This window comes from Musca domestica, unplaced genomic scaffold (assembly GCF_030504385.1).
Source record: "Musca domestica strain aabys unplaced genomic scaffold, Musca_domestica.polishedcontigs.V.1.1 37, whole genome shotgun sequence".
NCBI lineage: Eukaryota > Metazoa > Arthropoda > Insecta > Diptera > Muscidae > Musca > Musca domestica.
The window spans coordinates 8,208,169-8,319,004 of NW_026712321.1; the positions used below are offsets into that span (position 1 = coordinate 8,208,169).

The following is a 110,836-nucleotide window of genomic DNA, read 5'->3' on the forward strand; positions in this document are numbered from 1 at the left end:
TGGGCTGTATGTTATGTAGGAGTGTTGTTATCGCCAGTGTCTTTTACTTTATGGTGACCAAATTGCAATGCGTAATGACGTTGCTCTTCCATCATACCATTAAAAATATTGCGCTAAACCCCCATTACAATGTCCTCGGTGCTATTGCAGTTTATGTTGACGGTTAAAAACATATTTGGAATGGGTAGGGTAAAAATTAATATGTTAATCGTGTATTCATATTGACTCTTTGAAAAGATATATGTTGTAAAACTCCAATTTCCTCAGAGGTATTTGGTGATGTAGAGTAGTTGAAAATAACTAGTGAAAATGCTTTGCAAGAATTACTGGGTTCTATTTTAGGGATAATATACCAATACCAAGAGGACTATACATAGAATTTTTCTTGAAGATCTCAGATTTTTTCTTCAAAAACATTCACTTTATTTTTGTAGCAGTTCTTATTTTTAAGAAAACTTTGCTCTGAACATTTCACTATTGTTTCTAGAAATCGTGACTTGGTTTATTGTCTTTTTCTGATTTATATTTAAAATTAAGTTCTACGTTATATTCTAAATTATGCTCTGCTATGCTTTCATTTACAAAACCTGCAGTTTCCTTTTCATAATTGAATCCAGTGGGGCTAGAAAAAACAACTGCGACTAATTTAGAATTGACCTTACTTATAAAAGCATGATCTATATATCTTAATCCATGGTAGAAGAACATAGGTAGTCGCATCGACACAGCTGCTGGGACAGTGAACTTTTAAACCAATTTTGATCGAAAAACTATTCAAATTAGTAAAAGTTGTTGAAAAATGCTTATTCTAAAAACCTCCGATTGGTGTCGTATTAAAAAAACTCATAAAAATCTACTTATTTTTGAAAACATTTTAAAATTTTTGACATATCAATGCTTCCAAGCGTTAATGCATGTACCTGTATTCTTCTACCATGGAATAATCCATCACAAAAAGTAGTACGTACTTACTTACTTACTGATAACTTAAAGGTGGGAATACATAATACGTATTTTTACTGTCTTAAGTCATCGGCAGGATTCTTCGAAAAAGAATAAAGGACAAATATAAATTATGATAATGAGATTTTAATCATATGATTTCACGACTTTACTTTCTTAATTCTAACATGGTTTTACCCATGACACAGTAGAATAAAGTAGAGTTTGGTATCCCTATTCTGTCAAGATATACACCGTTTGTATATGTGCGTGTGTATTATTTTGAATAATAAGGAAAACTAAAAAAAAAATTCCAAATATAAAATGTGTGGGAATAAACTTTCGAGTTTTGGGACGAAACTAAAGGTAGAAGTAAATGAAGGGCTTTTTTGACTGGTATAAGTCATCGGTTGGCTTCTTTGTAAAATAACAAAGGAGTTTAGAACCAAAATCGAACTAAGTCAACCTAAACCTCTTTTGTTTCTCTACAGGTAAGCCAGCCGATGACTTAAACAAGTAAAAAGTGTTTTATGTATTCTCACCTTAAATTTGGTCAAAGTGGGCTGCTATTCTTGCTATTTGAAAATGTGAATGTAAAACTTTTTTAAAGAAAATAAATGTCAAATGAAAAATTTTATAAAGGAAATATTTTTTATTTCAGATTTTTATTGAACAGTAATCCAGCCCCTGCGCTACTTTGGATATGTTTGCCGATTGAGGCTTGCATGTGATCTACCGATTATTTTAAAGCCCAGCAATCTTTTATACAAACCCTATAAAGGTGGGAATACACATGGCACAATTACAGAAGGTATAACAAAGCTGACCTTTAAATACATTTTTTCTTTTGGTGCCCTTAGGGTGCATATTTGGCTGGCTAAAGTTATTGGCTGGCTTCTTCGTAGAGGACATGGTAGAAGAATATAGGTAGACGCATCGACGCAGCTGCTGAGACAATGAACTGTCAAACCAATTTTGGAATTGAAAATGTTAAATGAAAAATTATTAAAATTTGTAAAAATTGTCGAAAAAGGCATATTATAATAACCCCCGAATGACGTCGTATAAGAAAACATATAAAAATCTATTTTTATTTGAAAATAAATTTCAAAATTTTTGACATATCAATGCTCCTAAGCGTTGATGCATCTACCTGTATTTTTCTACCATGGTAGAGGAGCAAAGGAGTTTTAGGTTGACTTAGTTCGATTTTGGTCTCAAGCTCCTTTGTTCTTTACCGAAGAAGCCAGCCGTTGACTTAAGCCAGCCACATAAGCGCTTTTTGTATTCTCACCTTTATTTTGTCAAAACATATACACATTTTGCGTATATGTGTGTATTGTTTTCAATGAAAACTACAATAATTTGAAATTATTTAAAATTCGGTTGGAAAATAAATGCATATTTTCGACGTTAATGGACAACGCATTGTACAATTTTGGGATAAAACAATATTGTCCCTCTATCTTGAAATCAGTTTTGTGGAGAAAACCCAATATTCGATCCACGTTTTGTGAATTTTGCTCAATATAACAATTTTTAAAAAAAATGAAAAATAAACAAAACCAACTTTTGCATATTTTAAAGTTTATTTGACATTATAAGACTCCAGCACAGCGTTGAATTTTTCTAGTTTCTTTGAAGTAGGGCAGCCTTTCTTATTGAGCCATGGGAATACATAAAACGCTTTTTTGGCAGGCGTAAGTCATCGGCTGGCTTCTTCGTAGAGTAACAAGGGAGTTTTAGGTTGACTTTTGGACCTACGCTCCTTTTTGGCCCTACGCTCCTTCAGAGTCAGCATTTAAATAGCTTATAGTGCGTTTATAGCTGTCCAATTCAGTTTGTGACATTTCAATTCAAATGTTTTACCTGGATGCATTCCATTGATTTCAATGTTATTAGTAATCAAAAAATAAATGACGAATTATAATCATCTAAAAATGGTTCATTCAACTTGTTGTGTGTAAAATTCAAACCGCAATACCCATTAACCTACTGTTGACATTTAAGATTATGGGACACAAGCCTCCAAATGATAAAGTCATTATAAATTCAATAAAAAATAAAATATGAAATATCCGGAAGCAACAATGTTCAACATAACATAAATGGCATGCAAAGGTGTTAATGCTTGTTGAATATTAAAAAATGCCGCAAGCGACAGAATTAATATGCATTCAATATCATATTGGCTATGCTCATGGTGAATTAACATATCATGACGGAATTATAAATAAATTAAATGCTGTAGATGAGAACAAAAACAATATTAATAATTCAATTGTTTGTAGATAATTTCCAAGTAGCTTCAGCCCATGTACGAAAGTACTTTTAGATATGATTAAATACGAGTTATATTAGGCGCCGGCTTATTTTCTCAAAATATTAATTATTGTTAAAATACCTACAATATTCTGACAAATCAGTGTTATTGAAATATATTTTTATTGCTCTCCTCGTTTAATTTGTGATTAGGTTTTTGGAATTTCGTTGTTATTGATAGTTTATCGCCGTAATCGTGTCTGGAAAAAATTTGACACTTTGAATATATAGTTGTCCAATAAATGCCGGTAAAATTATATTTAATTGTTTCCATGCCTGCCGTGGTGGACTTCCCTAGTTAATATATGGAGGGCAATATAGATTAAACATTCCCAGAAGGCACAAATCTTTTATTGACGTAGACAGTGACAATGTAAATAAATCGATTTTAGTATTTGTTGTCGTCTAGAAACAGAAAAATAAGAAATCGATATTGATTGTAGATAACAAATATAAATATATATTTTTTGAAAATAATGTTTGAGCGAACAGTTTTTCTAAATCTTTGGCCACGAGAGCTTTTGAAAAAAAATGTAAAAATGGAAACATTTAAGGTGAGAATACATAAAACGCTTTTTTTTGGCTGGCTTAAAAGTGAGATAACATTAAACGCTAAACGGAGTCATAAGGTGACAATACATAAAACTCTCTTTTGACAGGCTTAAGTCATTGGTTGGATTCTTCGTAAAATACATGGCAGAAGATTTCAGGCAGTCGCATCGATACAACTGCTGGGACAATCACCTATCACACCAATTTTGGAATTGAAATTTTTGAATGAAAAATTATTCAAATTTGTACGAATTGTTTAAAAATACATATCATAACAATCTATGATTTGCGTCGTATAGGAAAACATATACAAATCTACTTCTTTTTGAAAAAAAAAAAACATTTAAACAATTTTGACATATCAATGTTCCCAAGCTTTGATGCATCTACCTGTATTCTTCTACCATGGTAAAATATCAAAGGAGCGTAGGATCAAAATCGAACTATGTCACCCTAAAAATCCCCTGTTCTTTGCTTTGTTCCTCGAAAAACCTAGTGAACCCTACAACTTGTAAGACGTACCGATTTTCGCTCCAATAAAAGATAAAAAATAAATTCAATCTAGTAGACTTTGTAACAATAAATTGTAGCCCAGGCATCTAAACTTGCATTTATTTGCAATGGAGGTGCCTGAAACTCTTCCAGATATGGACCTTGATGTTACAGAAATAGTTGCAACTACTTCTGATCATCCCTTACCGGCGTTAGCAACAACAAAATTGCAAACAAAACAAAATGAGCGCAAAAGACAAAGACTGGAAAGCGTTCTGTCCCCCATAAATGTAGACATTTCTGATTTAAATAACCAGTTATTGAAACATAACATGCAAGACGACAATAGATTTGGAATTCTAGGAGCCCTTGCAGACATCAACATTGAATTGCCAAATCAAAATGATACTAATCAAAAACCCCAAAATCACAGCGTTGTTGAGCCAAAGACCAAGAAAACCTGGTGTCCTCCAATTTTTGTATTTAACGTGGATATAAATGCCCTAGTGGAGACCTTACGTAAATCCGTCCCAGAATCTTCGTTTAAAATAAAAAACGTTAACAGGGCAAAAAGCAAAATCTACTTTGCAGACCCAAAAGTACATGCCTCAATGATGGCTATACTCAAGGCCAAAAACGTACACTCCTACTCATTTACACCAAAGGAGCTTAAACAAGTCCCACTAATAATAAGAGACCTGTATCCAAACACAGATCCAGGAAATATCAAAGAGGAACTCGATATACTTGTTCCAAATACAGTGGCAAACGTAACGAAATTTAAAACGCCGAGGTCAATAAAAATGAACACCGACACGGGTCTTTTCCTAGTAACATTGTTGCCAGGCAAAACTTTCGGAGAAGTCTCCCATATACGTGGTCTACAAAACCAATCCATCTCCTGGGAAAAACCCAAAAAGAAAGAAGGCGATCCACAATGTCGTAGATGTCAAGGTTACGGCCACATATCCAGGAACTGCAACACACCATATAAATGCGTAAAGTGCCGCGAGGTTCACCTCCCAGGAGAATGTCAGCGTAAGAAATCTGACACCTCAGAACCCTTTTGCGTAAATTGCAACAAATCAGGGCATCCCGCAAACTATAGAGGCTGTCCGGCATACAAACAATACATAGCTGCCAAAAAGAAAAGAACTACTAAAGATATAGAAATTAAGAACATTGCGCAAAACAACGTCAAAAAAGTCATAAATTCGTCCGATACTTACCATGGAAATTCTTTTGCAAGTCTTTTTAAACCGAACTCGGCATCTACGAACGGAAACATTCCAAAACCATCACTGATACAAGATTTTTTAAAACTTGCAAATTTATTCCTTGATCCTGAAGAACTAACATTAGAAGAAGAAATTCAATTGTTTTTAAATAACTTTAAAAACATGCCAAAAAATGAAGCCAAGAAGGAATTTTTGAGGCTTCTTACAAAAGTTAGGACTAATTATGGACCATAGGCTCATAAAATTCCTAACATTCAATGTTCGCTCACTTGTTGAAGCGAGTCGTCAAATTGAGCTGAAAAATATTCTCCACAGCGAAAAAATTGACTTTGCTCTTGTTCAAGAATGTCACCTTCGAAGGAACCGTTACGTCAAATTAGACGGATACAAATTTATTTACGACAACTCACCTATTGGAACAGCAGTAATAGTGAAAAATGACATAACTTTCACTCGAATACAAAAAAACGATATTGGCATTAATACTTCTTTCATACAAGTAGAAATTTCTTCAAACAACGGACCTAAAATGTTCTTGATTGGCACGGTATATATACCTTGCAGTTATCCTGTCAACAGTCTCGAAGCAGATCTAAATAAACTTTTGGAATTCTGTACTTCTTTTGATGGATTTATCATCGGTGGTGACCTTAACTCCAAAAATCCTGTATGGGGTGATTTAAACGAAAATTCAAATGGTAAAGTTTTGTTTTCATGGCTAAGCAACAACTCCTTAGATGTCACGCGGCTTTGTGACACCTCGCCGTCATACCCAAATGGACCGTCTTACTTGGACCATTTCTTAATCAGCCCACATCTAATAAACCATGGAATTCAAAACTACCACATATCTTCGCTTCCGACCTTTTCGGATCATTTTCCAATAAAACTTTCTTTGAAACTCGATGGTTCCAATCTAGTTCTGAAGCAACCAAAATTCTTCACATCTTACAAAAATACAAACTGGCATGATTTCCGTAGAAATTTGGAGACAATAACTCAACAAATTATGCCACCGACAAATAAAAATCTCGAAAACAATGAGATTGAAATGATCATCGAGAACTTCAACAATGAATTTAACAGCATTCACAGCTCTCATTCAGAAAAGATATTTATAAAAGACGGAAAATTCCCTCTTTCCGATAGAACTAAAAACTTTCTTAAAGTCAAACACCAATGGCAGAAAGAACTGAAAAAAATTTTCCACCGTACAGGAAACAGAATCAACCGTGAGTACATAATTCTCTCAAAACAAGTTCAATTACTTAAAAACATAATAAAGGAGCTCATAAAAATAGAATCTGCCAACATGTTTAGCAACAAGCTGGAAAAAATAAAACCCGGACCATCAGCTTTCAAAAAAATTTCCCAATTTACAAAAAAAACAAATTCATCTTTTTGTCAAAAACTTCAACACGGCGACAGTATTATTACAAACAACACTGAAATTGCAAATAAGTTTCAATTATTTTATTCATCAATTTTCATAGAGAAATTGCCTCTACATCCAGTTCACGATCTGAATTCCAGGATTTCATCGTGTATTGACGCCACAACACCTTACATTTACACTTTCAATGACGAATTCAATGTCCTGGACAATCCCGACTCCCATCATTTTACTACTCCTGAAAAAGTAAAGAGTGTTATTGCTACTACCAATTCAAAAAGATCTTGTGGATCCGATGGCATATCAAACTTTATACTTAAAAAATTTCCGGACTCAACAATAAGATTTTTCACTTGTCTGTTCAACAATTGCATCAACAATGGGTATTTTCCAATACAATGGAAACGCGCCCAAATCATTCCAATTAAAAAAAAGCCGAATGCTGTGTTTGTTGATGACTTTCGGCCAATTTCGTTGTTGTCCAACATTGGGAAAATCTTCGAGTTAATCCTGAAAGAAAAAATTTTGAATGAACTCACAATAGATCCGACCTCTGTCTACCAATTTGGATTTAAACCCGGACATTCTACCCAACATGCTCTTCTCAAGTTCCATAACGATATAACCTCTAATTTGCGGAACAAAATGTGTACCGTGGCAATATCGTTAGACATTCAAAGAGCATTTGACTCAATATGTCACGTCGGAATTATTTACAAGTTAATAGAAATTGGCATTGACCCATATTTAATAAAAATGATGAAAAGTTTCTTCACATCAAGAACGTTTTCCGTCCATATAAATGACGCATCATCACCTCCAGGAGAAGTAAATAGCGGAGTTCCACAAGGCAGTATTTTGGCACCATTTCTCTTCAATCTATTCCTTCACGACTTCCCTCACATTAGTCAAAACTCAAAAGCAATTTTATACGCCGATGATTGCCTCATTTATGCGCATCACACATCACCATCAATTGCATTAAATAACGCAAAAAATCACCTTCAGAACATCAACAGCTACTACAAAAAGTGGGGTATACAAATAAACGCCGCGAAGTCTGTTGCAATCTGCATACGTAACGCCTCCGGAAAATGTCCATGGTACGTTGTCCCAGAGAGCAAATCACTACAACTGTCCTTGGATGGCGTAAACATACCATTCAGAACCTCTTTCAAATATCTCGGCATCCAATTCAACAACTTAATGAAATTTAATTTCCATGCCCGCTCAATCATGAAAAAAGGAAAAGGTGTTTTAGCAAGATTTGCATATGTGTTAAACAATAAACACCTACCTCAAAAAACAAAACTCCTCCTCTACAAGGTAGCAATCCGTCCGATTTTGCTCTATGGATTTCCGATCTGGTTCTCTATTTCCCCAACAGTGGCCAAAGAATTAGAAGTCCTGGAAAGAAAAATTATAAGGAAATGTATCAACAAAAACTTCATCAATGAACATAAACGATACTCAAACACCCACATTTATACTGCGTCAAATGTTGTTCCTCTTTGTGAATATGCCCAACGCCAACAATTAACATTCGTCGAAAAACTTGCCACGCATGAAAACTATCTGATGAATGAAATTTATGAAATTGAAAAAGAAATTTCCTGGTCACAATCCTCCTACCTATCATCTGTAGGAATTTTGAACGAAACGCCTGAAAGCCTTCTTGACCACAACTTGCCACAATTCTACCAAAAAATCGCGTCTGGCTGTCACAGAGGATAGATAAATAAGTTTATTCTTATTTACATTGTATACTATATAGCAACTTAATATACCACATAAGGTTCCATATAATTGTTTTTACATATAAGCTCACTGAGCACTCGATTATTATTATATGATACATTTATCTGTGATAATGTTATTTTACTACACATAAAAAAAAGCTCTTTGAGCACTCGATTAACTGTGATAAACTATACATTAAGCATACAATTATATTTAAAAACTATCACTTTTATACCCTCTGTTCGACACTGTTTTAACAGACCACTTTGTTATTTAGTTTTTAGTTTGTTTTGATTCCTTATTTATTATTACTGCAGACGTCAAAGCGCTGCTCGTATCAGCGGAGGCCGGGAGCAAGCCTCATTTTCTCTTTTCACCTTGCACGAAAAATAATACATTCTCATATTACGCTAAGTAGCATATCTTTACGACTTCACTGTATAATAGAACAAGACGACTATAGTTCTAAGTTAAACATGTTAACCACTCGATTTGTACGTACATTTACCAAAGAAAAAGAAGAAGACTCTAATAAAGTTTACTTACTTTACTTACTTTACTTGCTTTGTTCCTCTACGAAGAAGCCAGCCGTTGACTTACCAGTAAAAAAGCGTTTTAAGTATTTTCACCGTTACAGGGTGAGATAAAAAACTGCAACAAAGCCAAACGCCATAATTTTTTAATTTTTTTAAATTTTATTGAATGAAAGCAAAAAATGTCGGAAAGAGCTTCAAATTTTAGAATAAGTTTAGATTTGTTGGGATTGGTGACCTTTGGCACAAATTATGGCCTTCAAACGGCTAATGAAACGTCACACGCTGACCGGATGTTGTTCTGCGGTATTTTGGCCAATTCCCGGCGAAGCTCTTGCTTGAGGTGATCGGCACGTTGGTATTTTTTAGTGCCAACCTTGCTTTCCAAAATACTCCAGACACAATAGTCCAACGGATTGGTATCCGGAGACTTTGGTGGCCATTGTGCGCTGAAAATGAAACGTGGAACCTTATTTTGTAACCATTTTTGGATGGCGCGTAACCCGTAACCACGATCATTTTCTTCGTTTACAAACTGCTGGACTACGAATGTTTTCTCATCAGAGAAAATCAAATTCGGCAGTTCACCACTTTCGGCCGAGCGCAGAAACTCCTTAGCTCTTTTGAGTCTATTGTCTTTCAGTTGCGGTGTAAGTTCTTGCACTTTTTTAGAATTTCAATGGCTTTACCCCGAGCTCATTTTTCAATATTTGTCCAATGGAATATTGCGATATGTTCAGCTCAAGAGCCATTTTTCGGCCACTGAGACACGGGTATCGATCAAGTCGCTCCTTTACTTTTCGAAACATTTCTGCTGATGTTGCTGTTTTCTTCCCGACCACTTCCTTGACGTCGGGCTACGCTACACGGTATCACGGTAACGAGTGATGGTACGAGACACAAAAGATTTATTCAAATTTAAATGCTGGAGTGCTCTAACGATAGCCACTTGTGGTTTTCCAGCCAAATATAAAGAAATCACACTATCACGCTTGAAATCCATCACGAATAACTTTTTTTTCCGGAAAATTCTCACCAAAATGCTTTTGTACCCTTGTTAACAATGTAATGAGCTGTCACTGGATTAATTTTAACAGCTATCGGACAAGTCGCTTAGAAATGACAGCAGTCTGAAGTTGGTTGCAGTTTTTTCATCTCACCCTGTAGGTTGACTTACTTCGCTTTTGGCCTTACACTACTTTGTTCTTTTCTGGTTGGCTTAAGTCATCGAATTGAACAAAGCTGCCTGGGGCCGAAATCGGACTAAGTCAACCTAAAACTCATTTGTTCCTCTATGAAGAAGTCAGCTGATGACTTATGCCTGCAAAAGAGCATTTTATGTATTTTTACCTTTATCCTTGCAGCGTCGGGGAAAAATAGTGTCTGTCATTAATTAAAAAGATATTTATTTCAAATCAATGTCCATCATTGTATTGAATACTAAATATTACAAAAGACAAACATCGACCTCGCCATTTCTCAAAACAGAACTTAAAACTTACAAATAATATTATAAAACCCGGATATTAAATTTAAACTTTTCCAAAGAAATACTTCCTTAATATTTTGTATTTTTATTAACTCAATTCCCTCCAAAAAATAAAAAACAAACAAACAATGTTCTCAACAAACTGTCAAAAAGCCAAGTGTCCAGATAATTAGTATGCCACTGCCGTTCAGAGTTTTTCGCGATAACCACAAATTGTGGTATGGAAAAGCAGGGTTGTCATCAAATTTTTTGTATTTAAATATTGAATTGAAATGAATTAATTAACTCCCCTCCAACAAATTGAGGATTACGAATAAGGGATTTGCACGTGAATTGAATTGTAGCATTTAGCCATATGGCTTGTAATAAACATTGCAATAAAAAAATTAAATAAGACAAACAGTCATTAAACTTCGAGGAGACTTAATGTTTGAAAGCGATAAATGAGTAAACAAATGGCATCTGGAATACGATTTTTTTTCACTTGTATTAAAGGTGTTGTGTCGAATAAGTATATTACTCAAAACTGGCTGTCACGTAATGTGATAAAACAAAAAAGTCGTGTTGATATTAATCTTTTTAAATTTTCATATCATCTGTTAAATCTGTTTTTTTTTGTCACCAATCAAATTTAGAATTCAGCGAAATACAGATTTGTTTTTTAAATCGCATTCAATTGAAAACAATTTAAGTAATACGAATATGAGTCATTGGCCTAGCCAAGATAATTGAGGTAATGCCGTGGTAGAAGAACACAGGTCAAAAATCTTTTTTTTTTTTAAATTTTCAACAATTTTTACAAATTTGATCAATTTTTTATTCAAAAATTTCAATTTCAAAATTGATTTGATAGTTCATTGTCCCAACAGATGTGTCGATGCGACTACCTGTATTCTTCTGCGATGGGTTATACATTATTTCTGGAAAAACTAAAAATGAAAATGTTCTTTCCACTTCTCTTCCAATAATCAGTTTTTTCTTGATTATCATCCTCCTAGAATCAAGAAGGTAAAGTCATGCAAATTTTTTTTATTTCATTTTTTGGTTTTGTGTCAATTTTTAAATAAAATAAGTAGGTTTTTATATGTTTTCTTATATTACTCGAATCGGAGGTTGTGATATGCATTTTTAAAAAATGTTTAAAAATGTCAACAATTTTTCATTCAAAATTTTCAATTCCAAAATTGGTTTGACAGTTCATTGTGGCAGCAGCTGTGTCGATGCAATTATCTGTATTCTTCTATCATGATAGAACCATTTCAAATACACAAATCAGAGATGGAAACCTAATTTTAATGCAGTGAAATTTGACAGGGTAAATTACAGAAAATACAGAGATGGGCATGCTTTTTTTAAATGACTTTAAATGAGAATAGAATCCAATCTCCCTCTTCTATTGCCAATTCCATTGTAGATCATGCTCGGAGGATCAATGTTCTTAATAATGAGAATATAATCCAATCTCCCCCTTCGATTGTCAACTCTATTCTAAATGCTGCTCGGAGGATCAATGTTTTTAATATAAGAATAAAATCCAATCTCCATCTTCAATTGTCAATTCTTTTCTGGATCCTGCTCGGAGGATCAATGTTTTTAATAATGAGATTGGATTCTACAATCTCCCTCTTCGATTTTCAATTCTATTCTAGATCATGCTCAGAGGAACAATCTTCTTAATGATGAGAATAGAATCCAACCTCGCTCTTCTGTGGTCAATTCTATTCTGGATTCAGCTCGGAGGATCAATGTTTTTAGTAATGAGAATACAATCCAATCACTCTTTTCCATTGTCAATTCAGGCTCGGAGGATCAATGTTCATAATAATGAGAATAGAAACCAATTTCCCTCTTCGATTCTCATTTTTATTTTTGATCCTGCTCGGAGTATCAATTTTTTAATAATGAGAATAGAATCCAACCTCCCTTTTCGATTGTCAATTTTATTCTGGATCCTGGTCGGAGGATCAATGTTTTTAATAATGAGAATAGAATCCAATCTCGCTCTTCGGTTGTCAAATCGGCTCGACTGGTGCAATGTTTAGTGAGAAATGAATGAATCGAAGGACCAAATGTTTAGCGAGAAGAGATACACAACCGAATGATTTGGCTTTTGAATCAATTCCTAAATCCGGCTCGAAGGACCAATGTTAATGAGAATAGCAAACCAACCGAATGGTTTGCCCGTTGATTAAATTCTAGTTTTTATTTAAAAAAATGTGTTTATTAAGTACTACTGAAACTAATCGAACTTAACCTAATCGCAACCACACAATTATTCTTATCTATTCTAATATTGAATGGAGAACATTGCAGGTCTGCTTGTCATTTCATTCAAGTGATCTTGTACATCTACTGAGCGCATCGATATCTGTCCATGTGGTGTTTTATGACGGCTTGGAAATATGTAATTTTACAATATTTGTTGTTTAGATTAGATTTTCCCAGCACCTCAACCGCACTCAAAAGTATGTACAAAGTATTTTGTAAAATAACTTTACCTTCTTTATTGTACGAAGAGCAAAAAGGGCAGTTTTATTGCAATGTTTATTGTAGACCAATTGTAGTGTGTAAACATAAGTTTGTCATGATTTATTTCATGGTAGAAGAATACTGGTAGCTGCATCAACGCTTGAAAACATTGATATGTCAAAAAAAATAATTTTTTTTTTTTTCAAAAATAAATAGATTTTTATAAGTTTTCGTATGCGACGCAAATCGGAGGTTGTTATGATATGCACTTTTTCAAGAATATGTTCAAATTTAAATAATTTTTCATTCAACATTTTCAATTACAAAACTGGTTTGACATTTCATTGTCCCAGCAGCTGTGTCGACGCGTCTACCTATATGCTCTACCATGATTTATTTCACGTACTATTTAAATTATATGAAATTTTACATCAATTAAACACTATAAGTTTAAACATGACGTAAGCATAGAAATTTGTATAAATATTTTATAACGGTGCAACTGACAACATTAGCAATGCAGGTTTAGTATTCATTTCTGACAAGACAATATAAATAATTCATAGATTAATGAAAGATTTTTGCCTGCTAATATTTGTTTGATGTTTAGATAAAACATGCATTAAATAAGTATGACTGGACACTAATGCTGTCATGAATCCCCATTGGGCTTATAAATATTTATCAAACTGTAAATGATGCACGTTTATCTTGAGGTTTGTGCATAAATGCAGTCGTTTTAATTGAAAAGTATGACATGAGTAAAAAATAATAAACTAATTGGCACTTCCACGTTTAAAATACATGTAAATCGTTTCTCTCATCATTGCAAACAAATGTGAATAAATTATGAATTGATTTTCTAAGTACGAGATAAACTATTATTTCATTTTTGATTCCTAAAAACCAGTTTCAAACGAAAATTGATTTTACTCTTGACGATATTCGTGACTCAATTCTGGCGATTTATCAAAAACGATTCAACAAATTGAAATATGGCATGCAACAACACGGGCACACTCTGTGTGAACACTCCATTAGATAACGTCATTCTTAATCATATGTTCGTACTTTCAAGAAATATTGGATTTAAAAAACAATCGCGATCTATAGTCATTTTATTTCCTGTATTGTAGGTTCTTCATGTTAGCAAATCTATCATATAATTTGCATTTTTTTTGTCGACCGACCAACCGAAAGCTGAAAAGCAAAAACTGCAATTTATAAAACGTGTATTCCAAAAATCAAATATTCTTCATGGGTCAATAAACTGCTTGAAAACAAATAAGAAATAACATTTCGTGATATAATTGTAGACATTTGAATATATTTTTACGAACAATAATTAGCATTCATTATTTTTTTTTTTGTGATCAAAAAATAATTAACGAATTCTTTCGAATTTTTTATTGCATTCATATATAGGCCAGTTATTGGAAAAAAAGGAGAATGCCGTTACAAAAAGTTGAAATGCATTTCATTAATATACATTTTTGTTACAAGTAGATTGGGTTTATCGGTGTACACCGGGATCTTAAAGGTCAGATCTGAAAGCGTGTTATCGATGAACAACAACCACAGTTGACGGTTTTATTGATATCAATGCGTTTGTTTTATCGATGTCGCGTGAGATGGAAGAACGTTTAACGCCTTAAAGGACTAAAGGCACGTTTAGACTACTAAATCCACTCGGTTTAAAATGTCAATTCCATAGCGTATACGTCATGGTAGAAGAATATATGTAGACACATTGACACAGCGGCTGGGACAATGAACTGTCAAACCAATTTCGGAATTAAAAATGTTGAATGAAAAATTATTTAAATTGGAAAATTTTTGCAAGGGATTTCATGGGAAGGTTTAGTCAAGCCTTATTATATTTTAAGGTGGGATATTTTAAGCGCTTTATGTACGCTTATTTGGGTGGATTAAGTCATCGGCTGGCTTCTTCCTAGAGTTGACTTAGTTCAATTTTTAGGTTGACTTAGGCTCCTTTGTTCATTTGCAAATAAGCCGATGGCTTAAGTCAATAAGCGCTTTATGTATTCCCACCTTTAGTTTTGAACGGCTAAGCATAAATTTCAATTCCGGCGACCAAACATCTTTTGCAAAATATTTACTTTGGAGGTGTGTTGTTTCCTCTTCTGAGAAGATAGTTAAAATTGAGTAGGAATCTACGTCAAAGTGTACGTATACGTACGTAAGCCTTTAAAGATCGTTATTGGTGGTCCCTGGAAACGCGTGCCTGTAGTGTTTCATTTTTCATATGTAGAAGTCATGGCAGAAGAATACAGGTAGATGCATCAACGCTTAGGAACATTGATATGTCAAAAATGTTCAAATGTCTTTTAAAATATAATCAGATTTTTATATGTTTTTTTGTACGACGTCATTCGGATGTTATTATAATATGTGTTTTCAACCATTTTTACAAATTTAAATAATTTTTCATTCAACATTTCCAATTCCAAAATTGGTATGACAGTTCATTGTCCCAGCAGCTGTGTCGATGCGTCTACCTATATTCTTCTACCATGGTAGAAGTTGCACAAATTGTGTGATACATGGACGACATTTCTAGAGTAAAGTATGTACTTTTTCGATCACAGTGAACCCTATTTTTATCGGAAAAATATAATTTAATCAAGAGTGTTGTTTCTTTGTTGGTGAGAACACATAAAACGCTTTTTTGACTGGCTTAAGTCATTGGTGGCCATTGTGCCCTGGAAATGAAGCGAGGAACCTCATTTTGTAACCATCCTTGGTGGGGCGTGCTTAATGCTAAGGGGCCGAGTCCTGTTGGAATGTCCAAAATGTTTGCGAACCAAGATTTTAATATACCCTCCAGAATATTTTCGCGATAACATTCGGCATTAATTCTGATGCCACGGTCGAATTATACGAGCGGAGAGCGACCATCGGCTGTTATGGTGGCCCAAAACATCACCATGACCGGCGCTTGAGTTCTGGTGGCCAAGCGAAGGTGCACATTTTCAGCTGACCTCTTTGGCAAGTAAACATGATCATTTTGTTTTTTTACAATCTGCTGGACAACGAATGTTTTCTCGTCGGTGAAAACCAAATTAGGCAGTTCACCACTTTCGGCCAAGCGAAGCAACCGTTTACCTCTTTTGAGTCTATTTTCTTTCTTTCTGCGGTGTAAGTTCTTCCACTTTTTTGAATTTCAATAGCTTTACCCCGAGCTATTTTTTTCCAAAATTTGCCGAATGGGATATTGCGGTATGTTCAGCTCACAAGCATTTTTTCGGCCACTGCGACGCGGGTTTCGATCAAGTCGCTTCTTTATTTTTCTAACCATTTCTGCTGATGTTGCTGTTTTCTTCCGTCCACTTCCTTGACGTCGGCCTACGCCACCAGTATCACGGTAACGAGCGTTGGTACGAGACACAAAAGATTTATTCACATTTAAATGCTGGAGTGCTCTAGCCACTTGTGGTTTTCCAGCCAAATATAAAGAAATCACACTATCACGCTTGAATTCTATCACGAATAACTTTTTTCTGGAAAATTCTTAGCAAAATGCTTTTTTACGCTTGTATACCATATAATGAGCTGAAGTTGGCTGCAGTTTTTTCATCTCACCCTATATACCATTCCAAAAAAATTAAAATACAATACTCGCTTGAGAAACATTGAAATGACAAATTATTTGTTTACATCTCAAAATAATCGGCATAAACATGAAACAATTATTACCTGCAAATAAAAATCTCCATTATCAAAAATCTCTATATTATCAATTCAATAGTTGAAGGTGGTATTTAAAGAAATTATATTGTATGATATTAAAAAGAAAAAAACAATAAAACAGTAAAACAAAACCGACAAAACAAACAAAAAACACCAGCCACTCCTCCGACCTTAACAATACATTGCTGCCTCGGCGGGTGATGCCAACATTTCGAAATGAAACAAAATTCCGTCAATTTAAGTGTCAATTAAAATCATTTACAGAGTGAAATTTGTAATTAAAATGCAAACGGTGTCTGGAGGTCATGTGTGCAAAAAACAATCGGAAGGTAATTTCCTATTTTTATAAAGTGAAAAAAAAAAAACGAAATATGTTAATTGGTATTTAAATTAGCAAATCATTTTGCATATATTATCTGTTCTCATATACACATACACACATGCGTATATGAACATGGTATAAGAAATTATAGGCAACGCCGTAGAAACTACGTGAATTACTATTTTGTCCTTTTGAATGTATATGTATTGCCTTTTGTTGAATAAATATGTACATTAATATACATATTTTTAAGTTTTTTTTTAGATAAAACAATATTCAAGTCATATTTAAAACTTTTGATTTTGAATTAATGCCTTGAAGTTTCATCTATTCCCGATTTAGATGTAACAACAATAACGATTCCGATAAATATTCGTTTGCTAAAATTTAATTTTATCTTTATAATTTCTCGGTATTTAAGCTTTATGCAAAAGATCGCGCAATGACTCATCATTAACAACAACAAAAATAACTTTCAATGATATTAACCAAGTAATTAGACTAGATTTTAATATTGGACGACAATTATCTGTAATTATTTTAATTGAATGTTAAACATTTAATTTTTTTTGTTATTTGCTAGAGTAATTAGAATAGTTGAATTCCATTTAGCATTCTATTAATTGTGAAGACTAATGACAGGCTGTTTGGAATGTGCGATAATGACATCAACAACAAATATTTGCATTGAAAAAGATTGAACTGTGGATTCTGGCCTGTGTATGCGTTGAAGCGCCATCAACATAAACAAATACATGTACACCGTAAAAATATTTGTTATTTGTGTCAATTCACTCGATGCAACAAATACAAGACAAAATATATTAGGTGGGTCTGGTTACCCTAAAATTTGTAACAATTGTTGCAAATTGTTACTGTTAACACAAAAGATCTGCAAAAGGAAGCGATTCACTGAGAGTTTGCAAATTTCTTTTTGCATTCACTTGCAACTCTTCTTCTTCTGGTGATGTATATTTGGGCAAGAAAATTTGTCCTCTTTTGATTTGTTGTTCTACGGGTTATCTATAATTGTCTCTGTGACTTTTGCTAAGGAGTCTAAGGGGGAGAGTACATAAAAGGCTTTTTCGACTGGCTTAAAGGTGGCTGGCTTCTTCACTTTATAATATGTCACATGGCATATTCTGTGACATATCATAAAGTGATGCCAGGGCCGCACTTTGATCCTGTCGTCGTTTCCTCTTATAATTTGACATTAATATGCGCAGCCATGATCCCAAACTGCTTATGTACCCTCACCTTAATAATTTTTCTTAGTAATTTTTTAATTAATAATATTGGCTGTCCTTGCAATATGGCAAGACGAAACAACAGAGGTAGACACTTTTGCCAAATCTGGCAACCCTTTTCTGAAGTACTCGACCTTGCCACTTTTCGTATACATATTTTCGTAACTTAAATATTTACGTGTGACGAGTGGCATATTTTACAAAAATAATAAATAATCTATTGCTTTCAACGTTCCTAGGCTCCGAAAAGCAGTTATATGTTCCATATCTTAGAAATATGAGTTTTATTTATCTTCTCTTAAGCTCAAACATATAAAAACAAACATTTTAAATCCTTCAGCCTATGGAAACATTCTCGGAGTTGATAATTCTTGTGTAGTCCTCGTATGACGTTTTATTTTAAGATTATTTTAGTCTACGAAGAAGCGATGGCTTTTATATTCTTCCTTGATATTTATACCCACCGGGACAGTTGAAATCCACTGGATTTATCAAATCTAAACCTACTTTTTAAATAGGATATTTTGCATGTCGCGATATTGAAGTGTTCGAATAGGTGAGCAAACTCAGAATAAGATCATGCTTTCATACACGAAATCAAACGCATTTCAACAGTCCATTACGTTACGTTACGTATACGTCAAGTAAAGTCTACTGGCTTCCATATTTGACACATTGAATTGTATTGACAGTTGGCATTTCTTATGTGTAAACTTTACATCAGGTAGAAGAATACAGGTAGTCGCATCAACACAGCTGCTGGGACAATGAACTGTCAAACTGATTTTGGAATTGAAAATGTTGAATGAAAAATTATTGAAATTTGTAAAAATTGTTGAAAAATGCATATTATAACAACCTCCGATCTGCTTCATATAAGGAAACATTTAAAAATCTTCTTATTTTTGAAAAAACATTTTAAAAATTTTGTCATATCAATTATCCCAAGCGCTGATGCATCTACCTATTTATATTCTTCTACCATGCTTTACATGGTAGAAGAATAAAGATAGTCGCATCAACACAACTGCTGGGACAATGAACTGTCAAACCAATTTTGGAATTGAAATTTTTGAAATAAAAAATTGTACAAAATGCATATCGTAATAACCTTCGATTAGCGTCATATAGGAAAACATACACAAATCTACTTATTTGTGAAGAAACATTTAAATTTAGTTGACATATCAATGTTCTCAAGCGTTGTCGTATCTACCTGTAATCTTCTACCACGAATCTTTATTTACATATAATTTTTGTTAATTTAATCATAATATATTTTGAAAGCGTTTTAATTATACCGATCGTAAGAGAATTTCGATAGTGATGATCAGCTGTGCAATTTAAGCTATTTTTGTTGTGTTTCAGAACCTGCAATTTTATTTTTTTTCCACTAGAAATCCGTTCAAAATGAATAGAGAGAGAACAATATGGTGTTCTCTTTTACTACTTTTTACAAAGTGAAATAAGTTGTGTTCCAGTACTTTTTTAGTAGTAAAACTAGCAGAAGAGAGAACAGTTCGAAATGTCATTCTCATTTAGGTTTGCTCAAAAAATAAGGGAACGGAAAATTAGCAGAAATGCGATAAAATGTCAAAATTCAAAATTCCTAAAGTAAACAGCCTAAATCGGACTGGTGAAAACTTACTGAAAAGAGCGCCAACATTTAAAAAATGAGTATTGAAGACGATACGTTAAAATTAATAATTTATAATAATAATTTATAATCTGATTCCTCATTCAGCCAGTCATCTTCACTGCTGGAATCATCCAAAATGAATACATCAGTTGCTCCATATTTTCTCTTTTTGTTTTTTGCACGACAAATATTAGTTTTTCCTTTAGTTTTCAAGTTGATCATTTTCTTTATTGAAATGTATCAATACATTTTTCAAACTTGTTAGCCCTGCCAATTAAATGTCAAATTTACAATATGCACATTTCTGCTCGGCCAAATTCATGTAGCTAAAACAAGCAGAAATGTGCACCACACAGCGCCATTTTTTTCTCGAGAGAACTGCAAGTTTTGCTAGTTTTTGGAGTACGGGAACGCGTTGTAGCAGAATTAGTGCTAATTAGTACTAATTTGCAGGTTCTGGAACACAACTATAGCAGGACAGTTGCCAGATTCCGATTGGCTGAAATGTTAATTTTGAAGGGTTGCCAACTATTTTGAAAATTTTCTAGTTTGCCATTACCATACATTCATTATTTTGTTTCATATATATTTTTGGTAATTCTGATAGTTAAAGCCATACAGTTAGGTCTCATTTCTCACAACTTAAGGTGGGCATACATAAAGCGCTTATTTTGCTGGCTAAAGTCATCTGCTGTCTTCTCTATTGCAAGAAAACTGTGAAAAGTAAACAGACGTATTCCTAGCAAAATCTGGTAGCAATCAGCTGGTTTGTCAAAACAAAACAATTTGTACGTCATCAATGGAAATTAATCATGCAGAAATTAAAAATGAGCGGAAAAAACAAAATAATTGCGATTTCCAAAATAAAGATGTTCCTAAATTGCTTCCAAAGAAAAATCGCCGGAAGGAAAAGAAGAGGAGTTGCAAGTGATTGCAAGGAGAAATGTGTACAGCAAGAGCTTGCAAACTCTCAGTTAATGAAATTGAGGATCTTTGTCGCTCTTTTTGAAGATCTTTTGTGTTAACAGCAACAATTTGCAACAATTGTTACAAATTTTAGTCTAACCAGACACGCCTATTGTCTGCTACGTCAAATAAATTATGAGTGCGAATGCACATTTGAACTTTGTACAAATGAAAAAATTTCCCTCCACTTGAGAATAAAAAAAAATCTTATCACCTCAGTTTTATTTTATCTATTTGCTGGATATGTCTTTTTCCCTCCCATTCAAGTAGACTATGTTTTAATTGATGGCTGTTAACCTGATTGTCGTCGTTTTCTAGCACTGAGGTAAATACACCTAGGCTGTACGATGACAGGCAAAAAAAAAAAAGAAAATCACATAAAAAAGCGTTTTCATTCAGAAAATTTTCCACTGCTTGATAGGTGTTGCCGATCGTAGCAAGCATTCCTTTCCCAATGCACACAATGGCAGCAACAACAACCCAACGACAAGGAAAAACAAACGGCCAGAGGCAAATGTAGACGGCAGGCTAGACAGAAAGGCAACCATCTAAATGTTATTATAACAACAACAACAACAGCAACAATGACAACTAGCATCAAGAGTTGTTGGATATTGTGTCTCTCTACTACCCAACCGTCTATGGTAGCTTGTCGGCAGCAGACTTAAGATTGCCTCCAAAATCATATTTTAGATGCAATTTTTTTCAATTCCACCTGAATCCGATGTGAATGATCAGCGGTGGCTAATATTGATGTTTGTTGTTTAGATTGATTAACAACGACGCATAAAATTGTTGTTGGTTTGATTGTTGCCTTGTATGTTATGGCATAGAAAGATAAGATATTGCAAAGGCATTGTTGCACGGTTTCGGAACAGAATAGCCACTAAATGTCATTTTAATCGTCGTTTAACGTCGCTCTAATAATAATGCGCGGTAAAAAAAATGTTGAAATATGATTTTAGATGAACTAGACGAAATAATGGTTTCAATAACCAGCAATGACCTTCGGAATTATATCAGATTAAGATTTGATTGGTGAATAGCTTTGATAATAGGGATTATCGAGACACTCAAAAAAGGGAATTTATGTTCTAGGAAAATTAATTGAAGCTATATATAAATATTTTTGTAGATTAAAAGAAAATTTCCGTTACAGTACGTTTACATATGAGTGTGTTATCCCAGTAGATTTATTTTAAAATAAACGCAACCTAAAGGTGGGGGTACATTAAGGGCTTTTTTTGACTGGCTTAGTTATTCCACGGTGTACATGCAGAGACGTGTGTGATACGTAAGAATTACAAAGCCGATATTTAGGGCGTCTAAAAGTTCGTTTACACTTACTAAATTACATGGTCGAAAAATACAGGTATCAACGCTTGGGAGCATTGATATGACAAAAAAAATTAAATGTTTCTTCAAAAATAAGTAGATTTGTACATGTTTTCCTATACGATGCCAATCAGAGGTTGTTGAGATATGTATCTTTTAACAATTTATACAAATATGAATAATTTTTCATTCGAAAATTTAAATTTCAAAATTATGCTTGAGAGTGTGTCGATGCGACTACCTGTATTCTTCTACCAATCCAAATTGAGGGGATATCAACTGTGTATGCCATTGGGTATGCGTCATGGTAGAAGAATATAGGTAGACGCATCGACACAGCTGCTGAGACAATGAACTGTCAAACCAATTTTGGAATTGAAAATGCTGAATGAAAAATTACTTAAATTTGTAAAAATTGTTGAAATACGCAAATTAGAATAACCTCCGAATGACGTCGTATAAGAAAACATATAAAATCTACTTATATTTAAAAAATATTTAATTTTTTTCAAATACAAGTTTTTATATGTTTTCTTAAACGACGCGGTTATTATAATTCACATTTTCAACAATTTTTACAAATTTAAATAATTTTTCATTGAACATTTTCAATTCCAAAATTGGTTTGACAGTTCATTGTTCCAGCAGCTGTGTCGACGCGTCTACCTATATTCTTCTACCATGGTATGCGTTAAATAAAATCAACTTCCAAATCCGTTGGCTTTCATTTGCAACCAACTTCAGACTGCTGTCATTTCTAAGCCACTCATCCAACAGCTGTTAAAATTATTTCAGTGAATTCTCATTATATTGTTTACAAGCGTACAAAAGCATTTTGGTAGAAATTTTGCAGAAGAAAAGTTATTCGTGATGAAATTCAAGCGTGTTTGTGTGGTTTCTTTATATTTGGCTGGAAAACCACGTAAGAGCACTCCATTTAAATGTGAATAAATCCTTTGGGTCTCGTACCATCGCTCGTTACCGTGATACTGGTAGCGTAGTTCGACGTCAAGGAAGTGGACGGAAGAAAACAGCAACAGCAGGAGAAATGGTTCGAAAAATAAGAACGAGACTTGATCGAATCCCGCGTCGCAGTGGTCGAAACGATGGCTCTTGAGCTGAACATATCACAATATTCAATTCGGCAAATATTGAAAAAATGAGCACGGGGTAAAGCCATTGAAATTCCCCGATGAGAAAACATTTGTTGTCCAGCAATTTGTAAACAAACAAAATGACAAAGAGGTCAGCTGAAAGTGTGCACCTTCGGTTGGCCACCAGAACTCAAGCGCCGGCCATTGTGATGGTGTGGGCTGCCATAAAACAGCCGATGGTCGCTCTCCGCTCATATTAATAGATCGTGGCATCAGAATAAATGCCGAATATTCTGGAGGGTGTATTAAAGCCTTGGACATGCAAACGTTTTGGCTGCAGACCTTGGACATTCCCACAGGACTCAGCACCATCGCACTCAACACGTTCCTCACTTCATTTCCAGCGCACAATGGTCACCAAAATCTCCGGATACCAATCCGTTGAACTATTGTGTACGGAGTATTTTGGAAAGCAAGTTTGGCACTAAAAAATACGAAAGTATCGATCACCTCAAGCAAGTGCTTCGCCGGGAATGGGCCAAAATACCTCAGATTCTTGTTATCCTTGTTTACCATGAAGTGTGAACTAGTCTGACAATTTCTGCCAAAATTCCCATAAATTTTTCATTGATAAAAATTATCCATTTGTCACCTAATTTATAAACCACACCAAACTCAATCGGCTGTTTAAAGCAAAATGATCACCAAAACTATCAAGGCGACACTATCCGAAATATTCATGGTATATTGACGTTTTTCTCATCCCATACAGCGACAGTATGAATGCTCGTTGTTAATTGCACGTGATCATTTGTAGTGCATGTATGAATGGTTGTTAAATGCCATTTAAACGCTATGACAGCGTACAAGAAAATATTAGCACATTCACATGCAAGCATTAGTAAAGCAATGTTTAGACATGAACATTAAATTGGGACGATTTTTGTGAACAATGGGTTTCGCACTTCATGCTACAGTAATTTTCTGTGAATTCTGTTATGGAAAACAATATGATTTACACTTTTGTGTATGCTCTCGTTTATAACATGTGCTCTTTCGCTTTTATTAACCACACAAAAACCAAAATATACAGGGTGAGATAAAAAACTGCAACAAAGTCAAACGCCACAATTTTTACATTTTTTTTAAATTTTATTGAATGAAAGCAAAAAATGTCGGAAGAAGCATCAAATTTTAGAAAAAGTTTAGATTTGTTCGAATTGGTCACCGTTGGCACGAAATATGGCCATCAAACGGCCAATGCACAATTTCAGCTGACCTCTTTGGTAATTTTTTTTACAAACTGATGGACAACGAATGTTTTCTCATCGGAGAAACCCAAATTCGGAAATTCGCCACTTTCGGCCAAGCGAAGAAACTCTTTAGCTCTTTTGAGTCTATTTTCTTTCTGTTGCGGTGTAAATTCTTGCACTTTTTGGAATTTCAATGGTTTTACCCCGAGCTCATTTTTCAATATTTGTCGAATGGAATATTGCCATATGTTCAGCTCACGAGCCATTTTTCGGTCACTACGACGCGGGTTTCGATCAAGTCGCTTCTTTACTTTTCGAAGAATTTCTGCTGATGTTGCTGTTATCTTCCGGGCCACGTTACCAGTATCACGGTAACGAGCGATGGTGCGAGACACAAAAGATTTATTCACATCGCAATGCTGGAGTGCTCTAACGATAACCAGCCAAATATAAAGAAATCACACTATCACGCTTGAATTCCATGACGAATAACTATTTTTCTGGAAAATTCTCATGCTTTTGTACTCTTGTAATATAATAATAATAATTTTAACAGCTGTCGGACGAATGGCTTAGAAATTACAGCAGTCTGAAGTTGGTTGCAGTTGTTTCATCTCACCCGGTTTTATATTTATGATTCTTTTCTGCGCACTTATTCGTTTATTCATCATGCTCTTTTGTTTTTCTTTACATATGAAATGTCGCATGACATATTTTGTGACATATCATAAAGTAATGACAGAGCCGCACTCAAATTCTGCCGTCGTTCCCCTTTATAAGTTGACATTAATATGCCTAGCCATGATGCCAAGCTGCTTATGTACGCTCACCTTTAGAATCGAATTAGACACACACACTGGTAAAATACAACTCTGATTCCAGACATTGTTGACAATTTACTACTTTTACCATTTACAAGGTAATGACTCATTTACACCGAAGATGTTTTCATAAAAATTCAATTCTTTTGATAACTCGTCCAATAATTGATGACATTTGATAAACAGCGAAATTTACCCATTGATTTAAAGGCTTAATAGAACAAATGCAATCATGGTAGAAGAATACAGGTAGTCGCATCGACACAGCTGCTGGGACAATGAACTGTCAAACCGATTTTATAATTGAAAATGTTGAATGAAAAATTATTAAAATTGGTAAAAAAAAATTGAAAAATGCATATTATAATAACCTCCGATTTGCGTCGTATAAAAAAAACATTTAAAAATCTACTTATTTTTGATAAAACATTTAAAATTTGTTGAGATATCAATGTTACCAAGCATTGACGCATCTACCTATTTTCTTCTACCATGAGATACAATACTCGACTCCATCTTATGTTTTAAACATGAAGTCCATTATTTTTGGCATGTAAACCATAAAGTCAGTAGTCAATCATTAATTGATGAAAATGGTCTTTTTTAAATTCTTGTTTTGGTTTTGTTGTTTTTTTCTCTTCTTTGTGTTTTTACAACAAACAACAAATTTAGAGAAACGTGAAACCCAATTTGGTCTGCCGCTGAGAGTCGACATAACTGAATATGGGAATAAATGAGTTTAATAGCAGAGAGAAACGTGCAACATATGCTTGCGTGTGTGTGCGTGGTACATTTTGTGTATGTAAACATTTTGTTTTTTCCTTTTCAAGAGAAAAGGGAAGAAACTGATATTCGTAACGGAAAGGTAAGTGAGTGAGAATCATAATTTCGCTGACATCTAAATTACGGGTCTTACGAAGACGCATCATTTATTTGATGTATAACTTAAGGAATTGACAATTTAAAACTATAAAGGAATAAATGGAATCATGGCATTAATGCTGCACACTGAAAGGGTTTTGAGAAGATAGGGGGATATGAAAAAACTGCAACAAAGTCAAACGCCATAATTTTTACATTTGTTTTTAAATTTTATTGAATGAAAGCAAAAACGTCGGAAATAACATCAAATTTTAGAATTAGTTTAGATTTGTTCGAAGTGGTCAACTTTGCCATGAATTATGTCCTTCAAACGGCCAATGAAACCGTCACACGATGCCCAAATGTTGCTCTGGGGTGTTTTGTTCCATTCCCGGCAAAGTGCTTGCTTGAGGTGATCGACACTTTGGTATTTTTTTTTTAGTGTCAACCTTGCTTTCCAAAATACTCCAGACACAATAGTCCAACGGATTGGTATCCGAAGATTTTGATGGCCATTGTGCGCTGGAAATGAAGCAAGGAACCTGATTTTGTAACCATTCTTGGGTGGCGCGTGCTGAGTGCGATGGTGCTGAGTACTGTTGAAATGTCCAAGGTCTGCGGCCAAAATGTTTGCGTGCGCAAGGCTTTAATACACCCTCCAGAATATTTTCGCAATAATATTCGGCATTAATTCTACGGCCACAGTCGATTAATACGAGTGGAGGGCGACCATTGACTGTTTTATAGCGGCTTACACCATTACCATGGCCGGCCCTTGAGTTCTGGTGGCCAATTGAAGCTGCACATTTTCAGCTGACCTCTTTGGCAAATAAACACGATCATTTTTTTTTTTTTGTTTACAAACTGCTGGACAACGAATGTTTTCTTATCGGAGAAAATCAAATTGTACGGTTCGTCACTTTCGGCCAAGCGAAGCAACTCTTTAGCTCTTTTGAGTCTATTTTCTTTCTGTTGCGGTGTAAGTTCTTGCACTGTTTTGGAACATCAATGGCTTTACCCCGAGCTCATTTTTCAATATTTTCCGAATGGAATATTGCGATATATTCAGCTCAGGAGCCATTTTTCTGCCACTGCCACGCGTGTTTCGATCAAGTCACTTCTTTTCTCTTCGAACCATTTCTGCTGATGTTGCTGTTTTCTTCCGTCCACTTCCTTGAGGTCGGGCTATGGTACCAGTATCACGGTAACGAGCGATGGTACGAGACACAAATGATTTATTCACATTTAAATGCTGGAGTGCTCTAACGATAGCCACCTATGGTTTTCCAATCAAATATAAAGAAATCACGCTTGAATTCCATCACGAATAACTTTTTTTTCTGGAAAATTCTCACCAAAAAGCTTTTGTACGCTTGTAAACAATATAATGAGCTGTAACTCGAATAATTTTTACAGCTATCAGACGAGTGGCTTGGAAATGATAGCAGTCTGAAGTTGGTTGCAGTTTTTTCATCACAATCTGTATGCTGTGTTTCTTAAAACATCTGAACGTCTCAATTAAGCATACCCATCTCTGTATTTTCTGCAATTTACCTTGTCAAATTTCACCATATACAATATAGGTTTCCATATTTTGACAATGAAATATTGTGAAATGAATAATTTTGAAAAAATGTTAAACATATGATTGCATGATTTTACCACCTTGATCCTACCATGAACTAATATTAATTTTCAGATTCTGGAACACACAGATATTTTATTTATGCGTCATTAGAAAACAAGGAAATAACTTGACACTTTATGTTTGAGTCATACAGCAATTCCACCGCTAAACCCCATGCATAAATACCACCTTTCTTTATTTAGCACCCACAAGGGTGTTAATTCTTCTGACGTATATCTACTATGCCTTCATTAAATATTTCCTCTATAAATTACTTAGAATAAAAATTGTTAATCGAATTAAACATTACATGCATGAATTGTTTTTGTGTACATCCAAAAGCTAAGCTCACAATACTTCCGTTTTTTGCGTCACAACACAATTTCTGGGAAACCCCTTCTCGCTACGTTTGGGAAAACAACAAACAGAAAAATGTTCTTTATAAACTAAAACATAATGAACTTAAAGCAATAATAAAAACAAACAGCGTTTCCTTACTTTTGACAGGTTGTCTATAACGATAGCTGAACGTTTCCCCAACCTGTTAAAAAAAAAGTTGATTTGTGATAGTTTTAATTTCTCTTTTAAATGCACTCTCTTTATTTATCTTTTGATTCAAACTCAAGGTGTATTTGTAAACATGTTTACATCATAACTTCATTCTTTAAGATTTTCTCAGAAATAAACTAAACACACAAATGCTTTAGTCACTCAACATTCATTCAGGCAGAAAGTTTATACATTCAATACAGTGGTTTTAGGTAAAACTTTGCGACGGAACGCAATGGCTATTTATATATATATATGGATTATATATATATATATATATGGATTTCAACTGTCAATTTCATTGCTCATACGTCAAATCTCAAATCGAGTACATTTTATTTGACGTTTTAAAGCCCGTTTAGACTAAAGCCTTGTTAAATGATTAAGGCCTTTATCTGGATATGGTAAGAGTACAAAATACTTTGTACATACTTTTGAGTGCGGTTGAGGCGCTGGGAAAAATCTAGCAATAAACAATCAATATTCAAAAATTACATATTTCCCAACCGCCATAAAATACCGCATGTGAACAATTCGGTAATCTAGTGAGCTGAAGCATACGATAATGTATCAGATAATAAAGGTTATGACCCACACGAACATATTTCGATGCGCTCAGTAGATGCACAAGACCTCTAGAATGATATGACAAGCAGCCCTGCAATGTTCTCCATTCAATATCAGAATAGATAAGACGCTAACCACAGGATGTGTGGCCACGATTAGGTTAAGTTAGATTAGTTTTTGTAGCACTTAAGAAACATATTTTTGAAATAAAATCAGAATTGAATCTACACCCATGCGAAGCGGTTGTATTCTTATCTTATCCCCGAATAGAAAATGGAGTTGACAATCGAAGAGGGAGATTGGACTCTATTCTCATTATTAAAAACATTGATCCTCCAAGCAGGATTCAGATTAGAATTGAAACTACAGCCAAACCATTCGGTTGGTTTTCTTTTCTCATTTAAACATTGATCCTTCGAACAGGATCCGAATAAAGAATAGAGTTGACAATCGAAGACGGAGAATGGACTCTATTCTACTCTACAGTAAGCGATAAGCAAAAGGTCACACCATGGTAGAAGAATATAAGTAGATGCATCAACGCTTGGGAACATTGATATGTCAAAATTTTTAGAAGTTTTTTTTTTTTTTTTTAAATGAGTAGATTTTCATAAGTTTTCTTATACGACGCTAATCAGAGGATGTTATGATATGCATTTTTTTAACAATTTTTACAAATTGAATAATTTAACATTCAAAAATTTAGATTTTAAAATAGATTTGACAGTTCATTGTCCCAACAGCTGTGTCGATGCGACCCTGTATTCTTTTACCATGGGGAAGACGGTCTGAAGCTGGGAATACATAAAGCGCTTATTTGGCTGGCTTAAGTCATCGGCTGGCTTCTTAGGAAATGAACAAAGGAGATTAGGGTCAAAATCGAACTAAGTCAACCTAAAACTCCTTTGTTCCTCTACGAAGAAGCCAGCCGATGACTTAAGCCAGTCAAATAAGCGCTTTATGTATTCCCAGCTTGACAGAGGCATCGACACAGCTGCTGAAACATTGAATAGTCAAATGAATTGTGGAATTGACATTTTGAAATGAAAAATTATTCAAATTTGTAAAAATTATTGAAAAACGCTTATTATAATAACCTCCGATTTACGTCGTATATGAAAACATATACAGGATGAGATGAAAAAATTGCAAACAACTTCAGACTCCTGTCATTATTAAGCCACTCGTCCGACAGCTATTAAAATTATTCCAGTGACAGCTCATTATATTGTTTACAAGTGTACGAAAGCATTTTGTAGAGATTTTCCAGAAAAAAAGTTATTCGTGATAGAATTCAAGCGTGATAGTGTGATTTCTTTATATACGGCTGGAAAACCACAAGTGGCTATCGTTAATCGACCGTTGTATCAGAATAAATGCCGAATATTATAGCGAAAATATTCTGGGGTGAATTGATGCCTTGGGTACTCAAACATTTTGGCCGCAGACCTTGGACATTCCATCGCACTCAGCACGCGTCACCCAAGAATGGTTACAAAATGAGGTTCAGTCGATGACTTAAGCCAGCCAAATATGCGCTTTGAGTGGAAATTCAGAAAGCGCTTATCTGGCTGGCTTTAAGCTGGGCTGGCTGGCTTCTTCGGAAATGAACAAAGGAGCCTAGGGCCAAAAAAGCCTTAGGCTGGAAATACATAAAGCGCATATTTGGCTGGCTTAAGTCATCGGCTGGCTTCTTCGTAGATGAACAAAGGAGTTTTAGGTTGACCTAGTTCGATTTTGGCCCTAGGCTCCTTTGTTCATTTCCGAAGAAGCCAGCCGATGACTTAAGCCAGCCAAATATGCGCTTTATGTATTCCCAGCTTAAGTCATCGGCTGGCTTCTTCGTAGATGAACAAAGAAGTTTTAGGTTGACTTAGCTCGATTTTGGCCCCAGGCTCCTTTGATCATTTCCGAAGAAGCCAGCCGATGACTTAAGCCAGCCAGATAAGCGCTTTATGTATTTCCATCCTTTATGTATTTCCACTCTAAAGTGTACTGAATTGATGTTGCCATATTTTTTATTGATAATATGGCAATAATAGCAAAATTTATTTAAATATACAAATGGATAACGCAAATCGTTTATTTAATGTTATATTTATTTCACGAAATTTTTTACAAAAATTGTTTTGTTTATTATTTTTCAAATAAAATGAAGATGCCATTGTGAAAAAAATGCAGTGACTACCAGTTACTTTTACAAAAGCTTGCCATATCTTTGTAAAAAAGTGCATATATTTTAAAGGAAAGCAGGGGATAATAAAACTTCTTAAAGTAGGGGATAATAAATATTTACTATAAAGAATAGATATGAGAACGGGCCAATATGTACTCAATCCTTCCAAATTTAGGGTGACTGACTTAAGTCATCGCCTGGCTTCTTCGGAAAATAGCAAAGGAGCATGAGGCCAAAATCGAACTAAGTCAACCTTAAACTCCTTTGTTCCTCTCATGGCTGCTTGGACAATGAACTGTCAAACCGATTTTGCAATTGAAAATCTTAAATGAAAAATTATTGAAATTTGAAAAAATTGTTGAAAAATACATATCTTGGCGTCGTATAAGAAAACATATAAAAATCTACTTATTTTTGACAAAACACTTTGCAAATTTTGACATATCAATGTTCCCAAGCGTTGATGCATCTACCTATATTCTTTTACCATGGTTCCTCTACAAAAAGAAGCCAGCCGATGACTTAAGCTATTCAAAAAAGCGTTTTATGTATTCTCACCTTTACCCCCAAAAAATGTTTCTCGCATCTTTCGATGTTTTACCACTGTGCATAAGGTAAACAAACAAAGACAGAAGCGCATGCGCTTTGTATTGTACTTTCTGCGTTTGTGCGTCAGACAGCAGCAATATTCCGTTGTTAATTGAACAATATGTTGTTGCTCAAATTGTTTTTGTTGCTGTTGATGCTGTTGGTGGCTACTCTCTGTCTCAGTAAACTTGGTTGGTGGTGGTAGTTAGCCGCGTTAGCTCTGGTGACTGTTTTGGATTATTATTTTTTGTTTTTATTTTATTTTCCGAGTTTGATGTTGTTGTTCGGCTCAACGACTGATGTTTTGCCATATGTTTGTCACTCACATACATATCATGCTGTTGTTTTTTTATTTAGTATATCAATAACTTTTTTGCACGATCTGTTTAAAAAAGTCAGTCACTAAATGTGCGCGCCACAGTTAACAACGTATCAAATCTAAAAACGAAGCGACGCGTCGTACTTTATTATAAATGCGCGCCAAATATTTAAATCAATGTGGAGAACAATAAATTTTAGAATTTAATAAGGCATAAAGAATAATTGTTTGTTTATAATTTCCTTGCAAAACGCGGCGGCGGCAAGTAAAATTGTCAATTAAACGCTTTTTTCCACCGGAACTAACGTAACGTGCGATTTGTAACAAAACGAATTGTGATTTAAGATTATTGCCTGTCATTTGAAATTTTTATCAAAGCCGCCAATCATCACGCCTATTTCCGAATTGTAAAGTGAAAAACGTGCATTGTATTTTCAATTAATTTGTAAAAGAAAGAAAGAACAAATTTGAGAAATATTTAGCAGATAATAAAAAACAAAAGCCAAGAAATATTTTTATTTGAAAGCATTAAGATATAAGTGTCATCATAAAAATTGGTTGGAAAAAACCTTTACGGATCTGTGTTTAGAATTTTAAGCCATCAAGTGTGTTTAAAAAGGTAATTTGTGAATCCATATCAAAAATATTTTTAAATTTGTCATGTATATGAAGTTTATTGATTTAACCAATAAATGTGGGAAATTGTGACATTACTCGCTTGATTGTTTTTTATGTCAAGGTGAGAAATTTCAAATATGAAAAAAAAAAAAAAAAATAATTAGCACACTCCTTAATTATTATCGGCAATATGCAAAAAAACAACGACTAGTTTTCAAGCGGAACCAAAATCTTGACGCTAAAACCCTGTTTACATTAAAGCCCCGTTTACATTAGATAGAACTAAAGTGTTCTACAATAATTAATTTATGAAAAATGTACGTGAAACGGATCGTGACATGTGTGGACCTTGACTTACATTTTAAAGAACAAACGTGGTTGCAAAAAAATATAACTCATGGTAGAAGAATACAGGTAGACTCATCGAAACAGCTGCTAGGACAATGAACTGTCAAACCAATTTTGGAATTGAAAATGTTGAATGAAAAATTATTTAAATTTGTGAAAATTGTTGAAAAACGCATATTATAATAACTTCCGATTAACGTCGTATATGAAAACATATAACAATTTACTTATATTTGAAAGAACATTTAAAATTTTTTGACATATCAATGTTCCCAAGCGTTGATGCATCTACCTGTTATTCTTTTACCAAGATTTTAAAGAAGAATCAATGTTGTTTACACAAGACAAATTGCAGGAAAATACAACTTCAAACTTTCTGATTAGATTAAAAGCCTTACAGATATAAAACATTCAGTGGATTTCAGCAATTATCCTAATTTAAAAAAAAAATGAGGAAAAATATCAAATAAATGGGAACAACTTGTTACAAATAAAGGTGGGAATGCATAAAACGTTTTTTGACTGGCTTAAGTCATCGACTTGCTTCTTCATAAAAGAATAGAGCAAAAATAGAACTAAGTCAACCTTAGACTCCTTTGTTCCTCTGTGAAGAAGCCAGCCGATGACTTAAGACAGTCAAGGAAGCGCTTATTCTTCACAGAGGAACAAAGGAGTCTTAGGTTGACTTAGTTCGATTTTGGCCTTATGTTTCTTATCCGAAGAAGTCAGCCGACGACTTAACCCAGTCAAAAAAACGTTTTAATGTATTTTCATTTTATTTTGATAATTTTACGAACCTGTTGTTATATTATTTACCATTAAATAGTACAAATTGTAGACATTTGTTAATAAAAAGAATATAAAATGTTAATTTAGAACTGTGGAAACCTACCATCATTAATTATTTTGCAAATATTCTTGTGTTAAGGTGGAAATACATAAAGCGCTTATTTGGCTGGCTTAAGTCATCGGCTGGCTTCTTCGTAGATGAACAAAGAAGTTTTAGGTTGACTTAGCTCGATTTTGGTCCAAGACTCCTTTATTCATTTCCGAAGAAGCCAGACGATGACTTAAGCCAGCCAGATAAGCGCTTTATGTGTTCCCACCTTTAAGTCATCGGCAGGCTTCTTTGGCAATGAACAAAGAAGCCTAGGACCAAAATCGAACTAAGTCAACCTAAAACTCCTTTGTTTATCTACGAAGAAGCCCCTTGGTGCAAAACAACGATTATTACGAAAATATTGGTAAATATATAGTACTCATTATGTATTTACATGTATTTCAACGGGCTTCTTAGTGGGGAACTAAGGCTCATTTTTTAAATAAATAATACACGATATAATATAATCAGTGTTGCCATCTCATGTTTAATTACACATATCGTATGTATTTTTTTGTTGCATGTGTAGCCCATGCATATTTAGTGGCATGTGTAATATGTTGTTTTACTATTTTAATACTTTTTTACAATCATCCCTTCCCAAATGCTTCTGCAGAAAGAATATTTAGCTGATGATTTTTGGGAAAGGCAAGAAGTGAGCATGATTCTCATTTACTGGAGAATGTTCCACACTTAAAGTGCTTGTTTTTGTACCAAAGTCGTCATATCCATAGCCTAAAAAAACCAAATGCCCACACCCTTCGCCGGGATGATTTCATGATATTGGTAGCGATCAGCAAATATTGCAAAGCTGTCAGTTTATAATAATAATTATTATAATTTTGAACAAAATTGTAAACATATGATTGCATGACTTTACCTTTTTCATTCTACCATGATTTTTGGGCTATATGGTAATATCTGTTGAAAAAGAAATTTTTATCAAAAAAAAATTGATACATGTGTCATTTTCCCCAAATATGTAATATACGGTTACCTTGGTGGCAACACTATCATAATATCAACTAGGAATTTTACAAGAACTTATAAGTTTTTTCCATGGTAGAGTTAAAAAGGTACTGTTGTTTCAAGTGCCTATCTCGGCATTTTTTTATATTTTTGTCTCCGATTTTGGCTATATACTATATATAAATTTGCATTTTGACAGTCAGCTGTTCTCAACACAAATAATTTTGAAAACATTATGAACATATGATCACGAGACTTTACCCTCTTAATTCTGCCCAATATATTTTTTTAGTTCGTTGTTAAATAGTTACAAATATTCCTTATTATTTGAAAAGATATTCTTAAATATATTTGTTAACAGAATCTCTTCTTTAAAAAAAAAAAAACAATAAACCTTTATTTCAATATGTGACAAACGCAAGAAGAAGAATGTACAAATTGTTGCCATAAATTTCCATGTGTGTACATACATATATACAAATTTATATAAAAATAAAAATGTTCAAAAAATGAATGCTAATTAATATTCATCAAGTCATTTGACCATGTCACAGTGGCTAAAATGTAGGGGATTTTTTTCTTGGCTTTTATATGATTGTCAAAGAAAAAAAGGTTTGTTGACATTATTAAGAACCATGATGTTTGGCAAAGAAATTATTTTTTGTTAGCCGACCCGGTGAGGGTGGAGAATTAAAAGCTTGTATGGAGGAAAGAGCTCTTGGGAGAACAAATGAATGATATATGCAATCATTTTGGTGAGAAATTTCCTACTTTTTTAGTTTTTACAGTGTTTACATATGTTATAAATTGAAATGTTATTTATGCAGGGGCTTTAAAACAGAGCATGGCAGAAGAATACAGGTAGATGTATCAACGCTTGGGAGCATTGATATGTCAACAAATTTAAATGTTTTTTTTTTCAAATATAAGTAGATTATTATAATTAGCGATTTTCAACAATTTTTACACATTTAAATAATTTTTCATTCAACATTTTCGATTCCAAAATCGATTTGACAGTTCATTGTCCCAGCAGCTGTGTCGACGCGTCTACCTATATTCTTCTACCATGAAACAGAGGCTGCCCAAGAGAGAAATGTCAGCATGTGTTGATAGTAAAGTTGGTTTACACATGTGTTGTCACTTTTATTATTCATATGTATTTTCGTGTGTATACCAACATTGACATTTTATATATGACTCATAATTCTTGCTATCACACACTTGCATATGCTTTTTTATTCCCTTCGGTGGTATTTTCTAAAAAATTAAAATACTTCATGGGTGACTTCTAGCCACAAATTTAATTTTATATATTTTTTTACACAACAAACAAAAAACAATTTTGAGTAAATTCTATTTTTTCGATGAAAATAGGGTCCGCTGTGATCGAAAAAGTACATATGTACTTAACACATGTATTTCAAAATGAAATGTGCACATTCTCAGCTGACCTCTTTGGCAAGTAAACACAATCATTTTGTTTGTTTACAAACTGCTGGACAACGAATGTTTCTCATCGGAGAAAAGCAAACTCGGCAGTTCACCACTTTCGGCCAAGCGAAACAAATCTTTAGCTCTTTTGAGTCTATTTTTCTTCTGTTGCGGTGTAAGTTCTTGTACTTTTTGCAACTTCAATGGCTTTACCCCGAACTCATTTTTCTATATTTGCCGAATGGAATATTGCGATATGTTCAGCTCACGAGCCAGTTTTTGGCCACCTCGACGCGGGTTTCGATCAAGTCCCTTCTTTACTTTTCGAAGAATTTATGCTGATGTTGCTGGTTTTTCCGTTCACTTCCTTGACGACGGGCTACGCTACCAGTATCACGGTAACGAGCGATGGTACGAGACACAAAAGATTAATTCACATTTAAATGTTGAAATGCTCTATCGATAGCCACTTGTGGTTTTCCAGCCAAATATAAAGAAATCACAGTATCACACGCGAATTCCATCACGAAAAACTTTTTTCCTGGAGAATTCTCAGCAAAATGCTTTTGTACGCTTGTAAACAGTATAATGGGCTGACACTGGAATAATTTTAACAGCTGTCAAGCATGTGGTTTAGAAATGACAGCAGTCTGAAGTTGATTCCAGTTTTTTCATCTCACCCATACATTTCAAAATTGAAATGTCGTCCATGTATCACACAATGTGTGCAACTTCTACATATGGCAAATTTGACACTACATATGTAAAACCCCTATCGCCTGATAGCAGTTTTAGGTTTGATGCTTTGTTTTTTTTTTTTTCTTCTAATAACTGTTCTGTGTAAACATTCTCGACTCAACAGACATAAAAATCATGGTAGAAGAACATAGGTATATGCATCAACTCTTGGAAACATTGGATATGTCAAAAATTTAAAATGTTGGATGAAAAAAAATGTATATTTTTCAATGTTTTTTATACGACACAAATCGGTGGTTGTTATAATATGAATTTTTCAAAAATTTTTACAAATTTCAATGACTGTTCATTCAACATTTCCAATTCCAAAATTGGTTTGACAGTTCATTGTCCCAGCAGCTGTGTCGATGCGACTACCTGTGTTCTTCTAACATGCATAAAAATTGTACCCCTATTTATTTACACGTTTGAGAATTAAATGAAATAATTTAATTTATTATAAGGTTAGGGTTTGCATTAAAACAATCGGTAATCAAAGTGAATAAAAATTAATACTTTTGGTGTTCCGCTTATTACTAACATTCAATTATCTGGTTAGTAATGCTATTGTTCTTATTTTCGCTTATTATTTATAAATGCATATAATAATCTATGGGAAAATGCAACGGCTGCCAGCAGATAATTTGCATATGTCACAGAACAGATTAAAATTTTAATTTCCATTTAATTTTTATGGAAATAATATTACCTTGTTAAATTTTACCAGTTGCGGTTGTTTTTTTTTTATATTATTGTCTCGACAGCGACTCGAATTTCTTTAACTTCATTGTTATTGTTTTTTAGCCACTTCAAAATGATATCATCTTATCCGAAGACGTATGTTTATTGAAATAAAAAGACATTTCATTAAATATTATATTATTTTATTACATTCTTTGTGTGTGTTGTGCACATGGCACAAAGGAAAGGGAGCATGGTTTGGGACAGGTCGAATTTGCATTGAACCAGTTATGTGCGGTTAGATTTCTGGTTTTTATCGTTTAAGGCATGGTTAACGAAAATAATTTTCTAAAATAAGTTCATAAGGTATACTTTATTAATATAGTATTTACATGTTATACATGACTTATAAAGGTGAGAATACATAAAACGCTAGACAAAATGCATTTTGAGCAAATGGTTTGTGTCTACAATACATAGACCGGGTCATGGCAGAAGAATACAGGTAGATGCATCAACGCTTAGGAGCATTGATATGTCAAAAATTTTAAATGTTTTTTTTTTTTTTTTCAAATTTAAGTAGATTTTTATATTTTTTCTTATACGACGTCATTCGGAGGTTATTATAATTCATGTTTTTCAACAATTTTTACAAATTTAAATAATTTTTCATTCAACATTTTCATTTCCAAAATTGGTTTGACAGTTCATTGTCTCAACAGCTGTGTCGATGCGTCTAGCTATATTTTTCTACCATGGGCCGGTAATACATCTTGCTGATAGATAAAAAAGTGATGTTGTCGGACACAATTCATTTTTCGTTATTACAAGTTTCATTTAAGTATGAACTGTCCGATATGCAACAAGTCAGACCAACTTCTCTTTATCTGAATTGCCATATTTTTTATTGATAATATGGCAATAACAGCAACATTTATTTAAATAAAAGATTGATAACGCAAATCGTCTATTTTACATTGAAGAACTGAAGTATAAATTTATTTCACGAACAGTGTGGCTTGTTTGTTCGGGATATCGTAGTATTTTGTTGTTGCAAAATGGTCTGGCTTTATCCCTTTATTGTTGTTTTTATAAAAACAACGTTTGTTTATAAGTGGAAATTAATTACAAATTCGCATTTTGTTTATTGTTTTTAAACTAAAATGAAGAAGCCATTGTGAAAAAAGCAGTGAATACCAGTTACTTTTACAAAAAAGGTTGCCATATCTCTGTAAAAAATGCATGAGAACCCTATAATGTGAACTTTATACTTCATTTTTCAAAGTAAGGGATAAGAAAAGTGGACTATAAAGGAAAAATATAAGAACGGGCAATATAGTAACAGCTTAGGATAAAGGCATGTTAAAATAATATAGCTTTCCAAAAATTAACATTGGAAACTGTCTTGTTATGATAACAATAGAAGAATTTTCATAGAGTTGCCATATTTTGACTGTGTCTTGTACAAAAGAAGTTTTAGGTTGACTTAGTTCGATTTTGACCCTAGACTCCTTTGTTCCTTTCCGAAGAAGCCACCCGGTCAATAAAGCTTTCTATGTATTCTCATCTTAAGAGTTTAAGGCTTATACCTTATTCAACTTAAATAATTACATTGAGGCTATTATGCGGCCAGCTCAACATTATATTCAAACTCAGAATATGAGCAGCCAACTTCAGACTGCTGTCATTTTTAAGCCACTCGTCCGACAGCTGTTAAAATTATTCCAGTGACAGCTCATTATATTGTTTACAAGCGTACAAAAGCATTTTGGTGAAAATTTTCCAGAAAAAAAGTTATTCGTGATGGAATTCAAGCGTGATAGTGTGATTTCTTTATATTTGGCTGGAAAACCACAAGTGGCTATCGTTAGAGCACTCCAGCATTTAAATGTGAATAAATCTTTTGTGCCTCGTACCCTTGCTCGTTACCGTGATACTGGTAGCGTAGCCCGACGTCAAGGAAGTGGACGGAAGGAAACAGCAACATTAACAGAAATGGTTCGAAAAGTAAAGAAGCGACTTGATCGAAACCCGTGTCGCAGTGGCCGAAAAATGGCTCGTGAGCTGAACATATTGTAATATTTCATTCGGCAAATATAGAAAAATGAGTTCGGGGTATAGCCATTGAAGTTTCAAAAAGTACAAGAACTTACACCGCAACAAAAAGAAAATAGACTCAAAAGAGCTAAAGATTTGCTTCGCTTGGCTGAAAGTGGTGAACTGCCGAATTTGGATTTCTCCGACGAGAAAACATTCGTTGTCCAGCAGTTTGTAAACCAACAAATTGATCGTGTTTATTTGCCAAAGAGGTCAGCTGAAAATGTGCACTTTCGGTTGGCCACCACAACTCAAGCGCCGGTCATGGTGATGGTTTGGGCTGTGGTCATAACAGTCGATGGTCGCTCTGCGCTCGTATTAATCGACCGCTCGTATTAATCGACCGCTCGTATTAATCGACGATCAGAATAAATGGCGAATATTATTACGAAAATATTCTGGAGGGTGTGTTAAAGCCTTGGACGGGCAAAAATTTTGGCCGCAGACCTTGGACATTCCAACACGACTCAGTACCATTGCACTCAACACGCGTCACCCAAGAATGGTAGCAAAATGAGGCTCCTCGCTTCATTTCCAGCGCACAATGCCCACCAAAATCTCCGGATACCAATCCGTTGGACTATTGTGGCTGGAGTATTTTGGAAAGCAAGGTTGGCACATAAAAATACCAAATTGTCGATCACCTCAAGCAAGTGCTTCGCTGAGAATGGGACAAAATACCATAGAGCAACATTCGGGCAGCGTGTGACGGTTTCATTGGCCGCTTGAAGGCCATAACTCGTGCCAAAGGTGACCAATTCGCAAATTTTAAACTTATTCTAAAATTGAATGCTATTTCCGACATTATTGCCTTACATTCAATAAAATTTAAAAAAAATGTAAAAATTATGACGTTTGACTTTGTTGCAGTTTTTTTATCTCACCCTGTATGGTCCAATTGGTTTCCAGATCAGTTCATCCAGGGAAATATAAACGGCAAAACTTTAATGTAAGTTAGGTTAGAGGGGCGAAGCAATTCGCCGCATGCCCTGTTGGGCATACACTTAGGCTGGAAATACATAAAGCGCATATTTGGCTGGCTTAAGTCATCGGCTGGCTTCTTCGTAAATGAACTACGGAGTTTTAGGTTGAACTAGTTCGATTTTGGCCCTAGGCTCCTTTGTTCGTTTCCGAAGAAGCCAGCCGATGACTTAAGCCAGCCAGATAAGCGCTTTATGTATTTCCAGCCTTAAGCTAGTATAGGCCTGTTTGGCGCTCTAGCCAAGGTTTTTTGCAGAAGGCGGGCAGTTTACAGTCTGTTTTATTTGAAATTCAGTTACCTTTATGAAATTTCTTTACTGTCTTATATTATTTATTATTATCTGATTAAGGTCTGGTATGGAGTCGTTCCCTAAGAATTGGAATCTGATATTTGCAAACGCTGGGCATTGGCAGAGAAAATTTTCCAATGTTTTGTCATCTTCCCCACATGCCCTGCATATGCTGTTTTCTGCACATCCTATATTGTACAGATGAGCTTGTAGGCCCAGGTGCCCCATAGGGATGCCTGTTACCTCACTGATCCCTTTTTTACCTAGTAATAAAAGGTTCTTTGTTTTTATCTCATCGGGATCGCCCCATAAGATTTTTGTGGGTTTCGATACACCCTCATAGCTTTAATGTATGACCTTCAATTATATTGCGTAGAATATATATTCATAGTTTACAATGGGTTAATCCCACGATTCATAAAATCTTGCTTTTGTTAACATGCCCTCTGCTAAACCTCCTAAAGGGTTAATATTCAACATTTTATCATATTGACATTAAAGAGAGTAGGATGCTCCCATAAACTGTAATAAACCACTCCAAACAAAACAGTAATTACAAATGATAACATTTTGGGTGCATACGTCAAAAAAAAGATAGTTAACTACGTCACTTATCTGCCATGATTGACATATTCACACGCCACACGCCACGCGCCCTATGCAAACTATTTACACAGACGAACTTTGTGTTAATAAACAAACTACGTAATTATGAAATAATTTTGTTTTTTTTTTCTACCATTGCAAATACAAAACGTGACCCATTATATATTTTTGCATATGTTTGCCTCTAGACAGTGATAAGAACAGTATTTTCTTCTTGTAAATTAAGCCCCATGTGAAACTTAAGTCTTTGGAATGTTCACGTTTTTTCGTATGGCCAACAAAAAGAAGAAAAAAACACACACAAAAACTCCTTTGTTTTATTTCTTTTATTTTGAAAATAACCATTTTTTTGCAATATTGAATTTGAAAGAAATGCAATTTAAGCGAAATTCTTTGTGAAGAGCGTCCGTGGTAAGAAGACCTGAAGTATACAATTAAATTATACGCAAAAGTTTCAAATTTACTTGTTATGAGTAAGAGATTCTTAGAGTGTAAGAGATTCTAGTAGTAATTTGATTGGAAAATTTTCCGCTGGACTTGAGGTTATTTGTTATGACAAATAATATGATTTAATGTGAATTAAGGCTGAGTTCACGTTAAGGGTGGGAATACATAAAGAGCATATTTGACTGGCTTAGGTCATCGGCTGGCTTCTTCGTAGAGGAACATAGGAGTTTTAGGTTGACATAGCTCGGAAATGGTCCTAGGCTCCTTTTTTCATTTCCGAAGAAGCCAGCCAAATATGCGCTTAAGGGATTGTTTACATGTAATAAATAAGGGGATTTCAACTGTCAATGGTGTAATCTCATGGTAGAAGAATACAGGGAACATTGATATGGCAAAGTTTTTAAAATGTTTTTTTTTTTTTTTAATAATTCGATGTTTTCTTATACGACGTCAATCGGCGTTTTTTTTTGTGATACTCATTTTTCAACAATTTTTACAAATTTAAATAATTTTTCATTCAAATTTTTCAATTTCAAAATTGGTTAGACATTTCATTGTCCCAGCAGCTGTGTCGATGTGACCACCTTTATTCTTCTACCATGCCAAATCTCTAATGCAGTGGATTTCGTTTGACATATACACAATGATGTGACAGTTAAAATCCACATGTGTCAGTAGGATGATAAAAACTCCTCTCAGTTGTTATTTTGTTATACATATACAGCCAAAAAAATCCAGAGAATAGCATTTGGAGGGAAAGAGATAATTGTCAAATTCCAGTACGATATTGTTGAACAAATTTAGACTGAACATTAAATTGAAAAGGTGGGAATACATAAAGCGCTTATTAATTAATCGGCTGGCATCTTCGTAGAGGAACAAAGGAGTTTTAGGTTGCCTTAGTTCGACATTCTTTCTACGCTCCTTCGTTGCTTTCCGAAGAAGCTGGTCGATGACTTAAGCCTGTCAATAAAGCGTTTTGTGTATTTTCACCTTTACTCTGTTGATTTTTTAACACACACATCTTTCTTCATAAATTAAAAATAAAAAAAACAATTTTTAATCATTATTCATGTAACTGTAAATTTCACCAAATTTACACAAAAATTCCTTTAACCGAGAAAGAGAGGCAGAGAGGGGGAGAGAGAACAAAAAGAATTGTTAGGTGTACCGTTACAAAACAGATTCAGACAATATAAAATACCAGCTACGATAACAAAAGGTTGCCGACAAATTTTTTGCATTGCTTTTTATCATCATCATCTTTTCAGTCATGTACATTTTTGCTCTCCATTTAATATAGGGTTTAGGAGGAATATATTAACCACACAAAACGCATGTATGACGTATTCGTTTAGTGTTGCACTGTTGATGCGGACCACTTCGGTGCAGAAATGATCATGCCGATGATAATGATTTACAATGGTACGTACATATGTATTTTTGCGTAGTTGGTGGTAACAAACAAAAAATCAGGCTACAGTTTCCCCGCGATACAAGGAAACCTGTTTGTTTTTTTTTTTTTGTAGTGTTTCTTGGTTTGCTCTGATGAATTTCTGTCTCATTTGTGTGGCATATTTTGTGGCTAGATTGGGAAATCGTTTGGAAATCCCCATTTATGAATCCTCTGTTATTCTATTTCTTTAATTCTTAGAAACACGTCAAGTACATTAATGAAATCTTAAAATAAACCGTTTTTGAAGGGATGTCCCTGGTAAGCAACTCACGTAACGTAATTCAAAGGTTTATTTCTGTTTATGACTAGTTTAGACATGTATCATGCCCTTTATAAAATTAAGGGGATATATTTCACTTTGAATTTAAAAAATAACGACGAAATATTATTCATCATGCCTAGATATATTCTATGGTACAATTACCAAGGAAATCTCATGATATCAAAGAATTACATTTATATTTTTTGTCCCTGTATTGTCAAATGTATATTTTGATTATTTATAAAATCTGCCACTCGTCATACGAAAGTATTTAAGATATGAATATAGATTTTATTTAAAAAATGACAAGGTCGAAGGGTTGCCATATTAAATTTAGGAAATGAGTTTACCTTTATTGTTTTGCCATGGAAAAGAAATATATAGAAAAAAATATTTATAAATTATACAGAGCTATAATTTATAAATATTTTTTTTTCTTTTTCAAAAATCCTTTTGAAATGGAAGGGTGTGTGCATAGCGATCACAACCGAACCAAATCAAAACACTCATTTGGGCAAAATGCATCTCTCTTTTTATTCCCAGCTACAAGATCAATAAAAACAGCACCAATTTCACTTAATGATGCCGGGAGATACATGAATGAATGTGTGTACAAACTACAAACTGGGCGAAAGGCGATCATCAAGTGGTGAGCCCATTAATGCGCATGAACACGTGTAAGGAATTTCGTGCCGCCTCATGTTAATGGCATTACATCAACATAGACCTACATATATGCCGCAAAAAAAATAGGGGGCACAACGTTTCAATGAATGCCATGATTATGTCAAACATTTACATTTCTCCTGGAGTACACTGGCCAACAAAAGTGTTTATTAAACTCAAGCCTTGTCGAATATACTCTACATTTTTATGTTGGAAAAAAGATAATAAAATGAGAACCAAAGGACAACTTCTAAGCGATGAAATTCAAAGGCTCAGAGCAACGGTTTCTTAATTTAAAAATAAAGGAACAGCTCTCTTCACGACAAAGTCCCTTAGTCTTAAATAAGAAAACGAAAGTCTTAAGGTTGGAATACATAAAGCGCTTATCTGGCTGACTTAAGTCATCGGCTGGCTTCTTCAGAAATGAACAAAGAAGCCTAGGGCCAAAATCGAACTAAGTCAACCTAAACCTCCTTTGTTCATCTACGAATAAGCCAGCCGATGACTTAATCCAGCCAAATATGCGCTTTATGTATTTCCACCCTTAAAGACAAAATGGCTTTAAAAAAAAATGGGGATCTTCAAAAATGATCATCTTGGTATTGGCATTTTGCCCTAAAACAGATGCCAGTAATTCCAACGAAGCATTTTTACGAGTTATTTGCAATTGCTCATCTCCGAAAACCGCCGAGGAAATTAAGATTTTACAACATGCAGATCTCTTTTCAAAAAGTCAATATGAATGCATGATAAATACAGGATGAGATGAAAAAACTGCTGTCATTTCTAAGCCACTCGTCTGACAGCTGTTAAAATTATTCCAGTGTCAGCTCATTATATTGTTTACAAGCGTACAAAAGCATTTTGGTGAGAATTTTCCCGAAAAAATGTTATTTGTGGTAGTGTGATTTCTTAATATTTCAGCATTTAAATGTGAATAAATCATTTGTGTCTCGTACCATCGCTCGTTACCGTAATACTGGTAGCGTAGCCCGACGTCAAGGAAGTAGACGGAAGAAAACAGCAACACCAGCAGAAACGGTTCGAAAAGTAAAGGAGCGACTTGATCGAAACCCACGTCGCAGTGGCCGGAAAATGGTTCGTCACCTGAACATATCGCAACATTCTATTTGGCAAATATTGAAAAATGAGCTCAGGTTAAAATCATTGAAATTCAAAAAAGTCCAAGAACTTACACCGCAACAGAAAGAAAATAGACTCAAAAGATCTAAAGAGTTGCTTCGCTTGGCCGAAAGTAATGAACTGCCGAATTTGGTTTTCTCCCATAAGAAAACATTCGTTGTCCAGCAGTTTGTAACAAAATGAGTGTGTTTACTTGCCAAAGAGGTCAGCTGTGCACCTACCGTTGGCCACCAGAACTCAAGCGCCGGCAATGGTGATGGTGTGGGTCACAATAACAACCGATGGTCGCTCTCCGCTCGTATTAATCGAATACCGAACCGAATACTATTGCGAAAATATTCTGGAGGGTGTATTAAAGCCTTGGGCACGCAAACATTTTGGCCGCAGTCCTTGGACATTCCAACAGGACTCAGCAACATCGCACTCAGCAAGAGCCACCCAAGAATGATTACAAAATGAGGTTCCTCGCTTCATTTCCAGCGCGCAATGGCCACCAAAATCTCGGGATACCAATCAGTTGGACTATTGTGTCTGGAGTATTTTGGAAAGCAAGGGTGGCACTAAAAAATACAAAAATCGCGATCACCTCAAGCAAGCGCTTCGCCTGGAATGGACCAAAATATCGTAGAGCAGGCAGCGTGTGACGGTTTCATTGGCCGTTTGAAGGTCATAATTCGTGCCAAAGGTGACCAATTCGAACAAATCTGAACTTATCCTAAAATTTGATACTATTTCCGACATTTTTGCTTTCATTCAATAAAACTTAAAGAGAAAATGTATAAATTATGGCGTTTGACTTTATTGCAGTTTTTTTTTATCTCACCCTGTTTTGTTCCATGGGGAAAATAAAATGCAAAGAATTTCATGATAACTAAGTGTCAAAAAAAACTTCCTAATCAATTTTCTGACTAGATTGATTGCTCAATTTTTTTTCTTTTTCAAAAATACTGGACACAATTATAGATTTCAGATAAATGTCATTAAAATTTATGTTCCTGTTTTATTAAAAGAAAAGAAAGCAAAAACTTTTAGTAAAAAATGAAAAAATTGAAACTCACTCTGAGATGACTAATTGACCAAAAAGTTTAGAATAGTCGAAAAGTGCAAACATTCAAGGAACATTTCATGGTAGAATTAAGAAGGTAAAGTCATGCAATCATATGTTTTGTTTTTTTTTTTTCAAAATTATTCATTTGACAACATCTTATTGTTAAAATGTATATTTATAATCCATACGTGTCAGAGGTATATTTTTTACATGACATAAAAAAATACAATTTCGAATAATTTAAGGCAATTTTTGAAGCCTTGATCTTAAACCCGTCATAAAACTAGACGAATTGATAGTTTGACTATTCTGAAAAAATCCAAAATATATTTTTTAAGATATTCTAAAACCTACCTTAACATAGAATCATTTCTTTGAAAGGACTCTCTTCTTAAATTTATTCCCTTGACAATTCATTTTCTATAACAATAATGTTGTTATTAAAAAATTGTAAAGTTTGTTGCTGAAATTCATGGATATATCTTATGATAAGGATACCATGGAAAATGTTTTGTTTTAATTATTGTAAAGTACCGAAAGGGGGACATAGCGTAAACTGCTATTCTATTACGTCTCATTCTATCTACCACCTACAAATATCCGATAAACATTATATTGCCTGCAATTATACAACGGAATAAACCATATTACGTTTACACCATTAGTTTGTTATCATCAAATTCTTGGAGTAGCCAGCAAAACACACACACAAACCCCAGATAAGCCTCTTGTTTCAATTACTTCAACATTATGTTGCACAATTTCAAAATCACTGAATAATGAAAACAATCAGGTGCCTTTCTATTTATCTTATCTGAAAGAAGAAGCAAAAAAAACAGAATGTTTGAAATTTAACATGAAAACATCATATAAACAGAGGTGATAAATGCCTACATATGTGGGAAATTGTTTTAGTACATCGAACTAAGCTATACAACATGATATTGGACGAAAATTATTTGATAACACTTTATCGTAAATAAACAAATTTATCCAACTTCTGTAGATCAGCGTAATAATCCCAATAAACATTTCTGTGCTTGGTTTTATAAACTTTTTTTGGTTTTGTATTAGCGAAATTAAATATAGCAAGAAAATGTCTTTAAATCTACCTCAGCTGTCAATAAACAAGAAATTTTAATAAAACTTTTCTTTGAGTGCAACACCGTGGCAACAATGTATTAGGTTATCTCAAAGATGGCCTTAACATCTAGTGTGGTACACACTAATTAACATGAATGATAACATCAGCTGATTTTAATATATATATAGTTCATAATATCAGATTATAAATTGTCAACAAATTGCCTCATAAAATCATAAAAAAAAATATTTTTGTTGTGTTTCTTTAAAAGTTTGAAAAATTGTTCCTCATAATTTATCGACCGTGGTAAAATTAAGAAGGTAAAGTCATTTCAAATAATTTGCCTAGTCAAATTTCACTGCATAACACACAGGTTACCATCTCTGATTTGTGTATGCACAGCGGATTTATAAATATATATATAGCTGTTGTCAAATAAATAATTTTGAAAAAAAATGTAAACATATGATTACATGACTTTACCTTCTTAATTCTACCATGATATCGACTTGCATAACGTAAGAAATATGGTAGAAGAATGCAGGTAGATGCATCAACGCTTGGGAACACTGACATATCAACATATTTAAAAATGTTTTTCCGAACTTAAGAAGATTTTTATATGGCATGCATTTTTCAACAATTTTTAGAAATTTTTATTTTTATTTATTTTATCTGGTACGTTATTGGTTTCTTACTTCATGTAAGTCGATATTATGGTAGAATTAAAAAGGTAAAATGAAGCAACCATATGTTTACATTTTTTCATTGAAAATCTTCAATTAAAAAGCTGGTTTGACAGTTCATTGTCCTAGCAGCTGTGTCGATGCGACTACCTTTATTCTTCTACAAATAAACATACCCATCTGTGCAATTTTTTTAATTGACCTTTATCTTTCATTGTATAGAAGACAGGTTCCCAACTTTAATTTGTGTATGTACAATGGATTTATAAATATATATTTTGACAATGAGCTGTTGTCAAATGAATAATTTTGAAAAAAAATGTAAACATATGATTCATCACTTTACCTTCTTAATTCTACCATGATATCGACTTGCATAAAATGAGGAACTAATAATGTACCAGATAAAATAGAAACAAACATGGTGTTAATGTTTATTTCTAATCTTAATTTTACAGCAATCGTTTTAGTTATAAACGATAATTTTGATATGTTAATAAAATGGCTTCTCCCAGAAAATATTAAATATTTGAGTTTTTTTAGATTGCAACTCTGTTTTTTCTCCTTTCGGTGATTTATATTTGGGCAAGCAATTTTTTTATCTTGATAAATCTGCTGATTGCTTGCAGGAACTCCGTCTGTTATATAAAATAATTTGAATATAAAATTGGGAAATGGTTTTATCTAAACAGCGTATAAGATATACAAATTAAGAATAAATTACATAAAAGTTGACCCCTGGGTTTTTACTATCAATTTCATTGCCTAAAAAGTCAAATAAAATCAGCCGAATTTCAGATTTGATGTAAACGCAATGGAAACGACATTTGAAGTCCAATTAATTTAAGGCCAAATGAACATTCAAGCCTTATGCCTGTTAATTGATCAATTACGAAAAATGATCAAAATCTTCAATGTAAACGTAGCGAAAGAGTGAGTTTTCCTGAATTTAGGAAATTATTGAAAAAAAAAAAAAAACTTGCAAAATAATAAACCACTTGTTGCATGGTTTAAAAGTTTATTTGACACATTACGTCTATACCACAGAGTTGCATCTTTTGTATTCATTTCTAAAAGCCTGTTTAAACTGTACCCTTTTACTATGATTACAATGATTTGTCATACAAAATATAATAAACTTAAAACTTGGATTTATTTTAAATTCAATGTTAAATTTAAATATTTTGGAATGCAACATAGATTTTTTCTCCTTAAAATTGAAATATTGTAGTGCCAAAATTAGCAACTGTGTTGCTACAACTGTTAAAACAGTTGTAAACAGAAACACATAAAACCATGGTAGAAGAATACAGGTAGATGCATCAACGCTTGGGAACATTGATCTGTCAACATTCTTTTAAAGTGTTTTCAAAACTAAGTAGATTTTCATAAGTTTCTATACGACACCAATCGGAGGTTTTTATGATATGTATGTTTCAACAATTATTACAAATTTGAATAATTTTTCATTTAAAATTATCAATTTCAAATTTGGTTTGACAGCTTATTGTTCCATCAGCTGTGTCGATAAAGGTGCAAGTACATAAAAAGATTGAAATCATGGCTTGGCATATGAATGTCAAGTTATAATGGAAAACGACGGCAGGATTTTAGTGCGACTCTGTAATCCCTTTATGAAATGTCACAAATTTTGCCTAGACATAACTTCAAACTTCTTATGTACTTACATCCTTATTACACCACTAATTGTACATAATATTATGTTTAAAATTATATTTTAATTTTCGTTCTTTTTTAATGCTAATCACCAGCTGGAGAAGTGATTCTTGGCCTGTGCCAGAACTGTAAGATTGTAAAACTTTTTGCTACGATAACCAATTTTCCCTTTGTGATATCGAGAAAAATCGCAAAAATAGTAGATTCCTGCAGGATCTGGAACAGAGCTTCACTTGAAAATAATAAGGGAAAAGAATATGAATAAGATTTGAGGAGCCAGAAAAATATCCCATGTAAATGCAAACATAGCTGCTGGAATGACGTCTCTGCGATATTTCCTGACAATTTTCAAAATTCTGTCAGACATTCGCAGACTCCGAGTGATCATATATTGTTTCTTTTTTATAATATAAAAAAAGAAACGGTTATGTCTACGAAAACAAAGATCAGCTGACTGACATTTTATATGATTATAAACTAGTGTAAACAGGTTAGAATTAGAGATCGGGTTGATTTAAACTGACTTGTGTAAATGCACAATAAGTTAAGCTACTTTTCTGGCGTTAAAAGTGAAAATACATAAAACGCTTTTCTGACTGGCTTAAGTCAACGGAAAATAACAAAGGAGCCTAGGGCCGAAATCGAACTAAGTCAACCTAAAACTCTGCGAACAAGGCAGCCGATGACTTAAGCCGTTTAAAAAAGCCTTTTATGTACTGTCACCTAAATTGTGATCATAAATATTTTGATATTTCTTTTACTAATATTCGTTTTTATATAAGATTTTGATTTGTTTGTTTTTTTTTTCTTTTGTTTTTTTTTTTTTTTACTTTCTGTCACTTGTTGTGATGAGATATATATCTTTGCCGCTCAGTGAGAGAGTTAAATATAATGTATATATAAATCATAGATCGCTCATAAAATGCTATATGGTAACTATGTGAACAATTCGCCCTTAGCGAGTCACAAATAAAAAGGGGAGTAAGTCCAAACGTCATATCTCCCCTAGTTACTAACCACAATGTCTTTCAATTCTCTCTATCTATACAGAGGCGACCCTCCAAAAGAGACACACTCTATCATTTAATGCCTTCTTTAGATTGTTGATCCTCCACTTCTGTAAAACCACCATTCTTACAAATTCTCTTATCACCTCCCTTATATTTTTCGAAATAGAAAGGAAATTTTAACAATTTCTTTCACTTTCATTGCTTAATATATATCACAATGAATATATACACATAAAAATGTGTCAAATTGTCGTCCAGCTACACTTGAAATTGACAGAATTTGTTGTTGACCGACTAGCTGGAAATTAACAATTTAATTAAACCCCATAATAATTGATTACAAAAAAACGGTTTTTATCATCAAATATATGGCTAATTGCACCCCCACACATACACGAATACCGCTGTTACATGTGTATGTAGGCACAAATATAAGTGCATATTTACTCATTTTTTTTTTAAAGAAAAACAAACCATTTGAAGTATTTGCAATATGAGAAGAATCACATACAAACATATGTACATATTCTACCTATCTACCTGATGATCAACGCCAACACACACATGCACACACAAACACACCTATCAACATAGCCTGGTACTTCACTTACCGTGATTATCGGCCCGGCCGCCACATTGACGTTTTGTCCGTACTTCTATGTAGTACTCAATACTTAGTAGTGTATTGTTGTAGTTGTTGTTATTGCTCTTACTACTGCTGTTGTTTCAATAAATCGAAAGAAAATACACAACAATAAAAAAAATCGCGACAAAAAATAAAAAACAATCGTCGATACCAATTTCAGTCAAAGGCGCTTAATTCAATTTTTGGTATGATCAGTTAATGTTGGTCAATCACTAAGAACGGTTGACTGGCTTTTGGTGGGCTCCTCTAATTTGAACGGAAAAATCGTTATTTCACTGTCCCGAAATAAAAAAAAGGAACAACAGGCAATTATTTATTGAACTTAAACCAAAAAAAAAAACAGTATTTATTTTTAAAGGTAATTTGAAAATGATTGATGATTATGTGAACCAGTGTGTGTGTATTAATTCGAATTGAAAAGAAAAAAAAAAACAAAAAACTTTGTGCAAAAAGGACTTTTGAACAAAAAAAAAACAGTTCAGTGCCTTAAAGAAACAAACATGCATTGAGATCTAAATGTGTGCTGAATATTAAACATTTGTTAAAAAGAAATTAAAACAAACATAAAAAACGATCCTGTGTTATAAATCAAATGAGAAATGAATTGAGCTTTAAAGTAAAGAGAAATATGAAATGTCAATGTTCTTTAAATAGGATATTTAAACTAAAGTGTGCATAAAATTTAAACAATAATATTAGTTATCATTTGTTGAAAGGTAGAGTGTGTAGTTTTAGTTTCGTTGCCTACAAGGAACTCATAGTTGCACAAACGGTAAAGCTGTATGGCCACATATCAATTTAGATGGATTACAAAAATATACGGATTATAAAAATAAAAGTAAAACAGACATTTTCCGTGACCCTCTAAACAATTGTTCAAGAGTTAATTAATAAAATCTTTCTTAATTTTAATAAAATTTCAAAAATCTTCTCAAAAAACATTTTTTTTATGTTTTCAAAAAATCTTACATTTTCAAACATTTTTTTAAAAATTTTAAGAAAATTTAGGTTTTTTTAAGTTTTTGAAAATTTCAACAAAATTTGTATCATTTTAGTTAGTCAGAAATTGATATTCAGCTAAATATTCTTGCTTTGATCCAGGGATGACGTTATAATACTAAAACAGAATGAAAACTATTCGATTAAATATTTAAGGCCATAATCAGTTAAACATCGAGATGTCGAATGACGTAGAGTTCATAAAATTAGTCAAATGTTTAAAAGAGTAAAGATGTGGATACATGAGCAGCTTGAAGTCTTCGCATGGCATATTTTGTGACATAATGAGATGCCAGAGCCGCACTTGAATCCTGCCATCGTTTTTCCTTATAATTTAACATTAATATGCCTAGCCATGATGCCAAGCTTAAAGGTGATAGAGCATTGAAAATACGTTATAGATTAAAACTAAGGCTGCATATTTGGCTGGCTTAAGTCATCGGCTTGCTTCTTCATAGATGAACAAAGTAGTTTTAGGTTGACATAGTTCGATTTTGGCCCTAGGCTCCTTTGTTCATTTCCGAAGAAGCCAGCCGATGACTTAAGCCAGCCAGATAAGCGCTTTATGTATTTCCACCCTAAGTTGTAAGTTTCGTGAAGGTTTTGTTGTATATTTAAAGAATTTAAAACATGCAAAAGTGAGAAATCATAAAATGCTTTTTTGAACGGCTTAAGTCATCGGCTGACTTTTTCGGAAAAGAACAAAGGAGCGTAGGGCCATAATCGAACTAAGTCAACCTAAAACTCCTTTTAATCCTCTACGAAGAAGCCAGTCAACAAAGCCCTTTATGTACTCTCACCTTTAGGTGTAAACATGGTAGAAGAATATAGGTAGACGCATCGACACAGCTGCAGGGTCAAACCAAATTTGAAATTGAAAATGTTGAATGAAAAATTATTTAAATTTGTAAAAATTTTTGAAAAACGCGAATTATAAGAACCTCTGAATGACGTCGTAAAAGAAATCATATAAAAATCTACTTATATTTGAAAAAAAAAAAAAAACATTTAATATTGTTTGACATATAAATGTGCCCAAGCGTTGATGCATCTTCTTCTACCATGGGTGTAAATAGGGCTTAAAGTTTGCTTCATCATAGCAATAGACGTTCTCGCAATCTATAAAGGTCAGATAAAAACTTGCGTTGCATCCAATCTATTGCTAAAAGATAAATGTAATAATTGACTCATGGATTCCATGGTAGATGTTTAATCACAAAAATATAGGTTGCCTCATTCTAAAAGGTAGAAGAAAATTACGAATCTTGTAAAACGTATTTAATATTCTCGATTATAATTATTATGTGGTCCAATTACGAGCTTCCCCATCAATAACTACTAAATTGTAGGTCTCGAAAATGTGTGAAAATTTTAGAGAAAAAATGTAAAAAGTGTTGTAGAATTGGGAATATAACCTCATTTCAAATAGACGTATTTAATATTGTCGATTATATTTGAGCAATGGTCCAATTACGAGCTCCCCATCAATAACTACTAAATTGTAGGTCTCGAAAATGTGTGTAAATTTTAGAGAAAATGTTAATAGTGTGGTAGAATTGGGAATATAACATCATTTCAAATAAACATAATCAGATCTGCATTTTTGAAATTAAACTTGCCAAACTCAAATGCATAGTAAACATGTTCCCATCTCTGATTTGTAAATATGCAACGGATTTATGAATATACATTTTGACAATGAGCTGTTATCGAAAGGAAAATTAAAAAAAAAAATAAGATTGTATAAGGTTACCTACTTAATTTTACCATGCACACGAGAAAATGTCGTAGACAAATCAAATTAATTGTTTTAGAATTCCAATTCTATATATTCTAAAAAATCACGTGTTGGCTTATGAAATTTCCTCATACCATTATTACTGACGTCTGTATTGCTTGAATGCATAGAATTTGAGTGAACGTGGGACAATGAAAAAAAAAATAATGGGTTTATTTGTTATAACACATCATTTTTGTAAAACATATGGGAAAGAAGAATATATTTTGAGCTCAAAGAAAGATTTAGCTAGGCTTCTCTTTTCTCCAATACACCGTAAATCTCTCTAATCAATCATTCATTTACGTTAGCTAAAAACACAAAAAATTAAAATGATATAAAGAGTAATGTCAACATTATAAAAACATATTTACATATAATCAATAAACATAGTGGCACTGACAGTTGGGATCATGGTAGAAGAATATAGGTAGACGCGTCGACACAGCTGCTGGGACAATGAACTGTCAAGCCAATTTTGGAATTGGAAATGTTGAATGAAAAATTATTTAAATTTTTAAAAATTGTTGAAAAACGCGAATTATAATAGCCTCCGAATGATGTAGTATAAGAAAACATATAAAAATCTACTTATATTTGAAAAAACATTTAAATTTTTTTGACATATCAATGCTCCCAAGCGTTGATGCATCTACCTGTATCCTTCTGCCATGGTTGGAATCACTGGATTTATTATGTGTAAACAGGATTTAAGATCAATAAATTCTTTATAGTACGTTTAGATTTGCTCAATCCACAAGATCTCAAATGTCAATTCCATAGCGTATACGTCAGATAATATCCCTTGAATGTATGAATAAGGTTTATATGGTATACGTCACCCTATATATTTGACATTTGAAGTCAGTTGGCTAGCTTCTTTGTAAAAGAACAAAGGAGGGCGAACAAGTATAAATTATAGGCCGAAATTTAACTGAGACAACCTAAAAATCCTTTGTTCATTTACGAAGAAGCCAGCCGATGACTTAAGGTGAGAGTACATAAAGGGCTTTTTTGACTGGCTTAAGTCATCGGCTAGCTTTTTCGTAGAGGAACAAAAATTTTTAGGTTGACTTAGTTCGATTTTGGCCCTAGCTCCTTTGTTCCAGCTCCAGCCGATGATTTAAGCTAGTCAAAAAAATGTTTTAAGTTTTCTAACCTTTAAGGCAAGTAAAAAAGCGTTTTAAATATTCTCACAAAACGTAGGGTAACGTGTATGGTAGAGTCAAGAAGGTAAATTCATGCAATCATATGTTTACAATTTTTTCTAAATTATTCATTTGACAACACCTCATTGTCAAAATTTATATTTATAAATCCATTGTAAATACACAAATCAGAGATGGGAAGCTATACCGTGAAATTTGACAGAGACACAGCTGCTGGGACAATGAACTGTCAAACCAATTTTGGAAATGAAAATGTTGGATGAAAAATTATTTAAATTTGTAAAAAATCTTGAAAAATGCATATCATAAAAACCTCCGATTAATGTCGTATATGAAAACTTATAAAAATCTATTTATTTTTGAAAAAACATTTAATTTTTTTTTGACATATCATTGTTCCCAAGGGTTGATGCAACTACCTATATTCTTCTGCCATGCGTTATAATGAAAGGATCGATAGTATGTATTTTATCTGTTCTGTCATTAAATGTCATTTGGTATATTGATAGTGTATTCCACTTTATTGCACTTCTTCTCCATGACATTAATAGAATTCGATTTGCTCCTTCGATATAAATGTCTTATCAAAATAAACAATTTATAGGGAAATTCCAATGAAAATCTATAAATATGTTTATTTGTATATAAGTGTAAAATGCATATATATATATATAGTTCATACACCCTGAGAAGTTTATTTCCATCAATAATCCAATATTGATACTAACAATTTATCAACGATCCTACTACCGCTGCCGATACCGATAGTCGTAAATCAATAACATGCCTCGAACAAAGTGTTCTCTTCAGTCACATGCAGAATTTTATTGTGGGGACCATATAATACAATTGATGTCATTGCTTCACCCATTGATCTTAAATATAAAACCTTAAGTCAAATGCCTTGGCGCTTTACCCAAAATTTATGACTTAATGTCAAAATTGCTAATAATGATAAAACCCATATTTCTTAATGATTTGAAGCTTTTCGCAAATAGTTTATGATTTATTTTGCATTTCAATTTTATGCCCTGATAAGACAAACGAATTCAAAAGATTTCATAAATTGTGGTCAGCGGGGCTTGGTTTTTTTGGGCCAATATTTCAAAGAAACAAATTACCTTATTTGTTCGCATGGAATTTATTTGTTAATTTGATTTTGCAAATGTGGGTGTAGTTGATTTTCCCAAGCTAATCTATATGGCACGCGAAAAACACGCAACATACATATGTAGCCATATTGTCCCACATGTATTTTATGATCGTTTGACGTTCAAAATTACAGCCCCGATAACTCAATAAATTTTAAAGATTGTGACCATTTAAATTTTGTTCTTGTGTTGGTATCTCAATGTCAATTGCCTTATTTTGTTTGTTGATTGGTTCTGACTGGCGTCCAGTAAAAATACACTTAAGATAATCTAAGTGCCATACGAAAGTAAGACATGGGAGAGTATTTTCCAATTTTTGTGTGATAATAATCAAGGTTATTACACGAGTTCTCAAGTACTGGTGATAAGCGCAGTGCATTTACCTGTAATATCGAAATTTCATCCTTATCAGTAGTAGTGCTTTATAATTATGGCTTTAATGCGCAAAGGTCAAAAATGTAATTTGATTTAAAGTGGTGATAAGTTGAACGAATGATAGGCAAAAAATTAATAAATAGTTTACAAATGACAGATAAGTATTGGTTTTGAAAAAGTTTAAATTTATGTCCGCTTCGTGAAACATGCGGAAAATAAATCGCCATAGAACACCATAAAGGACATATATGTAAACGTAGCGTAATTATAAGAGCACAGCTGCTGTGACAATGAACTGTCAAACTAATTTTGGAAACGTTAAATGATAAATTATTGAAATTTGTAAAAATTGTTGAAAAATGCATCTCATAACAATCTCCGATTGGCGTCGTATACAAAATAAAAATCTACTTATTTTTGAAAAAAAAATTAAAAACTTTAACATATCAATGTTGACAATTTTACAATTATTTCTGTCTGACTTCTAAGTCACTATAGAATATTTTTGACAGCTTATGTGTAATTGAAAAATATTTATAAAAACCGTAATAATTTTAGACACAAATATAGAAGATGTTAAAAACATATCTTTGTTATTTTTGTTTTCATTTAGACAATCAACTGATTGTGAAATAAACAATTCTTTGAATTTTTAGTACTTGTACCCCAATATAAAGTTTAAATATAATAGTATGTATTTTTTGTGCGTCATTTAAAAATATTGCACTTACACAAGCAACTGATAGCTTACTGGAATGTATATTCTATCAAATGCATGGTAAAATTAAGAAGGTAAAGTTATTGAAAATAAGCATATCCATCGCTGCATTTTGTGTAATTTACCTTTTCAAAATGTACAATAGATTTTTAAATATACATTTTGATCATTAGATGTTTTCAAATAATCAATTTTGAAAAAACATATGATTGCGTGACTTTCACTTCTTAATTCTACCTTGTGTAAACAGTTAAGATTTATCTTCAAATCTTTTGGTTATTTTTAAGGACGTAAACTAGTTTTTTTTTGTTTGACAGTTAACCAGTTTTATTCCGTTTACATGTATTCGCATGGTAGAATCAAGGAGGTAAAGTCATGCAATCATATGTTTACAATTTTTTTTTCAAATATTATTCATTTGACAACATCTCATTGTCAAAATATGTATTTATAAATCCCTTGTACATACCATGGTAGAAGAAAACAGGTAGTTGCATCGACGCAGCTGCTGGGAAAATGAACTGTCAAACCGATTTTGAAATTGAAAATGTTGAATGAAAAATTATTGAAATTTGTAAAAATTGTTAAAAATTTAGATTATAACAACCATCGATTTGCGTCGTATAAGAAAAGATTTATAAATATACGTATTTTTGATAAAACATTTTAAAATTTTGGACATATCAATGTTCCCAAGCGTTAATGCTTATTTAAAATGACGTTACCTTCTTAATTTTACCATGTGTATTCGTGTAAAAAAATATTTTAATCTCAACACAACAGACCTATTCGCCAGCGTGTAAACATACTAAAATGATTCACCATTTTAAAGCATATTTACATGAGTGGATTTTATTTATGCAATGGAAATCCACAACGTCTTAAAACCAAAACACAGTCAGTGCCTGGCTTAATTTTCTTGCTTTACAAATGACAAATATAAAGGCATGTTAGGGCCGTGACATTTCATAAAGTGATTACAAAGCCGCACTAAAATCCTGCCGTCGTTTTCCTTTATAATTTGACATTATTACGCCTAGCCATGACTTCAAGTACTTGCACCTTTAATTGTAGAGAATTAATTCAATTCTAACCATGGTAGAAAAATACAGGTAGATGCCTCAACGCTTGAGAACATTGCTCTGTCAAAATTATTAAAGAGTTTTTTTTCAAATATAAGTCGATTTTTATATGTTTCCTTATTCTACGCCAATCGGAGGTTATAATAATATGCGTATTCAACAAATTTGAATATTTTTTTCCTTTCAAATTTCCAATTTAAAAATGGGTTTGACAGTTCATTGTCCCATCAGTTGTAGCGATGCGTCTACCTGTATTCTTCTACCATGATTATAATATATTATTATAGTATGTTTACATTACAGCTTTTTGTCGGCTTAACCTCATATATAAGGATTTATTAGACGTATATTCAATGAAATTGACTATTTAAATCTAATAGGTTTAATAAATTCGGTAAGATGTAAACGTACTCTTATTGGAAAATATATTCATGACACTGCTGCTGGGACAATGAACTGTCAAACCAATTCTTGAATTGAAAATGTTGAATGAAAAATTATTTTAAATTTTTGAAAAATGCTTAACCTCCGATTGGCGTCGTATAAGAAAACATATAAAAATGTTCCCCAGCGTTGATGCATCTACCTGTATTCTTCTACCATGAATATATATTCTTAAAAAAATCCTCATTTTACTTTTTTTATTTTAACAGTTTTTTTAATTAACATTTCATATTTTCATAGATCAAGATTTGGCCTATATATCTGGGGACATATTTTTAAACGTCGAAATTGTCAGAGCTCATATGATTATTTCTATCAATTTTTTTAGTTAATTAGATCTCAATTACTTTCATTTCCTAAGGAAAAACGTGATTTTACAAAAACAAAAAACATTAATATTTCACACAAAAAAAAAAAAACGGAATGAGATTATAAATATTAAATAATTAATCATTCGGAATTATATAGAACAATAACAAAAAATATATAGACCCACACCCAAAACCAAAAAAAAAAAACAATGTTTACTAATTAATTTAAAAATGTAAATTGAAATTCAGACAATTAATTAACTTTGTTTATCTTTTTTGCATTTTCATTTTCACCACGCTGCCCTACTCCTCCCGCCATACAACAGATGTCCACAGATAGTATATCGACATCGAAAGAGAAGTCATGTTCGGTGGCTACTTTAAGCGATTTTCATTCAAGGTAAGTTAAGTAAAAATTATATGTAAAGGAATTGGATTTTAATATGTATTTGTCTCTCCATAGAACAAATCTTACAGAAAAGGGTCAACAAATAGATGAATATGATCCCTTTGCCAATCGAGATCAGGAGAGTGGTGCATCAACAGGTGGAGCCTTGGCCCATTTACTAAAGTCTTCCTTGGGCACGGGTATTTTGGCTATGCCCATGGCTTTCTACAATGCGGGTCTATTATTTGGTTTAATCGGCACCATCATTGTGGGTTTCTTGTGTACCTATTGTGTGCATATATTGGTAAGTTCAGTTTGACGCTCAGAGAGAAAGGGTTAAAAAGTTTCACAAATATTCAATTGTTTGTCTACATATCGTACGTCATACTATCACCACCGTACCGCAACACTTGTCTGAATAGGTCCATTATCATTTAAGTGTTTATTTAATTTGATGCTTGAATTGATTCATAAGTGACAAATACAATTTATCTTTTCAAATATTAGCTGTCATTTTTTTCTTTTTCATTTATTACAACAACTGGGTACAATGTGTGAATTGGAAATGTCTCTCTAGTGACAGATCACTCAACTCGTTATTAAAAAAAGAAAACAACAAAAATTAGTTCAAGGCTTGCAAAATCAACTTGTAATATGATATTAATTGTTAGATATTTAATCGGAATGACGATGAAATTATGGCAGCCAATTTCATAATTTGTCAAGAACATTTTCTTATCGAACAAAGTTATTCAGGTCATGTATAAATTGCATGGTAAATCTATGGTATTGCAATAAATTTTCCAATGAATAAATACTTTAATTACAATACCGGGTATTCGTAGAGGGTCGAGGTTAAATTCATATATGATATGGCTTGAAATCGATCGATTCATTCTATCAGTTGTATCATAGTAGAATTAAGGGCAAGAGTACATAAAAGGCTTTTTGACTGGCTTCTTCATAGAGCAAATGGTTTGTGTCTACAATACATAGAGTGACAGCTCGTGGCAGAGACATGTTAATATAAAAACGACAACTACAGAAACGAATAACAAATAAAAAATTGAAAATCCAAAATTTTGGTTTCAAAATTCTATTCCACAGACCTTTTCAAAAATATGCATATTGCCTTAGCGGTTACGATTAGTTAACATTGGCAACTCTGTTGTTATGATATCATAACAACAGAGGTATTTTCACAGGGTTGCCATATTTTGACTCTGTCTTGTCCCATCTTTAAACAAAGGAGTTTTAGGTTGACTTAGTTCGATTTCCGCCCTAGGCTCCTTTGTTCTTTTCCGAAGAAGTCAGCCGAAGACTCTCGCCTTAAGGGTCAGACTATATGAAACGCTTTTTGACTGGCTTAAGTCATCGACTGGCTTCATAGAAGAACAAAGGAGTTTTAGGTTGACTTAGTTCGATTTCGGCACTTTATTCTTTTTCGAAGAAGCCAGTCAAAAAAATCGTTTTATGTATTCTCACCTTAAGTTTACATTTTCACCTTATGTTTACATTTTTTTTTAAATTATTCGTTCGACAACAACTCTTTGCCAAAATTTATATTTATTAATCCATTGTATACACAGAAATCAGAGATGGGAACCCCTTGTTTATTCAGTAAAATTTGACAAGGTTAATTACAGAAAATGCAGAGATTGATATGCCTATTTGAAATGACTTCACCTTCTTAATTTTAGCATGAGTCATATCATCTATATATAAATTTGAAGACATCTATAGAGTTGACCTCCAGGATATGGCTTTTAAGTCACCCAAATAGGTTTCTGTGGTACAATGACGACATTTTAGCATTGAAGTACATGAGAAAAATACATGCAGGGTGAGATGAAAAAACTGCAACCAACTTCAGACTGCTGTCATTTCTAAGTCACTCGTCTGACAGCTGTTAAAATTATTTCAGTGACAGCTCATTATATTGTTTACAAGCGTACAAAAGCATTTTGGTAAGAATTTTCCAGAAAAAAAAATTATTCGTGATGGAATTCAAGCGTGATAGTGTGATTGCAATGCCACGCTTGCATATGTTTTTTATTACCTTTGGTTATATTGTGATTATATTGCATTTTTTTTAATTATATTACTTTATGGAAGACTTTTTACCACAAATTTAATTTATTTATTTTCACACCTTGAAACCTTGAGACCTTTTTTTTTACCGGAAAAATATAATTTAATCAAAGTGTTAAGCTGGGAATACATAAAGCGCATATTTGGCTGGCTTAAGTCATCGGCTGACTTCTTCGTAAATGAACAAAGGAGTTTTAGGTTGACCTAGTTCGATTTTGGCCCTAGGCTCCTTTGTTCATTTCCGAAGAAGCCAGCCGATGACTTAAGCCAGTCAAATATGCGCTTTATGTATTCCCAGCTTAACACTTTGATTAAATTATATTTTTCCGGTAAAAAAAAAGGTCTCACTGTGATCGAAAAAGTACATATGTACTTTTCTCATGTACTTCAATACTCAAAATGCCGTCAATGTACCATACGATGTGTGCAACTTCTAAATGTGAACAATTTGACATTACATGTGTAAAACCCTTATCGTCTGATAGCAGCTTAAAGAGTTCACTTTTAAGTCATCTAAAATGTTGACTTTTAAGTCATCTAAAGAACTAACATTCAAGTCATTTAAAGATCTGACTTCCAAGTCACATGAAATGCTGATTTTAAAGTCATCTAAATCTGACATTCAAGTCATGTAAAGATCAGACTTTCAAGTCACAAAAATGCTCATGAAATCACCTATTGAGAAGAATTTCAAGTCATCAAATTATATGTATTTTGAACTAGATTTACTCATATCATTTTTACATAAAATGCGTTATTTAAATTGCTACATTATTCCTTTTTATTATTTTTTAAATCGGTGTTATTTAATAACATTTCTAATTTTTTAGGTCAAAACCTCTCACAACATTTGCCGAGATGCTAAAGTGCCTTTTTTGAGCTTTTCCGAAACCGCTGAGAAAGTTTTCGAATATGGTCCAAAACCTTTGAGGCCATGGGCAAACTTTGCCAAGTAAGTCACAACCCCAAAGGGAAACGTAAAAATAAAATGTTAATAATATTATATTATCCCCCAGACAATTTGTGGATGGATCTCTAATGGCCACCTATTATGCTGCTGCCTGTGTTTATATCGTTTTTATTGCTACCTCATTTCATGATGTAATCAATTATGATTTGAATCTTAAGTGGGATGTACGCATTTATATTGCCCTAACCCTGATACCCTGTTTGTTTATTGGACAAATACGCAACTTAAAATGGCTGGTTCCATTTTCGGCTTTGGCGAATGTCTTTATTGTGGTTACATTTGGCATCACCCTGTATTATATGTTCAATGTACCATTGGTGTTTAGCGATAAACCATTTGTGGCCAAGGTTACGCAAATACCCTTGTTCTTTGCCACTGTCATCTTTGCCATGGAAGGTATTGGTGTAGTTATGCCTGTCGAGAATTCCATGAAGAAACCACAACATTTCTTGGGATGTCCGGGTGTATTGAATACGGCTATGATAACGGTTGTTTCGCTGTATGCCATCATTGGTTTCTTTGGCTATGTACGTTATGGTCCAACTGTGCGTGGAAGTGTTACATTGAATTTACCAGATGGCGCACCGTAAGTTTGATTGGAGTTTTTGATAGCCGGAGTGGTGTTTTATTAAAAGATGTTTCTTTTATTTAATTTCTAGATTGGCTGATGCCGCCAAATTGCTAATGGCCATTGCCATTCTCTTTACCTATGGCCTGCAATTCTATGTGCCCAATGATATTCTGTGGAAGAAAATCAGTCATAAATTCGATCCTAAAAATCACAATAGAACCCAGATTCTTCTTAGAACGGGTATTATTTTAATCAGTGGTGGTGTTGCTGCTGCCATACCCAATTTGGAACCCTTCATTAGTTTGGTTGGTGCTGTATTCTTCTCACTGCTTGGTAAGTTGGCAACATGGTACCGGTAGTCGCATCGACACAGCTGCTGGGACAATGAACTGTCAAACCGATTTTAGAATCTTAAAAGTTGAATGAAAAATTATTGCAATTTTCAAAAAACTGTTGAAAAATACACATCGTAACAACATATGATCTGCATCGTATAAGAAAACATATAAAAGTCTACTTATTTTTGACAAAAAATTTTAAATGTTTTGACACATCAATGTTCCCAAGCAGCATGGTTGGCAATAACTTGCTTTAATATAAAATATAAATTTTTTGATTTAATATTAATTTCTCTAATTCGTTTTCAGGTATTTTCGTGCCCAGTTTTGTCGAGTCCGTCTACTTATGGCCCAATATGGGTTTTGCCAAATGGAAGCTTATCAAAAACGTTTTACTGTGCATTTTAGCCATTTGTGCCCTGGTGGCCGGTGCAACTGTCAGTATTGAAGAGATCATTGACATGTACAAATAAACAAAAAACAAAACACAATCCTCGCCCATTACCCTAACACATTCCCCACAGTTGTGAACTATATATTAGATCTAATCACAAATAGGTTTAATTAGTTTAAATATAATCTAGTTATTATTTTTTTTGAAATTGTGGATAATATTTTCTAAGCAAATGTTATTGTTAATTTTTTTGTGCTTGTTGTAAACAGAGATATATTTATTGTTGCAAATATTTAGAAAACGACCAAGTATAAAAATTGTTGTTTTAAATTTTAGTCCTAAATATTGAAATTAAGGTGCTTTCTGTTTATTGCAACTTAATAGACTGCCCTTGGAAATTGATATTATTTCATAAGTTAATGTCTTTTTTTTTATTAAATTTAGTGTGGAAATTCCCTAAGGAACTGTGTAAAATTTAAAAAAAAAAATAAGTTATTATGAAAGAAGCATACATACGTGTATTATGAATTTACTTTAAGTGAAAATTTTCAAATTTGTAAACATTTTAGCCATAACCTCAAACTATTATTTTTTTTCCATTATTTTACACAAGCCCTTAGTGATATTTATTCCTAAATATATGCGCACAATTGTACTTAAATTACAATTAAGTTTTATATTATTAAGTTTTATACATAAATATGTATTAATATTACGATTTCAAAGCGATTTTAACAAAGTCAAATAAATAAAAAAGAAATATAATTTTTTACAAAAAAAAAAAATGGTATTACAAAGGTATTTTTATTTGTTGTCCTTTCATTGTCAAAATTTATTTTTTGTGGGTCTCCCTTAGATAAGGACGTACAACTGGCAAGAATTTTACATTTAAAGCTAAAAGTACGTTTACATACAAAATCTCTACCCAGATTGACCCTGTTATTTTAAGCGATTTTAACAAAGTCAAATAAATAAAAAAGAAATATAATTTTTTTCAAAAAAAAAAAAAGTTTTTTATCGCATGGTACAATTACAAAGGTATTTTTATTTGTTGCCCTTTTATTGTCAAATTTATATTTTGTAGGTCTCCCTTAGATATGGGCGTACAACTGGCAAGAATTTTGCATTTAAAGCTAAAAGTACGTTTACATACAAAATCTTTACCCAGATTAACCCTGATACATGACCAACCACAACTAATCAGACAATATACAACATGCCTCAAATTTATTTATTGTTGCCACTTATAGCTGCCAACAGTATTATATTTTCACGCTTCGTTCAGCTTAAAAATGGTCACTGTGTGGTTTTCACGTCGAAGACCAAATTAATTTTTGATCTGTTAATATTTGACAAAATATTTTGTACTAAAGGAAGGGAAAAAATATAAAATAGGGAATAAAATTTTACTTTCACTCTATTTCAAATGTCATTTCAATAGCGTATACGTTTCGTAAATCTAATGGATACTACGTAACGTATACGCTAGGGAATTGACATTTGAGATCATAGAAATTGTGATGTACCATCAACTATGGTAGAAGAATATAGGTAGACGCAACGACACAGCTGCTGGGACAATGAACTGTCAAACCAATTTTGGAATTGAAAATGTTGAATGAAAAATTATTTGAATTTATTAAAATTGTTGAAAAACACGAATTATAATAACCGAATTATAAAAACATATAAAAATCAACTTATATTTGAAAAAATTTTTATTTTTGAAAAGAAGACACACACATAAGCAAATGAAGTTGACATATTAACCCAGAAAAATAAAAAAAAAATTTAAATCATATGGTAGTTCTGCTCTACCTTGAATTCATTGTACCATGTATCTACCTGTATTCTTCTGCCATGCCATCAACGGAACATCTATGTTTGAGATCGAGTAGATTTCATCAATCTAAACGTACTTTTAGCTCATAAAGACTCTATCAGACGGATTATGTCTCTTATTTTTTTTTTTTTTTTTTTTTTTGTTAACAATCACGCACTTTTCGCATTTTGCCTCACTGTCAAACATCTTCAATTTACAAAACGGACAACGCTTGCATATCATTTAAATTTATTATCAAAACGCTTGTTCCGTTAAGAAAGTCCATTGCGGGATTCTTCCAATTTGTGACGAAGCTAAATTTTGGATCAATGGGTACGTAAATAAGCAGAACTGTTGATTTTGGAGAGAAGATCAGCCAGAAGCATTGCAAAAAGCTACCCATGCATCCAAAATTGGAGCGAACTTCTTCAAAGAAGCTCCGAATGGTGAGCGTCCTCGTGAGATATCTAACTTTTGTGTGCCCCAATGCACGAATGATATGTGGTTTCAATAACACGATGCCACATGCTACACAGCGCGCGTATTGAGAGACGTGTTCGGTGAAATTTTTTTATGTTCTGGACAGGAGATTTTAGGCTATTTTTTGTAGAGCTATGTTAAAAAACATGTATATAGAGAGGTAGAATTAAGAAATTAGAATTAAGAAATTGAACTCATGAAATCATATGTTTACAAATTTTTCAAAATTATTCAATTGACAACATCTCATTGTCAAAATGTATGTTTTGGTCTGTTCCAGAACTGCGAGAATGTAATTGTTACTACGATAACCGATTTTCCCTTTATGATATCGGAGAAAATCGCAAAACAAGTAGTTTCGTGCAAATTCTGAAACAGACCATTTATAAATCCTTTGTACATACACAAATCAGAGATGGGAACCGGTTTTCCATGCAGTGAAATTTGAAAAGCTAAATTACAAAAAATGCAAAGATGGGAAAGTTTATTTGAAAAGACTACCATCTTAATTTTACCATGATAGAGACAAGCCTGAAGCATTAATTTGTGAGACACCGGATGGAGTATGCCAAAATTGGAGTAAACGGATAAATCACTTGAGGTACAGTCGCTGTCAACATTTACATTCGTGAGAAAAGGGTTGTCATATTTGATTTAGAAAGTCGGCATAGCCACAGGGTTGTTTTTCAGTATTTCTTTTGAACCTATTCCAGTATTACTTACCTTCTTTTTTCTAGACGAAGTAGATGGATCCGTGTCGTAAAATCACCCCACGCACTCCCATTTGTTTAGAAGCATTGTGCAATGTTTTTATGTATCCGTTTCTTCTACCTATTATACCCAATCCATTAACAAATAAATTAAAAAAATATTTTAATCGTTTTCACAACGCTTCCTTTATATAATAAAAATCAATTTAACTATAGGACTTAATGCGATTTGGCAACAGCGTTATTTTTACAGCACGTGCATCATATTCCTCCCCATCAATGGTGTAGGTGGCCATATCGAATTCTTTGGGTTGTAACTCAACTGTGCGACTCTTGAGCATTAGCGAGGGCTCCATCTTTTTCTTAATGTTTGTAACGAAGTCAATGCCCGCCGATATGGTTTCAATAATTTCTGTATTCAATTCGGCAAATGATTGTCCATTTTGTTTCCATAAAATGTCCATTTGTTTGGCCTCAACATTATGTTCCTCTTTTTGGCCACATGAATCATTGACCACCGTTGCAGCCATGGGCGAAGATGGTTTCGAGACAAACAGCTTCTTAAAAACACGTTGGGTATGGGTTTTTGTTTCAGCACACTTTGTGCATCCTGGACAGGGTGGTGTACATGTCAAATTAGCCTTGATGCTATGAGACATTTCATTGGTGAAGCTAGTGGCCAAGGCGGCGGCATGATGTCTCAGAAAACCAAAATACCAATATTTATCTTTTTTAGCTTCAATGTCACGCAAAAGACCCCATGAGAACTTTTGCAATCCATAAATTGGTCTATGTGGCTCAGGATCACTTTCATCGGGCAATACTTCGTATTTTAGGACATTTCGATAACGTAATCGTTCCTGTAGCAATGACAACACACAGGCGGACAAACATTTAACGTACTCCACTTTTTTCTTCGAATCCACGGGCAGAAATGCTGAAACCGTTTCATTGCGCTCTCCCAGAGGTAATAACAAAATTGGACATGGATCATCTTTACGCCGCAGAAGACCGGTTACCACCTCCGATGACGTACCATCACCACCGGCAATAACCAAAACATCTGGCAAAATTGGTAATGATTCAATTAAGGACTTGGCATGACCGATTTCTTTAGTTTTAAGTATTTCCACGGAATAGCCAGCTAAATGCAAGATGGGTTCACAATATTTTCGAAATGTCTTCTCACATGACTTGTCATTGGCCACCGGATTGATGACCACCAATGCTCTTTGTGGTATTTTCGATGAAGTTTCGGGTAGATTTCGGCAAACGTCTTGCATATGTTGGGATATCTGATGTTCAGTCCACAAATAGTTTGAACCATAACCCAGTGGAACGGAAACAAAGGCCAGCTTTTTCCAGTGATTTTTAACAAAGCTGAACATGATGTGGCCGGGAAGAGATATTTTCTGAAAAGGGAACAATACAATTAAAAATATTTTTCCAAAAAAAATTGTTACTGTTAACATTTTAAGTGATATGACCAAGGTTATTTCCATATAATGAATTACACCAATGGAAGTATGTGGTCATGGTCCGCATCATTCATGTTTTTTGTTTGTCATCATAGTTTGTTGTGCGTGAGTGGTAGGCCGGTCATCGTGACTATTTTTCTTTTCTATATTTTGTAAATCTTTTAAATTTTACTTACCTCTTTCCATTAATTTATTAATTCGTGTATTGTTTTTATTGGCGAAAGCAGCGCGTGTTAAGTAATACCGCTTTTGACAAGCAACAACGGAACACTCACCGAAATAAAAGACGTCCCCAACGCAACAAATAGGAAGGTAACGGATAATGCCCGTTAAAAAATAAACAGAAAGCAAAATCCCCGAGAACTCCGTTGTTTACGAATGAGTGTAGTGCATAAAGTCCAAGAACCCTTTGTTTACGAATGAGACATGACGACTTCTTGTTGTCCTAGCGCTGCCACATAGTAAAGTAACATGAAAACTACGTCAATGTTGCCACCCTTTTAGGTATTATAAATTTCACGGGAATGTTGTAGTTTTGTTAAGATTCCGTGGGAGTTCCAAGATAAAGTTTTTTCTTTGTTACAAATTTCAATATGCACAAGATATTTCCAGAATTATATATGAATGGTGCCAACTATTCTCTACAACCTATATATTACATTCCAATGGTTGTCTTCTACAATTTCAGGTTTATAAGTTTTCATATTACTGAAAACATTAACAAAGGGACATATAGTTCAATAGCTGGCTATATTAAATATCATTTCAAATTTTTCTTGTCATTTAAAAAAAAAAAGAAACGGTTATTTATTCTTATCTTAGTCTTGCTAAAAATTTATTTATTCATATAAAAATATTTCAACCTCTTAACTAATAAAATTTAAAATTATATACATATATACATAGAATGTAAATGTTTTATGATTCAACATTGTTTTCGTTTATAAAAAATGTTTCTAAATCAAAATTTTCCAAATTACAATGCAGAAACATTATATTATTAATGGAAACATTTTTATGGTGAATAATGTATTTTTTGTCAGCTATAAAATTACGAGCCAAAGAAATAATATCCTTCGAATATGCCATACTGGCGGGCGCCGCTAAAACTTTACAACTTGTCTTGTACAACAGTGGAAATGTATTTTTATTCTGATGCCACCATTGCAGAACATTGAAATTATCACTGAATTTAATTTGAATTCCCTCATACATTTCAATTTCGTGATCGACAGCGCTGATATTTTGCGTTTTGTCCGGTTGAGCAATAAAATCAGAAAATATATCGTCTTTTGCGGATGTCGAAGCATTATTATCGCCATCAATCTCCTCATTTGTGGCAAGATCTTCTTCCAAATACGTTTCCATGATTTTTTTGCATTCCGATTTAATACGTTCCCGTTCCACAGTGTCGTATTGGATCAGTTTATTGGCAGGTGGGAAAAGAAACAAGGCAATTTTATGAATTGTTGTTACATTGGGCATAATTGAACTATCGAAATACTTCAAAAGTTTTGCTTTTAATTCCTTTATAATTTCCAAGTCCTTGGGCTCAACGGCACATAACTTTCGCAGACGATGTATGTAAACAATGACCAAATGCAGTGTTGCATTTGATTCATCCTGTAGAACTTTTAAGGCATCTTGAAATGGCTCAAAAATATTGAGAATATCGTTAATTTCATTTATATTAATTTGAGATATTTCAACAATCTCATTATCTTTGTGATTATGTTGGGAAATTTCTTGCCAATTTTTTCCAACAAAACTAAACATTGCATAGACAGTGTCACCAGAAGTTGTGTAGAAATTTTCCATAAAACTTTTAATGGGAGTAGATTGCTGGAATTTCCCCAAATGTTTTACAATATTAACACAGTTCTTATACAGAGTGTTAACGGCGGGTACATTTCCGCAAACATTTTGTATGGCGTCCTGAATTAAACGTGTCATGCACGTGATGTGATTATATGTGGCAAATGCCGTTGTCATATTAATTTCTTTATCTGTTACAATGACGGCATACTTTTCCAAATCACAATTGAAATAATTCAGCAAACGTTTGGCTTTCACGATAATGTTTTGCTCTAAAGAAAAATAAATCGAAATATGATTTAGAATGTTTAAATAAAATGCTAATGTTATGTAATCTTACTTGTGCATGCTTTGCCATTTATAACATTAATACCCAAAAGTCTTCTAAACAATGACCCATACCTGACATAGTGCATTGTAAATATCAAAAATGATTGGTTTAGGTATGTATCTGACCAAATATCTGCCGTCAATCCAAATCCAATATCCTTGATTGATGATATTTCCGATTTTATTACATCCAGACATGTGGTGTAGATGTCATCAATTTTTCCAGAGATTGTTGTTATATTTGGTAAAACACTATTTATATCCAGCTGTTTGCCATACGTTGCGCCAAGGGAAATAAGGAATTCAACGAGCTTCTTAAAGCCCGCATCCTCAACCATTTTAAATGATCGACAATTTTCTATGGACCATTCAGTAAAAATTCGCACAGCTTCTTGTTTGAAATCAGCACTTACTTCAATTGAAGCATTGTTTTCCTCTGCCTGTTTTAAATAGCATTTGTGTTTAACCAAATTCGAAGTTGAGCTTAAATTATATTTATAAATGTTATAACAAATACGGCAGACCACAAGCTTGGAATATAATTCTTGGCCCAATTCATTTTGAATTTTACCAAATATGTTCCAAACATTACTTCTTCCTTGTTTGCAACTTATTTTGTACTCCCCACTTAGAATTTTCGACTTTATTCCCAATAGGCTATCAATTTCAGGAAAATCAGTTGGACTATCCACTCTCTGGGAAAATAAATGTTACTTATTAGTCATATGTATATATTTTGTTATTGTATGAATATATCTTACATCGTTCTCATTGCTCCCTGCAAGAGATCTGGCGTTTTCTATGGACAATTCACAGCGGTAAGAGTTATCCTTTGCGGAATTTTCTTCAATTTCCATGTAGCATTTATGTTTAACCAAATTTGAGGTTGATCTCTTATTGCTTTTATAAATTTTATAGCAAATTCTACAGGCCACAAGATCGGTATATAACTCCTGACCCCGTGGATCTTCTACATTGCCAAATATTGTCCAAACATTACTTCGCCCTTCTCTGTTATTTATCTTCAATTCACCGTTTAGAAGTTTGCACTTTATTGCTGAGTAGTTGAAAGGGTCTGCAACATATTCATTATTATTGTTATTAAGGGGATCGTCCTCCTCCATGTTCTAGGAAAATATTTGTTAAATTAATCATTTTAATCATTGAAAAGAGAATAATCTAGTTACCTCCTCCGTGAAAGTTGTCAGTAATTCCTCTTTTTCTGTTTTAATCTCCGTGTTAAGTTCCTCCGCTTCACTAAAACATGTGTCCTCTGTCAAAGATGCATCTGCATTAAATTGTGACTTTTCTTCACTGAAACATGTGTCCTCTGTCAAAGATGCGTCTACATTAAATTCTGACTCTTCCTCTTCTGCCGAGGCAAAGGCATTTTCTCTCAATTTCTTGATGTAACCTTCTGACTTTTCCTCTTCTCCCGAGCCAAATGCATTTTCTTTCAGTTTCCTGATGTAACACTTATGTTTAACTAGGTTTGAAGTTGATCTACCATTAAATTTGTAGATATGATTGCAAATACGACAAGCTACAAGATTAGGATGTAGTTGTTCATTGTAACGATTTTCAATTGTGCCAAATATGTGCCAAACATTGCTTCGCCCTGTGATATTGCCTATTTTAAATTCGCCTTTTCTTATTTTCGTGAATATTGAAGTGAAACTGGCTTTTTCCTTCAAAAAATCATCATTTGTTGGGTTTCCTGTTTTAGGCTGTTCAACTCGCAGCATTAGCATTATGTACATAATGGAGAAATATTTATTTCAACAAACAAATAAATCGTTGACTCACCTCGTTACCATCTGGTTTGGCACACTTTTTTCCAACTGCTTCTTTTGTCAGTGCACCTTCCTTCATTTTTGCAATGTAGCACTTATGTCTGACTAAATTTGAAGTTGTTCTTGTTGTATACTTTAGAACACTATGGCAAAATCGACAAGCCACAAGATTGGGTGATATCTCATCACCCAAGTGGTTTTCAACTTTTCCAAATATACACCAGACATAGGCATTTTTTCGTTTGGGACTGAGATTGTATTCGCCACTATCTAGTTTGGCTTTTATTAAAAATAGCCTATCCTCATCCATGGATATATCTACATTGCAGGAATTTTCTATTGCCTAATAAAGAATAATAAAAATGCACTGTTCTTTAATAGGTCATTAATGATCATTAACTTACTTCGTTTTTACTCATTTTTAAATTTGTAGGTATGACCAAGGACTTGCCAAAGAACTGTAAAGAAGGGAGAGTTTGATTATAGAAAGCCTCTGCAGACGAAAAAACGGGCGTTCTGAAATTGTTTCAAAACAAAAACTCCAGATGTGCTGAATGTTTCTCGTAATTGATTAAACTTGTTGCTATTATAGACACTGTTAATGCAGAGAATATTTTCCAACTATTAATTTAAAGTATGAATGTTTTGCAATATACTTACCAAAACGACTAGTATTCAGCTTAATTGATGCCAGTATTTTGTGTGTGTATGTAGTTTTGAATTTAATTATTTTAAAACAAATCAAATAGAAATTGATATTGTTTCAAATGTATGTGAAAAAAAAAAATCAAAACTAAAATTGAAATTTGTAGATTGCATTTTCTAATGTCCATAAAGTTCACAAAATACCCTGAAAGTGTGTTGTGTCGTCTTGGGATACTTTTGCTACCATTCGTTTGTCTTGTTTTGCTTTGTAAGTAAATGAACTCTTATCTGCCGCTTGAACGAAAGTAAACAATTATTTTGTAAAATATCTTGTGTTGGGTTGAATAGCAAGGCTAATTTAGTAATTTTTTCCAACAATTGAATTTATTAGTTTTCAATAATAGTACGTACGTATTAATTGATTATCTGCTCGTAACACCAAAATAAACGAAAACACACTGAACTCTCATTCTCTCTCCGAATATTTATCCGATAGCAGTGTTGTTTTGTTTATCGATGTTCAATGTTATCGTAATGTTACAGGATGGCATGACGTTATTGTGAAGAAGATCTAATTTAAAAACGATGATTCCTCACATTTTTATAGCAATGTAATATTATTTAAAACACAATAAACATTCGAAATAAATTATTATTTGTGTCAGCCTTTTCGTTGAGAGATAATTGTTTGTTATTGTATTCTTCGAAGTTCGAACAGTATAATTATTGCTTAAGTAACGGACGTAATGATCGTAGTCATCATAATGGGTATTTGTTGCAGAAGGTTATTTTTGTGTATGGAAATGGTTTATGTTTTATTATATGTTTAATATTTCTTTATTGTCCAATATTGGTCTGTTCCAGAACTGCATGATTTGCCCTTTATAAAGTAAATAAATAGTAGATTCTGGCAGGTTCTGGAATAGAGCAATGTTTTGTAATGAAAATGTAAAAACAAAAAAAGGATTAAAAGACTTCTGCCGGTAAAATTTGCACTGTAGTTGTTTTGAGGGAACCGTTTTTTTGCAAATGTTTTGCAATATGCTGTTCTTTTACTTTTTCAATGTTTCTCTCTGTCGTGCGGGATTAAATCGTATTTTTCTCGGTAACTTCTTACTGAATAAATCTTACTGCGAAAATAAATTAATGGAATGCTATTATATTCTAAATTCCCGAAATTTCTCATGAAATATTTGTGTCTCAAACAATAACTACAAAACTTGGCAACTCTGTCGATAACTGACAAGCGACAAAGCAATGTGTTATCGATTAAAACGCGGTAATTTTTCTCGCATTTACTTGGTTGGTGTGTGTTGCAGCTGGCTTGGTTTTTCGCAGTAAAAAGGAAGCAAGAAAGACATCAAACTTCAGTTAAAAATTAAATTATTTAATAATCAAAACCTAAGAAGCTAAAAATACAAAATGTCCAATGAAGAAGAAAAGGTTGAAGGACCTGAGGCGACTGAGGAGAATTCGGTAAGAAATAATTGATTTTTTTTTGCAATCACCTACACACACAGACACGCAGCCACCGAGACATGAAAATGTAGTGTGTTGGATTGTAAAAGGATGCTATCCCAGACAAGCGGACTGCAAATTGAGAAGTTTGCAAGCCTTCTTAAACTGGAAGTACTAGAATAAAAATTTCTTACCATTGCAGAATGAAACAAATTCGGAGAAAACTTCATCTTCGGGTGAAAAGGAGGAGGGCTATGACAATAAAATAAAATCGGATAGCAGTAAACGCTTTGATTTCTTGCTAAAACAAACCGAAATTTTCACACATTTTATGAGCAATAGCATCAAGAGTCCCACAAAACCGAAAGGTCGACCAAAAAAGACTAAGGATAAGGAAAAAGACGGAGGATCGAATGCTGAGTAAGTACATGCTCACATACATACATAGGCGAGTTTGTGTGAATGTGTGTGTGGTAAACATTTTTGTTTTTTTGCAGCCACCGCCATCGCAAGACCGAACAGGAAGAAGATGAAGAGTTATTGGCTGAAGATACTCAAAACAAAGATATTTTCCGGTTTGAAGCATCACCGGCCTATATTAAAGGTGGTGAATTACGTGATTATCAGATTCGAGGTCTCAACTGGATGATATCGCTGCATGAAAACGGTATCAACGGTATCTTGGCCGATGAAATGGGTTTGGGAAAAACTTTGCAAACCATTTCGTTGTTGGGCTACCTAAAGCATTTCAAGTAAGTTGTTATATTACACATAGCTAGACTTAGTCAATTTATAGAACTAAATGATCGTATCATAAAAGTCCGTCCTATCTTGTTTTCCCATAAAAAATGGCGCTATAGAATCTCTAGATTCTAATGTCAGTATACTGGTAAGACAAGAGATTGGAAGTACTAAGAAAGTTCTTTAGCCCTTTTTCTTTTATTTGTTTTAACACGAACACCCAAAAAACCTAATACATGTGATGTACAACATAATATGGACCGCAATTTCACATTTTTTTTATTCTTACAGAAATCAAGCCGGTCCTCATATTGTCATTGTACCCAAATCTACTCTCCAAAATTGGGTAAATGAATTCCAAAAGTGGTGCCCATCACTGAGGGCGGTATGCCTGATTGGTGATCAGGAAGCACGTAACACTTTTATACGTGACGTATTGTTGCCCGGCGAGTGGGATGTTTGTGTAACATCTTATGAAATGTGTATTCGTGAAAAATCGGTATTTAAAAAATTCAATTGGCGTTATATGGTCATTGATGAGGCTCATCGTATAAAGAATGAAAAATCAAAATTATCAGAAATTTTAAGAGAATTCAAGACCACCAATCGTCTCTTGATTACCGGTACACCATTGCAGAACAATTTACATGAATTGTGGGCTTTATTGAATTTCTTGCTACCGGATGTTTTCAATTCATCCGAGGATTTCGATGAGTGGTTTAATACCAACTCCTGTTTGGGCGATGATGCTTTAGTCCAGAGATTGCATGCAGTGCTGAAACCCTTCTTGTTGAGACGTTTGAAATCCGAAGTCGAAAAACGTCTGAAACCCAAAAAAGAAATTAAAATCTTTGTGGGTCTTTCAAAAATGCAAAGAGAATGGTATACTAAAGTATTAATGAAGGATATCGATGTTGTTAACGGGGCTGGTAAACTGGAAAAAATGCGTTTGCAAAATATTTTGATGCAATTGCGTAAATGTACCAATCACCCATATTTGTTTGATGGTGCTGAACCTGGACCACCCTACACTACAGATACACATTTGGTTTTTAACTCCGGCAAAATGGTAATTCTCGACAAGCTATTGCCCAAATTGCAAGCCCAAGGTAGTAGAGTCTTGATTTTCTCACAAATGACACGTATGTTGGATATTTTGGAAGATTACTGCTTGTGGCGTAGCTATCAATACTGCCGTTTGGATGGTCAGACACCACATGAAGATCGTAACCGTCAGATTCAAGAATACAATGCCGAAAATTCCAGCAAGTTCATATTCATGTTGTCCACTAGAGCTGGTGGTTTGGGTATTAATTTAGCCACTGCTGATGTCGTCATTATCTATGATTCAGATTGGAATCCTCAAATGGACTTACAGGCTATGGATCGTGCCCATCGTATTGGTCAAAAGAAACAAGTACGAGTTTTCCGTTTTATTACTGAGAATACTGTGGAGGAGAAGATTGTTGAACGGGCTGAAATAAAATTGAGATTAGATAAAATGGTTATACAGCAAGGACGTTTGACCAACAATACAGGCAATCAATTGAACAAGGATGAAATGTTGAACATCATTCGCTTTGGTGCCAATCATGTATTTGCTTCCAAGGATTCTGAGCTGACCGATGAAGATATCGACACTATTCTGGAACGTGGAGAAGCCAAAACTATGGAAGAAAAGGCTAAATATGATTCGTTGGGTGAAAGTTCTTTGCGCACCTTCACGATGGACACAAATGCGGATGGTGCCTCATCTTCGGTCTATCAATTTGAGGGTGAAGATTATCGTGAGAAACAAAAACTCAATGCCTTGGGTAACTGGATAGAACCTCCAAAGAGAGAACGTAAAGCCAACTATGCCGTGGATGCCTATTTCCGTGAGGCTCTACGTGTATCAGAACCCAAGGCTCCCAAAGCACCGCGTCCACCTAAACAGCCCATTGTACAAGATTTCCAATTCTTCCCCCCACGCCTCTTTGAGATTCTTGACCAGGAAATCTATTACTTCCGTAAGACAGTTGGTTATAAGGTACCCAAAAATCCGGAATTGGGATCTGAGGCCACAAAAGTTCAACGAGAAGAGCAACGTAAAATCGACGAAGCTGAACCCCTAACCGAGGAAGAATTGGCTGAAAAGGAATATTTGTTAACCCTAGGATTTACCAATTGGAGCAAGCGTGATTTCAATCAATTTATTAAGGCCAATGAGAAATATGGTCGTGATGATATAGAAAACATCGCCAAGGATGTTGAGGGCAAAACTCCCGAAGAGGTTATTGAATATAATGCGGCGTTTTGGGAACGTTGTCATGAGTTGCAGGATATTGAGAGAATAATGGCACAAATTGAAAGGGGTGAGGGCAAAATTCAAAGGCGTCTTTCCATTAAAAAGGCTTTGGATCAGAAAGTAGGAAACTTAAACAAAATTCTAGTTCAAAAGAAATCAATTATTAATGTCATTGTTTCAGATGTCCCGATACCGAGCCCCATTCCATCAACTCCGTTTACAGTATGGCAACAACAAGGGTAAAAATTATACCGAAATTGAGGATAGATTTTTGGTCTGTATGTTGCACAAACTTGGTTTTGACAAGGAAAATGTATACGAAGAGCTAAGAGCTGCTATAAGGTAAAGACTTGACTTTTATATCAAATTATGTTTTTTAACCAATGACCCCGTTTTTTACAGAGCATCACCTCAATTCCGTTTCGATTGGTTTATCAAATCTCGCACAGCCTTGGAATTACAAAGGCGTTGCAATACCCTTATAACCCTAATTGAACGTGAAAATCTCGAATTGGAGGAAAAAGAACGCCAGGAAAAGAAGAAAAAGGTGACCAAAAACTCGAATGCACCAGCTGCAGCTCCTTCGTCTAAAACCAATCAGAAACGCAAATCCGAAGTAGTGGCCACCGAGAAAAACGCCAAGAAAAAGAAAAAGTAAACACAGTTTCCGTGTGACGACTTCCTAATAACTTACACCTAAGATAATATTAAACAGAGATTAATTTTAGCATATTCTCGTCCTTTAAGTTTTTTCTATTATAATAATGCATACACATTTCCTTAATTTTATGATGTAGCCAGATTATAGCACCACACTCTAGTGCAGATTCTGATGTAAAATGTTTGGAGCATTCAAATCCAAATTGTAAAAAATGAACAAAATTAAATTCTAACCTTGTTTTAAATAATTCAATTGATTGTTTCTTAATTTGTATAATATACGATATTACGTTGAAGCAGGCAGAAACAGTGGAGTCGGTATTCCGAGATATATTTAGCCCCCCCCCACCCATATGGTGGGTACCCAACAGATCATGGATCACATACACCTCTTTGTTGCACGGTATTATAGTTGTAATAAAGTGTATGCCCTTAACATTTTAAAATAAAGAGACATTATAAACAATTTTGTTGTGTGTTTCTTTTTTTTTACTATTTTTATTAGTTTATGGTCGAGTCTTATTACTTTACCTATTTCTAGAGCTGAGTGCTGAGGGGCTTTTGCGAAAAAAAAAAAAAACCAAGAAGGGCAAGAATTTCCAGAGATTTGTCCATTACTGCAGAACTTTTGTTAGATAACAGCCGAATACCAAGAGATTTGATGTGTCCCTTAGAAAAAAACATTTGAATTTTGCAGGTTTTGAAACATAATTTCGGCGAAGAACTCCATAAAGAGAAGTAAAGTCCTCTGCATATGGCCTTCAAACGGCCAGTGAACCCGTCACTGCCCGAATGTTGCTCTGAGGAATTTTGGCCCATTCCATTGATTGAGGTGATCGCCACTTTGTTTTTTTTTATTGCCAACTTTGCTTTCCAAAATATTCCAAAACAAAAGTCTAACGGATTGGTATACGGAAATTTTGGTGGCCATTGTGTCTTGGAAATGAAGCGAGGAACCTCATTTTCGTTCGTTCTGAGTACGATGGTGCTGAGTTCTGTTGGGATGCCCATGGCCTTAATACACCCTCCAGAATATTTTCGCGATAATATTCGGCATTTATTCTGATGCCAAGGTCGAGCGTAGAGCGACCATCGGCTGTTATGGCGTTCCACACCTTCACCATTGGCCGGCACTTGAGTTCTGGTGGCCAACCGAAGGCGCACATTTTCAGCTGTCCTCTTTGGCAAGTAAACACGATCATTTTGTTTGTTTACAAACTGCTGGACAACGACAAATTCGGCAGTTCTCCATTTTTGGCCAAGCGAAGCAGCCGTTTAGCTCTTTTGGTTCTATTTTCTCTCTGTTGCGGTGTAAGTTCTTGCACTTTTAGGAATTTAAATGTCTTTACCCCGAGCTCATTTTTCAATATTTGTCGAATGGAACATGGCGATATGTTCAGCTCATGAGCCAATTTTCGGCCACTGCGACACGGGTTTCGATCAAGTCACTTCTTTAATTTTCGAATCATTTCTGCTGATGTTGCTGTTTTCTTCCTCCGTCCACTTCCTTGACGTCGGGCTACGCTACCAGTATCACGGTAACGAGCGATGGTATCAGACACACAAGATTTATGCACATTTAAATGCTGGAGCGCTCTAACGATAGCCACTTGTGGATTTCCAGCCAAATATAAAGAAATCACACTATCACGCTTGAATTCCATCACGAATAACTTTTTTTCTGAAAAATTCGCATCAAAATGCTTTTGAACGCTTGTAAACAATATAATGAGCTGTCACTGGAATAATTTTAACAGCTGTCGGAAGAGTGGCTTAGAAATGGCAGCAGTCTGAAGTGGGTTTCAGTTTTTTCATCTCACCCTGCATCGATACAGATTTAAATCTTATCTACACCGAACTTGTTTTCGTTAAGTGTTCGAAACAGGAATGGATGATCTTTATATCATTGTGTGCTCAAGTCGATAAATAAAACGTTAGAAATATCATATCGGTATCAATAATTACTTTGTATTTCTTTATATTTTCTCGCTTATTATATATCAAAAATATAGAAACTAATAACATAAATTTTTAAGCTTATTTAAGAAAACTATATAAATTTAGATTACACAACATGATATTCTTTTAAAACAAATTAGATAAGAATAGGATATAAACTAATGTTTAGCTTTAAGGTTCTCTATGAAAAAAAAAAAACCGGGAAGGATATATTTTGTCCTCTGCCAAGAACAATTAAGGATGCTAGGATATGGGAAGTGACTACACATCAGAATAGAGTATTTGCTGATTTTGTATTTTTCAAAAAATCTTTGGAATGAAATGCATTATCATCGTTTGAGTAAAATAAGTGATAAGCACTGAGAAAGAAAAAAACAAAACAAAAAAAGTCCACACAAAATATAAACATGATGCTGGAAAACTATTACCATGTCCTTGGTGGCATCATTGATGACTGGTGGCTGTACTGCGGCACTGGATTAGTTCTGCATTTGTTTACAACAAAGTTAAATTGAAATGAAATCTCTAAGGAAACACACAAGTTCTTTGTCTCATTTGTCTATTTAACCGTAAGCTTTCACATATCTTGCTATTGATGAATAGAATTCCAAAGGCAATCTATATTAGGTTATGGGAATTTGTTAACATTTCAAAAATCACTTGTGTACATTTTAACAAATCCCCAAACGCTAGAGATCCCTCAAAGCTACTTAAGATTAATACTATTCATACAAATATGACGAAGATCCAGTTGAAAGTTGAAGGTGCTATTTGAATCCAAATGAACCGGCATTTAGTATTAAACAATACTCATTCCGCTATGACAGCGCAGGCGCACCTTCCCATGACTGATCATTTGCATAAAAAAAATAGATCTTATATTGATGTGTTGTTAAGATCATCAATTTTTGACCGAAAACATTTGGGCAATTTTACTCGCTTGACCCTTAAAGAATTCGAAACTGTTCGAAACGCCTTTCTTTATGGCTTCAGTTTTACTTTGCTGTTGTTGTAGTGTGGCAACTGTGCTAGCATGATGATGATGATCTACATTCTTTGATGATTCCATGGTATTGTTGTTTGTCATTGCAGCATGGTGTTGATGGTTTGGAAACATTCGCTGTAGAACGAAGTTAAATCCGTTGGCAGCTTTATGACAATTCGATTTAAAACGTTCAATACCGAATGCTCTAATGGCTCGAGAAAATCCAAATACTTGTGAACTAATATATGCTCTCCGTACTGCTAATGTGCGACCATCTTTTTGTTCGGAATATTCAACGATCTCATCGACTTTCTGAAAATAGAATAGTAGAGAAAAATAATAATTAAATTTGGATCTTTCCCTTTTAAGCTCTAATTCTGTTTTCTAGACACTTAAGTAAATTATTTTTTTGAAAATATTTTAATGTGAAAATCTTCTCTTTGTTAACAAAACATTTTAAATAAAAAAGTAATTCGATATTGCAAGTTCAGCCGGTCCGAACTTTGAATACCCTCCACCATTTGAAACGAATTTGGCCATTTTCACAAAAAAAAAAAAAAAATAATAATAAAAAAAGGGCTATACGAAGACAAACCATTTTCTGCCTTAGGCTGTAGTATCCATTACGAATTTCAAATACTAAATTTGAAACAAATCCGGTGAATAATGTCGTTTAAATCACCAAAATACCGAAAATAGGGAGGTACTATTATATGGGAGCTGTACAAAGACGTGGACCTGCACAGACAATTTTCTGTCGTAGGCTATAGTATCCATTACGAACTTCAAATACCATATTTGAAACAATTCTGGTGAATAATGTCGCTAAAATCTTCAAAATACCGAATATCGGGAGGTGTCGTTATATGGGGGCTATATGAAGAAGTGGATCTGCACGGACAATTTTCTGTCATAGGCTGTAGTCTCCATTGCGAACTACAAATACCAAATTTGAAACATTTCCGGTGAATAATATCGCTAAAATCACCGAAATACGGGAAATAGGGAGGTATCATTATATGGAGGCTGTACCAAAACGGGGACCTACATGGCCCATTCTCAATACCACAAGTCCTTCAGGCACAATATACATTTGAGTAAAATTTTATCAACCTACTTCATTTTGTTCGGAAGCTAGAGTGATTTCCACAGACGGACGGACATCGGTAAATCGACATAGGATTTTATGCTGATCTAAAATATACTTGGTTTGGTTTAAAATGTATATTTCGAGACAAAAGGAATGACAAATTAAATATACCCTCCATACTATGGTGGAGGGTATAAAAAGAGATAAATTGATTTGTTATTAAAAATCACATCGTCACAATAACCAGTTGTGCTAGTTTTTGCTCAATATTGCCAATTTTGTTGTGGTTGCATTGTTCTTTGTGCTAATGATAAACAAACAAACTGAACATGAACGGGTTTGTATATATATTTAAGTAGTTTGGCTTGTTGTGCGTCCAAAGTCCACAAGAACACACACACGCACGCATTGAATCAACAACCTTAAATGGCCACTAATTCTATGTACATATATAACATATACTTACCATTATCTTCTTAAAGCCAATATTACGTGTAAATGTTATCAGAGTTTTCGATTTGGGATCAAGGACGGAATCTTCAATAATTTTGACGGGGGTATTTTTATAGAAACGTTCTCCCCATTTGGGTACACTATTTGTTTTCGATAATATGCGCCGTGAGTAAAGTTTGCCATCGCGTATTTCTCGAGAAATTGTGTCTTCAGTTAGAACATGGTGGCTGGAATGAAATAAAAATAGGTGGTTAATATTATTTGGGTTACAAAGTAATACAAAAAAAAGAGCAATAAAAATAATATGTCCTACACAACCATTTCGAGGATATATTTTATTTGTCACATTGAAATGAAATCGGAATCGATTTGGGCTTAATCTCCTTAGTGATTGTTTCTAGAACTGCATTTAATTGTTTTTACGGACAACGATATTGAACGTATAAATGTGATTAAGGAGATATTCTAAATTAAACTGATCATGAAATCACTTAACGTCTCGGTCTCCCTCTTGAGTAGATGAATTGAAACAATACAACAAAAATATTTGTTTGAAGTGGTGTTGGATATATATTTCTTGAATTTATTTTAAGTAAAAATTGACACCTCTTGTATCCCTCTCTTTCTATAGTGACCAAATGTATTATTATTCCTTTTGCTTTCTTCAACGTTGACCCACTTTTTTATACATCTCACTCGCTTTTTTATTGTTATTGTGGAAGTTGTATATAATATACACTAATCTGTTAAAACTTAATACCAACAAATTTCTTTGTTTGGAGTTATGACCAAGAACTTTTATCAAAAAAAAAAAAAAAAAAAGTAAGACGTAATAACGAAACAATAATTATTCTATGCCTAATGCATAAACTTACCTTGCAGGATTTGGATAACGATTCCAATAAGCTTGTACAACCTGTTTCCAACTGTAGTCGAACACAGTTTCTGTACGATAATGTGAGGCCATAATGATGCTTGGTTTTCTTTGTCTTTTAATACGGAATGCAATCAATTACTTCCTTCTTCGATGTCTTCCGTGCGTAACAACTAAAATCAGAAATATGTTCACCGGGCAAAGGGGCTAACAAGAAATCAGAATTTTTTTTATCACATTATTAAATACGTCAATAGAAATGATTAAAAAAATATGTATTGTCATAGTAGCAATACATATGTATATGCAAGAAGATTATCTTATCAATACGTTTATGGGTATTAGATACAAACAATACACCGGCCAAGACCGGCATATTAGTCTTTCATTGCGAGGTATTGATATTTTCGACTACATTTCTCGTTTCATGCACCTGCAGCCTATCACCTTCTTCTTCTCGTCTACGCATAACCCTGAACCATAAAAATGAAGAGTACATCATATTAATAGATGTGGCGTGCGAGCTGCAACAACATCAATGTTGTTCTATTTGTTAATTAAATAAAGGGGTAGCAACAACAGAAAGCAAAACAAATAGTAAACCAAAACCAGCGTATAGTCACGTTGTTTATGCCTCAAGTAGGGGGAAAGGATGGCAGTGGGGCAACAAAATTAAAAACATTCGACAATTTGGCCCAACACCGCCCCCTCTGGACAGCTGATATTCTATTACATACATCTTGAAATTGCATTGCATTCGCTGCCGTGCCTCCTTACATGCAACGAAAGTGAAAATGAATATTTGCTTTTTCAATACCACTTACCGAAATGTTATTGAATTTTCTTCTGCTCTAGAAGTTTCGTAATCAAATCTCCTAAAAAATGTACTTTAGTTTCCCCTCAAAAAGTCCTGCACCAAACACCGCTGTTATGCCACAAGTTTGCAGTTTAATGAATTAATTTTTTCCTCAAATTACCCAATTAGTGCACCAATTTATTAAGATTGATTCCAAATGAAAAGAAAACAAAGCCAAAAACACAACCGAACCTTTAATTTGTCATTTTCGGATTGAAAACACACTTCAACTACTCTGGTTCAGAGGTAAAAGCGATTCGTTGTGGATCGGCGTTGAGTGTGGCGGCCACTCTGGGTTTTGGCATTTAGCCGCCAAAACTGGGGCTCCAACCTGCTAAAAATGGCCAAAGAAAAAATAACGCGATACCTTTTAATATATGTTGTATGTAAACAATAAAATGTGTTTTTTTAATATTATTTTCTTTTAAAAATATTTTTTTTCTCTTTGGCAAAACGACGCCGGCCGTTGGTAAATACGGCGGCTGCAACAATACAATTTGTGGTAGGGACACGTAGATCGACTTTTGACTAAAAGTGAACGGGGATGCAAACGTGACCTATCGCACATAAACTGTTGTTAAGGGTACTTTAGACTATGTAATCTTTGTACCAAGGTAGAAGAATATAGGTAGACGCGTCGACACAGCTGCTGGTACAATGAACTGTTAAACATATTTTGAAATTGAAAATGTTGAATAAAAATTGATTTAAATTTGTTAAAATTGTTGAAAAACGCGAATTATAATAGCCTCCGAATGACGTAATATAAGAAAACATATAAAAATCTACTTATATTTGAAAAAAAAACATTTACATTTTTTTGACATATCAATGCTCCTAAGCGTTGATGCATCTTCCTGTATTCTTCTGCCATGCTTTGTACATTATTCACATCGTTAATAACAACAACAAATTGAGAGAGATTCCATGGTAGGACGAAAATGTATTGCATAATTGCCAATTGATTATGATATTTTCTAAGTTCGACTTCTAACCCCATTCAGTTTGCATTTATTATTTAGAAAAATTTATAAAATTAATTTAATTAAATATGAAGTAAAAATCTGGCTTTTAGTCAGACACGCAAATTCGGTGCCGAGTTTGAGTACAATGGTTGATTATAAATCACCAAAATTCTAAGAATATCTAAAGACAAAAAAATTAATATGGAGACAATTGATCACGGTAGAAGAATACAAATAGATGCATCAGAGCTTGACATATCAATGTCAAAGAATATTAAATGTTTTGTTCAAATGTAAGTAGATTTTTATATGTTTACTTATACGATGTGATTCGGAGGTTATTATAATTTGTGTTTTTCAACAATTTTTACAAATTTAAATATTTTTCCATTCAACATTTTAAATTCCAAAATTGGTTTTACAGTTCATTGTCCCAGCAGCTGTGTCGCTGCTTCTACCATGGTAGAAGAATACAGGTAGATGCATCAAAGTTTGGGAACATTGGTATATCAAAAATGTTTCTTCAAAATAAATAGATTTTTATATATTTTCTTATACGACGTCATTCCGAGGTTATTATAATTCGCGTTTTTCGACAATTTTTACAAATTTAAATAATTTTTCTTTCAACATTTTCAATTCAAAAAAAGGTTTGACAGTTCATTGTCCCAGCAGCTGCGTCGATGCGTCTACCTATATTCTTCTACCATTCAATTGATGTTGAAAATGAGTTTGAATTCATTTTGATGGGCATCTGTAAGGAAAATGAAGCATGTTCCAATTTCATAGCAAGAAGTTTTTTGTTGTTGTTCGGAATTTATGTGTATATAACGGCTTCGATAGTATACTTACGGCTCCGGAATGTTTCGAATCAAAAACAATATTGCATTCCGCTAGTGTGTTGATTTCGCGCTAAATCTGATTGGACTCTTTTTAAATTGACCTCGAATAGTTTTACAATTTTTTTCCTCCAACCCTTTAATAGGTGGTAGGTAGTTGTTTTTGATGTTTTTCCTCAATGTTTGGGCACCATGTGATGTTTGACCATTTCTTTGCAATATCGTGTGATTATTGTCACATTCTTTTTAAACTATTTTCTATTGCATAAAAAACGGATGTTTTGCTATTTTGTTGTTTCTTCTTTCTCGTCTTACGATTATTGATTATTTAATTAAACGAGGAAGACAACAATATTCACACAATATGACATGTTAATGACATTGCCAATGGATGGATGGGGGGTTAATAAATAAAACCTAATAATAAACTGCCGTTACACTGGCCATGACTTCAATGTCAAGGTGTGCGGGAGAAAAGTAGGAGGGGTAGTTAAAACATAAATCCTATGCAGGTTTGTGACCAAATAATACATAAACATCAATGTGTTGTCTCACAAAACCGTTAATTTTGTTCTCTATTATGCATCCACATGTGTATAGTTATGTATGTGGGTGGGAGTGTATATAGAATTATATATGTGTGTATTTTCGAAATGCAGCCGCTGTCACACGAACACGTGTTTAGAAATGGAGGGAAAGTAATTTACTATTTATAAAAGGTGAGGCATGTTTTTTTTGCAATCATAAAATTTAGATTTTCTTGTAATGAAAATAAAATAATTCTCTTACTTCCCCTCATGGTAAAATAAAGAAGGTAAAGTCATTTGAAATTGTCAAATGTCAAATTACACTTTGTAGAAAACAGGTTCCCATCTCTGAATTGTGAATATGCAATGGATTTATAAAAAAATACTTTTATCATGGTAGTATGAAGAAGGTAAAGTCATGCAATCATATGTTTACAATTTTTTATTTCAAAATTATTCATTTGACAACATCTAATTGTTTATTTATAAATCCATTGTATACACAAAAATCAGAGATGGAAACCTGTTTTTATGTACAGTAAATGCAGAGATGTTTAGTCTTATTTTATCATGATTTTGACAATGAAATGTAGTCAAATGAAATATTTTGAAAAAATTGGAAAGATATGATTGCGTGATTTTACCTTCTTAATTCTACCATGCTTCCCATAAAAATGACAAAAGGGATTTATTTGACACATGTAGATTTAATGATTGAATGAAATTGACAATTTGGATGATGTAGTTTGTTAAAGCTTCCAATAGTTTAATCTTTTGTGTTTACACATGCCCTTACAGGAATATGAATGCCGCTCAGCTGATGTTTGTTAAGGTGCAAGTACATAAAAAGCTTGAAGTCATGGCTAGGCATATTTTGTGACATTTCATAAAGGGATTACAGAACCGCACTAAAATCCTGCCCTCGTTTTCCATCATAATTTGACAATAATATGCCTAGCCATGACTTCAAGCTTTTTATGTATTTGCACCTTTGGTGTTTTAACGTATTAGCGAAGAATTCATTTGAATGGTCAAATATTATTGATATAGAAGGTCTTGCGCGTCCAACATCAAAGTTAATATAAACTGAACAAAGGCTCGAGGTAAGAACTCATTCTGTTTTAACCCAAATCATTTTCGTTGCTTCTTTGCAGAAAATTTTCTTTCCATTTTCCGCACTCACTCTAATAATTCTAAAGTGTTAAACAAAACACAATTCTATTATTACTGAATCTAATAAACAGCGACGATGGAAAACTCACACATTAGCAGAGAGAATGCACATAACGATGGGCGTGTATGTGTGAGTTTTGGAGAAACCCCCCACCAAAAAATGAAATTGAGGGTAAGACAACGTGTTAAGACACAATTTTTGTTGTTGATTTCATTTGTGGAGCGTAATTTGAATGTTGTGCTTTTGTTTTAGTTTAAAATAGAACGACCAGTGATAAACATTCAAATAACGGTAGCTTGACCATTTCCGGCAAAGACAAAAAATATTAAGAAAATTTATAATTTGTGTTTGCATAGTGTTTTTAAATTAAAGGGTAAGTGATACAAAAAGGAGGATTTTAATGGTACCACAAATTTTGGCTATTAATTTAATTATAAGGATAAAAGGAATGTAAAAGTTTCATATATCAAAAAATTTCTTTATAATTTGTATGAGGAAATATTTAAGTCCAGTGGATTTAAAGTGCCGATTCCATTACATAAACATCAAATCAATCCTTATAAAGGAGCTTAACCCAGCAGATACCTCTAATTACTGGTAGACTTAAGGTGACTGGCTTCCTCGGAAATGAACAAAGGAGCCTAGGTCCAAAATCGATCTAAGTCAACCTAAAATTTCTTTGTTCCTCTACAAAGAAACCAGCTGATGACTTAAGCCAGCTAAATAAGCGCTTTATGGCTCGTTCTTATATCTTAACCATATAGTCCACTTTTATTATCCCTTACTTTAGGAAAAGTGAAGAATAAAGTTCACATTATAGGGTTCTCATTATTACATCTTTCCTTTAAAGTATATGCATTTTTTTACAGAGATATGGCAAGCTTTTTGTAAAAGTAACTGGTAGTCGCTGCATTTTTTCACAATGGAATCATCATTTTTGTTTATAAATAATAAACAAAGGAATTCGTAATTAATTTTGTGAAATAAATTTATAATTCTGTTCGTCAATATAAAATAAACGATTTGCGTTATCCATTTTTTTATTTAAATAAATTTTGCAGTTATTGCCATATTATTAATATAAAATATGACAACTTGAATTTAGTAAACGTCAGAAGATTAAAGGAAGATGGTCTGGCCTTTTGCTTATCGGACAGTTCATACTTAAATGAAACTTGTTACAGCTAAAAACGGTTTATGTGTCCGACAACATCACACGACCTTGTCATTTTTTCAAATAAAATTTGTTGTCATATCTAAAATATTTACGTATGACGACTGGCATGTTTTACAAAAATAATGATTAATTTTTTATTTTTTTGCCTTACTTGTCTCGTAAAAACCGTTATATTTTCCATATCTTAGGAAGACGAGTTTTATTTATTTAGCACATCTTAAACCTAATCAAATAAAAATAGAGATTTTAAAACCTTTATTTAAGGCGTTTCTTTTTAGATCAGTCTTTGGAAGTCTTTTGGACAATAATTGTCTGAACTAAAAGAAAACGCCGACAATTTTCACAATAAAATTAAGGTCAGTTCAATAAACTATTTGTTTTGAAAAAATATTATGAAAAACAAGCCCCGAAATTATCGATCGAAGCAAAACTCAACCATTTCATAGTCAAGTCTTAAGGTAAAATTACATAAAACGATTTTCTAACTGGTATAAGTCATCGGGAGGCTTCTTCGTAGCGGTACAAAGGAGTTTTAGGTTGACTTATTTCGATTTCAGCCCCAGGCTCTTTTGCTCTTTTCCGGAGAAACCAGCCCATGACTTAAGCCAGTGAAAAGCGTTTTATGTATTCTCACCTTTACATGACTTATGAGGCTAATAGTACGTTTAGAATTTCGAAATACTCACGTTCTCAAATGTCAATTCCATGGCGTATACATCCACTGCATTTATATATATGATTTACGTGACGTATACGCCATGGTAGAAGAATACAGGTAGTCGCATCGACACAGCCACTGGGACAATGAACTGTCAAACCAATTTTGGAATTGAAATTTTTGAATGAAAAATATTGAAATTTATAAAAATTGTTGAAAAATGAATATCATAACTACCTCCTATTTGTGTCGCACAGGGTGAGATGAAAAAAACTGCAACCAATTCGTCCGACAGCTGTTAAAATTATTCTAGTGACAGCTCATTATATTGTTTACAAGAGTACAAAATTATTTTGGTGAGAATTTTCCAGAAAAAAAGTTATTCGTGATAGTGTGATTTCTTTATATTCGGCTGAAAACCCACAAGTGGCTATCGTTAGAGCACTCCAGCATTTAAATGTGAATAAATCTTTTGTGTCTCGTACCATCGCTCGTTACCGTGGTGATACTGGTAGCGTAGCCCGACGTCAAGGAAGTTGACGGAAGAAAACAGCAACATCAGCAGAAATGGTTCGAAAAGTAAAGAAGCAACTTGATCGAAACCCGTGTCGCATTGGCTCAAAATTGGCTCGTGAGCTGAACATATAGCAATATTCCATTCAGCAAATATTGGAAAATGAGCTCAGGGTAAAGCCATTGAAATTCCAAAAAGTTCAAGAACTTACACCGCAACAGAAAGAAAGAAGACTTAAAAGAGCTAAAGAGTTGGCCGCAGACCTTGGACATTTCAATTCCACCATTCCACCCAAGAATAATTACAAAATGAGGTTCCTCGCTTCATTTCCAGCGCACAATGGCCACCAAAATCTCCGGATATCATTCCGTTGGCCTATAGTGTCTGGAGTATTTTGGAAAGTAAGTTTGGCACTAAAAATACCAAAGTGTCGATCACCTCAAGCAAGCACTTCGCCGGGAATGAGCCAAAATAAAGCAGAGCAACATTCGGGCAGCGTGTTACGGTTTCATTGGCCGTTAGAAGGCCATACTTCGTGCCAAAGGTGACCAATTCGAACCAATCTAAACGTATTCTGAAATTAGATGCTATTTCCGACATTTTTTGCTTTCATTCAATAAAATTAAAAAAATGTAAAAATTATGCCTTTTGACTTTGTTGCAGTTTTTTTATCTCACCCTGTATTAGAAAAAATCAAAAAGCTACTTATTTTTCTCAAAACATTTTAAAATTAAATTGCATTAGATTACCTTACCTAATTGTACCATGTGGGTCAAAGTGAAAAAGATAAAAATTCATAGAAAATGAAAATTAACTCGTAATCTCTATTAGCGAAATATAATTGTCGAAATTGTAAGTTTTTTGTGAAAAAGATTGTTGAGAAGCAAGGAGTCTCCAATCACCTCACCCTTTTAACAAAAAACTGACATTTGCGGCATTTATAAAAAATACTTATACATTTTTTCCTGAGTGTAAATTAACGAACATGACGAATTTTCTTCACTCATGTTATGTTCACATGTACACACGAATGTACACATGTGTGATTTTAGCTTAGTTTATATATTATTTATAAATAAACATATATGAAAATAATTAATAAAAGGTCATTACACCTCCCTAGAGCATTTCGTATGTGTTAAAATTTTCCCATCACACAAAAAAAAGCCCAGACTCTATGGCCGATGTGAAACGGACAGCTGGCTTTGAGAAAAAAACAAACAAAAAGCTCACTGTTTCTAACATTCACTACCACAACTACACTTGACAATGGCATTTACTCTTGCCTTTTCGTAACTCTCTCTCTCTCTTTCTCTCCCTGCCTTTGTAGACTTATTTTGTAAAGAGAAGGCACATGACGCCGCAATGGCACACAGGACCCTTTGCCAATGGAAAAAAAGTTATGATTGAATATTTAGTTCCTTTGTAAAAATCAAAACGTAAAGAACCACAACGCTGGCCATAATGAAGTAGAAATTAAAGAATAATAAAAAATAAAGGGAATCTCAAATCAAAAAAAAAAAAAAAAAAAAGAAGAAGGAGAATCCTAAAAATATATAATAATAATTTGTTAGTGATAATAATACATGTTAGTGCGTCGTGTGTGAACGTGTGAGTGAACATGTTAGAAAATCCAAGAAAATTACAAATATTGTTGTATCCTTTGATAGGCAAAGGAATGTAAGCTCTAAATATTCAATATATGTATTAAACATGGCTGGCTGCGTGTGGTGTAGTAAAAATGTGTCTGAGCGTGTGTATGTGTGTCTTATGAAAAAAAATACCAACCAATTAAAATTGCTATTAATAGCAATTTAATATAACTAAGCAATGAAAAGGAAGAAAACGAAGCGTTGAAAAGTGGAAAATTTTCTCCTCAGGGAAAAAGGGAGAGCAATAAATTGATTTTTTTTTGTCGTAGCAAACAATGGTGTTTATTACTTTCAGCAGGATATCATTTAGTCTCCTCTTTGGAGACTGTAAGCACTGAAACAAGAAAAGAAAAAAATACTCAAAAGTGAAAGAGCAAAAAAAAAAAACTGTCATGATTTTGGTATCTTTGAAAATTTTAAGTGATTTTAAATGTGACAACATGTGGGCTGAAAAATCGCGGGACTAAGCGCAAAAATGTCTTATAAAAAATTAAATTCGTAAAATGTTAACATATAAATATCAAATCTGGTGATAAAGTGAGAAATATAATACTTATTGATAGGTGCTGGTATAATATATAGTTACATATTTAATTACATTAATGTGATTGAAATCAGAACCTAAAAAATGAAGGAATAAGAAACAAGAAGTAAAGGCATGACACGCAGAGTGATTTTAAACATTTTAGCCTTATAGCGCGTTTACATACAAGATCTTTGGATCTTCGGATTAGCCCAATAATTTAACAATTACAATAAATTTAACCATGGTACAATAAAAATGTAAGGTAGAACTAACAGCTGATTACAATTTTTTTGTAAGTGTGCCCGACTTCTGCCAATTTTGTGTATGTATTTATTGTTTTGAAAAATGAAAAAAAAAAAAATATTTGCACAACAAATGATTGGAAGACACATGAATTGCGACTCGTGCATTAAAGCTATTAACCAATATAGCCATGAAATTAAATGATTGTACAATTCGGATCATATTTTTTAAAATAAAGATCCAGACATTTTATTCATTTTTCGCGCTTTTTAACTCATTTTAAAAATGAGGAAAAATATGAAAAAAATGAAAACAATAATTTTGAATGAGACTGACAGGAAGCGGGCATAGCCTCAGGGCTGTATTTTTGTAGTTTTACGAAGCTGTTCTACCTCCTTATTGTACCATGAATTTACGGTAGTGTGTAGAAGCACGTTTAGACTACCAAATACACTCAAAGGTCTCCAACTCCATAGCGTATACGTAACGTAAATCGTATCATAAATTTAATGGATATTACAAGATGAGATGAAAAAACTGCAACCAACGTCAGACTGCTGTTATTTCTGAGCTGTCATTCCTAAGCCGACAGCTGTTAAAATTATTCCAGTGACAGCTCATTATATTGTTTACAAGCGTACAAAAGCATTTCGGTGAGAATTTTCTAGAAAAAAAGTTGGAATTCGAGCGTGATAGTGTGATTTCTTTATATATTGGCTGGAAAACCACAAGGGGCTATCGTAAGAGCACTCCAGCATTTAAATTTGAATAAATCTTTCTTGTACCATCGCTAGTTACCGCGATACTGGTAGCGTAGCAACTCTTTAGCTCTTTTGAATATATTTTCTTTCTGTTGCGGTGTAAGTCATTTTTCAATATTTGCCGAATGGAATATATCCCAATTTGTTCAGCTCACGAGCAATTTTTCGGCCACATCGACGTGAGTTTCGATCAAGTCGCTTCTTTACTTTTCGAACCATTTCTGCTGATGTTGCTGTTTTCTTTCTTCCACTTCATTGACTTCGTGCTACGCTACCAGTATCAGTATCACGATAACGAGCGATGGTACGAGACACAAAAGATTTATTCACATTTAAATGCTGGAGTGCTCTAACGATATCCACTTGTGGTTTTAAACAATAAATTGAGCTGTCAGTGGAATAATTTTAACAGCTGTCGGAAGAGTGGCTTAGAAATGACAGCAGTCTGAAGTTGGTTGCAGTTTTTTCATCTAATCCTGTATATATATATATAGACATAAATACTCTACAATTCAGAACAGCGATACTCTAAATAATTTTTGAGTTAACTACCGAAATTATAAGGATTTTAATTTAACGATCTTTGTCTGTATAGATGAAAAAAATGACGTAAAGAATCCTCTCACTACAGTGGATTTATTTGAAGAATAACTAATGCATATGACAATTTTAATCCAAATCCAGTGGGGTTTTGGATTAAAATGGTAGAAGAATGCAGGTAGACGCATCAATGCTTGGGAACATTGATATGTCAAAAAATTTAAATGTTTTTTCAAAGATAAGCAGATTTTTATATGTTTTCTTATACGGCGTCATTCGGAGGTTATTATAATTCGCATTTTTCAACATTTTTTACATATTTAAAAAACATTTTCATTCAACACTTTCAATTCCAAAATCGGTTTGACAGTTAATTGTCCGAGCAGCTGTGTCAATGCTACTACCTGTATTCTTCTACCATTTTAATCCAAAACCCCACTGGATTTGGATTAAAATTGTCATATGCATTAAATATTCTTCAAATAAATCCCCTTAAATTAGGCTAACCCTGTAATGTAAACGTACTGTTACTTTCTGTAATTCAAAACCATAAACGTACCGGACTAAGTAAGCCCAGTGGATTTAAATTATCAATCAATTATCATTATCATTCCATATACATACATCAAATAAATCCTCAAAAAAAGTTAACCCGGCAAAAAAACTCTAATGTGAACATACTGTTAGTTTTAAGCAAGACCGCAACTTTTCAGCCCTTCTTTAAGAAATATCTTATATGTTGTTATAATTTCGTATTTTCATCAATGTATTTGTTTTATTTAGTGTTATTAATGTCATTATTTACAGGATATCGAAATGTTTTACATTTATATACATATATACTTGCTTATGTGTGTGTGTGCATGTCATGTACCTGAATTAGTCAATGTACTTTGCTACAATTTTCTCTAATGGTTTTTTAGTGTTGAAAGTGCTCTCCCTGCTGCTCTCTTTGGTTCTGATATCATCTGAATGTAACAAATGGCCATACTATGTAAATAAGTATGTGTGTGTGTATGTTTGTGTATGCCCATGTGGGGGTTTTTATTTTCTCAGTTGGGGAAAAATCAAAGTTTTATTCTTTGTTTGTGTGTGTGTGTGTTTCAGTTCCCAGCGACTTGTTTTTTTAACACAATCAAAAATGAACACACTTGTATGTGTATTGTTGTAATAAAACAATTATTAATCACCGTGTTTCAAACAGTGTGGAACAAAATGATAGCATAGAGTGCATGAATATAGGTAGACGCGTCGACACAGCTGCTGCGACATTGGACTGTAAAACCAATTTTGGAATTGAAAATGTTGAATGAAAAATTATTTAAATTTGTAAAAATTTTTGAAAAAACGCGAATTTTAATAGCCTCCGACTGACGTAGTATAAGGAAACATATAAAAATCTACTTATATTTGAAAAAACATTTAATTTTTTTGATATATCAATGCTCCCAAGCGTTGATGCATCTACCTGTATTCTTCCCCCATGATAGAGTGTTTAAAATAGCCTACAATTATTATAAATGCAGTGGATTTCATCTGAGTTATAAAAAATATTTACTGGAATTCAGATTTGACATATATCATGGTACAAGAATACGGGTAGATATATCAACGCTTGGAAACTTTGAGATGTCAACAATTTTTTAATGTTTTTTTTTTTAATAAATAGATGTGTAAATGTTTTCCTATACAACGCCAATGGGGGTTGTGATGATATGTATTTTTAAAAAAATGTTTACAAATTTGAATAATTTTTCATTCAAAAATTTCAATTCCAAAGTTAGTTTGACAGTTCATTGTCCCAGCAGCTGTGTCGATGCGGCTACTTGTATTCTTCTACCATGATATACAGGATGAGATAAAAAACTGCAACTGCAGCCATAATTTTTAATTTTTTTTTTTAATTTTATTGAATGAAAGAAAGAAACATGTCGCAAATAGCATCACATTTTAGAATAAGTTTAGATTTCTTCGAATTGGTCAACTTTGTAACGAATTGTGGCCTTTAAACGGCCAATAAAACCGTCAAAAGCTGTCCGCATGTTGCTCTGCAGTATTTTGGCCCATTCCCGGTGAAGCACTTGCTTGAGCTGATCGACATTTTTGTATTTTTTAGCGCCAATCTTGCTTTCCAAAATACTCCAGACACGGATTGGTATCCGAAGATTTTGGTGGCCTTTAGGCGCTGGAAATGAAGCAATGAAAACAATGAAGAAATGGTGGAATTGGAATGTCCAAGATCTGTGGCCAAAATGTTTGCGTGCCCAAGGCTTTAATACACCCTCCAGAATATTTTCGAGATAATATTCGACATTTATTCTGTTGTCACGGTCGATTAATACGAGCGGAGAGCGACCATCGGTTGTTATGGCGGCCCACACCATCACCATGGGCGGCGCTTGAGTTCTGGTGGCCAACCGAAGGTGCACATGTTCAGCTTACCTCTTTGGCAAGTAAACACAATCATTTTTTTGGTTTACAAACAGCTGGACAACGAATGTTTTCTCATCGGAGAAAACCAAATTCGGCAGTTCACCATTTTCGACCAAGCGAATCAACTCTTTAGCTCTTTTGAGTCTATTTTATTTCTGTTGCGGTGTAAGTTCTTGCACTGTTTGGAATTTCAATGGCTTTCGATAATATTCGGCATTTATTCTTATGCCACGGTCAATTAATACGAGCGGAGAGCGACCATCGGCGGTTTTGCCCTCCCACAACATCACCATGGCCGGTGCTTGAGTTCTGGTGGCCAACCGAAATTGCACATTTTCAGCCGACCTCTTTGGCAAACTGCTGGACAATGAACGTTTTCTCATCGGAGAAAACCAAATTCGGCAGTTCACCATATTCGGCCAAGTGAAGCAACTCTTTAGCTCTTTTGAGTCTATTTTCTTTCGGTTACGGTGTAAGTTCTTGCACTTTTTTGAATTTCAATGGCTTTACACTGATCTCATTTTTCAATATTTTCCGAATGGAATATTGCGATATGTTCAACTCACGAGCCATTTTTCGGACACTGCGACGCGGGTTTCGATCAATTCGCTTCTTTACTTTTCGAACCATTGCTGCTGGTGTTGCTGTTTTCTTCCGTCCGCAATGAAATTGACAGTTTAAATCCCATGGTAGAAGAATACAGCTAGTCGCATCGACACAGCTGCTTGGACAATGAACTGTCAAACCAATTTTTAAATTGAAGATGTTGAATAATAAATTATTGATATGTGTAAAAATTTTTGAAAAAAAAAAACTTATCATAATGCTGTCGTTTAGTAAACTTATAAAAATTTACTTATTTTTGTGAAAACATTTTAAAATTATTGACATGTCAATGTTCTTAAACGTTGATGCATCTACCTGTATTATTTTGCCATATAAAATCCATGTATCTATGTTATGTAAACATGCGTTAAAGCACCTTTAGACTACTAAATCCACTCGATTTCAAATGTCAATTCCGTAGCGTATACGTCACGTACATCATATTCATAAATCCAGTGGATATTATTTGACATATACGTTAAGGAATTGACATTTAAGATCGAGAGGATTACGTAAATCTCAAAATTTCGGCATAAACGCATAACTATGTGAAAAAGGAATCGTTTCAGTCACCATACTTTTTGTTGAGAGAATATAAATAAATTAAATAAAAAAGCTAATTATAAAGAAAAACGACGGCAGGTTTCGAGTGCGGCTCTGGAATCCCTTTTATGATATGTCATGCAGAGACTTGAAGCTGCTTTTGTACTCTCACCTTTCTTCTGCCATGAGTGTACGTAAAAACTATTTCAATCAGAGAAAAATGTCATTAAGGCGCCCAATAAAAAATGGTGTTTTTAACAAAATTTCATTTCCAACCAATTTTCCCTGAACGAATGTTTCATTTTTTTAAGGTCGAAAATGTCGCTTTGTTATAACGTCATGGAATTCCATCATTAATAACTCTATAATTAGCTATATTGACATTTTCGACTTATTTTAGGACACCTTTTGGCTGCCAAATACCTTAGCAGTGAAATTGTAACTGTAGTACACATGACACGGTATATATGTATGTACACGAACTCTTATTACATTCAACTATTTATGGCATTCGATGTGCTGCTCATTTGACTTTGCTGTTGGAAAATACTACCGGAATACAATTCTCCAAAAACAACATGTGTCAGAAATACTCTCCCAAACACATGGGCTCTCCATGTAAATATGTCTCATTGCTTTGCGATAGGGCTGCCTATTGTCTCTTACGTGTTTACATACGGGGCAAGCTTTTAAGAGCATACAACCATTTTTCTCTTTCTCTCTCTCTCTCAAAGTATCACTCAATGTCATCTCTTTCGCTGTTAACGTTTCAACGAAGAAAGAAACACGTGAGTTTATTATTGTTATTATTGCTGTTTCCTTGTATCTGTCTGTTAGTTGTATTCATCATACAATGGCCAACCAATCGCCCGACGTTCTGTCACACAATTTGTGTGCAAGAAAAATCAACAAAAAACAAAACATTTGCTGTCATTGCCATTTCAGCAGAAATTTTCCCTCCAAAATTGCATGTGAGTGTATGTGTTGTGTTTGTCTAAATGCGTGAACCATATTCAATTAGCAGAAATATACATGTGGCTGTGAATATGTGCACTTTGGTGGCTAGTGATAGATTTGAAATAATATTTCACTAAAAAAAATTGACATTTTATTGATTTCTGTTGCTATATATTTTTTTTTGGTTCCTTTCCTTTCTACCACTCTGCTTTCTTGGGGCATTGCGTGTCAACCACAATGAACGTAATTGTTGGCATAGAAGAGAACAATGAAATATTACAAATTACTATTAATACAATTATTTGAACTTTGAATGTTAAACGACTTTTGAATGATTTCAAACGCAATTTTGTTTCGAGAATATTGAAATATTAGAAGGAGTTTCGACCCTTCGTCATCGGTCGAGTTTATGTGTAATTAAGGGGAAATAAAGCTATTTATAGTGGTGGGGTGTAGAAAGAAACGTATGAAGTTGCTGGTTTAAAAGTTAATTCGAAGAATACAATTTGCTTAAAAGGTTCCATCAGACGGAATGTTTTTACATGTGTGCTGTCAATTTTATTGTCCATGTGTATTTCAATATGTATGTCAAAAATACGATTTTACATACGTCTCATACTTTTTGCTATCACCCATTCACATATATATTTTTTTCCTTTGGTTACATTGTTATTACATTATATTTTATAACAAATTTTTATGTTTTACGAATGAAGTTTTTCCACAAATTTAATTATAGTATATATTTACACAACAAACAAACAAAGAATTTTGATTATTCTATTGGTCTGTTCCAGAACTACAAGAATGTAAAACTTGTTACTACAATAACCGATTTTCCCTTTATGATATAGAAAAAATTTGCAAAACTAGTTGATTCTTGCAGTTTCTGGAACAGAGCGTATATATTTGGCATTGGAGGCTTAAAGGTGAGAATACATAAAACGCTTTTTTGACTGTTCATCTACGAAGAAGCCAGCCGATGACTTAAGCCAGTCAGAAAAGCGTTTATGTATTATCATCTTTAGTATTGTGGTATGAAATTAATAAATAAATATTTTTCCATTGAAAGTAGGGTATCTGTGATCGAAAAAGTACATATGAAATTTCCTCGTGTACATGGTAGAAGAAAACAGGTAGATGCATCAATTTTAACGAATTTGAGTAATCATTCATTTAAAATTATCAATTTCAAAATTGGTTTGACAGTTCATTGACGTAGCAGCTGCGACTACCTATATTATTATACCATACTCGTGTAGTTGTACTAATACAACTAAAATGGCGGACGTGTAGCACACGATATGTGCAACTTCTACATATCGAAAATTTGATACTACATTTCATGGTAGAAGAATCGAGGTAGATGCATCGACACAGGTGCTGAGACAATGAACCAATTTTGGAATTAAAGATGCTGCATGAAAACATCGACTTATATTTGAAAAAAATATATTTTAAAATTTTTGACATATCAATGTTCCATTTTTGACATATCAAACGTTGATGCATCTATATGTATTCTTCTACTATAGTACATATGTAAAAAACATTCTGTTTGATAGAGCCCTAAGGTGAAAGTACATAAAGTGCTTTTTTGGCTGGCATAAGTCATAGGCTGGCTCATTCGTAGCGAAACAAAGGAGTTTTAGGTTCACTTAGTTTGATTTTGGCCCTGGGCTTCTTTGTACTTTTCCGAAAAAGCCAACCGATGACTTAATCCAGTCAAAAAGTGTTTTATGTACTTTCACCTTTAAGGTGAGAGTACATAAAAAGCTTGAAGCCTTCGCATGGCATACTTTGTGATATATCATGAAGGGATGCCAGAGTCGCACTCAAATTCTTCCGTCGTCGTTTATAATTTGACATTAAAATGCCTAGCCATGATGCCAAGCTGCTTATGTACCCTCACCTTTAAACTGTTGTGTTGCCATAATACGACGAGGCAAGTCATGAAATCGATTTGATAGAGAGAAGAAGAGCTACCATGTTTATACTGGCTTGAAACCCCACTTTAATTTCAGTAGTTGGTGAAAACAAAGCAAGGTTTACATACATTTATAAAAAAGTTTTCCAGATCAGTATGAAGATAGTAGATCGTTAGTTTAAAATGTTTTCCGGCCAGAACTCTTTATCGCTTCGAATGTCAATAAAGCTTTTCTTATTGGTAAAGTCTTATATATGATTTTTTTCTATATCAAACGAAGAGTCCGGGAACGGAAACAGGTTTTGAGTAAAGAAACAGAACTACTACGTTCATAAGGCTTATATATGATTATTTTCTATATCAAACAAAAAGTCCGGGAACGGAAACACGTTTTGAGTAAAGGAACAGAACTACTACGTTCATACTGACTTGGAAAACCAGTTGTTTTAGGTATATTCTTGGGGTTTTTATCATCTAAATAGATTTAATTGGTTTTCCAAGCCAGTATGAACGTAGTAGCTCGTTTTCTTTACATGAAACTTTATTCTACCTGAACTCTACAAACACGTTTAGACTAACAAATCCACTCTATTTCAAATGTCAATTCCATAGCGTATACGGCACGTAAATCGTATTCAAGGCCGATTTATTGGGTCGTGTGAAGGGCGAATTGCCTAAAAACAGCTGATTTTCTCCTTCGAACTATCAACATTTATTTTAAAGCGAAAATATTATTTTTTCTTCTTTTTGTGGCGAAATGCAAACAAACATAAACACAGCACCAGTTTTATTTCCCAAAAGCAATAATTTTCTTCTGAATTTAAATCAGCATATACAGTTGGATAAAAAAGAATAATCTCACATTTATATTGTACGAGTATTATAAGCATTGCTCTTACCTTTCTTCACAAGTTGATTTTTATTAATTGTTTGTAGCCCATTACACGTTGTTTGGCTTTTTTGACTTTAAGTTCTTTGACGACAGATTGTCAATTCAAGATGTAAGCAAAAGTATTTTGACAGAATGGGTGAAATCAGCTGGGCTAGTCAGACGACCTAATAATTGGGCCATGATCGTATTCATAAATCCACGCTATGGATACGCTATAAAATTGACATTTAAGATCGAATGAATTTCGTAAATGTAAAAATACTATTCGTTTAACGTTTTAAAACTTTTCTTTATATTAAAATCTTATGTATGACTTTTTTTCAATTTCAGGACACAACAACAATACCATGATTACCTTCTAGAACAAAAATCAAATAAGAAACATACAAAACTGGAGGCCTTTCTTAGTAATAACTTATCGTAGACTATAAAACACAGACACACATAGAACGAGACGTAATCCTAGTAGTTGTTATCCAAATCCTCCCCCTCAATAATTGCTCAGCATTCGTAAGAGAATTTCTAAAATAATAAAATAGAATAAAATAAAGCTTTAACAAAATGGTTTGGGATTTTGCTGTTGGTGGCGTGACCGATGAGGTGCCACGCACTATGGGTCCAGAATGTGAAAATTATATGACAAATCGTCGCCGCTTTATTGAAGCCGTACTATTTTGCATACTATTTTTGTGCGTTATGCGCTGGGCCATCAAACGTTTGGAACCCATACAATTGCCCGATGCCAAAGACTTGAACAAACCATACAGCGGCATGCGAATAATTCTCTTGCTCATAATGACAATGATCTTTGGTATTGAGATGGGCTTTAAACTAGCCAATAGATCTGTGATATTTGTTTTAAATCCATGTCATATCCAAACGATAGTGCAAGTAAGTGGGAAATTATGAAAAGTACGTTTACACTCACAAAATCGAGTGGATTTAAAATTTCAATTCGATTGTGTGTACGTCAAATTAAATCGACTCTCAAATCACTTGACGTTTACGCAATTGAATTGACAGCTGATATTCACTGGATTTGTTATGTCTGTACGACGTTGAAAAGGTAAAAGCAGAGACACGTACAAGGATTGTTATAATAATGTCATATGATAAAAAGAGTACCAGTCTCTAGCTATTGTCCTCTATTTTGCTGTGCCCGGATAAATTAAGTAGAGGATACATAGGCAGCTTGGCATCATCGCTTGGCATATTAATTTCGGCATGAAAACTCCATACGGTTAACATTTTTAGCTGAGAATGACACGTGAAAATACATTTCTGGTGTCAGCTACTAATGGCAGCAGTGTTGTATTTTTACACCAAAGTCACGATTTAAGCTTTGATCTGTTTTAGGGTGGAAATACATAAAGCGCATATTTGGCTGGGTTAGGCCTGGACATACATAAAGCGCATATTTGGCTTAAGTCATCGGCTGGCTTCTTCGTAGATGAACAAAGGATTTTTAGGTTGACTTAGTTCGATTTTGGACCTAGACTCCCTTGTTCATTTCCTAAGAAGCCAGCCGATGACTTAAGCCAGCCAGATAAGCATTTTATGTATTCCCACCTTTAGTTTGTTTTAGACACATCATAAAGTATAGCCAGAGTCGCACTCGAATTCTGTCATATTTGTCCCTTATAACTTGACATTTGTATGCCATGCTGCGATGCTATGCTTCTTATGTGCAGTCTTTAAACTAGACAACTTTTTTGCATGTCTCTCTCGCTTATGCCCTTTTCAAGCTCTAAAGATGAGAGTACATCAAAACTATTTTTTTGGACTGGCTTAAGTCATTGGCTGGCTTCTTCGTAGATGAAAAAAAGGAATTTTAGGTTGACATAGTTCGATTTTGGCCCTACGCTCCTTTGTTTTTTTTTTTTTTTCAAAGAAACCAGCCGATGGCTTTAGCCAGTCAAAGGTAACCGTTTTATATATTCTCACCTCAAATCGATTTAGAATATTTCTTATATCACTAATTTTTTTCTAATATTCCAATTTTTTTAGATATATATTTTAGCAGCCAAGCCAAGCAAACTAACAACGACACTGTTCCGTGTACAAATGAATAATTTAAATGGTCCAGTTTTAGCGTTTATATTTCCGGAAGTGGAATGTCGCACCCTACCCTTTGAACAGGCCACCTATTGGATACAACATGCTATGCTGTATATAATTCCTGTTTATGTCCTACGCTCAGGCCTGTGTCAAGTTGAAGATTTCCACGATTATAATTGGTCAATAATTGGTGTTGAATTTCAGCTGCTGTACCATTTTAGTGTTTTAAATTATTTCTCTGTGGTATGTGTTGATTAAAAACAAACAATCCATTGTACAATAAATGCGCGGTAACCTCATTTGAAATAATAATAATATCCAGTTCTGAATTTTCTGTAAATTACCTTATTTAGATCTGAGAAATACCCATGACAGAAGAATACAGGAAGATGCATCAAGGCTTGCGAACATTGATATGTCAAAAATTTTCAAAAATAAGTAGATTTTTATATGTTTTCTTATTCGAGGCCTATCGGAGGTTGTTAAGTTTTAAAAACAATTTCTAGAAATTTGAATAATTTTTCATTTAAAATCTTCAGTTCCAAAATTGGTTCGACAGTTCATTGTCCAGGCAGCTGTGTCGATGCGACTACCTGTATTATTTTACTATGAAAATACTTGGAAAAATTGATATGTCAATAAATTTAATTATTTTTTTAAATATAAGTAAATTTTTATATGTTTTTTATAAGTCATTCGGAAGTTATTATAGTTTGCGTTTTTCAACAATTTTTACAAATTTTAATAATTTTTCATTCAGCATTTTCAATTCCAAAATTGGTTTGACAGTTCATTGTCCCAGCAGCTGTGTCGATGCGACTACTTGTATTCTTCTACCATGGAAATACCTTACAGCTCGACTTATTAAATATGCTATGTTTACACTGAAGCCTATCACGTGCTATTTTATCTATTTGGATCATGGCATGGCACAATGGCACAATACAGCAATGAGCTGTCAAACCAATTTTGGAATTGAAATTTTTGAATGAAAAAATTAAAATTTTTGATGAAAAAATATTGAAATTTTTAAAAATGTTCAAAAACGCCTAACATATCGACCTACGATTGTCGTCGTATAAGAAACATATAAAAATCTACTTATTTTTGAACAAACATTTAAAAAGTTGTGACATATCAATGTTCCTGTATTCTTCTACCATGGATTTGGCCATCATTGCCATTAAGTTTACGATGTGTAAACATGGTCTAAGTCATCATTGACAACATGGTTGCATCGTCACAGCTGTTGGGATAATGCACTGTCAAGCCAATTTTGAAAATGAAATTTGTGAATGAAAAGTTATTTAAATTTGTAAAACTTTTTGAAAAATGCATATTATAGCATACTCCGATTGGTGTCGTATAAGAAAACTTATAAGAATCTACGAATTAAGAAAAAAAAAACATTTAAAAAATTTTGATATATCAATGTTCCCAAGCGTTGATGCATCTACATGTATTCTTCTACAATGGATTTGGCCATCATTCCCATTAATTTTACGAGGTGTAAACATGGTCTAAGTTATCATTGACAACATGGTTGCATCGTCACAGCTGTTGGGACAATGAACTGTCAAATCAATTTTAAAATTGAAAATTTTCAATGAAAAGTTATTCAAATTTGTAAAAATTGTTGAAAATTGCATATCATAACATCTTCCAATTGGTGTCGTATAAGAAAACTTTAAAAAAAAAAAATAAATAAAAATGTTAGCATATTAATGTTCCCAAGCGTTAATGTATGTACCTGTATTCTTTTACCATGATTGACAATGATAATAACAATTAATGCTAGGAACACAATTGGAGCGAACGACGAATTTTTTCGCGGCGTATGTTCGCCGTCAAAAATAAAACACATATGTGTATATGGAAGTGCACACAATCACGGCACCGGCGAAAATTTCGTCGGTCGCCGCGAACTCAATTAGCTTTATTTCTATTTCATACGCCGGCGACCGGCGAACAAAACAGTACAAGGTGGCCATACTTGTACGAATTTTATGTGTTTTAGTAAATAAAGTTACTTTTTACTTTAAAATTTGTTATGGTCACTCTACTATCTGTTACTCGTATAAAAAAACATAATTAATTTGTTTATTTATTTGTGTACTTGCGCCTGAGTGAAGATGGATATCAGTGAATTTATAATAGAGAAGATGGACATAAGTGAAATTATAATAGAGAACGTAAAGAATTATGTGTTCTTGTATAATTCATTGTAGTCAACAAATGAGCAAAAAGTAAACAACTTCATCAGCTGTTTTATAATTTCGTCGGTATTGTGTTCCATACGACGAATTTTCGCGGCTCATTTTGTCGCCGCGTAGGTCGAAATTCGTCGTTCGCTCCAATTGTGTTCCTAGCATAAGAATGTTAAGTCACACAATCATATGTTTACAATTTTACACAGTAGTGAAATTTAACAAGGTAAATTACAGAAAATGCAGAGATGGATATGAATACATCCGATGAAATAAGGGTTTTTTGACGTTTGAAGAAAACTTGATCTTTTTTTTACTTTTCAGAAAACTGGCATTAATCTTAATCATATGCTTTGCGCTGCTGAAAGTGATCCCTTTCAGGGACAAAATTATCGAATTGCTGCTGTGATACATGAGTCAATTCTATGTCCCATATTAAATAAATTAACGGTATATATGTTTGCCGTACCCGGTAGTATACAACATTCGAATAGATTGAGTGGAAATAAAACATCACTCAAAACACAAAAACAAGAACAGCCACAACAATATGAAAAGTTAACATCCAAAATGACAGATTCATCAACATTATTGGATTCAGCAAAGCTGGACTTACAACAAAAACAACAAAAACAACAACAACATAAACCGCCCACTATAAATAATCAATTATATTTGCCTAATGATGGCGATGATGCCACGATGCAATTAAAGCATCGTAATATACCGACGGCAGCAGCAACAACAACAACAGCCACCACACCAAATGACAACAGTAATAGTAGCAGTAGTAATTCCAACTATCCTAGTAGTAGTCATACACCCTGCGATCATCATCACCATCAAAGTGTGTTACAACAACCTGAAACGAAAGACAAAGAAGAAGAAGACGACACTGATTATGTTCTAGAGCAGGATGATGGTATTGAAATGGTAATGTCACCGGTACCTGCTACTGAAGAATATAGAATGCCTACAACTAAAATTGATTAGTATTTAAGCCAACCGATAATAATATTACTAATAGTAGTTTTTTCTAAATCAGCAGTATAATCAACTTTTATCTAAACAACAGATTACTTGATATACAATGCATACATACAATACAATAGTCCCATACTCGAACCACACATGTAACCAATGTGATGTAAGTGATTATAAAAAATATATATATATGATATATTAAGGAACTACAAAAATAAAATGAAATATTGTGAATAATTATATAAGAATGTATTCTATATAACAGAACTAAACCACTATTTCCTTCTTTAAATTTTGCCCCAAAATGATGCATTTTAAAGAAAAACTGCATCAAAATATCTTAAATGGGTTGTTCAATTGTAAAGATCTGTAAAAATTACCAAATAAAAATCCAAAGTGTTTCAAAGTCATGAAGTGTTTTGGCTACACTACAATCTGGGTACAAATATCACTAAGTCTAAACACTGTATAACTCTACCAAGATATCATGGTAGAAGAATATATGTAGACGCATCGACACAGCTGCTGAGACAATGAACTGTCAAACCAATTTTGGAATTGAAAATGTTGAATGAAAAATTATTTAAATTTGTAAAAATTGTTAAAAACACGAATTATAATAACATCCGAATGACGTCGTATAAGAAAACATATAAAAATCTACTTATATTTAAAAAAAAAAAAAAAACATTTAAAATTTATTGACATGTCAATGCTTACAAGCTTTGATGCATCTACCTATATTCTTCTATCATGGTAGAAGAATATAGGTAGACGCATCGACACAGCTGCTGGAACAATGAAATGTCTAACCAATTTTGGAATTGAAAATGTTTAATGAAAAAATTTGTAACAATTGTTAAAAAAAACTCGAATTATAATAACCTCCGAACAGGTGCATCAAAGCTTGGGAGCATTGATATGTCAAAAAAAATGTTAATGTTATTTCAAATATAAGTAGATTTTTATATACTTTCTTATACGACGTCATTCTGAGGTTATAATAATTCGTGTTTTCCAACAATTTTTACAAATTTTAATAATTTTTCATTCAACATTTTCAATTTCAAAATTGGCTTGACAGTTCATTGTCCCAGCGGCTGCGTCGATGCGACTACCTGTATTCTTCTACCATGCAAGATATTAATAGTTGTGTTCCAGAACTAAAGAGTTTCTACTAATTTTGTCACTTTTGTACATTTTGCTCAAGAACTAGTTCCCGTGCTCACAAAAATTGCAAAAAAAAAAAGTTCATTTCTCTTTGAATCAAAATGGCGTTCTCCTTTACTATTTGTATGCTCTCTTTATAACGTTTTTACACAACAAATTTGGGCGAGCAAAAGAGAAAAAAATGTGAAAAAAGCCATTTTGTCATTTCATTGACAGAAAAAATGTAAATAAAACAAATTCGTTAACAAATAATTTTCTATAAATCTGGAAAAGGGAATTTGGAAATCGCAAGCCTAATTGATTTGTTTTTCGGCTCATTTTTAATTTTGCTTGCTTCGTTTCTTTTTATTGTGGACAAAATGTTTTGTTTTCACAAATCAGTTGATTTCTTGCCTGTTACTTATTAGAGCTTTTTTGCAAAAGAGAACAAAACTGTCTTATTCTCTCAGAAAGAAGTTGCTGGAAAATTCCAGCAGGGAAAGTAGCCAGAAAATTATATTCTCATATTCTTCCGATAAAAATACGGCTCGGTGTGATCGAAAAAGTGCGTACGTACCATGGTAGAAGAATACAGGTCGTCGCATAGACACGGCTGCTGGGACAATGAACTGTCAGACCAATTTTGGAATTGAAAATTTCAAATGAAAAATTATTCATATTTGTAAAAATTGTTGAAGAACGCATATTATAACAAGCTCCGATTGGTGTCCAATAAGAAAACTTAAAAAATCTACTTATTTTTGAAATTATTGACATATCAATGTTCCCAAGCGTTGATGCATCTACCTGTATTCTTCTAACATGGTATGTACCTTACTTATGTAATTTACAACTAAAATGTAGTCCATGTATCACACAATATGTGCAAATTCTACATATGGAAAACGTGACGTGTGCAAAAACATATTCCTCTATCAGAGAAATATTTAGAGAGCCTTATTTAAGTGTTAAAGGATCATGATAAAGGTGTAAGTACATAAAAAGCTTGAAGTCATAGCTAGACATATTTTGTGACATTTCGTAAAGGGATTACAGAGCCGCACTAAAATCCTGCCGTCGTTGTCCATTATAATTTGACATTAATATGCCTAGCCATGACTTCAAGCTTTTTATGTACTTACACCTTTATACCTAATTTATATTTGGAGCTCATCTTCTAATTCAAGTGATAATTGGCATATGTTTTTTATAGAATTAAACAATAATGTCATCTGACGTTTTGCATGTGTCCATTGACATACACCACTAAATCCACTCGATTTTAAATCTCAATTCTAAAGCAATGCGTCACGTAAATCTAGTCGGTATTATTTGACGTATACGCTATGGAATTTTTATTCGAAATCGGGTGGATTTCGTAAATCTAAATGAACTTCTTTAAGGTAAGAATACATAATACGCTCTTTTGACTAGCTTAGATCAACGACTGTCTTCTTCGTAGAGAAACAGCGGAGTTTTAGGTTGACTTAGTTCGATTTTGACCCACCGCTTGTTTGTTATTTTCCGAAGATGTCAGACAAAAAAGCATTTTATGTATTCTCACCTTTAGAGCACGTTATTCAACCAGGTCGCCCAGTCTTCTCATGACCGGATTTATTTTAAATCCCATGCGGAATCTTCGTGATTGCCTCTTTGCTACACAATTGTTGTTTTTTGGATTCCTTTTTGGTTGTGTATGTAAACATACATCAGCTGACGGTATTTCTATCTTCCTAAAGGTATATGTAAACACACGAGGTTAACCCAATAATTCTATTAAACCCTGTGGGTTAACACCATCAAATTGTAAATGTACTTTTAAACTGAAATGTGGAAACATAACATGATCACAATATCTATACACATACCTACCTACATTTGTAGTACTTTAACAATTTCTATATTTAAAAAAATTATGTAAAGAAAACAATAATCATAACATCTTATTGAAGCAATACATTTGTAGTTGATCTAGATAATAGTTTTATATATATATATATGAAATTTAAAACAAGTAAATAAACGAATATTCTTTTAATGATCATAATGAAAATATCAAATATAACTTATATAAACTATTTCATGAGTCCAAATTTAATTTTGTTATTATGTTTATATTCTAAGAAAAACATTATGTTGAAAGCTCTCTATAAACATTAAATATTAAAAAATAAAAAAAAAACATATTGACCAACGGTTTCTATTGAAGCTAATGAAAAAATAAGTAAAATTTTAAACAAATAATGTTACAAGTTTTTGTTTTATTTTCAGTTAATCG

At 33.5% G+C, this 110,836-nt stretch overlaps 6 protein-coding genes across 16 annotated transcripts; 3 read left to right on the forward strand and 3 right to left on the reverse strand.

Moving 5' to 3' along the window:
- The first annotated feature begins 32,810 nt into the window (after window positions 1–32,810).
- Window positions 32,811–65,539, forward strand: LOC101892734 (proton-coupled amino acid transporter-like protein CG1139). Of its 2 annotated transcripts, none has more exons than XM_005185426.4 (7): window positions 32,811–32,864; window positions 60,365–60,438; window positions 60,502–60,730; window positions 63,348–63,469; window positions 63,534–64,073; window positions 64,147–64,391; window positions 64,706–65,539. In XM_005185426.4, the coding sequence occupies exons 2-7, from the start codon at window positions 60,365–60,367 to the stop codon at window positions 64,867–64,869; spliced, it is 1,374 nt and encodes a 457-aa protein (XP_005185483.1). In that variant the 5' UTR covers window positions 32,811–32,864; the 3' UTR covers window positions 64,870–65,539. The 2 variants fall into 2 exon arrangements, with proteins under 2 accessions (XP_005185483.1, XP_005185482.1); XM_005185425.4 differs by lacking the exon at window positions 32,811–32,864 and adding an exon at window positions 52,197–52,370.
- Window positions 65,540–67,963: 2,424 nt separating this feature from the next.
- LOC101892567 (acylglycerol kinase, mitochondrial) lies at window positions 67,964–69,607 on the reverse strand. Its single transcript, XM_005185424.4, has 2 exons — window positions 69,457–69,607; window positions 67,964–69,214 (listed from the first exon to the last, which is right to left on the reverse strand). Exon 2 carries the CDS (start codon window positions 69,188–69,190, stop codon window positions 68,009–68,011), a length of 1,182 nt encoding a protein of 393 aa, XP_005185481.1. The 5' UTR covers window positions 69,191–69,214; window positions 69,457–69,607; the 3' UTR covers window positions 67,964–68,008.
- Window positions 69,608–70,108: 501 nt separating this feature from the next.
- LOC105261934 (transposable element Hobo transposase) lies at window positions 70,109–74,431 on the reverse strand. Of its 4 annotated transcripts, none has more exons than XM_011295019.3 (8): window positions 74,275–74,431; window positions 73,879–74,151; window positions 73,623–73,813; window positions 73,232–73,561; window positions 72,613–73,152; window positions 72,187–72,552; window positions 71,436–72,120; window positions 70,109–71,367 (listed from the first exon to the last, which is right to left on the reverse strand). In XM_011295019.3, the coding sequence occupies exons 3-8, from the start codon at window positions 73,635–73,637 to the stop codon at window positions 70,199–70,201; spliced, it is 3,105 nt and encodes a 1,034-aa protein (XP_011293321.1). In that variant the 5' UTR covers window positions 73,638–73,813; window positions 73,879–74,151; window positions 74,275–74,431; the 3' UTR covers window positions 70,109–70,198. The 4 variants fall into 4 exon arrangements, with proteins under 4 accessions (XP_011293321.1, XP_019893001.1, XP_019893003.1 ...); XM_020037442.2 differs by having other exon boundaries at window positions 73,879–74,157; XM_020037444.2 differs by lacking the exon at window positions 73,879–74,151 and having other exon boundaries at window positions 73,623–73,676; window positions 74,275–74,360.
- Window positions 74,432–75,148: 717 nt separating this feature from the next.
- Window positions 75,149–79,257, forward strand: LOC101892396 (chromatin-remodeling complex ATPase chain Iswi). Its single transcript, XM_005185423.4, has 6 exons — window positions 75,149–75,339; window positions 75,524–75,741; window positions 75,819–76,073; window positions 76,354–78,469; window positions 78,531–78,691; window positions 78,752–79,257. The coding sequence occupies exons 1-6, from the start codon at window positions 75,286–75,288 to the stop codon at window positions 79,005–79,007; spliced, it is 3,060 nt and encodes a 1,019-aa protein (XP_005185480.1). The 5' UTR covers window positions 75,149–75,285; the 3' UTR covers window positions 79,008–79,257.
- A 1,700-nt stretch (window positions 79,258–80,957) lies between these two features.
- LOC101892111 (protein preli-like) lies at window positions 80,958–85,476 on the reverse strand. 2 transcript variants are annotated; one of them, XM_005185422.4, is made up of 4 exons: window positions 85,348–85,476; window positions 84,372–84,577; window positions 83,510–83,723; window positions 80,958–82,265 (listed from the first exon to the last, which is right to left on the reverse strand). In XM_005185422.4, exons 2-4 carry the CDS (start codon window positions 84,461–84,463, stop codon window positions 81,870–81,872), a joined length of 702 nt encoding a protein of 233 aa, XP_005185479.2. In that variant the 5' UTR covers window positions 84,464–84,577; window positions 85,348–85,476; the 3' UTR covers window positions 80,958–81,869. The 2 variants fall into 2 exon arrangements, with proteins under 2 accessions (XP_005185479.2, XP_005185478.2); XM_005185421.4 differs by having other exon boundaries at window positions 85,195–85,470.
- Window positions 85,477–88,746: 3,270 nt separating this feature from the next.
- Window positions 88,747–107,819, forward strand: LOC101891823 (transmembrane protein 164). Of its 6 annotated transcripts, none has more exons than XM_020037439.2 (4): window positions 88,747–88,902; window positions 102,491–103,051; window positions 104,168–104,461; window positions 106,750–107,819. In XM_020037439.2, the coding sequence occupies exons 2-4, from the start codon at window positions 102,722–102,724 to the stop codon at window positions 107,416–107,418; spliced, it is 1,293 nt and encodes a 430-aa protein (XP_019892998.1). In that variant the 5' UTR covers window positions 88,747–88,902; window positions 102,491–102,721; the 3' UTR covers window positions 107,419–107,819. The 6 variants fall into 6 exon arrangements, with proteins under 6 accessions (XP_019892998.1, XP_005185476.1, XP_058982157.1 ...); XM_005185419.4 differs by lacking the exon at window positions 88,747–88,902 and adding an exon at window positions 88,966–89,104; XM_059126174.1 differs by lacking the exon at window positions 88,747–88,902 and adding an exon at window positions 92,582–92,691.
- Window positions 107,820–110,836: the final 3,017 nt, after the last annotated feature.

Excerpts from the sequence above, each read along its gene's own strand:
- LOC101892734 (XM_005185426.4), top strand. The coding sequence starts at position 60,365 with ATGTCCACAGATAGTATATCGACATCGAAAGAGAAGTCATGTTCGGTG. Across the intron at positions 64,074-64,146 it reads AATTTACCAGATGGCGCACC|ATTGGCTGATGCCGCCAAAT; the intron begins GTAAGTTTGATT and ends TTTAATTTCTAG. Across the intron at positions 64,392-64,705 it reads TGTATTCTTCTCACTGCTTG|GTATTTTCGTGCCCAGTTTT; the intron begins GTAAGTTGGCAA and ends ATTCGTTTTCAG.
- LOC101892567 (XM_005185424.4), bottom strand. The coding sequence starts at position 69,190 with ATGTTCAGCTTTGTTAAAAATCACTGGAAAAAGCTGGCCTTTGTTTCC.
- LOC105261934 (XM_011295019.3), bottom strand. Across the intron at positions 73,153-73,231 it reads CCAAACCAGATGGTAACGAG|CCTAAAACAGGAAACCCAAC; the intron begins GTGAGTCAACGA and ends CGAGTTGAACAG. Across the intron at positions 72,121-72,186 it reads CAGGGAGCAATGAGAACGAT|AGAGTGGATAGTCCAACTGA; the intron begins GTAAGATATATT and ends TTATTTTCCCAG.
- LOC101892396 (XM_005185423.4), top strand. The coding sequence starts at position 75,286 with ATGTCCAATGAAGAAGAAAAGGTTGAAGGACCTGAGGCGACTGAGGAG. Across the intron at positions 76,074-76,353 it reads GGCTACCTAAAGCATTTCAA|AAATCAAGCCGGTCCTCATA; the intron begins GTAAGTTGTTAT and ends TTATTCTTACAG. Across the intron at positions 78,692-78,751 it reads GAGCTAAGAGCTGCTATAAG|AGCATCACCTCAATTCCGTT; the intron begins GTAAAGACTTGA and ends CGTTTTTTACAG.
- LOC101892111 (XM_005185422.4), bottom strand. The coding sequence starts at position 84,463 with ATGGCCTCACATTATCGTACAGAAACTGTGTTCGACTACAGTTGGAAA. Across the intron at positions 83,724-84,371 it reads CGTTATCCAAATCCTGCAAG|CCACCATGTTCTAACTGAAG; the intron begins GTAAGTTTATGC and ends ATTTCATTCCAG. Across the intron at positions 82,266-83,509 it reads TTGGCTTTAAGAAGATAATG|AAAGTCGATGAGATCGTTGA; the intron begins GTAAGTATATGT and ends TTCTATTTTCAG.
- LOC101891823 (XM_020037439.2), top strand. The coding sequence starts at position 102,722 with ATGGTTTGGGATTTTGCTGTTGGTGGCGTGACCGATGAGGTGCCACGC. Across the intron at positions 103,052-104,167 it reads ATATCCAAACGATAGTGCAA|ATATATATTTTAGCAGCCAA; the intron begins GTAAGTGGGAAA and ends CAATTTTTTTAG. Across the intron at positions 104,462-106,749 it reads TTTTAAATTATTTCTCTGTG|AAAACTGGCATTAATCTTAA; the intron begins GTATGTGTTGAT and ends TTTACTTTTCAG.